Below are 144,179 nucleotides of genomic sequence, written 5' to 3' on the forward strand. Positions count from 1 at the left end.
AGCGTATTAAAGAAAGGTAATGTAACAACCTATGGTTTTCATGAGCTTTTAATTTAAATCCTGAAGTTGCTTAACTGTTGTGGAACATTAATTGCAGTATACAGTCTCCATATGTTAAACATGCTTACATTCTTCTTTTTTAAAACTACCATATACCTTTGAGACTACAGATACCTGAAATTTTCTTTTCACTTTCTGAATATATTAATGTAGGATATAGAATAGTTCAATTTTAGTCTGTGTATGCACAAAAGGAGATGGAGAAGATATACTTTTCTTTGCTTCTGCAGCAGTATCGAGTACAGTGAAAAATTGTTATCCCATGTGAGGACTTGACTCTGTGTCACACTGGCAAGTGCAATAAAATGAGAATGTGTTAAATGTAGTGAAAGACATGACGTTGTTAATGTGACTGGTGAGGTGAGGCACAGTAAAGCATCCAGAAAAATATTGTCTTAATGAATTATTACAATTATTCTGATGAAGGATTTAACTCTATTGCAGTGCAAAAAGTAGGTTTATTCCTATGAGGTTGGGACAATCAATTTTTCATTTAGAGCTTTGGGGATTTGGGCATTTTGCTGAATTATCATATATGTTATAATGATCTGAAAAAACAGAAAATACTAGGAATAATAACTACTAAACCAAATATGTTGTTCTGTTTAACAAGTGTATATGTTACATAGTTTGTTCAGAAGTCAGAGGGTTAATAAGGAAATTAATTTATCTTCTTAGAGGAAGAAGTAATTAAAGTCTAGGGAATGGCTGTATCATATAATTGAGAATGAATAATGAAGAAGCTGCATGTGTGGGGAAAAATTAGTTTGGTAATTAAGACAGGAAGTTCAATGTAACAAGGAGGAATAATGCATGTGTCACCTATGGCACAATTATACCGTAGTGATATAAAGTCAGAACTGGGAGAAAGCAGCACAAAACACTCTGCGGATGGAGAATGTGTGAGGTATAGACTTTCCACACCTGCAAATGTGTTGGAGAAATGACTTACGGGACTTGTAATGGAGCCCCTTGTGATCAAATCAGGACAGCCGGATTAATGAAATTCAAATCCATACAAAGGAAAAGAAATGAACTCGGCAAAGTATATTTTTTTCTGTCAGTACTAGAAAATTCAAGTTTGTGGAAAAAAGAAAATGTCTCACTTAGTACTTAATCAGGCATCAGAAAAGTCATTATTATTTTTATTGTTTTACTTCTCTCCTAAGATACATAATTTAGCACATACAGGCAAAAAGCATGGATGATTTGGTTTAATGAGGAAGTATACAGTGTGGAAACCTTACTGTTAATGTAATGTTAATGCTTTATAAACATAGTTGTAAGACATATTATTAGAAGACACTATACTGTATAAATGTTTCTTAAAATGTATAATATTTTATAAGCAGCTACAATTTTTATACCAGTTAGTCTTGCTTTCCAGAGGGAAGTCCACTATACAGTAAATACATACATTTTCAGTAATGGCATGTTTTTTTTTAATGATAGACTGACAATTTTAGACATTTGACAATTTTAGGTAAGAGTCAAACCTTTATCCTGAGTATTTGTTTAAATGTTCCAATTTTTTAATTTTTTTTTATTTTTATTTTAAATATCTATCTTTATTGTGACCTCAAGGGTTTAACAAAGATGTTTTGCTGTGTCTTCTGGAATGTCAAGAGTTTCCTAAAAGTTCTCACCTGCCTTATGGTGGAGCTTTGAAGAGATATTTAAAGGGGAACTGTAGTCCCAATTTCTCAGACCTATTATTAAATCTCAGTAACAAAATAAAATTCATTGACGATATAGAAAAATTTTACAAGTTTTGAATTAAGCACAAGATTTTGAGCTTGGTACAGCTTGGTCTCCATTTTTGTTGCTAACCTAAGTGGCCTTTAATAGTCACTAGTAATGCAAAGTACGAGCAAATACAGTAAATGTGCAGCAGACATTTTGCTGCAGAAATGTTCTAATATGATCTGCATGCAGAGTTAACAAGCATGTAGTGTTTGTCAGCAAAACTCTCAAAGTTGAGAGCAATAATTCTATTGGATTAAAAGAGATGTATTCAGGAGCCTGCTTGTTTGCAATGTAATTGGGCCGCTTCACCTCACCAGATGTTTTGTTGCCTCGTTCTGAATTGCAGACAGTGACGTCAATATGGCGCAGCAAATACCTGGAAATTCTGTCTATTTTGTAGGGTAAATTGGAGGTTTACACCTCACCATGCTCATTTTACTTTTATTGCAGTTTGAAATGCACTCACTGATGCTGATTCTTTCTGGTTTGTCCATCTTTGCTCAAAATAATTAAATGGAAACTACAGGGAAGTTCATTGATAACTGAGACAAGGAGGCACAGTCTCATTAACTAAAGGTTTGTGAGATACATGTATTTGAACACACTCCCAAGTTATGGTGTCACCCATTTCGAAACACTGGTTTCCTTTAAAAAACATCTGCATGAGATCCTTAGGTCAATTAGCTGCTGAAATAAACAAGAGAGCAAGATGGAGGAGAAAAATCCTATGCTCTCTTTTTTAATCCTTTCAATTTTTATAGTGGAATGAATACAGTTAGGCCTATAATGTACCTTTATGGTTTGTCACAAAATAAATATACAATGCCTCTGAAAACACCAGAGAAAACCTAATGTTTGGAGGAAAATATCTGAATGCTGCACACAGACACTTCCATCAGGGATCTACAAAAAGTCATGAACATGAACAGGTACTAAATGCATGTTTGCAGTGTGCTACAAAAATTGACTGTGTACAGTCAAAGCAATGAAACAGCATAGGCATCAATTATCATTCAACTATTATATTAATATAATAAATATAATATTTATATGTATGTAAAATCATAAATACAGCTTTCTCTGGTGTTTTCAGAGGCATTGTATATTTATTTTTTGACAAACCATAAAGGTGCATTATAGGCCTAACTGTATTCATTCAACTATAAAAATTAAAAGGATTAAAAAAATAAAGATATACTGTAGTGCTGTTTTCTCCAGCTCCTCATTCCTCCAATCCTTTGAGCGTTTCAATTACAAGATCCAAGTTTAACATGCTTACAGTTCTGAGGATAAGTCTGACTTGATGATTATGAGAAATAAACTAAAGGATCACCTATACGGAAATAAAATCCTAGTCAATATGGATTTAGAAAAAGTAAGTCTTGCCTAAGCAACTTGTTTGAGTTCTTGGATCAAGCAAGTTCAGTAAAGGATACACATTTAGGGCAAGTTATGTATTTGATTTTCAGAAGGCTTTTGATAAAGCTCCTTATAAACAATTCTCAGATTGCATTGGGTAGACATTTCTGGAAACACAAGTGTTTGGATAGAGAATTGATTATTAAGTTGAAAACTGTGGGTACGGGTAAGGTGAATTATCAAATTGGAGTGTAAATAGCGGGATATTGGAAGAATCTGGACTTGGACCACTGCTCTGCTAATTTATATTAGTGATCTAAATTACTAACTTGAATCATTAGCAAACTAGTCAAGATATCAGATTACACCAAATTAGTAGGAATAGCAAACACTCTATAAACACTCCAAAACAATGCATTTCATTTACTGTAGATGCAGAAAATGAAATTCAATAAGACTTTTGTAATTTCAGTATTGGGCAAACTCCAGGCAGATAATGTTTTAATGTAAAATGCATGCAGTTTGTAAAATCATAAACAATACACACAAAATGGAAAATGATGCGCTTAAAGAAGCAACTTACATCATTTACATCTACTAGCCGATGTGAGAAGTAAATTAAATTGTAGGATATACAATATAGTTAAAAACATAGATTTCAAGTTTACATTTCATAGATTACAAGGCTTTCATGAGTATGGAACAATCCACAGCCATATTATTAAAGCCGATACCTGTCTTCTTTAAAGTAACAGCTTGGATCAATTAACTACTAACTACCAAATGTGCTACATGGGCCAAATGGCCTCCACTCATTTGTAACATTTCTTGTGTTATTATGACAGTCACTTATCCTGTGCTACTTACTGTATATGTACTGTAATAATGAAGGACTACATTATTGCATTGCCTTATTTCAAAATTGATCCATATTGTATCTGAACTAAAATGCTAACCCCCAGTATAATTATGGGGAATTCATTTTCTTACCTTGTTGAAAAGTCGTTTTCTTAAATAAACAAAAAGGTTTACCACTGTAATGTTTGTGAGATGCAATAGGGTATATATCATAGAATACATATCAGTGTAGCTGAAATAATAGGAGAACCCCTAGTTTACTTGGCACAATTAAGAGGGTAATTAGACTCAGAAGTAAGAGAAATAATTGGGAAACAAGCAAAAAAGGATGACATTTGGGTAGCCCTGTCCAATATAAATGGTAAGAAACTGTGAGTTTTATCCATAGTATACAGGCAATAGAAAACACATCATACCAAGATCAAAGAGATTTCAATGGACCTCGGCATAAGAGTAGTTGATGATCACCACTCTGAAGAAGAATAAAAAAACACTGAACATTGGAGCTCTATACATACAGTACACTGATGGAAAGAGTGGGGCATGCAGCAAAACAATGATCCTAAACATACATGACAAGCATATCTACCACAGAATGGCTAAAGAAAAAAAATGCCATTTTGTGATGGCCAAGTCAAAGTCTAGACCTAAATTCTCTCTGGAATATTATGATAGGACCTGAGAAAGCTGTTCAATCAAGGAAAATTTTACCAACATAAAGCAGTTCTGTAAAGAAGAATAAATCCAAAATTCCTCTTTGCTGCTCAAGGAGGCACTGCCAGTTATTTAATTTAAGGGTTTGCATACAGGTACTTATTCACACAAGGATATTCACTATTCACTATCACTGTTATACTGTATGAGCAACCAGTTAGCTGCTGTTCAGCGTTTCATCTCAGCTCTCTCCGATTCAGATTCTATGGCTTTTTCAAAACCACACTTCAAATAATTATTACTTCTAATGTGAAAATAAAAGATTTCACTATGCAATAGGTGCACTAGTAAAGTTGTTATAAGGTTTAACTGATAGCAGTATTTGCTGTCTTAATCCATGATTTACAGTAAAAAGCCATGTTGTGGCTAATGTTATGACTTTTAATAATAAATTATTGTTAAATTTGAACAATACCATGCTGAAAAATACATTACAAATGGGTTAAATTATTGGGACATTGTGGAACCTGGCACTGTGTAAGCTACAGTACATAATAGAATTTACTCTCCTGCAGTGGCCTTGCTCAGTTTATTGACTGGTTAAAGAAAATACAGTGGCATGGACTTAGCAATCTCCCCCAACCAACAGATAATAGATTACTTTCAAGGAACCTTTTATTATATCCGTGGTAGTAGGTGATAAATGGACTTAATGCTTGAGGCTAAAGCTGTTTCCTCACCTATTTTTTTTTATTTTAGCTGTTTCACTATACTAAAACTACAAAAGTATGCCTCTAATATATACCAAACATACCGGGAATACACTGCTGTTATAAATGATTTTGATTAGGAAGAAAAAGTAAGACAAATAACCATGGATACAGTGTGTTATGCTGAGTAAAACAAAAAAGTGACTGTGCAAGGAAATTAGTTTACAACCTCTTAAACTTGAAATCATTGTTTATGTTCTTCATTGCAATTAATTTGTAAATATGCTGTTGATAAAAAAAATTGTAGAGCAGCACAAGTTACCTTTGTAACTAATTTTTGTACACTTTCAACAGCTATTCTTTGCATGCAATTTACATGACTAGTAAAACTGAAAGTTTTAAACTGAAAACTCTTCAGTCAAAACTCACTGATTCTACATTAATACCACTTTTACCTTTTCTTACTGTTTTATTCATATTATATGGCTTCAGCTCAACAAATATGAAAACAAAATACTGTAACCTACTGTACTGTTACAAACATAAAAACAAATATTGTATATAATTATATATGTTTAAAAAATATACTGTATAGTAATGATTCTCAAATTTTTTAAATTTGTGTTGCTGTTATCAAAGCCATAGTTTTCAATATCAAAGTGTCACTATAAATAATGAAACATTTTTACAAGGATAACTTTGAGGATAAATATTTCATCACTAAAAGCCTGCTAAAGTCATCTGTCACTACAGCTCATACATTTGATTGTCACAAAGGAAAATAATTTATCAGGCTTGGATTCTGGGTAAGAAATGATCTGTACAGTTCTAGAAATATGTTATTTATCGTTTTCATAATTACATTTGGTATCTAGGTGGTAAGTCTGTCATAAAAAAACATCCATCAAGTTCTATTGACCTATTGAAAACGATAAGTAGAATTTGTTTTCTCCAGCCTTTATGGTGATGTTTCTTAATCATCTTCTTATGAACATTTGACTTCTTATCTGTTTTGCAATTATATATATATATTTTTTATGCAGCGCTAATACACTGCCACATACATGCCATTTATGTGGGATTATTTAAATTAAGCATTATTACTTCCTCGTTAACAATGTATAGTGAAGTTTATTTTCCTGGAACATGTGCTTGGCCTAGAGTTCACATTTTCCTGTAAAAGCTTTACCATCAACCTCACAAAATTAAGAAACATTATCATTCCTGAAATTGTGCCAGGCATACAGTGAGGATTATGTACTGTAAGGTATTTACCATTCTCCCAGGGCCAGGGAGAAAGATATCCAGGGTAAAGAGAACATACGGATATTCAGGACCAAAAATTAACACTTCTGGATACTCTTATACTTGGCCTTCCAGTTCATTCATTTCAGGATTATTGTTGTTAATTGTTCAGTTAAAAAACACAGCTGAGGCAACAAAGTCATTTCCGGTTTTGGCATAAAATTTGATTTATATTAAGATTAAAAATAATGTATAAAGTTAACTGAAATCTGCAAAAACGTTTAAAAGAATTATTGATCAGGAGTATTACAAATGGCAGTGCACTAAACGTTAAGGGATTAATTCCGCCTGTTGTCATTATCAGAATAATCAGAACCTCCAGAAAAATGTGACCAGTGTGATTTTGCACCATTTCTTTTTACATGTTACTGCACACTACATTTAAACCACTTAAATGTTGCTGCTGTGATAATACTGGGACTAGTCCATCATAAGGGCCTTTGTGTTTTACAAATTACAATATGCAGTTTCAGACTAGTTTGGCTCCATTTGTAATGACCTTGATACAATGGTGCAAAGATGTTGTTAGTAGACCAAAAGGTGGCACTCTTCCCTCTATATCATAATTTCTTAACAGGTGACCCTGAACAGTGAAAAAGAACACTGTGCTGTAGGAGGTGTCATCTTCTGGATAAGACATTAAATAGAAGCTGTGACTATTTGTTAGTATTATTCCATAGCACCTTTCATATGAGTAGAAGATCTAAACTGCCAATTTCTTACTTCACCTTCTGGTCAGCTGTGTAGTGAGCGACTAGTGCAGATTAGTGAGGTGGGTGCTGTGGGTTAGTGTTCAATGAAGTGAGTGCTTTCAAGATGTAAAGTTGTTTGAGATACTGTACTTCTGCTGTTTGAGAAACAAGCAATGCATGGCATCATTAAAAAAAAAACTTGGAATTTTCAATGATCGTGATGTTGACTTGTCTCCTGCTGTAACCATCTTTGAATCTTTTGGAAACTAACATGCAGTTTTCCTTTAATTCAGTGATGTTATAACTGCAATATACTGTATACTGTATACTGTATACAGTGTTGATACAGTGTTTTTCTGCTTGATCCTACTTCAGACTTTGTATTACATTGAACTTTGTTACAATAGAAAGAACAATAATTTTGTTTCTTCCTCTGTTATATTGCAACACTACATGGTGTCTCCTTTTTTGTTTTATAGACTTTGTCTTAATACTGCAATAGTGAGGGTTGTGCTTGTTAAATTAGCAATAAAATACCTATTGTTGTAATGGGTGGTTTATGAGATGCGTGGTTGACTTGTGGTTGAGGTGGTAGTATAGCATGCACAACCTGCAGTATATTTTAGGTCAGCACATGATTGTAATGTATTGACCAGGAAAGGTGGTTGAAAGAATATTAACATTAATAAATTCAGTATTGTCTTTATCCATCTCATAGTGATTGCAAGTATTAACCAATAAAATGGTGAAATAAGCAGAAGAACCTCACACATAAGCTTTGTCAGTATACAAAATAACAGCTCTTGCAATTTCCATACTGAGCATGAAATACAAAGGACATGACCTATCATGCATTTCATTTTAAGATCCAAATCTAAGTCAAAATGAAATCAAATATAAATAATGTATTAAATATGTATTTGTATTAAATATTTAGATAACATTCAAGACAACTCTGAACAAACAAATCAAATGACAGATGGTAATAAGTCAATAGCATTTTATGTCCCTGTTACATCATACCACATCCAACATGCATAGTGCTAAACAATTTACAGAAAGTTAGCAGAGAATTCCAATTACTTTTTTCCTAATAACTGTTTAAGTTCTTAGAATCAGACAATTGTATGTGTGACTCTGCTAAAACAACGAAAAAAAGACCGCTTAGCAAGTTTAAATTGAAGTCAAATTAGTGAAGGACACAAGAAACAAACTACAAAAACAACAGAATAAGAAAAAGAGATTATTTCTAGATAGCATTTACTTCTATGTTCCCCATCATGTTTGAAAACACATTATTCAAAATATTGCAAGGAACATTCATGTGTAACAGTTTCTGGTAACAGTGAATGTTTAAATTACAGCTCACAGTAAAAACAACCTTCTACATCATCTGCAGCTGTAGGATTACATCCTTTACACATTCAAGGTCTAGTTTTGGCATTAGCCCTCCATCATATCCCTACTGAACTACATTCCTGGTACATATTTAACTGGTAGGCCTAGGCCAGATTACATAAAAAGCACAATGGTAAACCCATTTCAGTTTTTCTTATAAATCACTGAAAGATTGCCTTTAGTTTGGAATTTGACCACAGGGGAAAGAACAGAAAACGTGGCTTTTTTGTATCTAAGGAATACATACAGTACTGGCATAGTGATGAGCCCAGCTAAGGGGCAAGAATATACTGTACGTCAGGGCTTTGCTTCATCTCTGACACTTACCTTGGCCATGAAGCAATGAGGAACTGGATCAATTCAGATTTAAATTTGGAGAGCTTGTCTGCTGGGATGAAAAACAGACATATTGATCAGCCAATGGGAATAAGTATGCCAATCAATCAGTTAATCAGCACCTCCCAGTCAGGCACTTCTGCCTGTCTCAGAAAATTATTTGTTTTACTCCTGAAATATTTGTATTATTTGTGTTCAGTTTGGTTAAATCTTTAAAATTCTTGGATTTTCCATGTCAGCTGCTGCCTACTACTATGCAATTTTGTATTTAAACAGCCAGATATTCCACTTATTTGAAATCTCAAGCTAATCATATGCTGCTAAGACCCCCAGGCTCAAGTTAAATCAAAACTTCTACCAAAAAAACAGGCATCATTTTTTTTGTATTTGCCAAGGGCTCCTTGCCTCTAACAAATTGAAATCTGTCATCAAGCAATGGGTTTCTATTTTGTGAACAGTAGGTGGGTTGCTGTTTTAATTAAGTCTGGGGCCAGTCTTCGTGCTGATTACACATTGCGGAAAAAAGTCATGGATATATGTACTTATCTTATGCATGTTAGAGATAGTGTTTTAAGTTAGTTAAAGTCCTATATAGAATTTATTTGTGATATAGATATTGCTTGGTTTCAAAGGAACGTATGAGAAAACATATTGTATTCAATTTTAGCAGTTAATTAAGAAAACATAAATCATTGTAAGACAGACATACATCTCCTGTTGAATTAGATAATGATGACAGCTTAGCACGTTTTTTGTTGAGAAATCATAAATGCATATTATGGTAGCTTACAATTTTACAACACTCCAAGTAGCTAAATTATTCTATAACTTAATTCACTTACAGTAGAAGCTTACTTAAGAGCAGGAAGATATACTGTGGCTGTCTGCTCTGTAAAAGCAACAAATCTAAATGCTGATTCCATGTACAAACTACTTTTTGACCTTAACTAGGGACCTTTTGGTACACAATTATCTTACAAGCTTGCATTCTGTCTGACAAGATTGATGAATACAAGAATAATAGGTCTCCAATGTCATTTGCATCTATTGATTAAGCGTCAGCAATTAAAAGCAGCAGGTTCAATTATACCAGACACAGAGAACAAAGACATGGTTGTAGCTACCATTTAAAACTTTTTTTTACTTTAAATAATTGCAGATTGTTACTATAGATAATTAAAAGCATGTTATTTTTACTTTATTAGATTACATTATTGAATTACATTTTCCATTTTCAAGTCCTCAGATTTACATTTCTTAGATTGCAGATGTGGAAGCTTTTCTCACATTCTACCTGCAAATGATGTCTTTAACATAAATGAATAAAAATGTATTCCTCATTGCTCATCAAATCTAGGTTTCTTGTTTGCATTTGTGTATGATTTGTACAATAGTCGCACATTTAAATAATAAAAACGTAATATTCAAATTATTTTACAATGCTTGTTACTAGATATTAAGAGAGTATGAGCACTCTAAGGCTAAAGGATGCAATTTGTACTGTACTTAAGACTATTTAATTGCAATTAACTGAATGGAACTACAGTATGTCTTTCTCAGCTATCCCCAACACCATTACCATTTGTTTCGGAGGCATCTTATACTTTTTCATATTGTTTTCAAAGTCAAATTATATTAAACTTAATCATCTGTTCTGTTTACACACGGTTTATTAATTACATGATTTGTGAAATTTCTGTCTTGCAAAGTTCTGTGTTTTTTTAACAAAGTTGCAAAATAACACAGGAGTTTAGATTAGAATCTGTGTGATTTCAGACAGAAAGGAGTTTGCACTCCTTTAGTATTGGCAGCAGTCTTTATCAATGGAGAAGTGATTTGATACTGATGTACAGTAACATTTAGATTGTACCAAATCAGTCTGAAGCTACTCAGCCATGTCATCCCTGAAGCCTAACCCTTCATCTGATGTTAGGCTACATAGCATCTCTTTATGCTTAGCACAATTGCAATGGTTCAGTATCAGCTATGTGGAGTGACCCTGCATCAATCATGTTGACTAAAACAAAACACGTTTACCCATGTCCAACCAAATACACAGCTGGCACCTTCTGCCAGAACAAGAAGGCCCCCACCTCCGCTAAGGTTGTTGTGAAGACTACAATAGGTTCCTCGCAAATCCTGGGGGCATTGTGCATGCACCTGGCCTGGTGGAACTCTCTTAGGATGTCCTTGGCCTCAAAAACATTCATCTAGACCATTTGGGACCAATCTAGACCAATGGGACCGTGTGAAACATCCCTTGTCCCCCGATATACCATACAGCCTACTGCTGTCCATAAAGGAGACACCAGACAGAATACAACATCAGCTAGTTTAGAGGCATGCCATTGCCATTGAGCACTCCAATCCCATCACGCAGCTCTCCAATTATGCCATTGGAAAATCACTCCCAACCAAACGTACTTGCAGAGCCTTGATTGTTTGGGTCACAGCCATTTTAAATAACTCCGGTACAGTATATGAAATCTTTGAACAAGTCTTTCCCAATCTCCCTTACAGAACATTATGGGGGGTTTGGTCAATGTCCCTCAGGCATCCACCAGCTCTGAGCAACACAAAATATCTACACAAAAAGGCAACATTTCTTTATTGTAAATGGAAGCACAACACAGCTCCCAATGAGAACACATGTACAGCAAAAAACCTTGGTATTAGTCTTTTCTTTTACATGTATATGATCAAATCCTTATGCATAGCTAATTCACACATAGAGATTCAATGTTAGCTAGTCTACAAGAAAAACAACCTATATACATAAATTAAGTGGTACATGGTTTCTAAATATTTAAAGCACCTTTGTATCATGTGTATTTCACATAATTTATCACAGTGAACAGATTGTTCCAGTCACTTTGATGTTAGTGCAGTTTTTGAACATGAAATATGGTTCTTGAACATTGATATTTGGAAAGTTACCATTACCATTAATATTACAATTTGTTTCCATAGTAAAATACAGTACCCTGTAGAACTGATCTTTTAAAGACTATATAAGTCTGTAGAGTATAAAGACTATAACTCAATGATTTAGAAATGCATTGCAAATGAGAAGGATGAAGCTTGTGCTGTATGATTCAGCTACATGAACTCCATGTACTCAAAATTAAATTCTGATTTATTTGCTTATTTCCTGCTTCTAAATGGTGTCTGTTTTTCAGTAGTTTCTTTGTACTGTACATGTCTAAGGAGTTGGACTTAAAAAGATTGTAACCTTTGGCCAGCTGATTGTATTCTGCATTCATTTCTCAAATAAACAAGGCATGAAAAGCTTTAACACTCAGGGACTTCAGGTGATTCCAATGCTGATGAAGCAGAACTCAAAGAATTTTTCCAGTGTTAGAGGGGATAATGTCGAACTACCTTGCTCTCAGGAAAACAATCAATCAAGTTACTAACTATGAGATATCAGTCTTGTGATTTGTTGTCTGAACATATTTGGCAGTGCATTTTATGTTATACAGTCTACACAGCACATTAGGAATTTAGTACTGTAAAACAGGAAAATGCAACGCAAAAATGTAAAAAAAAAATTCGTAAAAATGTTTAGTAAACCTTAACAATATGCAAGAAAATCATGTAAGAGTGTGACAGGTTGGCTTCCCTATTAATGTTTGAATTCTCAGGGCCTGGCAGCTGTGTGAATTTGTGAGGAAATTGAATTTAAATTTACAAGTTCCCCAAATACTCACAAGGCTAATTAACACAAAGTGATTTGCTAATTAACTAATTTGGTAGTATAAATGTCTCCAAATGTAATAACCAGTCAGTCAGGCGAAATGCTGAAGGCTTGAAATTTAGACTCAGTATTAGTCAAAGAAATGTTATTGTTCCATATAAAGGAAAGTCTGGATAATATCGATTGCTTCAGATATTGCTTCAGTAGATGCTTAACATAAAAATATTATATACTGTATGTAATGCAATACAATCTTTCTAAAATATTTGCACATTCAATATACTTGACATCAGATCCCATTATTGTAAAATATTATTACTTCTAAATCTTTAACAGGTGTTCTGCACTGCACTTGTAATACTTTTATCCTGGCTTTTGATTTAAAACTGATTCATTTTACCTTCAAAAGTCTGGATTTATTAAAGTCTTTCTTCTTTTTCATTCTTTAAGTATTATACTGTATAAGATTAACTGACTTTTCTTGTACAGTTATCTAAATTTATATATATATATCATAATGGAACATTTTAACAAGAAAAATGAAAATTATTCAGAATAAAGATAAAACAATATTCCCAAACTAAAAAAATGAATATGTTACAATGTCTGTACACTGCTCCCTGAATATCTTTAGGAATAGCTGATCTGTACTGTAGGTAAATAACAGTTATATATAATGCTTTTGCTGTGGGTATACTGTATTACTATACATTGATTTCTTTAGTTTTCCAGTTGCATTAATTTGATTAACTGGTGCTTTCGCAATTTTCTGTGCAATTTCATATGCTTCATTGTGTTTTACCTGTGTGAATACACTTATGAACTCACACATGAAACATATATGCAAAACATGGTGACACAGTAACATTTCCTTACTGATAAATCAGAGATGATACTGTTACTATTTCATAGTACCGTATGTACAAAATTAGGAAATTGTGTGACCAGTTGTCTGCCTGTTTCTTTTTTTTAAAACTAATTTTCCTTTCAGCAAAACACAACTCAGATGGTTAATTATCTCTTGTCTGAAAGGAAATAAAACCCTTCAGGGCTAGTGCCATATCAGAGGATCTATTGAACTTAAAGCTATGGCCAACAGCCTGGTTAATAACGATTCATGCATCTGTCAATCTCCTTGACCAATGTCATCAATATTTCACTCAGCCAAATAACAGCCAATAATTAAGAAACAGAGCTAAGAGAAGAATTAGGGCAATATGCTTGTAACACCTTAAAGCAGAATAGACATTTCAGTAAACAGAACTCCCTCAGGGACATTATTATATACATAACAAAACATTTATTATAAGACATTTCATTTTGGTTAGAAATATTGTGAGCTATAAAAACCTTTCTTTATAGTACGCAAGTTAAAATTAATAAAGGGTGTTCTGTTACGCAGATTTCAGGTAACTAGAAAATGGAAGATCTCAATCATAACTAGCAATTTAACAAGCATAGTTACAATTTACAAAAGAATCCATTTTTTTGTTTATGCTGACAGATTATGCTGTCATACTGTATTTATTAAAAAAACCCACTAGTTTATCACTTCTGTTCTTAAGAAGAAAAATATACCATTCATATTTGTAATGCTTAATGAAGAGCTGAGGGCTTTTAGTTATGTAGTATTATGTACAGTTTGGTTAATTTTGTAGTGTCATTACATGCACTACTTTTGCTGTTATGAAATCTTTCAAGAATATTGAGAATGATCCTAATTATGCAAACAGTGTCATGTTAGGCTAACAGTTTATTTCTATGAAATACATATTGATACAAAATGTGTCTAAAATTAATGTGAGAAATTAAATTGTGTCCTACGGTTAAGTGTCATATTGTATTAAACATTTTCAGGCAACACTATCAACTAATATACAGAAATAATTGTGTTTCCTGGAAATTTTGGATGAGCACAACAGGATTGTGATTGCATTTTAAAAGAATATAATATCCAGATTAATTCTTTATATAAATAAAATGTTTTTTATACTGATTTAAACATTGTCTGAAAATATGCAATGCAATTGACTAAACAGATATAAAAAATATTCAACATCCATGTTTTAGTCAGCATGTCTCTAAATCCCATTGATTCCCTGCTGTAGTGCTAAAGAGTTTATGTAAATTTGAAAACTCAGACAATTAGTGTTAAATGCAGCTTTATTTTACATTATTTTCATAAAAAACTAAATATAGATAAATAAAAAACTGCAGTATAGAAGTTTTTTGCCATTTTAATTGCATTCAAAAGTTGTTTTTCAGATATAGTGCACAACAGGAAGGTGTTGATATATTGTTAGTTATGAAAAAAAAATTGTGCTTCTCTAATTACACAAGGGGCAGCACAGTGGAGCAGTGATTAGCACTGCTGCCTCGTAGCACCCTGGCCTTGGGTTTAATTCCAGACCTGGGGGTCTATCTGCATGGAGTTTGTACTGTATGTTCTCCCCATGTTTGCATGGGTTTCCTCCATGTGCTCCAGTTTCCTCCACAGATCAGATCACTGTATTGGCCATATACAATTTCTTGTATTAGGAATTTGTCTTTTCGCAAACCCCAACTTGCTCTCCATGAGACACACATGCACACAGATGGGGAGAGAAGCTTGAGGTCAGAGCGCAGGGTCAGCCATTTGTACAGCACCCCTGGAGCAGCTGGGGTTAAGGGCCTTGCTCAGGGCCCCAACAGAGTAGGATTCCTCTGCCGGTGGCGGGATGTGAACCAGCAACCTACCAACCACAGGCACAGATCCTTAGCCACAGAGCCCACGCTCCGCAGTCCAAAAGCATACTACAGTAATATGTTAACTGGGTTCTGAGAAAATTTGGCCCTAGTGAGTGTGTTTGTGTCTGTGTGCCCTGCAATGGTCTGTTGTTCCATCCAGGGTGTGTACTGTCTTGCACTCATTGCTTGCCAGGATAGGTTCCACTCCCCCACATCCCTGCATTGGAGGTAAGAAAACAGATGGATGAATGGAAGTCCTATTTAATTGTACTGGACTTTTTATTCCAGTGCAAAAAGGTAAGGAGTGATACTGTATATCCCTATCTACATACTGTACATACAGTATGTGTTGAGGCAGTGTTCTGTTCCAAGAATTACATAGCAATTAGCAGCCCAGTTATAAATACAAGAACAGACATACAGTGCAGTGAGCATGCTTTCTTGTACTGGCTGACACAAATAATAATGAGGTTTCTTGAAGTACTGTATACAGATTTGGAAACATTGAGTTTGGCTATTTCTGTCAGTGAAGTTCATGTTCTGTTGCATTCAGTTGCAGCTGATGGTTCTTTGGTGTCTTGGATGACAGGATCACTGGAACTTCAATGGGTACTGGTCTGGGGTTGTTTTGTAGATAAGAACATAAGAATAAGAGTCTATTCAGCTCATGTAGTCCGTTAGTAGTTACAATGGTTCCGTGGTGTTCAATAACTAACTGATCCTAAGGTCTCATCCAGCCAGTTCTAAAAATAAGCCGGATCTTTCCACTGCTGGGGACTCAGATGAAACTAGAAATATGAAAGATATTACAATATCTTATTATATTTATGAATGTATAAATGCATTGCATAATAAACCACATTTAAAAAATAATGTTTTTAAATGTATGGGTCTGTTGAAGTCAAGTGATAAGCTCACCGTTTACGCAAATAAATACTGCATAACCTAAGAAAAAAGGGTAAAAAAAGTAGTTTATAACAATGTACTTGCTATTTTACTTAAAAACTGATCTAAAAGCAGAATACTTAATAACGATCACAATGCTGAACAAATGTTTCAGATTCCGACTAACCTTTTACTGATCAGAAACAGACAATGTGTTAACCATAATAGACACCAACAAACATCTAACCTGAGCTCAACCATTGTCTACAAGAGAAGCTCCATGGGCTTTTCTTGGTTGGTCCCCCCCAAAATGTCTTTTTGTTGCAATCAATACCTGATAGAAAAAGTGTTTATTATTATCATCTGTGATATACAGTTGCTGGAAATGGGTTCACAGAAAGTTAAAATTTAAAACCACTTATAAAATATATACAAATTAAGTACAAAGTCCTTAGAAATTGGACCTTTATGGGGTTTAAAAATATTAACATTTTACCCTGTTAGAAATGGAGTGTGGAGCCGTGGTAGCTCAGACGGCAAGGGCATCTAGCTCCTACCTGGAAGATCTCAGCTTCAATCAAAGGTAGGGAAAAGAGATGGAGCTTGCTCTAATTCCTTCCAGATAGCTCCCAGGTCCACTCAGCCTGCTTTCCAAATGAGTACTGGGGGTTAATCCTTCCAGAGGTAATAGGCTGGCCGGACCGTGATGCTGACCACATCACCTCCACTTCCAGTGTTGGATGGTCTAGAAAAGTGGTAGCCCTTACCCCCCATTTCCCCTTGAGGTTTTATGGCCTGAAAAGGGGCTGATCTACCTAGAAATGGAGTGTAAGATTAATTTCACTTGTAGGCAACTAATGTAAAAAATAAACATCTCCAATACCATGTCCATTTATTAATAGTACACTAAATATAGTACATACACTTACATACTGTACATGCACTTCAAACACTCCCTGTAATTTTTAATGTCATTAATGCACTTAATTCACTTTAATTTGTTCAGCTCCCAAACATTGGGTATTTCTCAACCTCCATTTTATGTTTGTTTGTTCGTTGTTCATTGTTCAGAGATCAATTGGCCACAGTTCTATTCTTGGAGTGTTTTGCTGCATGCCGCAAAGAAAGTGCCATGGTACCTTGTAAGATACCACTCAATACCTTTTTATTTTTTTCAAATAATCTGATGCAGGACTGCATTACTCCACAAAACTGACAGGTAGCACAATGAGTCCTTAACGTGCTGTGTGTCTAATAAGTAAATCTTATTTTAATAATATCAATGAAATGTATATTATAATAGTCCTTTCCAATGAGTGTGCTTGTGAACTTGTAAAGTAACATATTTTTTCTTTAAAATTAAATGCAGAATTATTAGTAAGTATATATAAATTATAATTAAAAACATACTTTTATTTTAAGGTTTTGTTCTAAAATATATTATACATAGTGGTTTAAAAAAAAATCATGTTTAAAAGCAAATAAACACACAAAAAACGTCCCTTGAAAGGAAACCCACTCCAGACATATGTCATATTGTGAAGCTGAGGGAGAATAAGCTGAAATGTATTGTTGTACATTTATAATGCAATGTAATGTATTCCTGTATCGTAATTTTCTAAACTGCTGATGAACTACTGCAGTCACTATTAGAAGAGACCTAAAGTCTAACGCTTCACCAAGCGACATGCATTTGGGTCTTCTTTCTCTTACACACATACAGTATTTCATAAATTATCATACACTGTACTCCTTTAGTTTTCTGTGGATAATCTCACACTGCACAATGCAAAGATTTGAAATTTGTTCAATAATGAACCCTATATAGAACAAAAAGGCAATATTTATTAGATACAAACAACTGAGTCAAGCACTATTGTATATCCGCAAACTTTAGTGCATGGTAACATGCCCTAGTTAAAACTTTCCAGATTCATAAATATTTTTTTTTAATTATGCTAGATTTCTTATGTGATTAATCAGTAGTCTATATTTACAAGTTTGCCCCCCATGGATTCCCAGCAGTATAAGGAAATAAAGAGTTTTATTGCCATCACACTTTATTTTTAAAGACATTTCTGGGTCCCCACATTTGTAGATTCCAGGTTAAAAAGCAGCAATTCCATTTACACCATACTGTAAGTACCATAGTGCAAAACATTCAAAATCATACAACAAATCTCAGTAAATTACCATTTTAGACTTGTATTGTTTAATGCATACAGGTATATACAGTATATTAATATCCATTGTTATTGGATATTTCTGCATTTTAATAATCGTGTCTTTAACCCTTTCTGTGTTACTGGAGCTTGAAAGTAATGCATTCTTTTATTTCAAAGAACCAAATTTAAATTTTTAACAGAATTTGTTTTGGGTGAAATGTATCCCTATCTTCTCAAGCAAGCAAAGTAAACCAGTAAAATTCTGTGATCTTATTAAAACAAACATAACTTCAATTTAAAATCTGCGCACTGTAGTTGTTAAATTATTTTTTTTATTTTACTATTGTAATTCACATGAGAAAAAGAAAACATTATGCGGATTTTGTCAAGATCACTTTATACTGTAATCATGTGTATTAGTTTCAACATTACTTATAATAACCATGTCATAATTGCAAATAGTTTCTGTAATCTTCATAAGATCAAGCCAAAAATAGCAAATGAACAGTCTTTATTTTTAGAAAAACTATTTTTTACTAATCGATTTGGAATCAGTTACATGATATTTTGAATAATAAATCAGTTACAGTTGACGTGACTTCCTGTACTTACAGTAGTTAGGGTACAATTATATGACTTGGTGTTCACTGGGACACTTCAAATAAAAGAACATTTTAAAACTACTCTTACATTAAAGGATGTGTAAGTTCAGCCTTATGCCTTTGGACAGAAAAACTGTTTAAATGACTGGGTGCAGTAAATGTACAAATACCAATCCTTAGTACACTATTTATGCCAATGACCATGCTGCATGACAGCTGAATATTGTTGCTGATTTGTTTAAAAACATCATTTCGCATTAGGTTTTATAGTGAACAGCTGATTGGTATTAGACATTTACTGCACACGTTTTTAACCTGTCTAATGTTTTTATGTGCAACTTAGAAAGACTAATAGAAGTCGACAAGATCATTACATCTCTGAAGAGATTAGAATGTGAACTGAATCATATTCGTTTTGAACACAGAAGACAATAAAGCGGACCTGATTCAAGTAATCAAAATCCCCATTGACAATGTCAGGTAATTCAGAGAAAACGGTTGTGGGAGTCTGGAACAAGATACTCAATCATGTTGTCGAAGCTGACATCCTGGCCCCAGTGGCAGTATGAGATCCCTTGATCACTTAACTATTAGCAACCATGCGATGCAGATGAGCATTTCTTCTCATTCAAAACATTTCTATTTTTTATATAAGCTAAATTCTAAATTAAAAAAAGCTAAATTAATACAGTACACAAAGGCATGAATAATGATTTAGAACTCAAAGTCTTTTGTAAAATTGTTTTTTAATGGACATTGTATGATTTATTAATGAATCATACAGATATATATGGGATTGTAAATTTTATAATGTGTTTTAAATTTCTTGCTATCTAGGACAACATAGTGGTGTTGGAGTTAGTGCTACTGGCACACTGTTCTTTTGTCCTGGGTTTGATTCTGGACTGGAGTTTACGTTAAACCCCATGAAACAATGCTGTGTGCTCCAGTTTCAACTCACCTTATGAAGATTGCCTAGCTTGAGTCTTTAAGATGACCCTGTATGCTCATGTTTGTGACTCTGCACCCTGTGATGCTCCTGTTAAGGAACAATTAACAGCTTATTCCACACTGAAAAGAGAAAAAAGAAACACAACTTTTCGGCTGTGGAGCCTTTTTCAGATGTTAGAGAGAAGAAAACCGTCAGCTGATCAAGCTTGGGAGAACAAAAGCCAGGAGTGGAGAGGTGGGAGCAGGAGAGAAATGGTAGAGATGCTCAGGTGGTGTGAACTCGAGAGAGGTGAAGAGAGGTGTGAAGTCAAAACCTGCAAATGAATAGAGAGGATTAGAAGGAAACTAGTCTGTCATTGAAAGAAGGGGAAAGGTGTGAACATGGAGGAAAAGATTAATTCAAATCATTGAGTCATGATTTGAATTAATATTGATATGGCCTGATATAGCCTGATGTTTTAATATCCCTTCCTCTGTATTTATTGGATTTTGTTGTTTATTGTACTGTACCGTATATCAAAGGGGTTGCTAGATACTTATCCTGACAATATGATTATGCATATACTGTACAGTAGTAATCTAAACTGTATGACATGATCATCAAGTTTTAAATTGGCTCGATGTACTTACTACATCCACTACTTGAATGCTCTGTTTTCCTGATTATTTGGTGATCTATACAGGTATCTTTTTAATCTGTCTTTATCAAACAAAAAGAGTCACTAATGATTGATTTCTATGGTATTGTTCCCTGTCAGAAGCTTTATTTTGATTGCTAAAATGTGCCTTTAGTATTTGTGGGAAGCTGGTATTTAATAATATTGTCGGCTATTTTTGAACCCCTCATCTTTTAGAATAGTGATAACACGGACATGTCTCCTCAGTTCCATTCTTTAAATTTTTATCATTATTGCGGAAAATGTTAGAAATATTGGCACTGTAAAATCATAATTTTAATAACAGGTAGTCTTTTACATAAATACTCTGATTGTTCCACAAACACTGCTTTCCTGATTACTTTAATATGGAAATTGCCTGACCTTTTGTACTTCCAATTTCAGACAGACAGCTGCGGAAGTTGACCCTTTTTTTTTGCAGGATAAGGATGTTAGCTTGGCAGATGTTCGAAAAATATTTGGTCGGCATGGCCTGAAGCAGTGGTTGATTGTGGCTAAGAATAACTGACAGGATAAAAAAATGAAAAAGAAAACTCATGCCATGTGTTTAATCCTTATGTTGTGGCAATGCTATGAGGACATGCTGTAGGTATTACATTTCAATAGAATAGCCTTCATATGATCTTTACTTATTTCATGTATCATTAAAAATAGCAGCATGACAGATAATATATTAAATTAGTAATCTAGATAGAGTTTGAAAGTAAATATACAGCAAGCACATCATCCACTTTCAGAATTACATAGAAGTGAATAAACACATAATATGTGAATAAATGCCTCTCTCTTGTTTTCTGGAATTTATTTTAAATGAGACACATCGAGCCACTAACTCATTCTGCTATGGAATGTTTGTTCCTATTTCATAAGGAACATTATTAGGGGTATGAATAAATCTGGAGGGCACTAGAAACTCAAAGGTAGCAGCCACAGAAAGTTGTTTCACCCATTATTAGGGCTTATTGGTGTAACATATACTTTAACCTGTCAATTAATTACTTGTGAAATAGAACAATTAACTTTCTTTTGGCTGTTTTTTTATCTAGCTTCTATGCACAGATGCCTCAATAGCCAAGCTTACATCACTCAATAAGAAACGGAGGTGTTGTCCTAGTTACAACTGAAAGTCGAATTCCCAAATATATACTTATTGTTAATTCTTTCTGTGTCCTCAGACAAATATTGCTGCTGTAGAAGAGCGTATCCAGTAATCAATCACGTCACCTCCATGAACTCAGCTTCTGCCATTTATTAAGTGCTGAACAAATGGGCCAATGTGGGTAAATGGCTGTTTCAGAAGCAAGTCCAGGTAAGATAACAAATTAGCTGAAGTTTTTCTCTATGTGCTCTCACAACGGTATAATAAAAAATTGCAAGGGTTAGGGGAGGACTTTACATTTCAAACAAGTCAATATTCCATTCCAACTTTGCAGCCTTCAATGCAGTGCAGTCTAATTTAAATATGTACAGATGTTTCATGGTTAAAAATGTAATATTACACTAAGGGATTTCTAGTATTTGCTTCTATTTACTTTCTTATATACAAAATGTAATCATGTTGATAGACAGTAATATAAAAGAATGATATTTTTTTGATAGTTGATAAATAAATGATAGTTCATTTATTAAAATCCTTTTATTTGATGTTTTGCTCTACTTTAAGCTTTTTCAAATGACCACATAAAAGAATCCATACGACAGAAAGATGCTACATACAGTATAACATTTAAATCTGGTAATACTGCTTAGATTTTATCAGATTAAAGGAAGTGTGAGAAAAGACATTTCTTTCTTTACTCTCTCCTTCCTCTTTATTTCTCTGTGCCTGTTCTTGTATGTATGCCATGGTCCATTACTAGGAAGGCTCTTTAATATGGCTGACTTAATGATTTACAGTGAAGTTAATTCACCTAAGGAAATTATTAGAACTCCTTTTGATCATCAGTGTCTTCCTCCATGTTTACATGCTTCATGGCTTAAGGACAACTGTTTAAATACAGTAAACTATATCAATGATTCCAACCCATCAAAATAAGAAAATCAAGAAGGGAATAGCAAACAGACTATTCCCAGCTAAAATACATTTCTGCAACATTACATAAAACAGTACATATATTCCAGGTGTTGAATTCCTTAAATTCTGGAGTAATGTACAGCTTCCATTTTACAGTACAGTATGTATGTTGATGAGATCCAAAGTTAAAATAAAAAATATTATACAGGGTGGACAAGTTATTAACCCATCATCTGAAGGTTAAAAAACATTATATTTCGATAAAATTACTATGCGAAAGGAGAAATAAACTACACATGGCAACTGTGATTCTGTCTAACAGTAATGTGCATGAACTTTATGCTAACGTGCATTTCAAGATACCTGCATATTTACTCTTATTGAGAGAAAAATCAGATGTCCAACTCTGGACTGAATCAAAAGGCTGTGTCCATATGACTGCAATTCCATCCATCCATTTTCTAACCGCTTAATCCAATTCGGGATCATGAGGTAGCCAGTTTCTTTCCTGTTAAGCAATGGACACAAGACAGGATACACCATGGATTAAATGCCAGTCCACTGTAGGGCAGACACATTTTTTTTTTCAGAAGCCAGTTATCCTACCAGTATGTCTTTGGACTATGGGAGGAAACCAGAGCACCTAGAGGAAACCCATGTGAACATGAGGAGTGTATACATACTCCATACATGCAGTATGTCGCCCCAGGTCTGGAACTGAACCGTTGCTCCAGAGCTGCGAGACATCAACACTAACCACTGCACTACTATGCCACTCATGAATGCAATTTGGGGTACCGAAATTTGGTTTCATTTCAGTCACAACATTTACTGTATAATTCTTTTACAGACTTATAAGGACTACAATTGTCTAGTTTCATCCTGTATGATACACTTTCTCATTAGCTCTACTCCATCATATAATTTATAGTCTATGGACTCTATGGATACTGTGGAGTCTATGGATTTCTCTGTATCTTCAAATTTAGACTGCATTTTATTGTTGACTGGATATTCTGTTGCAATACAGAAAAACAACTAATGAACTATTTACTGTATATTCTGATGCAGTTTTATTATGTTTTTCATTCATTTAAGTTCTGTTTTGTTTCAGTGTTTTCAGAATTGTTGTGGATAGCACATTATACAATCCTCATTAATTGAGCTACATAAAATTATTCGAATGCATTATAAAAAATAGCAGCAAAAACATGATTTTTTTGTATGTGATTGTATAAAATGTTGATGCTCAATTGAAACAGCTGCTCAAAGTTGAAAAATGGTTATTGGAATAAGAATGCGCTGATGCATATGTTAGAAAAGTATTATGTTGTGTGTGACAAGTATGTATTTATTGTATAAATGTCTGTCTGAGAACATTATGTCCATTCAGACACTATATTAATAATTAAGAGTTTACATTTAATGAAAAAGGATAGGTGGGTACCACAATAAAAACTCCCCTGAATCTTGTGAAACATCTTTGTGCATAAAGAATCCCTTTGTAAATGGAAGAAGGACTTTCATTGTCAAAAGGAAGATAAGCTATGCAAGTTACAGTTTACATAACTGTTAATAAACAATGTTTGGAAGACATTTATTGTATGTGAAACCTACAGTACCTATCAGTGTCTGAGAAAGTGGGGCTTAACTACCATTTCTATGTACAGTAGGAAGTTTCTATAAAACAAAAATAGTTTTTACAAACCATTCAAGTTAGTTTTGGTATGAACATTCAGGCACAATAGATTTGTTTGTTTAACAAATGTCTGGAGTTTTTACTTTAATTTTAGTTTGCGCATTTACTGTTTGTTTTTTGATCTGAGAGTGTTAAAATGAGAAAAATGGATTAAAGGAAGTTTCTCTGTTTTTCTACACATGATGATATAAAGTGACTTGATCAATGATAATTATCTTCCAGCACAGCTGTAGCACATAGGCATCGTGCTGGGTGCAAATTCAGTTGCATAATTGTTGAAATGGCAAATAGGACTATGGCCAACAGCTAAAAAAAAAGAAACACATAGAATGTTATATTTATAAATGCAGATAAGTGTTCTGTTTTCCTTTGGAAATAAAATATGCATTAGTTAGATGTTCAAAACATAATTACATTTCTGTATTTTAAAACTAATGAAGAAAAAATACATAAACGCTATCTCAGCTAATATTATTTCTACATCATTTTCTGGAAACTAAATCTAATGCTGATTCTCTTCATAATGAAAAAAAATGAAGGACTTGCATTAAAAAGACCATTAAATTTTATACAGAAAGTATTCCGATATGGAACTGCCAGTATTTAAAAGTCCATTTTTTATGTTTTAGACATCACTAACAACTGTAGATAGCATGAAGAAAACTTAGGTAAATTAAAGTCCATGGCAACAAAAAACTCTTAAAATAGCTTCCCTGCCTTATTCGTAATGAACCTTCTCCTATCTCTACCAAACAGACATCTTTAAGCAACTAAGTCTTCTGTTGTTTGAAATCCTTCTCCAAGATTCCCTGTCTGTAATATGAGAAAGGCTGACTTCGTTCAGTCCCAAGAAAATCCTCCAAGTTTGCTTTTTCATCCATCCCTTTAAATTACAAACTGTGTGACTCACTGGTGACTTTTCCACATTTTAACTTTGACCTTTCGTAAGCTAATCATAAAAATGCTGTTTTCAAAAAAGCTGATCTTCTTCTGTCTCTTTTTGTAAAATGGCAACGCCCTTCATATTCAAGTAGTTTTATACTAGTTTAAATTCTAGAAAGCCATATGATACTTTTTTGGTGGAGGTGGAATAACTTGAAAAAAAAAAGAACAAAAGAAAAGTTGCAGAATAATTTATTTGCTTTCCAGTAGCTAATTGACTTGGGGATCTCATCTACATATTTGTTTTTGAAGAAATCATGGTATCTGCTTTGATAACATCATTGAATAGCTTTCTCCAGATTCCCACAGCTCTTTAAGTAAAAATGATCGTTTTGATCTCAGTTTTCCCTGCACTTTAATGTTGATCCTGAAAACATCCGCTATGTTGACTTGGTCGATGCATTTGAGGATTGTGAATATTTGAAGCTGTACAGTATCTTATAGGCAGAAACAGAAAAAAAGTTGTCACATTCATGATTTAGAAGAACTTGGATTACACAGATAAGAACACCTCATATTTAAAGATTGATTTACAAGAGACAATTTTACTGCCATTTTGCTGTGTCACCTTTTGCTTTTCCTGCTTACTTATGGGTTAGTGTTTCACTTTTTTATATCCACTTCACAAAGGTGATGAGGTAGGGTCACCTTTCCAGGTATACTGTATTAATAAGTTCCTTTTTTTCTAAAAAAGACGTGCCGGATATACATCTACCATCCACTCTATTTGGTTGGTCAAGCCATCCAGACTTTAGATTCCAGGCTCTGGAAGAACAAAATCTTTCCCAATGTAGCCAACTCAATTATACCAGTGGTGTTCAGAAGAAGAATTTCTAAATTATGGTAAAAGCAAATGTGACGAAATTCAAACTGAATATGAACTCTTAGAAGAGTATGGCACTTGACCAATCCAAGAGGAGGAAGAATAGTTGGGAAGGAGCCCAGCACTTTAGGACATAAAGATGTCAGAATGAGTAAACAAAGAGAGAGCATTGAAGGGAACTAAAGACTGTGCAGTGTGCATCCTGAATTCTCTCAGGGAAACACCTGCTCAACCTTCAAGGGTGTATACAGATCCCACATTGGCTTTGACAGTCACCTTTGTGTTCACAGCTGAAATTCATCATCATTTCAAACATTTGTAGTGTATTACACAAAAAAACTATTAATTTGCTATAGGTTTTGGGGTGGTTTTATAGCTTGCTGTAGATTTTTTAGGTACTGTAGAACGTGCAAATGTATTTTTTGCCAACCAAATACAGTATGTTTGCTCAGCCAAATTAACAACCCCGGTCACTAAGCTAATGTTCAGATCAAACTCCAATACTCCTTTAATAAAGACATCACCCATCTTTTTGCTCTTTGCATTTTGTTTTCTGGTTCTGTTGTAACAGATTTCAGAGATGCAGTCAATACAGAAGGGACTGCAGAAGGAAATTATAGAAACAGTAAAGCCAGCACTGACTAACTCCAAATCCTCACTCACCTTGGGAAGGATGGCCATGTTGAGATAACAAGATTTTTTGTTGATAGCAGGAACTGGGAGATAAGAAATACACATTTTATAATCAAATATTGATTTTTTAATCCGTATTTAAAAGTTTGAAGCTTCAAAACATCATAGCAATGCCGGGAATACAACAATTTGTGTTGATATTTTTTATATTTGTTTATAAAATAATAACCTTCAACCAAATTAGATATTAAATACTGTATATTATAAATTATTGGTAATTCTAAACAAGGTCCAGTGACAGTTATTGGTAAGTACTGTATTTATCTTTCCTTGCTACTCTTGACAATTTCTGTATATAGTGTAGACATTATGAGTCTCAGAATGTTATTTTGTTTTTAGTTACTTCATTACCAAAGTAGAAACTGAACAAAATTATTCTATATTCATATTAGTTCCTCACCTCAGACATGGTATTGAATTTAAAATTATTGCAAAATGAAGCCTAAAATGGAGCCTGTAAAGGAGGAGACTAAAGCTTTGAAGGTGTACTGTACATATACTGTAAGGTTTATATTGTAAACAGGCAATGGGACTTACCCTAATAGTAGTGTGAATGTGCATTGTTTAACACTGGAAATGTTGTAATTGTGTATAATAAAAGGATAATGAACTGTTTATCTTCAAATTCACAGAATTTTAGAAATAATTTGAAGTATATCACATATTTTAAAAGGTGTATATGTAGAATAAAACAGTTTAAAAGATAAACAAACATCACTTAAATTAAGACAGTTTTCTAAAGGGACCTAGTCTACTTTAATCAGAAAGCACTCATGCCCTGTAGCTTTTAATAACAGAACCATGCAGAAGCACACTTCATCCTTAGATTTAAGGACTAATCCATATGCCCTGCAGCAAAATTTCATTTTACAACCTCCTGTACGTTTAACCTGATTGAAGGCCTAATCCAGGTTGTCTTTTGTGGCCTGATTGAATTTCTAACATTTTATTTAACTGGTTCATGTCAAATAAAACCACAGGAAAATAATAAAAAAAACTCTCAACATAGTGTACTGACATGTACTATTTATTTTTTGATGTGTTGTATTTATAGTTATTTATATGATTTTCTCCCTTACTCACTCCTCTGACAATCTGTTGCTGCCTATAACTAAGCAAAGATAAACAAAGATAAAGATAAACAAACTAAATTTGAATTTTATTTTATTTTCCTTTCTGTAAGAAAAATAAAATCTAAATTGTTTTGTTTTTTCCTTTATTTTTTATTTAGTACTTGACATTTCTTGCTGGGCAAATTACATTTTGTCAAAGGGAGAAGTCATAGTCTCTTATAGAATTCAAACAATTAGTGTCCAGAACAACAAAATAAATTTGCTTCTGCTCTTACTAAATTATTTCACAGTCATGCATTTCTCATTTGTTAATGACAGACTTTAGTTTTTACTCATGCTAATTCCAAAATATGTCACAAATAAATTATTAATCCATGGTCCAGTTAAAGATGCTTAAAATAAATGACATATTTTATTCTATTATACCCGATCAAGTAGGACATAACAATTTTGTTAAGTCCCAAATGAAGGACTAATATGAATCTGCCAATAAAAGGAAATAATTATATACTGTAATACTGTATACAGATAATATACAATATACAGTATACTGTAAGTTTATAACAACATATGTACTGTTACAACATACAGTGTAATACTGTGATTTAACTGCATTCACCTCTTTTGTGCTGATTGTGCCATATCAACATGGACTCTTTTCAATTTTCGTGCTTTAGTAGCATTATAGTAGAAAATATGAACCACATTTTCTGTTACGATTTTCATGATTTTTCTTATAATGCCATAATGTTTGCTAGCAGGTGTGATTTCCTTAGCATATGAAATATATCTGCTGGAGCATGCACTTACCCCTGCACTCATAATTTGATCTCATTAAAAAAGAAATCAAAACGTGCTTAAAGAACTCTTTCTAGTCTTTCTGAGGCGAGTTATGGTAACTGCTGTAATGTGCAATAAATATAATGACTTGTTCTTGCTGAGCTTCTGGGATGAAAACTGTGGTTTAATTAATCACCTACAGTAGCTTTAATTTTCCTTATAATTGTTAAAACAATAGAGAATAAGCCATTTTATGTTGGCTGTGTTGACTAATGATTATAGCATATTAATGAAATTACAGTATGTTCATTAGTGGTAAAAATTACATTCAAGTAGGTTTTTATATGGTCATTAAAAAAGGCTAAATAAAATAATATACAGTATTAAGTCTAAAAAAGATATATTGCCTGAAACAAGTACTGTACAGTATGTATTTTTAGGCTATCACCTTTAATTTTGTAGTCAGCAGGAAAATTTAGATTCTAAAGATTGGATTGCATGAACCTTTGTAATATTATATTAAGAAGCATTATAAGGGAAAAAACAGTTTACTATAGAAGCTGTTATGGAATTGTTACATTTAATATGGTTGCTATAAGACATTTCTTTTTCTTTTTCCTTCTGCACAGAAAATTTTGTGTCATTGCAGGCATCTGATTAGGTTTAGGTTGCTCATGGTACTTTTCTCTCAGCAGGGATGTATACTTATGGTGATTAGATATTTTTTCTATATGCAATATCCCTAAAAGCAGCTCTGATAATGTATTGAAATGGGTAAAAGCCCTTTTCTATGACTATGTGCAGATCTGGAAGCAGACAGTCTTTCTTTTTGGTTCTTTCTTTTCCTGGGATGAACAAATTTGGCTTACAGGCCTTACAGGCTTACAGCTGAGTAGTGTTAGGATCCAAGAGGATCTTTTGCTTATTGGTTCTGGTTTTATTGGACTACACCCAGTAATTAAATTAAAGATTGTTTTTCAAAATGCTCTTGATATAATGTAAGTCATTTTCATCTTTGTGGTTATTTATATGAATTTGTTTGTTATAACTCCTATAGACTATGTGCAATCTTAAGGGATCCTGTAACGTATATTGTTATTAGTCGAGTGATACTTGATTTAACTATTAGTAATAAACCCCATGAGTTTGACCGTGTCCCAATATGCAGACTTGCGGTCTTGTGCCCTTCATATGCATTTTCTTGCTCAACTCTGAATGGGCTTAGGGTGTCCCATTTCTAAATTTGTGTGTCACAAGGGTGCTCATGAGTGCCCCCAATGCACCCCTAATGTGCCCTTCTCTGAAGTCCGTATCAGAGCAGACTTTGCTGAAGGGAATTACCCCCAGTTCTGTGCGGAATGGAGGCATTTCATGTTTTAGCCTATCATCACTGGAGAGATGTTTCCATGGAGACTAAAATACTTAAGCATTGGTAAAATGTTACTTTTTTATAGTTTTAAAACTCATAATATTTTATATAAAAACAACATTTCATTAGGCTACTTTAGATTCATAAAATGAATACTCGTATAGGAGTTTTGTGAATTTACAGGGACAATTTACTCATTGTAACAGTAATTCACGTGGTGGATATTAGGATTCAATTGTCAGAATAATCAGCAATACACACACGGGTTCAAATACATGAAATACATTTATTAATACATAAGATTGTGCATATAAAAACATATGACAGTCTGCCTGGATACATACGGCAGAACTTATTGTGAAGATTACCAAGATACAGAATATATCACAATCACGAAGAGATACAAGACAAGAAATATGTGTTTATATTCGACGATACTATCTCGTTAATCAGTCTCATTAATACAGATTCTACATTAGATACCCATAGGTGAATACATTACTTAAGAGAAAGAAACTGATATCAACCTGTGTTAAGATAACAATTGAATTCTCGAGGTCGATAATGTAGAATATTGAATTTATACTCATCTGGTATATGGATTCTTATCTCCCGACATGGACAGCGATGGAATAGCTCACAGGCTCTGTCAAAGCAGTATCCAATCCATGGTCTTTTGGCTTAATGCCCCACCAATTCTGGTGCGTCTTGGGGTTGTGGGGAGAAGGAGAGAGAGCGTTCTTTTGTCCGCTTCACGCTGCACCATTGTTACTCCTTAGGAACCTGCTAGAGCAAGTCACTCTTTGGAGGGAGAAACTTGGTTTGCTCCCGGCGCAGATGTTACAGTACCTCAGAATAAAAGTATTCAAATGTCGACAAAAGTCCAACCATATTGCTCCAGTGATCAGGCGGATACAACGGTGGTTGCTAGCAGTTCACGAGGTTTTGCTGCAGGCTTGACTTTGGGCAGAATTTTTCTTAAGTACAGGCTCTCTCTGGCTCGGCACTTGGGAAAAAGTTACAAGTCTCAACACTCAGACAGCAGCACAGGCAGTCATGTGATTGTCAGACAGACAACTTACTCAAGCACAGTTGGTGATTGGTCAAGAGGTTGCTGGACAGCTGGGGTCCCCATACCCTGCAGGTTCCTGATTGGTTGGTCAACTTTAAGAATGATTGACCATGACCTCTGACTCTAGGAACACAATCCAGATGTGTTTAGGGTCTCACTAGACAACCAGGCGCCAAGAGTGAGCATCTATCATGATAGATGGTTGCATCCCGATCCTGGGAACTGTTCCTTATCAGGGAGACAAACATCCCTAATTCAGTGCACAATCATGAATAGCTCCTCTGTGGCTTGGACCACAGAGATGAGAGAGATGGGCCTCACTGGGAAAAGCACAGCAACACTTAATTCGGTCTTATTAATAAGCATTGCTTCTACACTCATAAGTATTCTTGATACGAAGTTTGGAAATAAAGCTTTTGTTTCGTCACCTCATTTTGGCTGATGAATATTTGTTTACCTGCAGAGTATTTTGTACATAGAACATTTAATAGTACACATATTTAATAGCACAAAGCTTTGAGGTATTACCACGTTTACCTTATTTAGTTTACTTTGAATGAACGTGAATGAATACGTTATGTTCCTCATACTGCCATTTTTATACTGGGACAGTTGACATGAAATGCATTTCGTAGTACAAAGCTTTTAATAAACAGAGTGATATTGCCAAGTTTTCATTAGTTTACTTCACCCATTTTGAGTCAAGCCCACTCAACATGAATGAACACAATGTGTCACTACTTTTGTGCAAGGATAGATGAGATGAAATTCAATTTCATCAAAATGCAAGCAGAGAATGAAAAATTATTTTAAAAATTATCTGCACCTAGCCACCGGAAAAGAAGCATCAACAACAGACAGACCAGAAGCCGTGTAACCAGCGAAGAGTGATGTCACGCAAGATGTCACGAAGAGTGATGTTCCATTCCCCTTTTTGTCATGATGCACCCTTGAATACTTGAGTACGAGTACGAGTAATCCACACTTATACTACATCACTGAAATGCGGACTTCGAGGAAGGACTTAGTAGCTCAGTACGAGAATTGGGACATGGCATTTCAATGCTGTGTTGCTGTTTCCTTTCGTTCATTGACTCCATGGTTGCTTTCTTAAATAGAAATAACTTTGGGGACCCCCAGATTATAGAATTGAGTCTATAATACATCTTCGTAATTTTAGGTGGTGCAGTTGGAATACATTTCCCCTTTTTACTTTTTAACAGCTGTAACAGCTGTTACATGGTGTAACAGCTACAATATTTTCTACTTATTACTGAGAATTAATTGCAGGATAATTCAAATCAATTAACTTGTGTCTTATATGTGTGCAGAGAACCTACACATGAACAAATTCAAAAGCACACATTTCTTACAATGCGTGTGTTTTAATACTTTGTTATGATGTTAAAACGAGAGACAATGAAGAACTAAAGATTACAAAAATAAAGATGACAAAATATAATGATTTCTGCAAGTAAATCATTATAAAGTGTTAAAGTAAAGCCAGAGATGCCAAATGTTTAAATAAATATTCATTATTCTCTTAAACACGTAAGATTGGAAATGTTTTTTCTAAATGTTTTTTGTATATTTTTTATACAGGCAGCACCAATTCCACCTCATTATTTTTAGCTCATTAATAGCCTCACCATAAACATTTTACCTTTGTTCTTGTTGTTTTAATAGTTGTGTATTTTGTAATAAGTTAAGGAATGTCGATTAACGAATATAGGAAGTTAAAATATTGAACATAACCATCAGGTAATGACAAATTCTAAAAGTTGAGAGTTACACAACCTTTATTGTCAGAAAATACAGAATGGTAAGACAGGCATGTGTGTTCTCCGACACAGTGTAATAACAATGTAATAAACTAGCTAGCAAACCCAAAAAGGTAAACACATTTATTTCTGAATGTTTACTACTACTCTGTACAGATATTTACAAAATGTATAAAGGACTTACCTTCTACAGAAACAGAAAAAAACAGAACTAACCTTATTACTAAGCCACATCATAAAGAATGCTGATTTAATACTTTATCAGCAATTGGTTTAGACCAGCTGTCGGCAACTTTTCAGAAGGGGCATGCCAAGAGTTAGCTCATGCATTTGTTTTTACAGATATGTGTGCCACCGATACATTTCAATGTCAATAACAGCCCTACTTATATGTTGTAAATTTGTAAAAACAATAAAAATGTAATATTAAAATATAATAATATCTAAAAAGAATAAAGCTTTTTTCATACAGTATATTCCCCATGTGTACTGTAACTGCCTCAACATGTTTCACAGCAGATTGTGAGATTTTGTAATTTGCTTCTGTGACTTGAGGTTTGATTACACAGAAATTAGTGAAGGAGCTATTTTGTTTCCATACTTATCTATGGCCCATTTAATAGATTTAGCCATTTCAGCATCGTTTTGTGTTTGTTGTGTTTTGTCTGAAAATGTCACTGGACACTTAATCACAACATAGAGCACAAACAGCACATTCTTTATGTTGAACAAGTCCATATTCATCTCTTCAAATGGTAGTTTGAGGTATTTTGATATTAAATAAAATAATTTTTCTAATAATTTAATTTCTGAGGCTCATTAGACTATTTTTATTTGTATTATTATTATTATTATTATTATTATTACTACTTGTATTGTCAATTTCATTGCAAGTGCTGTGACAAATTCCTCTGTGTGTCCATAATGGCACCAGTGACATACTGCAGGTTGCTGACCTAGTTAAAAATTAATACAATTCACTGAAAATATCCACGTCCTCAAGGATAAGATAAAAAAACATCTGATCAAACTCTACTAAACAATGCCCTTTGTTTTACCTTATAGAATGAGGCAATTGTGAGGTAAAATTAAACATTTTGATACCTCCCCAATACTCCACATAATATTAATATATGTTTGTATTTGCCTAATGCAATTATTACAAACTTAAAAAAAAATGATTATTTCCTGCTCTGAGTACTTTAAATGTAGTTAATCTAAATTAGTGCATTTTTTCATTGAAACAGTTGTTCAAATCTGCTTTAACGGATAAGGGACATATTTTAGTGTAAAGCTCACTTCATGATTATGATTAAAATTAATTTAGTGGTTCCAGTTTATTTAGTTCTTAAAACAAGACATTTTAGATCACCCTTTCAGACTCTGTACAAATACCTTTTTGTAAAATGATAAAAATGCATTTGCTGCCCACAGCACATTTTTTGTAACTAATTACAGGACTAGTAAACTGTCGGTGTATCTCAGGCAGTTACTGTGCTGGCATGCTTTTGCTATCTGAAATATTCAGTTGCTGGCACATATCAGAAATGGCCTAGGATGACTAGATGCAGAAAAAAGTTTCTCAGTTTAAAGAGCTGAAATGACTTGCAGCCTGACGCCAGACCTGCTGTGAAATTGATTAGTTGCCTCAGTGCTCTCAGTCCATCTTTCCTCAAGGCTGCCATTCTGATGGACATGTGCCGAGAGGTTCATTTTTATGCAAGCGTTAATTGTATTTAAAAGAATGCTTGGAAAATGTATGTGTATAAAATTATTTAAATAATAAAGAAATTATATTGTTTCTTAAATCACATGTAAAGCAAGTGCTGATCTCTAGCTTATAATGATAGTCTGAAAGCAATTACATTCTTTGCCAATGTTGATAAATGGAAATGTTAAATGAGTTCCCTTTCAAACCTGATTTTCAGTTTTCCATTTCTAGTAATGTAAAGAAACTAATTATTTTAAGTAACACACCATTTAATTCAGATATTGAACAAAATATTTTATACATTCTGTCCTTGCATGAAAAAGTTAAAAGTAAAAGTTTACAAGTCAAATATTATATTGAAAAGTAAAATAAATATTTAGTAATATTAATACAGTATATTGGATATTTTTAATTACTGAATATTACTTTGGTTCTCCTCTTTATTGGACATTATTTAATTAAGAAAAACATTTACATTGTATTATATTTATTGATATTAATCATCCAACAGACCATTACCAATGACATCACTTCGAGAATTTTAGTCCCTCTGCGATCAAAAACAAGCTTTTATATGTCTGCTTTCTTAATTTCCATAAAGAAGATGCTTGGGAGAATTTGAAGAGATGCCTGGGCAATTTTTAATTTCCCTTAAAATTAGATAGATAGATACTTTATTGATCCCGTGAGGGAAATTGCATTAGACTTAGATCCAGGATGTTTTGTTCACATGGGGTCTAAGTGGATCATATCAGGATTTTGAGGTTTGAACTCTGATGTAATGTTAATAAAATCCTCAGTGCTTTGTTAATAAAACCTGCAGAATGAAATACCGGGCAAGTTAGGCTTCAATCTGAGTGCCAGTCATACTAAATGATAGAAGTTCACTAGAGACCTATTAGGTGTACATTGGCATCTGATTTTCTCCAGAAATTAAATGCAAGGACTATGTTTACTATATAATCAAATGTGGGTGTCAGCTGTTGATTGTCGAGTTTAGGAAGTAATCTATTTAGGTATTTGTCTTAGAAGACACAGAGGTACAGCTATAAACACTATAAAAACAGCTTTATTTCAAACCTTCTGGTTATGTGAAAAATTGAAACAACGTTTGGCTGTTATTTAAACAATTATATCACCTCTTACTCACCCTGTTGTACTTTGATTACAAATAAATGCATTATAATAATTGAAAAGGGTTAATATATTTTTCAGAAATTGCACTATTTCCTATCTTACCATTGTTTAATTTTACCGATATTTAAGTAGTTCTTTAATTGATTCAAACTCAGTCTTTAAATCCATACATACTGTACTATCCAGATTATATTGTATTGATTTTCTTGCCTATTTCTTCAACTCTAGAGATTATAAAATGAAGACTTAGAAAGGTGACCTACAACATTCATCCATATATAGTACATGAATGCAACTTCAATATTATGACAAGCTACTCCTGCAAACCTTTCTGTATATTGCTTGTGAAAAATATTTACAAATAAATGATAACATTCCAGTGATTTTTTGTACCTTCTCATTCAATATTTATGAAAATTATCTAGGATTCCCTAGAAGGGAAAAAAATGATACACATTTTAATGCATAAGAACACATTTAAAAAGATATGGATACTCAATTATTAAAACAAAAGTGTCAATTCAGACTTCAAAGTTTTGAAGTTGGGTATTAGACAGAGTCATCATACTTTTCTGAAGGATACTCAAAATAAATAAAATTCAAATACAGTAAATTGTCATTTCAAAAGCCTAGAAAGTGTGAAAGTGTGCAAAACAATTTAGCATCTACAGTATATGTATGAATTAAGCCTAAAAGTAGCCAATGCAGCTTGCAGTTTTGTTGCAGATTTACATGCAATTTGAAATTCTGTGGCTCTTGTAAGGACTGTATGTTTCTGTATTTAAAAACAAATATCTGACAGATATAAGCCAGTTCAAGACAATATGTATACTGAATAAGATTACATAGCTGAGTAATTCTTAGCACAATTACTATACACGTGTTGGTCTCAAACCACTGAAACCTAGAAATGTGATGCTAAAATAAAATACATACTTTTATAGACAAAAAGCCAAATAGTTACATTTTTATAATATTGGCCAACCCATATTAGAGACCCATGCAAATCGGCTAGGTTTTCATTGTGTACAGTTCAGTAATAATTTTGAACATACTGTAGGTTGCGTTGCATGAAAGCCTTGTACTGTACATACAGTATTCCATAGATACATCGAGTAGCATGCCCATGTTCCTTTAAAAAAGTTAAATACAGCAGATGTAAATTGTAAGAACTGTGCCTTTTATAATATTCTTGCATATGTAAGAATACAGTGAATACATCTAAAAATAGAAAATGATCCTTGACAAATATCCAGATAAGATTTTAATGTAGAATAATATATTTCTTCACTAACTGAAATATTCATATTCATACATATTTCTTAGGGTGGGCTAAACTAAAGTGTATAATAAAACAACCACAGGATTTATTGTGTTGTACAGATTATTTCAATTACTACATTTCCTGTTTCAGAATGTTTCAGACAAATATTCTTCATCTCTGTGTTTATAAGATTCTCTAAACAAAGTTGCTGTTTTCTGAAAACAAATCTGAGAAATTAGGTTTTTTAATAGCAGTTTTCCACGGAACATTTTTACAGCTGTGTAGATTCTACAAAATCCAAAGGAAAAAGAGATAAGACTTAAAACACAGCAAGACATTCAAAGACATTCCCCTAGTCTTCAATTACAACCTTTCCAACAGAAAAGTACACAAAATTGCTCAGGCAAACTTTTAAAGTCTATGGAAAGACCTATCCACAGGACTGATTTTTTTTTAAATCCTCACAGCTGATTTCATAAATAAAAGGCAAGAACCTAAAAAAATAGGGTCTACAGTGAGATTCATCTCTCTGGGAAGCCTTTAAAAGCTACCAGCTGCAATCTCTGCACAGACATCAGGTGGCTTAAATCATCAGTTGCCATCCACCAAACGTTTCCATGTATGTCTAAAGGGTTACACTGCTTTTCCAGTACAAAATGCAACAGACTACACATTTGAGGAACTAAAAGATGATTAACTAGGTATTTTTTAAAAAATGTATGATGCATTTAAATCAAGTGCTCGACACTTAGCAATAATCACACTAATGATTACATCACCATCTGAGGGGACTTTGTGACCTCTTGGAATAAACATGCTCTTCTGAAATCATCATGGTGTCATTCATAAAACTTTTGAACAACCACAGGTTCTGCAATTTCCAGCACAGCACCAATGTCTTAATAAACCCTTTCGCATTCTGATTTTTACAAATATGTAGTCGTTTTCTTAAAAGTCCCGATTCTACCCTTATTTTTCCTTATTCAAAACTTACAATTATGAACATAATGGAAGTTACAAATGAGTAACAATGAGTCCTTATAGCTTGTTAGGTTGCTAATATCTAATTAAAAAAAAATCAGGTTAAACTTCAACATGAGCTTCATGTTCTCTGTTTCAAATGCCTGTGTTTTCCATTTGGGATCTCACATTCATGTTTCACTCTGTATTTTTGGAAAAAGTCCATTGGGTTAAAAGTAATTTGAGAGTTTTGAGTATTTGAGACAGAGCATGTCATAGAGTTTGTCAGTAAAGGACGTTAATTTAAGCTCTGAACTGAGCTGCAATGTATTTTTTGTAATGTAGTACAGTACATTAGACTGAACACAATTCTTCAATTTTAGGATAACACTCCATATTTTATAGTTACACATCTAAAATATTCTCACATTCTGTTTGTTTGTGAATTATTTCCTCACATTACCTAGAAGGTGTAAATGATGTGTCAATATAAATACCTAGGTAAGCTTCATAAGTACATGAGTCAGAAAACAAAGAGCTGCCTGATTGCTTTGTAGTAAAAGTACAGTACTGTACATTATGTTTTGCAAGAAAACCAGCATTTTTTGCTCATTTTGTTCAAATGAACTAATTGCTCCAAAGATTTCACGCAGCTGTTTCTTAAATTAAGCCAGGGCATTGGCTCCCACAACTCTTTGCATAAAGAAGTGCCTCTCATTCCTGTTTGTAAAACTAAACTTGAGTAGTTTTTCCACCTGTGTCCTCTATCCTAGGTTCCCTTGTTGATGTTGGAGGTGTCTATTGGGTTAGTGGCATTAAGGATTTACTGTAGATTATTTAAATCCATCCATCCATTACCTAACCACTTCTTCCCTTTCAGGGTCGCAGAGGAGCTGGAGGCTTTCTGGCATGCAACAGGTGCAAGGCAGGGTATACGCCGGATGGGACGCCAGTCCATTGCAGGGCAAACCCACAGACACAAATAAGTACACATTCACACCTAGGACCAATTTTCCCAGAAGGCAATTAACACACTAGATTGTGTTTGGACTGCGAGAGGAAAACAGAGCACTTGGAAGAAACCCACCTGAAAGTGAAGAGAACAAACAAACTCCATGCAGATAGAACCCAAGGTCTAGAATTAAACCCAGGGCTTCAGCGCTGTGAGGCAATGTTAACCACTACACCATTGTGCCACCATTCCATAAATCAATTTACCTGATCATTTTCTCTGTTTAAGACTAAAACTTACTAGCTCTTTAACCTTGTAAGAAAATGACATTCCTTTGATAACTATAATATACAGTATACTGTATCAGTGGGACCCAATTCTGGTCCACACACCTGTTGGACTTTGTTCCAGCCAAGCCCTCAGTTAAACAATCAAGCCATTCATTGACTTAATATAGATTATATATAATATGACTTAATAAGATTATAATTTATTATAAGATAATAAAATACCAAACTTTTGACTTGAAACAAAATGCAAATATCCAATTAAAGCAACTTCTTAGATCAAGTGAGGCTTCAATTATCTAATTATGGTGGGATGAAAAAAAAACCGGCAGGTGTATGGGATACTGGAAAGGGTCAAGCAGAAAATATCCAGTGAAGAAAGTGCAGAAATAAGCCAATATTTCTAAGTCAAGGAGGGCTTGAGATAAGTTGTTTTAGGTAGGGTTTAGGCAAACTATTTTAGCTCAAGAGAGACAGCAGCCAGAAAGAATAAAATTGTTGAAAAACTAAGGAATGATTACATGAATATACATTAATAGACAAATCTCCCAATTGTCATCCAGTTAATCAGGTTGACTGCCTCCTAAGGAACTCCTTAGAAAGAATGTTATATAGTATGTTAGAGGCTATACATTCACCACACAGATGGCTGATACCTACAGTTTTGTTTAATTTTTCTTTGATAAACATTTTATGAGTGGCCCCTGAGGGAAAGGATAACTAAGGTAATTCTGTGAGATATTTTTAAGTGCACTCATTCAGATTTTAACTGAAAATATTTTTATATGGCTTGTAAAGAGCCTTGTGAATCCAAGGGAATAAGATATAGGAAATGCCATAGCAGAACTTTCCTGCAGTGAAATACTGGACACCTGCCATTACTTCAGCATGACACTCTCATCATACTGTAAAATTAACATACTGTTCACCTCAGGAATGTAATATATTTTCACTTTGGAGAGACATTTTCCATTTTCCCAGTGCTTCACTTTGCTTTATGTATCTTTTCCAAGAACATTTCTAAACTCTAATAGCATGAGTGTTTAATGATTGCTCATCACATTACATGAGTAACAGTGAAGGCTATGGTAACATCTTGTGGCTTGGGGACAAAATTCTAGTTAAAAGGTTCAATGCAAGGGCCTATATACTGTATAACACATACAGTACCGACATATTTTGCAAATTCCTTAGATGTGCCATTTATTCCTCACTATGCTGGCTGGTGCTTGAGGCAATGTTGATAGATACTGTATTTTGCAAGGCATGACAAAGCTTTTGAGATGTTTCTCTGTTTCTGTTTATTGCCATGTTTGCTTGACCTGGCAATTTTTTCCAGCCTGTGATGTCCATAGAAGCTGTGTATTGCAGAAAGTAGTATTCTCAACACATAACTCAGGCAACACCATCATCTTGATCTCATCTTCAATGAAATGGCTTCCACCTCTACAGTTCAACATATTTATGTCTGTTGACCTCAAAATAGTTCAAAGTATACTGAAGTTTGCTTTGCTGATCCATACAGTATGTTAACTTCCCATCCACAGACACCATCTTTTTACATCTCGCCACAAACACAAATGAAGCTACCCATCTCTTGCACTGGGTGATTAACCATAGAGTTACTCTGCATGTAGCCTGTCTCTCCTATACTCATGTTGAGACTGATACTGCTTGCTTTTTCTGTCAGAATCTCTATTTTCTGTTGAATCTCCAGGAGTCATATGGAAAGAAGTGTGATACCATGAGCATAATCCAAGACTTCAAACACTGATATCCTCATCGACAGTATGTTATGGCTCCCACTTCTTGTCACTTATTTCATCAGCCGATCTTCTACAACAACAAAGCTTTATTTTGTTATATTAAAGCTCTGCATTGGAAATCCTCATAGAGTGCCTTGATTATAATGCAGAATTTATGCAAAAAACATCTTTCCTAGTGATTCATTAGGAACCATCTAAACAGGTAAACATACAGTATATAAACAATAGTTATACATTTGTGTGCAAAACATGAAGTTTAGATATTGAAAAGCATAAACTGATTGAAATTAGTTCAGATAAATAAACAGCAAACATTATACAATATGTCACTTAAAGAAACTGTTAAAATACAAAGTTAAAACTGTGCACATTTCAGTTTTAAAAACTATGGTATGACACTTTATGAAATTCCACAAAATATTAGATTGTCAGTTAACATTACCAATCGCATACAGTACCAGTTTTTTTTAAACTGGTCACTTTAAAAGTGATTAAAGTCTATATTTAATCTTGAATCTTGTAAGTGTATTGCTTGTTCTGGGGAGTACAATATATATTTGGCTTAAATCACTCATTAGAGTTATTTATACCTCTTAATTACATAGAGTACATCTGTAAATATTGATTGCAGTGATTTATCTTATACTTAAAAAAACTCTGCCTGGGCCTGGATTAATCTAGATTTTGTGGATAATTTATGCTTTACTGTGATTAAAACTAGCAGATCTATTAAAGTTTCAGGGCATAAAGAGCCCTGAAAAATGTTTTTCTGCAATTAGGAAACAACAAAAAAATGCAGCATAGAAAACAAAAACCAAATTTAATATATGACAAATTAAACTGATCTTTGGTGATTGTCTTGATCATTAAATATCTCATTTTAACCATAAAATATAAAAAGTATCCCAGACAAGGGAACCTTTTTAGACAGTGAAAAAGAAATGGCTGACTTCCTGAATGAACATCTCACTCAGGTGTTCAAAAAGAAGAAAGTCCACAAAATTCACAGTTCTCTTCAGGCAGTAGAAGTACACAGTTTAATGCTTAAATTATGTAAGCATAGAAGAGGAAGATGTGTTTCAAGACTCATTCAGAATTATGGAAGATTCACTCAAGATTATTACATCTCCAGGACATGTTTGTATCCTTAGATACTTAAGGAAACAAAACATGTTATTCATAAATCTCAGAAACATTAGGTCAAGACAGGGGTAATACCCATTGACTAGAGATTTGCTCATGTACAGTAGTGCTTATATGAAGAGTGACAAAACTGAACCAAATAATTATAGACCAATAGTTCTGAATTGTATTAAATGTGAGGTTATAAAAATCATTATTAGAACATGACTAGAAGCTCATCTACTGTTCCTAGTGGATAGTTAATATGGATTTTAAAAAGGTATAGTACAGTAGGTCTTTCTTAAACCTCTTTGAACAAGCAGCAAGAGTAATACTCACACAGCCTATGATATAATGTACAATATTTAGTAGGGTTTAGATAAAGTTTCTCAAAATGAATAATTCTCAAATTACAAATGGGTACGGATGTGAGGAAATGCATGTGTTTGGACTAGAACTAGTTAAAACTGCATCATTGACATGACAAGATAACTCATATTTTATATTTGCATAAGTATTTTATACACTTTCATAATTCCCATGCTCCATTTCTCATAGCACACTAATCAATCCATCTGTTCCCCATTCCTTCTGTCAGCAAACTTTATCAAATTAAATTAGTCATACTTTTTTATCTCATTCCATTGATTCTATGATGCTTTCAATGATATACCATTGCTCTTTTTCAGTCTTTTTTTTCTGTCTAATGTCCTTCAGAACTATTTTCAATTCAATTTGAGTTATGCTTAGATTTCAGCTCTTTTAGGATTTTTGTTTTGTTCATTATTGACCCCAGGCTTATGTATGAATTGGATAACTGTACTGTAGATCTCCAATTCTAGATATGCCTGTGTAGCCCAAAAACTCTTATGTTATGGATTTAAATAAATAAAGTTTTATTTCATGTAAGGTGTAGCTTGGCTTCGGCAATGGAATCATAGAATTTAAGAATTTAAGAAGATACAGAATACAGAAGTTTACTGCCCCTCTTTGTGGGATTGAGAGCACCCTCATGCATTCTTTACAACTCTTGCTATGATACAGTATGTGTATCACTACCCTCCTCTGCATTTAAGTTTGCCTCCCCCATTTCACCTTCTTATCAAGTTTACTTTTCCCCCGTTAGAACAATATGACCATCTTTTTGCATTAATCATGAGTAATTAGGGGTGCAAAAGCCTTAACTATTTAACTCAGCATGTTATGACATGCTGAAAAGCACTCTTTCTGTCTTACCTCCCTATCCTCTGTTTGCCAAATCCACGTCCTTTGTAAATCAAAGTGACTTTTAAAGTGCCTGTCGACTATGATTAATACTCCTGAAATGGTCCCAGAATGCCAATATCATCACAGTCCCTCCACTTTTTATTTCACTAGCTGGACTTTTATTTTGGACTTCACCAGGTTAAGCTCTTCTGCCCTTTACTGCCCTTGTATGCAAAAATCTTCAGTCTGCACTTAATGATCTGGATGTTGTCAACTCATTTCTTTGAGGAAAGGAGGTTAATCAAGCTTGGTTCACTTGAGTGTCTCTATTCTAGCTTTATTTTATTAATCTCCTAGGTGTCACCTAAAAAAGATGAATAATTGTCTTAGGCTCTGCATAATGTTTATATTCAGTTTAATTATCATCCGTAAGCTAATTTTTCACTAACCATACAATTTTTCTTTACAAAGGTGGGACAAAATGCATACATAGCTGTCACAATCGCAAACCCCTCCTCTTAAGGGCGCTCCAGCCCTTCCTTGTTTGCTTCATCTCCCGCACCTGATCCCTGTTCCAGCCCCTTTTCAGTTCCCCCTTAAAAGCCAGATGCTGACGCTAATCCTGGCTGTGCATTGGTTTCAGCATCATGCGAGCCCGGGACCTGGATGCGCCTGGCTCCGTTATGGTTTTAAGTTCCTGTTCCCGTTCCCGTTTCCCCTGCCGGTCCCGACCCGGCTTTGGTTTTTAATTGTCAGTCAAGGATGGATTGCCTGGCTTTGGACTTTTGCCCTGTCTTTGGATTCCGCTTTTGACTCATCCCCGGATTGTTTGCCTCGGCCACACCTCCTCCGACCATCAGCACTCCATGGACACGCCCCCCTGTTTTCATTCTCGTATCCTGCATGACATTTTCCCCGTGTTTTCTTCACTTTTCCCTGGATCGTGTCGTCTGCATAAGGTCGTGAGACATAGCTAAGACTGTTATACTGTATTTTATTATAATTAAATCACACCTCCCAATTCCGAACTGTTGTTCTATTTTTTTTGGTACATTTTGGTACATTACGTTAAAGGCAGCCATTACCCTTATATCCATAATTTCTTTCTGTAATCTTATTTCGTTTTTGCTTCTTATTTTTGGTGTACGTATGGCACTACCTCCTAACTCCTCTGTGTATTGGTTCTGGTGTCCAGTCGTATCCTTTGTTATTGGTACAGACATCCTTAAAGGAGCTCATGTTACTGTCTTCATTCCCACAGCCTCCAGCAGGTCTCAGATTCAGTTTAATGAATCTTGCAACGGTTATTTTAAAAATATCTTATTTGCTCAAAGAACTGGTCAGCTAAAGGGGCTGAAAAGGAACTTTCCAAGTTATACCATTAACTGGATTTTTGAGGTTTCTCACTTGTTCAATAGTAAATTCTTCATACTCTCTGAAATGAGTTTGCAGTTCCCTTGCTTAATGCCCACTATGCACTTTCTGCTTAATCTTCCACTTATCTCATCTTGAAAGTTTTACATCGCCTTGATATCACTTTAGCCCTTTTTTTAATTGTTTTATTGATTCATTGGGTACATAAACAGTAGAATTAAGGCTCAGTCTCTCTAACATTGAAGTCTTCTGTCCCATACGATTTCAAATGCTCCTGTTTTGCTTTTTATATGTCCCTTACACCTCAGTTTTTACGCCCTTTTTTCCATTGTCACCAAGGGTCATTTTAACTGATCATATTTGTTTTAATATTTGCATTTTTTATTTCTATAAAACAACAAAACACATCCATCCACCCACACCTGCATCACAATCTTCAATGGCATCTCACTCCTAAAAAGGAGAGGAAAATAACCATTTTAACAAAGAACTCATGACTGCAATATACTGTATATATACAGTATAAATAGAACACATGATAAAATGCATGCATATAAAAATAATAAATTAGCTAAGCACCATGGTTAAGGGCTGTGGAAATTTTCAAAAATAAAATGTCCAAAAACAGAAAAACCCACTGATGCCAAAACATTTTTTACTTTTTTTTTATAGATTGACCTGTTATTAAAATCTTAAACAGGGTTAAGCCCACTCTCTTAGCAGGCAGTCAGTTTAGCTGCAGAAAGGAATACTTGTTAAACTTTGCTCATCAATTTTAAATCCAATGTGACATTAATAAAAGTGCTTATCACACACTTAGTATTAAAGTAGTGTATGCAAAGGCTTGCTCCGGTCACACTAAGGTGCCTCTTACTGCCTTGTCCATACTATCATCCTTCAAACCAAAATAGGTCAGGGACAATTTGTCTAAATTCTGCCTTAGCTGCAATTACATGATTGAGTTTATCTGCAACTGATACAGTATACATTTTCTCCAAGTTCCCTCTACATACTTTAATTTATACGTTTATAATTTGATATTTCTTCTATATATATAGTAATTGTTTATATTCTGCATTGCCATATGTGGAGATCAATTGGTTCACACTTTTGGGATTCAGAGAAGACCCAAACACATGAAATGCTAATATACAGTATCTAAAATCATTCTGCCTCTATTATAACTGTATCAGGTTTAATACTATTGGGTTTATTTTATTTCATATTAACCTTCTTGCTGTTTTTGCGTAAATACGGGGAGAAACATAAACATAAAAGGTACAGTATCTTTGTCACCATACCTCACATTTAAATTGGAGCTTGCCTGTTACTACTAAACCAACTGAACCAATCTGACGGTATTGCTATTGGACTCATACTCAATGGATTTTAGATAATACAAGAACAACTGAACAGTTTACCAGCTACATTTGTACACAAAATAAAATATACAAAGTGTTTATATGGAAATATACAGTAAACACTGGTCAGAAAATTGAAAATTACATTTTCACACTATTTTTTTTTCAAGCCAAATTCCAAATAGCTAAATTGATTTCAGCACAGATACAAAGTACAGTATATGTATTAATAATTTTAAGTGGCCTTGGAAGAGGAAAAAAATAAATGGTTTTAATTAAAACTCTCTTGAACTGACAGTTAGGTTCTGAAAATTATGTCCATGCTTTCACATCCAGATGTGTCAGCTTACCATCTTTCATATATTTTATCCCAGATGTCCATGATGGGGTCATACAGCTCTCTAGTTCTAATTCCCAGCCGAGCCTCTTTGTCCTTTATAGTCAGACATAAGCATTTAATCATGTATCTGTCTTTGTACACACTGTGTACATAGTTTGTTAAACAGAAAAAAAAAACAGAAAAGGAACTGTGTTTCAGTCAAAATAGGTGTACTGAGAAACTATATTAAATAATATTCTTTAACATGTGTGTTGTTTTAACCAAATATTGACAAAGAATAATAAAATTCACTACATTGTAAAAGGTAATATGCATTTAGGATCATTCAAAATGTTACATTCTCAAAGCAACATACTGTACACTCCATGCCCACAGTTCACTGTTCTTAACAACATATTTTTGTTAAAGTCAATAGTCACCACTTCAAATCTCTCAAAGGGTTATTTTTTCAGTATAGGATTATACATACAGTTTAAAAGACCCATATTTTTTCAGGATAGCTTTTAAAATCAAATCTTGTTATAGCTCCTAACACTATTTGGCATTTTAATTCAGCAGGATGTTATATATTTGCAGATTAAGCAATACAATCAGTTATACTTACTGTATGCTTTTCATTAAATTGTAATAATACAAAATGAAAAAATATTCCAGCTGTATTCCTATGTAGTTACAGTACTGTATAATCCCCACACAGTATTCCCATTATAATAGGGTACCTGTGTCTCTAAGTGGTCTGTGATGGTTTGTGCTGTGGGTGTGTGGTTTAAAGACGAGTCAGAGAGAAATTGTGCAGGCATTCGCACATCACAACAAGAATAAAGTCAGCTGCACCTGTGCTCGGTCATCACTCTCTATAAAAAATTTCAGAACACAGATGAAACAGTTTAATCAGCTAGTCATCGGCTAGTTTAGGATTAATGTTAGACCAGGTAAAGGTTATCATTTTCTCACAGGGCTGCAGGAGGAAGTTGGTTGCCTCTCCCATAAGTTAAAAGGGAGCAGGGTTGAGATTAAAAGTGAGAAGCGGAGTGCAGCTCTCCCATCATTTAGCAGGTTTACAGGGAAATCCAGTGACATAAAAGCAGGTTACACACCAAAACAGTGTGGGACATTGTATACACCAGGGTTGGTCCAGCCTCAGCCCTGGTTTTCACAGTGCCCCAGATTTATAAAATAGCTAGTTTATTTAAACACAATATTAAATAAACTGATTTCTAACCCTAGATGAAAGGATTTCATGAATGGTTTAAACATTACGTTTAATTAGTTTTAATTTACAATCCTTGAAACTGTAAGAAGGACATAGACATACAGACAGAACTACTTTTATCCCATTGAGACCTTTATATCCAATGTAGCGTGACATTAACGTAATGCTGTAGAAATCAATGTGAAATTTCAAGTTTGTTGTGCTTATATTGATTTAGTACAACAGCTAATTTTCCCTTATAATAAAACTATAAAAGTAGGTCATTGCATCAGGTAAGGTTTCTGTGGAACCCATTAAAATTCCCATAAAATGTACTCCATCAGGGGATGAAATATTAAATGTCTCAAAATGTCAAGAATTTTAAGAATGTTTGCTATGTACTTGGCAGTTTTTCAACAGGAACATCCAATAAGTGTTTATGTAGTCATTTAAAAAGAAGAAATAAATAAGCTTTAAAAATGTTAAAGCATCCTCACAGTTTCTGTTTGATATGGTAATATCATGGAAGCAATACAAGGATTTTTGAAGCTCACTAGAACACAATGTGATACCTCAAGCGCATAACCCAAATTCATATTGCACTGCTTGTATAACTGATAAAGTCCACATTATCCCAAATTCAACTCCATAAAAAGCTTTAAATAACTAGTCAAATCTAGTGAAAAGAAATAAAATACAGTAGCCTACTGTATTCTGACAACCTTACCTAATGTAACTCCCACAAAGACCATTAAATAATTAAGACTCAGAAGTCTGAAGCAGCAATTCCCAGCACACCGCAATTATACTATAGTTCTCGAAGCTCAGCCACTAGTCATAGCAACTTCAAGGAGTTTTGTGTTATTGCCACCAAAAACACTAGTAAAAGGGAAATTGGATCTTTTGGAGATTCTGGTCCTGGGAATATAATACAAACAACATAATCTGTACTCTTTACAAATAAATACAATCAATGACTTTAGAAAAAAACTGAAAAATAAAGAAGCCAGGTAGTCATCTGTGGCTGGGAAGACAAACAGGGGAATATGAAATGACTTCATTAATGCAGGAACATTTATTCTATTATAAAGCCCTTGTGAATGGCCTCCTTCTATCATCAACTCTGCAGCACATGGTCCATTTTTTATGACCTCATTTAATGGGACTTACATAAATAAATATGTAAATTTAACTAAAAAAATAATTTTAGTTATTATGGAACATACTTATTATAAGACCAAATACTGATCATAATACTGTATATTAAATACTTCAGGTTGTGTAGCCCCTTCCAATAACATCTCCACATTGTTTTATAAATAAATGCTAAAGTCTGCTAGATCCAGCTACTGTACTTCTCCCATCTTATTGAGAATAACCAAAACAATCCTAAATACCTGTTCTCCTTATAACTTATCGTTATAACTCTTTTCTTTTGTTTCCACACTGTCTGGTATAGATTTCTGCCAGCTATAACTGTTGTTCACCTACTGTATAACTTTGCTGCCTACCTTCACTGTCCTACTCAGTCTGTTTTTATTGTGTGCGTTCCGGTAACCACAGTGAATGTTAAGACACGTTCAATAAAAGTTCTATAGAATAAAGTCATTTTTGTACTGCACAGATTAAATAATTGGCTTTCTGTTGGATCTTTTTGCATGTGGCATTCATATTTTCCTCAAAGGTAAGCTTGTAATTAGCTAGTATTAAGATATTTGTAACAGTTAACAATTTCAATTTCTTGCTCTTCAATGACTGTTGGTTTTGCAGTTGATGGTTGCTTTCTGTAATCAATGACCATATCTCTGGCTTTTGACCCTTGAAGTTGAAGGAAGAAGTTATTACACCATTCAACAAAATACCAGAGGCCCATTATCAGTGAGGAGACTGACAATGACAGAGTTTTCAACAAACTTAATGTTATGTTAGTCCTCAGAAGGGTTTCTACAACTGTCTTTATAAAGAATGTACAAGATGGGGGATAGTACACAGCCCCTGGGAGACCTAGTGGAAGAACAAAGCTCCTTTGATACAGTATATGACCATTTACCTTCACTCTTAGTGATCTGTTGGTCAAGCAGTCTAAAATACAATCTACAATATTAAAATCTAGACAAAAATTTCACTCGAATCTCTCCACTAACAAGTTTGGTTGGATGGTGTTAAAATCTGATGAGAAATTTATAAGTAAAAGCCTGGTATGTGTCTTGAGATCTTCTGGATATGTGTATAAGAGATTCAATAATGTGAGGGCAGCATCCCCAGCCCTCTTTAAGCCTTTAAATTGCATGGGAACAAGTAGTTGATCTATCTGGTAGAATTGCATGCCTTTTAACAATTTTCTCAAATGACTTCATTGCTAAAGAATTCAATGCCACTGGTCTGAAATAATTTAATGTCTTGGGGAAACTGTATTTTTCAACTGGTATGAATGTTACCTGTTTTGAAATTTTGGGCTGATGCAGCTGGTTTGAGTGATTCCAATTTTTCTGCTGATTAAGAGAGAGTTTGAAAATAGAATGATAAATATAGTGTTGACCTCTGATGTTTCCTGACTTCTGCTTTCTTGAAAAAGTATTAAAAGTATCAAATTTAACCTTGGTGGAGGTGATGAGCTTTTTTTAAAAGCCCTAATTTCTCCACTGAAGTCACACTTGTCAAATCTAAGGTAAAAACTATTTAGTTAATCTTCCAGCCCTATGTTAGGTTTAAAATAATCAATGTTCACCATGTTTTCTGAGAAATAACCTCTGTCCTGCAGCCCCACCATAGTTTTCATGTATGGTGTCATAGTTTACATTCATGTACAGTACAGTAGTTCTCAACCTTCAATTTTTTCCTTTTGCTTTAATTTTGACTTTTTGCACTAACTTCACATCTCATTTCCATTTTATAAAACTCATTACCATGTTGTGAAGCAATGTACTTGTTTGGTCCAAGAGCAAATCTGTCCGAGTCTGTGAACTTTCTGTAAAGGCCAGCACTCCGGCGTACCTGTACTCGTGGAGATAGTTGACATTTGCTTGTAGCTCATCAACCTTTTTCCTAAGAGACTGAATATTACTCAGGATTATTGATGGCAGAGGGCTAAGGTGAAGTTGTTCTTTTATATGCCTCAAATGGACTCTGCACTTTTTCCCACACTTGCGGCTTTGTTTTTAAATTGTTTATCGTAGATTTTTTTCAAGCTTTTTGTCTGGAACTTTGCCGCAGAGTTTTGCAGAAATATGTCCATTGATTCATCAAGTAGACATATGACTCCATATATAACCTAAGAGAATCGGTAAAAACAGACCCACACAGGACTTTACAAATAAAAAAAAAAGATTACGTTTCTTACCACCAAACACGAGACAATAGAAATTCACTGGACCAAAAATCATTAATACAATAAATGAGAAAAAATAATTCTTACTTAAAATGTTAAAAAGGAAAAAAAAGGAATCATTTAGACTAATCAATTAATAATCAGACTATGGTAATTTCAGCTGTAATTCCTGATAAACTTTTGGAGAATGTATAATGCCAATATTATTCATCTCCTTGGTTTGTCTAATGTTCTGTATATTCTGTAATTTACATTTGTAAAGTACTGATAAAAGCTCCCTAACGCACATAAAAATTCAAATGTTCATGTCTACTTTATTCTGAGGGTTGCCCTTAAGCTGTTTATGTACAGGTTACTATTAAAGTAAACTTGTGTTGTATAATTACAGTACATATTAACATTACCAGGAACAATATACTTTTTCTCCCCAAATTATCAAAGAAAAGTGACTTAATAGTCATGTTTGGGGTATAGGTATCTGCTGAATGAACAGAGTGCTATGCTGTAGTGCCCAAAGGCGGAAATTGGCTCTTATTGAACTCTTTTAGGAGAAAGACATTTCCAGGCAGTGGTTAAAAATAATGCAAGCAGTTTCTCAAAGACGATACAGAACTGTTTGTGCAGATTAAATAAATAATTGATTTATCATAAAATTCAGGTATCTTTAGTTTTAAGCCAAGAGGTAAATAAATATAAAAATAAGTAATAAGCTAAACTTTCCCGACATGCCCGTCTTTCAGAGTCATTCGCCAGTCTCATAGAATGACACTTACTGTAGGTATTTATGGACCAACCCTATGTTTATTGCAGTCTGTACCCAGTTCTCAGTCAGGGATGTGACAATGCCTTGAGGGGATTTTCTCTTGACAAAGCTCTGCTTCCTCTGCTGTCATATGGTTGGTTTGCTTTTACATGCAAGTTAGAATGACTCTGAATCCTCTCTGAGCTGCTACAGCAGAGGGTGGAGGTTATAACATGGCTAAGAGGCAGCTGCCTGCATTTGAACTTCTGGAAGTGTCCTAGAGCCATCCTAAAAATGGCCTGTGTGGATGGTGTTGTAAAAAGGCATCTCAGTGTCACATCCTAAATTTATTTAGAAATCACTTCTTTGAGTTAGATGATCGAACAGCCACCAAGAGAATGCAGACACTAGGATGCTTAAGAGAAAGTAAAATTTAGAATTAGAAGGCATTGCTTAAATATACCACAAACAAATAAGTGCAAAATGTATTTGCAGTATGTACAGTATATTGGTATAGGTTAAGGTTTGGCCTTTTAGAAAATTATTCCATTTAGTGAAGATGTCAGATTTCTCTTTTTGCTGAAAACCTGGCATTTGGGCATCACGATCTTCTTGAAATACTGAATATTGCATGCCTAAATAGTGAATAGTCTCCCACTTATACTTGATTCACCCTAATTTTGTGAAGATGTCTAGATGTTATACCACAACTACCAAAGACCCTGCTCCATGCTTGACTCTTTGCACAAGACACTTCCTTCAATCTCTCAATGGGTCTTTAGCAAAAGTATTTGGAACCAAACTGTTCATATGAATACTCATCATTCCAAGCAATTTTGTATCAGTGAAACAAAGAATCCACTATAAATTATATCCTTTCACACAAAATTATTTTTTATATATTGTCTTATCAAATGAAGGGTTTTCTTGCAGGCACTCTTCCCACACGAAGAACTTTGTTACCCTTTTGTGACTTCTTAATATTTTATTGTCCATCCAGGTTCTTTGTTGTTTGGCTATAAACTCATTTTGGAAGTATGATATTTGCGCATGTATAAATCTTTCCATGCATCCTCAGCCTTGCCATATGCTGTAGAATCAAATTTACTTGCGCTTTTCATTGCATAGAGAGCATTTAAGGATCTATATTTTCTCTGTGGGCTAACTGCCCACAATTGTAAATAAATTAGATGGCCAATTTACCCACAGTCTGCCCACAGGAAAAATGTGACCTAAGGTCTTCAGTATTTTTTATGAAAAAACATACACTGTTAACATGTATATGGCTTAAAATATACTGAATCATAATGAAATTTCATCACAATGAAAACTTAACTGTCAACTATCAAATGAAAGTAGAGGCTAAAATGTTTTCCTGGTGACCTGTTTATGCAAGACATATATTTTTTAAGACAATTATTACTCATTCATTTAACTGAATTTATTATTATACACAACATACATCCATTTACAGTATACAATGGCCTATGTTACTGGATATATTTGGGTGAATCATTCCCAAATATACCTAGCTCAAGGGTGCACCTGCAATTGCTGTAGGAATTACTGTGGGATTGCTGTTGTTTCCTAATCACTACACCTTTCTTCCCCTCATCTTTTATATAATCATAAAATTTAAAGTATTTTTCTTTAAAAGATAAAACGATGAATTTAATGTGTTTTCCTGCAAACAATGAAATTCCTAAATAATAGACCTGCAATTTATAGACGACTGTATCCTGAAAATAAAATTAGTCAGGATATCTTGTTAGATTAGTTGGGAAATTAATAAATGCACAACAATAATTGAAAGCTAGATTAGGTAACTAGAAGAACCTAAATCAGGATTGATAATGAGCAATTATAATCTTTGTGTCTTACAGTATGTTAGACATAAGGTAAAACAGAATCACAGGCCCAATCAAGAAGAGCAAATAAATAAAAATTGACCTTGCTTTGTAATTATGAACTTTTGCTGAGTTTAATCAAGGAATGGATTCAGGTGAAAATGCAATTAAAGGAAGGTTGTGCTGATGATGAATAAGCAGGACTGAAAAAATTAATGTATATAACATCCTTCTTAAATGATCAAGGTCCAAAGCAAACGTTAAACTCACCATGTCTTGTAAGTTGTATAAAAATGGATTCAGCATGTCAACAAATCTGGCTGGTAAAATATGAAAGCTGCGCTTCATTGTAATGACATGAGGAAAAGTAAAAAATAGCAGTAGTAAAACCAGCTTGTTGTCACTGGTGGGTGAGTATCAGGAGTTTCAATTTACTAGATTTTTTTTTTCATTTTTTGTCTTCTTGTACTGTACAGTATGTGCAAAAACAGGAGTTGACAAAATATAAGCAGCAACTTTCTAAAAATAAGATTTATTGCACAAGGGTTTGAAGGGAAATTTTTTTACTATATATATTCATCTCATTTCATGTAGCTGTAAGAGCAATGAACTGAGTAATGCTTGACATTCACACTTGAAATATTTGCTGAATAAATGTCATTTTCGAGAATTACCTACAGTCACATTTGCCTGTACAGAACCCCCTACTTTTCCTGCTTCATTTTTCAGCTATAATGGTATTAGTATGACCATTATATTTCCAGAAAGGCATATTTCCCAGGTTTTTATTTTTGTTCTTTTCTTGATTCTCAATGTAGTGTAAAAAATATTTTGCTCAAGTCACTGTACAAACTTTGCATTTTTGATGAGTATGCTTTCAAATTATCAAAAATGTTTAACTATAATTTAGTATCATTTCAAATGAAACATTTTTTTTCACATAAATAAATCATTCTTGTTCTAATTAATTGCTAAGCCTGCTAAGGTTTTACAACACTTGAAATTGTGTATAGTCTGAAAATGTTTTTTTCTTCAACAGGAAATATTCTGAACAGGACTCTTAAGCAACGCTTCTTTCTTCTGCAAACAATCACATTCTGATGTAGAAGCAAATTAAAAATACTGCTTTAACACATTTTCTGGAACACTGAATAACAGTAAAATCATCATTAAAGACACTAATGACAATAAAGTGTTCTACTGTGAAACTGTCAAATTAACATATGGTCTGACAACAGGCTACAACATACTGCAATATTTATTGAAAGAGTAATAGAGTGGTACTAAATACCTCTGTACTTTGTTTTATTGCTGATAAGTTCAGTAGAATGTAAAATAAAAAAGTAAAATACATAGATGTCATGAAACACACCTTTCCTATCTACCCATCTGAGCTATTACTGTCCCTTTCAGAATCTGTAAATCAATAAGGGATAAACCAGAAAGATGTACAAAGGTAGAAAGTGCAAAAAAAGTCATCCAAAAATAGCTCTAGGGATGGCAGCTTAAGGAGATACATTATCTGATAAAAGGAAATATTCTGACTGCACTGTTATCTACAAAAAAAACGTATGGCAGTTTCACCTCAGTAGGTACTGTAGCTGACAGTCACCTTGATTTTCCTTCCCCAGCGAAGGTCGCTGTCAATGAATTCTCACTCTGGTAACATGAGTAAAGGTGATGTATGGATACGACTGTCGCATCTGATGTAAAAGAGGGGGCTTGCATCTTTTTAATCAGCCATCTAAACCAAGTAAAATACTGCTGAGTGTGCTCTGGCCTCATTAGGAACTTTTGAAAGAAAAATGGAGTAGAGTACCAGAGAGCAGTGCTAATGATGGCAAGAACCCCCAGGCAAGAGGCGGAGATTGATTTACCTGTGAGTTTAAGGTTCTTTGTTATCACAGCTTGTTCAGACAGCCCTGCCATGATAGCTCTGGGAAACTGGGACAGTAGTGGCAGACTGAAGATGATGGAGAAGATGGTCTTATCTTAAATGGAGAGATCCATCATTCTTATGCTGAAGATCCTTCATTTAATGCCTTTCTGGACTAGAGTCAGGAAAAAAACAAAACAAATCAAACAAACATTAAGGCTTTATGTGTCTCACATTCCTCTTGATTTGTATATTCTTAAGGGAAAAAAATATGTACAGTACTGTACTGTATATGCAATGAAATTCAAACTTGTTGAAAACTCGCAAGATTATTTTTTCTCAACAGAGCTGAGTTCCAAACCTGGTCCTGAATAAGCTTCATCGTATTTACCTTTTGGTTAAAAAGTTAATCTGCAGTATAAATAACGATGTAATGTACAGTATAAACAGACCATCATCAAGACCATCATCATCAGACCTCTCTCAGGTACTTTCTGCAATAAACATGTGTACACAGTAGCATAGACATTATGTTGGTATGTATAACTGAAACTGCCTTGCAAAATTGTGTAAGTTATGCAATTCAGTTCTGCTAGCAGTAGGTGAGGAAATCCAGGAAACAATATTAATGATATGGGCTGTGAGTGGAGATTTATGAAGTGAAGTTTGAATGTTCTTTGTTATTAGGCTGTCTTGTCACTCACTCCATGACAGTGCTGCTGGATAGAATATGATGAGGTAGACTAAATGAACAGCTTTGTCATTTTAAATCTGATTCGGCGTGTTTCTCAAATGGAGACCTTTTTATTAGCACATGTGATAGCAGAATCTGATGTGTGCTCAGTGAAATTTAATTAAGCCATTATAATCTGTTGGTGTACATGTGGCTCTTATCTTGAGTATCTTAGCAAATACAGCTTTTAAAAGGAGTGAAATAACATAATTATCAGGCAAGCGAATATAAAAGATTTGATCTACTGCAGTTTACAATGCTAGAGGGTGAAGGAGAATTCTACTACTTTTCAATGAAATATTTCAGAAACCAAATACCAGATTTAATACAAACATTAGTTATAATGCAACTGTGTTATATGAGTATTAGATTTAACAATTCTATTTTCTTCTCTAGACAGAGAAAAACTGGTTTGTGCCTGGTGTTCATAAAATGGTGTTAGTAAGTTACTGTACCACTATGTGAAAGAATATTACTTAATGAAAATCAATTAACCATTAACTTTAAATGCAACAACGTGAATACTGTGTCACAGACCAACTCATACATTACCAATGAGGTGACCCTCCATTCAAAATGTAAACAAATATCAGATCAAATGAGAAAGTGTGAAAGATTGCTTCAAAGAATTTGCTAATGAAATCAGAAAGAAATGTCTCAAGAACACCTTTAAGATGAACTAGAAAGGTAAATTAGAAACCCCCTGCAGAGACCAGTTTTTTGTACTGCAGTAGAAACTGTAATGTGGAAAGAAAGTCACAGCTTTACACGCAACATAAGCTCAAACAAGGAGGAAAAAAGTCATTTTTAAGACACCTACAGTTTATAAGACCACTCAAAATGTAAGCAGAAACCTGCAAGGTAGACTCAAGGCTTCCAGCTTCAATCTGGAAACATCATCAACATCCTGCGGTCCACATTATGACTGGATCTTTCTGAAATCATAAATCCGAGCAATCTGTGTACTGGACATACTGTACTGTATGGAAAGACTGGGGTTATGAAACTGGTACTTTTGAAAGTAGAAGTTTATTGTGGAGGACGCTGTATGAAAAATGATCTAATGCTCCTCAGATGTAGTCAACCAACAATTCAGTAGAGATCTTGCCAGTGGTCCTACTGCAAGTATAGTTGCTAACCTTTTTTCAACAGCAGACGTACCCTCTCTTATTGCCTTTAGAGCAATAATATCTTTCTGGTTATGTAATGTCCAAAACTGAACACAATATCCCATGTAAGGTATAACCAATTTAGTATATAATTGATTTAAATTCTACACCCCTAACAATAAATCCTAAGTATGAGTCCATATAAACTTTTAAATCACTCTCGTATGTTCTTTCAATTACCTTTTTACCCCAGGATTTGAACTTTTTTAACAACATCAGACTTTATTTAGCACAAATGATATACAATGTCAAATAAAAACTAGGAATATGTCATTCTATATTAATGATATACAGTATGTTGCTGAATTGTAGCAGAGACTGATACCTTAATGTAGTGTTATCACCATCATAGCCTGGAAATGCATTGTTAAACATGGTTAATATAATATTAAGCACAAGCAGTTTTCACACATGCAAAGATTTCCTTTTAATTTTAGACACAATGTTTATTTGATCACAGTGACTGACATACCATCATTGAACATTTTTAAACATGATATGAATACAATCTAAATATTTTTTAACAAAGAACCTGTTGCTAAAATATAAAGGCTAGGGATTTTTTAAAGAAACACATCTATTAAAAGAAGCCAAAGTTGCCTCAGGAATTAATCCAAATTCAGGTCTTTTTTCCACCTATTAAGAAAATCCATGTTGTTCTGCTGATACAAACTAAATTTTCAGCCCTGTGGCCTGAGTTCTCCAGATAAGAAGTTTGCATTTTCTAAACTTCCAAATTTTCACAGTTTAGAAACATGCTAGTCACCAGACATATAGAGTAACATTATTGATCATCTATACTGTAATTCAACTTGTGCAATAAATAATTTATTTAGAGAATGCATTTATAAAACTTGCAAATAACGTTGTTTAAAAAATACACTTAAATTGTTATACAATTAAATAACTACTCATGCTTACAGATGGTACCAAAATAAGAGGTTTCATACATTATACTATACAAGCTGCAAAAGATGCAATTCAACACAAGACTAGTATTATATGCAAGTAGCAAAACTATGACCTGTACATATAAGATGGAAAACTCCATACAGATACTTCATTCAATTTGAACTTGCCATCCTCCTACTCTTTCAATTTTTTGTACATCTATCAGATTGTAAAAATATGAGGACTGCGGCCTAATCTGTTCACCTTTTTGCTTTCCTCATACAAAGCAGGCAGGGTTCTTGAAGATTGAACTCTTTAACCTTTGCACAAAATCCTTCTCATACTGTAGGTCCCTGAATCCACTTTCTCTCAATGGCTAAATCGTATTTTTAAAAGTATTTTTTTTTGCATTTCTTGGAGATGCAGACAAGCAATTAATAGACAAATTATATCCAGCTCTACTCATTCACAAATGATTAGAGCCAGTTGCATATTGAAAAATGAAAATACACAAAGGAAATATTAAACTTCGATGAATAAACAAATTGAGGTTGCTTCATGGCTTTTGGGACCCAGTGAAAATTGAAACGATGTGATCAGCATAATGCATCAGGTACTGTATATACAGTGCAGTATTTTAGGACCACTGATTTATATCAATGATTATGGTACAGTATATTGAGTAAATTAGTCAAGCCTGCAGATGTTACTAAAATGGGAGGGTAGCTTATACAGTATATAATAGTACAAGGTTTTGGTAGGAATTTCTCCTTATCAATACAATGTGAAATCTGACTTACTTTAAATTATTTTAACAATTTATGAGGATTTATTTGCAGATAAGTCTATAAAATGGTTAGCTGTTCTTGGGGGTTTATGAGCAGTAAAGAGCCAGGAGTGTAGTTTCACTGTCAAGGGGGACTTTAAGCAAAGCTGTAGAGAAACAGAGAGTAGATAAGATTACATATAAAACGTATATAAAGCCATACATTAAAATAAAGTATTTTCGATGCACTGTAAATTAAACAAAACAGTCACTGTACTATTTTTGAAAACTTACAGCATCCTCACTAGAGAAGACTTCCTGCCTTCTTGGGCCTGATAGCTTTTACAGACACCAATAAAATGTATGTTTTTGTTTTTTAATTTCTTTATTAATTTCTAAAATAAACATAGTACTTTAATGTTTTGCACATATAATTTACCTTAGCCAGTATAATATTATAAACTTATAATTAAATTCAATTGTAAAATATGGAAAAATAAAGCCACACTTTTAATCTAGACACTAACTTGAGCAAAATCAAATCATACAATTAGGTGATAACACACCTACAGTATCTGTTCAGGAAACACTGAGCAAGACCACATGGCTTCTTTAATTGTCCATTAACATTTTGGTGGAGAAAACAAACAGGTTCTGTGTTAAAAAAAAATACACACATGTTCAAGTTTATTGTCATTATACTCATACACAGATATATACTGTATAACGAACTGCTATTTACAGTAGCTAGCTCTCAGACAGTAATTAGTACAAAAAACAACAAAACAATTGTATAAGAAAGGAAAGACAGAGACAACAGGCAATGTGCAAAACAACAATAGATAATGTGCAAAACAACATCAGTTGTGCAAAATCATACGTCAACAGAATGAAATAAAGGATACAAAGTTATGGGGAGTGAAATTCTTGACATGTGAGGTAGAGGTAAATTTCAATGTACTGTATGTTTTGAGTTTTGATAAAGAGAGAAGGTACCGTAAGGGTTCAGATCATAGGTGAGAGAGGCTGGGAGTTTAATAGTTTGATAGTGCGGGGGTAAGAACTGTCTTTGAGTCTGGTATTCAGGCCTGAATGCTCTGGTACCCTATTCCAGATGATAGAGTGTCAATCAGTCTTGTTGTGTGGGGTCTTTGATGATGCTTAGAGCTTTCCTCAAGCACCGTCTGTTATAAGTGTCTTGGATGGATGGGAGAGCAACCCCAGTGATGGACTGGGCAGTTTTCACCACCCGCTGTAGGGCTTTGTGGTCAGCAATATTGCAGTTGCCATACCACACTGTGATGCAACCTGTCAGAATGCTTTCTGTAGTGCATTTGTAAAAGTTAGTGAGGATCTGGGGAGATATCTTAGCCATCTTCAACCATCTTAGAAAGTACAGGTGCTGTTGTGCTTTCTTATATAGACATGGAAGTGGCATTGAGAGACCATGTGAGGTCCTCTGTGATATGGACACCAAGGAATTTGAAGTTACTGACCCTTTCCACTTCAGACCCTCTCTCTGAGGCCAGCAGCATGGGGCCTCACTGTCCTGTCACTGATGCGGGCATTGTGTCTGCTAGCAGTTTCAGCAGCAGTATGGGTGGCAGATCTGAAACGATCTCTCAGATGGATCAGTCGGATGTGATGGTTCTGCTCTGATGTGGTCACTCGAGGGCGACAGGATCTTGGATGGTCATCTGTCCTGCAGGTCTGCTGAAACCTTCTCTGCAGTTGGAACACAGTGGAGCGGCTTACTCCATAGTGTCTGGCAACGCTGGCAGATGACATGCCTGCCTGTAGCATACCAATGGTCCTCTCCCTTGCTTCTGGTGACATCTGAGGCATTATGGAATGCACAGAAAACTGACTAAGTGTGGCCTTTTTCTTGCAGTGACATAGGCTTTGAGTTGAGGCCTTTTTAAAGGTGACCTGATCAGGTCCACCTGGACCTCGTTGGTTAAAAGTGCACCTAATGAGCTTTCGTGTGATTGGGAAGTTGCAATGCCTCACTGCACAAGCTGTATTGCTGGTCACAGGGCTTAAAACAAATTGACAACTTTTTATGAAAGTACATAAGCTATAACTATAGTATAGTTATCTCATTCCAGAAAATAAATCATTTCTTTTTTCCATCAGCATATAAAGTATCTTTGTAGTACAAACGTCCTGCAAAAATGGTTAAAATTATGTAACTTTTGTTCTGAAACCAAATGCATTCAAATAAACAAGAGTGACAAACACTGCTTGGCAGACTTAAAAAAATCAATTAGTTCCGCTAACATGAATATCCAACTGTTTTCCATTAATGTAGTTTAAGTCATCATTTGGTAAAGGTGAGTTGTACAGTAAGTGGTAACTTATTCTTTGTTTCGTCTACCTCCTGCTATACTATTCACATACTATTCTATTATTCCTTGTTCATGGTCTTTTATATACCACCTGGTCACATAAAGTTCTAGTCATCTAGAAATTTCAAGCTTGATAAATAATCCTGCCTTCATTCAGATTGGACTGACATGTTGATACTGCAGATGCCACTGCAGATGTGCAATTACTAAAACCTTCTTTATCTAGTCATTTCAGACACACTTAGATTAGAAATGGGGGAAAGTTTCTAAGGGGCATTTAATGAATGTATAGTATGGTATTATTAAACCTCCCTAGCATACAACAATACATATGGTATTAGGTAAGAAAATCAGTTTGGATGACAGTTCAAAATCTATAGAATTTCCAAACCAATAAAATAACAATTAATAATATAATTTGCATTGTTTAGTCAGTAGTGTTCCTGCACCAAACAGTATATTAGTAGGTATTTAAAACTTGTAATGTGAAAGAATTTTACGGTATGTATAATTGCCCATAGCTTACTAAAAGAGAGAATCAGGCCCCTAAGAGTTTAATGTAGTTTAATTTCATGCAGAAGAGAAATTTCATTCATATTGTAACTAACAGTAGCTTGAATATATTTACTATTTTAACCCCCTTTAAGAATCTTTGACTGTACCCAATGTCTAGTATCAACCAGTAAGGGTATTATGAAGTTGCAAACCTTTCTATAACTTTTAGATAATTCACACAAATTTTAAGAGACCATTATGACACTCTCAGCTATCTACTGTACCTATAGCTATCACTCACAAACTCCCACATTTTAAACTAAACCATACAATAAAGTCCTATTACAATAATAACCTCTAAGTATTCAACTATAATACCGCTAATAACCTCCCATTACAATAATAACCTCTAACCATTCAGTTACAATACCACTAATAATCTCTAACTGTAAGAACTATTATCTGTAGCACAGCACTTTACGATAACAGTCAGTGAATTTTAATGTTCCCATTCAACATAATAACCAGTTCCCTTTAACACAGTGCTATGGTTTGAGGCAATTGGTTTTGCTCCCATTTGAAAATACAATACCTTATACCTACTGTATAGAGGGTATCTAAAATATTGTTATCGCTGTCACAATCATACTGTAGAGCTGTAAAATTATGACAAATTAGTTTAAAATCAATCTGTTTCTGAAAAATGCAGTATTGATCAACAGTGGATAACAATTCTGAAGGACCTATTTCATGAAGGAAATAGATTATTGAAACAGTTAGAGCTTAAAAATAATAATTTAAATGCATTTTTTCTAGAAGATATTAGAAAATTAGCAGTAAAAACTTTTAAGAATTTGTAGTACACTTGTATAGAGAAGCAATGCTATTATCTGCACGATAAATTGTGATCCAATGCTTTATTTTATGTTTTATTATTGTCTAGGCTTCTTTACAAATGAAGCCAAAGAAAATATGGTTTGGAAATAATGTTTATATAGTGTGAAATATATGTCGAGTAATATATAATATTCTATATACACTAAATAGCAAAATATATCTGCAAAATATTTTAAACACTATTTTTTTAAATGATCCAAGTTTGTTAAATTTAAGTAGAACAGGAAAAAACAAACTGTTTAATATGCAAAAATCTTTGCAGCATTTAAATTGCATCATATTTGCAGAAGCAAAAGACATAACTAACAATGCAAAGAGGCTGTATCATTATAAAAGAAAACAAATAGAAAAGCCAGAAAGGTACAGGTATAGTACATGTCCATATTGACTTTTGCCTTCAACCACCAGCAAAAGAAAACAAGTTCCAGTTAAATGTCATTTTCAATATCAGAACTGAATTGCTCTTCTTAAAGGATCTTGATCTTTCAAGTTACAGACTTTGATGAAATAATGTTTCATAAGCTACACTGTGACCATTAAAAAAAGAATTGTTTTAGGCTGGGTTAGCATGAATGAAAAAAAATGTAAATGCAAAATCTCCTAAGCAACTAAAAATTAGGTCTGTTGCATGGAGGAAATATACAAATAAGTCCTTCTGTGGCCTCTAGGAGAGCATAAGTGTATCAATACTTACCAGAGGTTACACTTGACCTGGAGAATAGTTACAGGTAGGTCAGAACAACTATCTATACAATAGGGAGTGACAAGCCTGAGCAGTTATTGAGGTACTGTAGACATGTTAGAAGAATGTAAAATGCTTGTTTGTGAGACTTGTGAGACAAGCAGGTGCCATGTGTTTTTTTCCTCTCAGAGGTCTAACGCCACCGTTATACGACAACCTCATATCCTGATACATACTACAATCCAAAATGGTATCACCCCTATTTTCATCTCCATTGGTTCTCTACATTTAAGATTTTAAAGATTCTGCATCACTTTACACACACAGTAATGCCATTGAATTACAGTATGTGGTGTACCTCTAGCTGTTGTCAGGGAACCTATCGGTAGAGTAGGAGGATCCTTGTGTGTGACCGTGAATCTCACAGAACACAGAGTAGCAAAGGGACAGTCCAAAACACAAGATCCAGAGGCTAGGTCGAAAAGGGAGGAAAAGGGTCTGGTAACAAGAGATATCCAAAAAACAATCCAAAGACAAAATCCAAAAGGCGAGGTCAAAAAGCGGGAGCAAAGAGTTAGTAACGGGAGATCAGTCAAAAGGTTTGGAAACACACACAGGAGAATACTGCAAGAGGCTTCTCAATAGTGAGCAAGGGTTGGACTGAGAGGGAACCTTAAATACATAAAGGAAAGGGATGTGGTAGGAAAATTGGTTTGGGAGTGAGAATTTGTGGAATCTGGTGCATGTGGGAATGTGATGGGTTCAATTAGGAATGTGATTGTGAAACAGTGGGTTTGGGAATGCAATGGCGTTTGCGAGGGAGAGTGTGGTGCGTGACATGAATGGAACTGTGTTTGCGAGGGAGAGTGTGGGGCGTGACAGCTGTTTCCCCCCATTCTGTAGACTTCTTTCCTTAGAACAATAATGGGTCTACTGGATCAGTTTTTTTTGTTTGTGTCACCCTTTCTTTAATGATTTGAAAAGAAAGTACTTTACCACCACTTCACTGGGTAATTTTAAAGTTATTATGTGAAGATACCTTAAAAATTAAAACAATAAAAGCATCCAACTTCCAGGGATTAAAGTGATGTGAACAAATTAGTTTAAATGATCAAAACCTCTACATCAATTCCCACTCTGGACCTTTGTAATGTACATCTGAGTACCCTTGTACCACAATCCTGTCTGTACCCTACATACAGTATAGTTGGTTCTGCTGGTGCATATCTTCCTGCTGCTTCTAATGAAACTATGTTTCCCATAACTTTGCGATTTTTTAATAGTACTATCATTATTTCCCTTTCTTAAAAAAATAATGAACATCTAGCAGGTTACAACTTTTACATGTTTGGGAATATCCAGACATCTTATTGAAGTAGCCTGTATCTTAAATCAGAATTCCCTATTGGCAAGTTTTCTATTTTTCTAAAATTATCTATGCTAAAGTGATCATGCCATCATAACTTCACATGCACTTTTTGTTTTGGACTCACAGTCGTTATTAAAAGGATGCAAGAAAAGCTTTATTAAGTCTTGAAATACGTTCCAACTGATGAATGTTTCCTGTTGCAGCTAATACAAGTTTTAATGTTTCAGTTATCTAGAAAAGACTGAACAGGAATGAATTTCATGGGATGATGTCCAGGAAGAAGCTATTGTTTTCTCAAAAGAACACAGTAACCTTTCTCAATTTCACCTTCAAAGAGCATCTTCATGATTCACAAAATCTCTGGAAGATTGTTTTCCGGACAGACAAGTCAAAAGTTGAACTTTTTAGCTATAGTGTGAGAAGTTTTGTTTGGCAAAATCAAACAGTGCTTTCCATCAGGAGATCCTCATCCCAGCTGTCATGCATAATGGTGGGAGTATCATGGTTTGAGGCTGCTTTGCTTACTTCAGATGTGAAGAGCTTGATGGAAATATGGAATATCAGAAAAATCTGAAGATCATCGTCATTAGAAAGCTGATCTACAAGACAATGATCCTAATCATGCAGTACAAGCACATCTATATGTACAACAGAATGGCTGAAGATGAAAATCTTGCATTTTGTCCAAGCCAAATTCTGGACCTAAAACCCAATTACATGTTATGGCAGGACCTGAATTAAAGTGTTTATACAAGGTATGCCTCAAATGTCATTGACTAGAATTAGTTCTGTAAGGAATAATGGGCCAAAACACCTAAAATCAGGGGCAAGAGATTGATCAATAGTTAATGTAAAAGTGTAGCTGAAGCCATTGCTTAAGCAGGTACCACGACGATTCACACAAGGATATTTACCATTGGATCATTATTTTAATTAAATCTAAATATATCTTACATCTTTGTATTACATATTTTATTTGATTATCCTCATCTTTTACTAGATATACTGTACAGTAATTATGTTTAAGGTCCATAATATAAAAATACCAACCAACTTAGAGTAGTAGATACAGAACATTTTTCTCTGTTTTGTATTTGCAAAACACCTGTTAGCAAAGCAGTAGCCATCAGTAAAGTAATTATTAATTATAAAAATCTGACATCAATCAATAACCATGTAATTCATCATTAGAAGGTATCACTGTTTTTTATGTTATTAGTGCTGTATTAATCTCCTATTTTTGTATTTTGGTTAAGGCTTTATTAAAGTTTTGGCACCCACATCCCTGAAGTTTTGCCAAATTGCTAATGCATAACTTAGTGGTAATAGCTTCTTTATTTTATTGTGAATTTATTAAGTGATTCCTCAGTTAAATCTATTTCTGTGCACATCCACCTCTGCTGACAGCATGCTGTGTGTTTCAGTATGACAAAGTAACGCATTGGAAAAGAAAAACAGTTAAGATCCCTTTGCCCCCAATTATTGCATTACTTTCTCCCAACTGTCACATCAGCTCACCTGCACTCCATACAGAAAGACGCTCACACTGCTATAGTCGCACTCACTGATACAGAGACAGACGTTTGGAGTGGTTAATCTTTTTTATTATACGCAGGATCTTTGGATACAACTCATCTCAGTCAAGACAACTCATTTCCGTATTTATTTCACTTGTTCATACCAATATGTGATGTGTGTTCTAGCACTTCCAAGACCAAGGCAGGCTCTTTTTCTGGACAATAACAAGTGTATTATTTTAAACTGCCAACCCTAGGAAAAGCTTAAAGCCCAGTTGTTTGCAATCCCACAAAAAAATCCTTACAGTGTATATGCCCTTTTGATACTGCTTCTGTTTTACTACTCAACAGCATAATTCAAGTTACCAATAACAACCCCCAACCAGTCTCTTTCAGTTCTGTTCCCATTGCTGTCTGTGTGGAGTTTGAATGTTCTCCCCCATGTTTGCTTGGGTTTTTTTCTGGGTGCTTTGATTTCCTCCCATAGTCCAGCTATGCTATAGAAAAATACTGGTAGGTTAATTGTCTTTTTGGAAAACTGGTCCTGATGTGAGTGTGTGTGTCCGTGTCTGTGTGCCTGCGATTGTCATCCCATCCAGGATGTACCCTGGCCTGCCTTGTGCCTGTGGCTCATCAGGACAGGCTCCGGGTCCCCCATGACCCTGAAGTGGATGAAGCAGTTAGAAATTGGATGGACACATAGAAAATACATAGGATACATGAATGTGTAGAAATGCAGTGATTCATTAAAAGACCAGTCTGTCCTTCGCTGAATCCTGCTCCGGCTTTTAACTCTCTTGTCTTCGTCATGGATGGACCATCCGATTCTGGGCATTTGCATCCCATGGATTTCCTTATGAACACCCTTTGGACTTGTTTGCCTTGGACCACGCCCCCCCCCCCGAGCACTGAACACCTTCGTCATGCTCCCCCTGTTCGTCTACCAGCCTTGTTCTTCGTCTCTTCCCCGTGTCTGTTCACTCCCTTCCGGATTGTGCGGTCTGCATAAGGTCCTGAAAGACACTTTGTGACAGTCTGACACACATGTGGTGAAATCAGAGTGAGGGTGGATCTGTAAAACAGTCCACAGTTGTTTGTTGTGCCTTTTTTTTTCAAAAGCTGCAACTTAAAAAATATTTTTTCAATATTCTTATATTGAGCTTTTATGGAGGCTTGCCTTCAATGCTTGAGGATATTCTTCTGCATAAACCTCCCACAGAGAATGACAGTACTACAATGTGCAATGACAAAGACAGCCATCTATGTAAAACATTAAAAAGTACTCCAAGAGAAAGCCCTAAAACTGAAGGAAGTACAATTAAAGTACTGCAATACAGAAATGTACTAATATGTAATTAAATTGGAAAAATGAATACACAGCAGTTAAAAGAACAAGTATTAATTTGATGTTTGTTTTCCATATATTTGTTCCCACCATTACCAAACACATTTTACTGTAGCATTAGATGCTTAGCATGTGATTGACTCTTGTCCTGAGTAGGGTGGATGAAAGGTCAGGATGGATATGAGGATTAAATAGGGAAAACTTTATAGATTAAAGCATTCTTAATGGGAGAAACTGGTTTATTGTTTCATTAAAAAAAACAGTTTAGGCCTCTTGGTTTGGTCTCCTGGGCTGTTTATGTTAATAATGAACCAGGGAAAGAAAGTGAAGTGTTGTATTGTGTGCAACATATTTTAAATGCATCGCCACAAGAAGCTATTTAAGAATACTGTTTAGAAAGAGTATCTGGTCTGATCAAATTAAACATGATTATGCACTGTGCAGTTCGTTATTATGATTCTAGTTATGCATTTGCTTTCTTAGGATAATGATTCAAGATTAAATAGTCATAAATAGTGGGACTGAGAAAATGATGCTTTGGTCCACTGTAAGAGAAAATATACAAGATACAAAAAAGGACACTGGAAGAATAGAAAGATATTCCATCTGAGTCACAAAAATGATATTAAAATTTAAAAAGCAGAGAGAGAAGCACTAAAAAACTGTTGTATGAGAAAGACATGTAGCCTGAGGGTGATTTGTTTAACTTTGAAAGGTTCCTTAGCTGTACTAAATTGGCTGTGAGCTATGCTACAACATATCATCCACCAGTGTCCTAGCATTGTCGGTTAGGTGTAGCCTTAGCAAATTTACTGGCAAAGAAATTACATTTCAGTGTGAAACTAAAGACTGCCTTCATTTGGATGGTGCCAGATATAATCATTATAAGCAAATTCAATAAATGGGTTCATTTCTGAACTTCAAACAGGTATATTAATTCTCAATCTTCTTCAGACGTACAGTATGACCCTGCCTTTGAACAGTATTTAAAATTAGAAAAAAATAATATTGAGCCAGAGGCACAGTGGGCAAAAATGGGTGCTACTGATACAGACAATTCGTAACACCATGACTTTATTATTAAAATCCTTTTATTGACAGATACCTTGCAGAGTTTCCATCTCAGAAATACAAATTAATATAGATGCATATTTTTCTGCATTTATATTATTTTTCACAGAATAGGTATGTTTAAAAGGAAGAAATACTATATGTTGCAATTCTTTATTTCAAAATGTATTCAGAAATAGTTTTCACTGATACAAAACCATAAAAATGCCTCATATGACTAGTAAGTAGGACTTACTAGTACATTTATTTGTTATATACTATACTTTTTAAGTGCTTGAATAAGAATACAGTATATTTTGCTAGTCTTCTAAGATTCTAATGTTCAGCAACTCTATATTTGCTCATGGATACAACAAATCATATTCTTTACAGTAGCATTCCTTTTCTTTGGCAGTCTACAGTAGGTACAACATTAGTATATTTACGTGAATAACAGATAATTAGGGAATAACTTAACATGACATTGAAACAGTAAGCGATATATTTGTTTTATGTACTAGATGTAGAGTGAGCATCAAAGGAAGCTTGTAGACTTACATTAAACATATATTTCTATATAGTTTATGCATAGTTATACAGTATATAAAAACTCACTTTATTTATGTGTGTATTTAGAAACGTATACAGACCTTGGATATTGATTAAATGCTTTTTTGGCATGATTTTGATTAATTCATCAACATGATATATGATACACTCAGGCAACTTCAACTGTCACATAAGTACTAAATCACTGCATTACTGAGAGGGCTGACTGGGCACAAGTGCAGAGGTGATTTAACCTGTTGAATGTTCATTCTGGTGACAGTTAAGAAAGAAAAATACTGAAGAGAACCAAAATTAAAAATTAATTGTACCTTTGAGTCATCAGTATGTTTGGATTTTAGGGGCATTCACAGCCATTGGTTTCTAATCTGGTAAGACATTGCAACCAAATACGGTCTGTCCATTTTAGGCCAAAACCTGGGAGAGCAGGGCAGCACATAGCTAAGATGGAGGATGAGTTGAGATCACACAAGGCCTGCTCTTTATTAATCACATATATTAATAAGTATAATAAATTTACTTATGTTATTTCAATAAATAAATATCACCTATACAACACCATTGAAGCTTCTACAACAAAAAATGTTGAGAGTATCCTCATGAACTTGATGTTGTTGTTATATTGCCATTTAGTACAGAATGTTACAAAATCAAACTCGTATTTTGTTTGGTGGCTGATAACATATATTGAAATTTACTTTTGTTTGGAAATTTTATTTTATGTAGTTTTAAGCACTGGAATAATTGTCTTGGGCCACTTCAGCACACTGGAGATTTCATTGTTTTCTGGTAATACTATTGTGATTGTTGCTTTTTCTTTTCTCTTTTATTTCCTGTTTTATTTTTCTAAATTATATCCTGTCTGACTATATGTTCAGGGTCATTAACAAATGTATCAGCAAGTCCCTCATTCAAAATTTATAATCCTGATGTACTGAGTGAAATTCAATACTGTTTCTTTACGAGCACACCATTAACCATTAATACAGTATATAACCTTTACGCACCAACAAATAAATACCAAACAGTGACCAAGTCCAGTGTTTTACTTGGGCACTCAAGCACATTTGATCAACTCTCATCTGATTTCATGTATAGATTGTTTCCTGTTGGAATTGAAAATGTCATCTGTTCCTAGCACTCTTCTACAGTACATACAGTATCATACACCTTAACTAATACTGGTGATTTAGTGCCCATTGCAAGCATTTGTAAGGATTTCTTAAACATGTTGCTGACCACCTCTCCCCAACTCACTATGCTGAAAACATTGCTTGGATGTTTCCTTCGCAATTTTCTACACATTGTGCCAAGTTGTGCTATTATGCTTTCATGGACATTTTTATTGCATATTATTGTCAATACAAGTTTTGCATTTGGTCTTCAAGACAATGAAAATATGTTTATGGATAAGTGGTTCAAATTCTGTACATATAACATTTACCTGTTGCAAGGAGTATCCCTATCATGTAGTAAGGACAATTTTACAGTTGCAATAGACCACTCAATCATCAGTCTTCTCAACCCACTACTGTAAAAATACTTCTTAGCTTGTTCTAACCTTCTGATTCTATTCTTGAGGTTACAAGATAGGTTATATTCTTGTAACCTCTTACAGTATGTACAAGACATATATAATAAAGGCATATACACAGCTATATACAAGAATAGAACATTCTTGAGGTTACTCCAGCAAAGTAAGTGCTCTCATCCTCCTACCTCCACTCCAGGGCCTGTTTCTGTTTCTTTCTGTTCATGGTCTGTTCTTCTTGTGTCCAGACCATTTACATTTGAACTGAAGGGATATCAGATCTTTCTTAATAAAGGGTTTATTACTGAATCTTATCAAATGTTTCTGGCTTTTCTTGAGACAAATGGGTAAATTTCTGTTTCCTCTAAATGCACTCTGTATTTGATCTCTTTCATAAGGCCTCTATTTGCACTGCCTGGTTAGCAGAGATTAACACAAATGTTGATTTCTCCAGCTTTTCATCTTCAGTATTCATATCCGTGTGGCCCATAACTGTATCATCTTTGTTTCCAGGACAGCTGAAGTCATTGATCTTTTCTGTATCTAGATCATTTTTTAAATAAAAACTTAACAAAAAGATATGCGCACAATTTTCCAAAGTACATTTTAAGTCTTCTCTCCTTGTAAATGTAAATTGCTGATATGTTCAATTAATAACTCCCACGATTTGTCATGCACGATTTGTTCCTTTGATTATTCAAAGATCTTATGAGTCTAGATAATAAATTTAATTACCCATTATTTTCACACCCCTTCTGTTAATTTAAAATTTCACAAAGAGTCATCCTACAAATGTGCGAACATTCCTATGTCAATTTTAGGAAAAATGTTAAGCAGTGTAGGAAGCAATCATTTAAAGTAAAATATTTGTATCATTAAATAATTATCAATTATAAAAAGATGTGCACATTTTATAACATTTTCTGTACATGTAATATTCTCTGGATGCATTTTATATTCACTGAAATATTCCCTTCATTACTAAAATTGTTTACCACAGAGGTGGATTGAACTACTGTACTGTTTGTATTTGCAAACTAATGGGATTTTCTTTCAGCTTTTCACAAATGGTAAAACCTGTGCACAATTTACTATATACTGTATATATACGTATATATCCCTGTCTAACACAAAGAATCAAGCACTTTACAGACTCACCTCATCCACCACAACAGTGCAGCACCTACCTGGGAAATAAGAACCAGCCACTGTGCACCAGCAAGCTCACCCAGTAGGGCTGGGTGAAATTGCAGCAGCAATTAAATTAAGGGGGGACTTTACATAGACAAGATTGCGCAAACCCACAATCAGTTCTAGTTTTGCATCACATCCACGACTGCACAGTGACCCTGGTCACCATACTGGGGCATTGATTTTTTAAAATTTTACCCCAGAGAATTGGTGTGACCACATTAGTCAAATTTGCCGTCACTTGTCACAGTAATGACCAGGGCCTACCTTGCTTACCTTCTGATATCTGACAAGATCAGGCTACAAAATAGTAATGCTGTTGCTTTTTGTACCTTTACATGCCATTTTTTCTTTTCATGAAGATGAGGTGACAACCGCTGATTAAACAATCATTTGATATTTGGGCTCAGTTAAAATTGTTAGAATTAGCTGATTAAGATCTGGATAAATAACCATTCAAGAAGACATTGGTTTATTAATCAAAGCAAGAACAGCAAAAGATTTGACCAAGCACCACTTGAGTAATGAAGATCATCTGGTTGCTGCCAGCATGATTGAGGGTAGCCTGCCTGTGAGAGAAATTATTAGCTTCAGCAATCAGCAGGCTAGTGAAATCAGAACACTGTCTGTGTGGGACAGGTCACATCCTGTCCCGGAACTGATACTGTTTTCAGAATGAAGTGGCTACAACAAGAGGAATGACAGAGCACAAGTGAAATGACTGCAGAAAGTTTGCTGGAAATCTATATTCACTAATGAATGTTGTTTTTTATTTGACAGATGTGAAGTAAGACAATATACTGAGACTTGGTGAACATTATGCTGACTTCTGTTTTGTTTAGACAAATTAAATAATTTGGGAGAAAATCTCTTTTTAAATCATAAGTGCATTTAACAAAATTCTTTGGTGTATATTTAAGGCACTTCAGTGAACAAGCTGTGAACATATTCCAGCCAAGCAGTTCACATTCCAGGCAATGTAGAGATTAATTAATAAGCCATGCAATCAGGCATTGAAGAAATGTTTATGCAAGTGACAGGTAGACGTCCACTTTGCTAAGTGATACATTGACAAAGTGCATCAACCAACTGGTCCTCTGGTCCTGCAAGCCAATCCAGAAGTGTTGATTTTCAAGACAGACAAAGCAAGAACACACAATGCTCAAATAACTATTGCATTAATGAAAGAAAACAGTGTCAGTTTCATAGCAGAGTCAAATAAGACATCTTTTCAACAATGACAACAACTGGTCAGCTTCTCTGTTTCTCCACATAGCTTCCTCAACACAGGACCATCCCACCGCAGTCTATACATGTAGAAAGGCTGCAAATGTCTATGTAGATAGGTCAAACATGGTACTTTTTGTCAGGCTTTTATTTTTTCATTATTTTGGCTCTGTTTGATATTTATGTTTAAAATATTATAATTCACTAGATAGAGTTACTACAGTTTGTGTTTGTGAATCTTTTACAGAGTAATGTTTATTTTAGCATTTGGACTTGCACCTTATTTCAGTGATTCGGTGAGAATCTATTATCTAACCTGCTACCAAAGCAAACAAAGCTATTCACATCCTTAAAATAGACAATTCAGTGACATATTTTGGAGAAACCAAGAAAAGAGAGATGGTTTGAAATCAACGAACTTTAAATAAATATTTGCCTTTACATAAACAGCTGGACCAAGTTAGGTAACCAATTGTGAAAAGCTCGGCAATGACTTAAGATATTTTAGAAAAAATCACAGCAGAGAAAATCAGTGAACAATTCATGAACAACATCCAGTCAAACAGTTCACATTCCACCCAATGCAGAGATTAATTAATCAGTCAGACATTCAAGAACCTTTTATGCAAGTGACAGATAGAGATCTATTTGGCTATCATTTGTGAATTCCACTGAGTAAAAACCTTTTTTGTGCAATCTTCCCAGCAAATGTTTGACTCATTGTTACATTTTCAGATCTTGGACCTTCTGTTTTATAACAGTCATGTGATACTTCCCAGGGAAAACAATGCTGATAAAATGTTTATACTGTGATGTTGCTTTTAAAACAAAAAAACCCTGAGATTAAAATACATCAATTTAAGGTGTTGATTTTTAAACTGTACACCATGTGAAGAACAAAATGAAATGAATAGATTATTTATCATTAAAATTTCCACTGAATACAGCATTTATCATTTTTAGAGATAATTGATTTTAGCCTTGTGTTGGATAGGCAGAATTTAGGGAGGATAAAATTTAACAAAATCCAGCTATCCATTGGTGAGGATTCTTCACTGTGATAGTGATGTCTCTACTGTTTAAGTTATCACACTTATTTACTTTGTTCATATCCTATTGATACTCATGGAGCACCTGTTAGGTTATGCCGAGGGAAAAAGGTAAGGAAATATACCCTGTGCGGCGTCAGAGAGAGAGAAAACAACTGAATTCCTTAAGCAAAAGTAATCCAAATCGTAAGGCTAGAGCGAGGTTGGAGACCAGGACCAAAGGGTCAGAAATCCAGAGGGTCAAAAGAAATACGAGAGGTCGGACTAAGTCGCAAATTGGATGCGTAGCTCTACTGAGGAAAACTCAATAGTGAGCGAGGATAAGTTGCAGAGTGGGAGCTTAAATAGACAAGGTGAAAGAAGCTAATTAGTGAATGATTGGGTGCTCGTGGGAATGCAACGGTTTCGGCGTGCCTGCATGCGGTTTGTGACAGCACCGACTTGTAATTGAATTTATTTTCATTTGATATTTCTATAAAAATAGAAGTATGTGTTTGTTTAAATGAAATATGTGTGATTTGTTTATATTATATTGTGATATTAAAGGCACTAACAGTCTTCGAGTGAGGGTTCTATCGCAACAGAGAAAGTGTGCTTGACAAATATGACAAATTTATTAACACCACTGAAGCATGATTTTATGTTTTGTATAACAACTAAAACCAGAGCACTGTTAAAGCCTACAAAAATGCTTATATCTATAAAGTTTCAATAAAAAATGTTTTTGTGACATGAGATAAAAATATTACGCAGACCACTGACGGGGACGAAATGCCTGGTCAACAAGTTATGTATCATTTGATAAAAACAAAGGAACAGACTGCAGATTGTTATACTGTAAATAGCCTAATGAGTAACAGACGTGGGAGAAGGTTTGCTCCTAACCACAGAATGAGGTATTTTGTCAGTTAAGCCACCAGGAGGATGTACTGTAGATACCAATTTGTATTTTTTGGAACAAATGCTCCAAAGAAAAGCTATATAAAAAGACCTATCAGAGAAACTGGTAGAGCTTTCTCGCTCTTGCATGCTGCTGCTGCTGTGCCTTGAATTGACCTGACTTCACAATGCAAATCCACATAAGGCATTGATTAATACAGTATGAACAACATGTGAAGAACACAAAAAATAATGTTATTTTCTTTCAAGTGAATATTTTTTTTCCATTGCTTCCTTTCTATCTTCTTCTTGTTTCTTGTTTTGCATTTTAGGAAGTCTTAAAAAGCCATACAATTATGTTATTTGGTGATTTTAATTTTCTTACTTCAGATACATATACTGTACAGTAGGTATACTGTATATTTCTGTCAAGTGTCTGCAGGCAAGTACTTTGGCAATGAGCTTTATTGGATTACATGGCCTTACTGGTTCAAATTGAGGTTCAGGAGTCTGTGTTCATGTTGTAATGAATGTGGCTTAAAGCATATAGCACTGCCAAATGGCCTCACTCATTTGGCTCACACCATTTTGGCATGTGCTAAGGTTCTGATTTTGAATCCCTCTGAAGTACTCGGAATACAATGTATCTATGGCTTTCTCCCAAAAGAAATGTGACCAAATCTTTCAAATGCCAGACACAGTTATAATCATGAAATCATGATGAAACAGCAGATACTGTATTTAAGATCACAAATTCTGAGAATGAGAAGAAAGAGAAACCTTCCATTATTCAAATTGTACAGTAGGTTTAACTTTATATGGCTGTTTAGTATTGTAAGAGCACAGCAGTTTCAGACCAGATGGCAGCCTTGTTTGGGACACATTTCCCAGGAAGCTGCGGGGAAATGATCTGCTGCTCAGTCACCTGATCAGTTACAGCAAGACAATTTGTTACGTCCCAGCATGGTCCATGTGTGTTTTTGTTTCTGTGTTCCACACTTACTGACTTTGGTTGTTTTCCCTCCCCATTAGTTCATGAATCCATCGACCTTACCGTATAATGTCATTTGTAATCAGCTTCTCGACCAATCAGAACTCAGCTTCTTTAGTATTTAACTTGGAGGTTTTCAGAATAAAGGGGCCTTTCGCTCAACTTCAGTTCTGCTCGGCTCAGCTTCGGCTTTGTTTCGCTTTTGTGTAAAGGGTTAGTTAAGGTTGTCGGGTAGCATTGTGCACACATAGTTAGTCTTTCTATTGTAAACAATAGTTTAGGATGGCCAGAGTGCCTTTTGTCTTGTATGGTTTTGGGTAATCAGTGAAGGTTAGCTAGGTCATTAGAAGACGCTGAAGACTGAGTGTTTCGGGTTTTTAGATCAGTTTCCCCTCACTTAATTAGCCAGCTCCATTTTTCTTTGTTATTTTCATTCCTTTGGCATCACTCATATTTCTTTACCCCCTTACCAATCACCTATTCAAATTGTACATTTTTCACTTCTCTTTACCTATCAAAATTCGTTACAACTGTCTTTTGTCCACACCAAAGATTTCTTCTTGCATGCCTGAAATTCCTTTAATGTCACACTCCATATACCCCTAGACTAACGGGGTGTGTAGCACAATTAATCAGGTGATAACTTCAAAATCAGGAAGCTAAGGCTTTCATAGTTATTATCTTCATGGGAAGATAGATGTTACTATGCAGCTATGCAAACTGCACCAAATAGGGTGAAGAAAGGAAGCAAAAGATTGAAAGGATGAGTAAAACTTCACATTTGTGAGTTTTGTGAAACTGAATTTGTGAGTTTCTGAGGGGTCTGAGAGAGTCAGAGCAGCTTAGCTGCCAATTAATTAGAGAGAGACTTAGTGAAGAAGTTCAGTTGGAAGCTCAAAAAGGAGCATAGGATTTCTTTTGGTGTTTTGTTTGTGTTGAGCAGGGGTTTTTGTTCCCTGCACTGTAAATAAAAGAGCACTTTTTTTGCCTTATGGCAGTGTCTCCACCTACTCTATATTTTAAAGATCCCGTTGCAGCACGTTCAGTGGGATGTTGCAGGGTTTATTTCCAAGTGTAATGCATTTGTTTAATTATTTTAAACCTATAAAAGGGGTCAATTGCAATTAACTTTTGGATTTAGCACACGGCTGCGTACTAAGTTGTGGACAAGTTAATACAGTACTATCTGGAGATCAGCCTTGAGCTCAACTGCAATGAAAAAACATTGTTGTTCTCAGCATTATTGTTCTAACTAGCACAATCTGAAGGGGGCTCTGAAACATAACAATTAAATGAATCTCTTCAGTAAATTAATATGTAGGTCACATTAATATATAATTATTACTTTTTCTTATATATACAGTACAGTAACTGAATGTACCTGATAATTTAATGTTAGAAATATGCTAGATAATGGTACGTAACTACAAATAGGATATTCAATTACAAATAGACATGGAACAAACAGTACAGGATCTGCAGGTTTGAATTTAAACATGTATCGTATTATAGACGCTTTTTTTTCCCTTGATAGATCATAAATATTTATACGGAGATCCTTCAGATGAATAAGCGTGCTATTTCGGTTTTTATTTGTTTGCGTCTGTAGACGTCTTGTGCATTTTCAGGGGATAGATGTGTTGCAAGTCATCTGATGTTTTTTTTCTTTTAATTTGTGACTCCTCTTCTTCTTTGAGGTTGTGAGTTACAGGTATGTCAAAAAAGGGATTGACAAAGACAGGTAATATATATTCCTTACAGCGGAGTTACTCTGTCATCACAAAAAGCACTGGCTAATGTCTCATAGCAAATTTTGTTTTTTTTTTAAACAGAAATAGAATCAATATAAGGTGCTGGATTCAAACCCTCAGTAAGAGGATTACATTTACAATCCCCCAAGAAATAGGAGAATTTTGTAACAGATCTTTTCACGTCATTTCAGTTTGTCACTGTCCCTCTGTCCTTATGCACATTTGAAATTTTAAAACTGTGTTTTTCTTGACTTTGACTTGGTCTGTGTACCGGTCTATTAAGAGCCAGCACAATTACCATGGCATGTGTGGTCCTACACAACCTTACTATCGACTGGGATGAGCCACCTGTTCTATCTCCAAAACATTTGGTACACTTTGGCTGTTTCAACACCACTAATGTTGAACTATGGCCACATGACAGAGAAGAGACAGTGTTCCAAATAACTTACATTTGCCTATACAACTTATTCTCAGTGCCCTCAAATCCCAAATATCCCTGTCCTCCTCTGACAACCACAAGTGTTGAGTCCCAACACAATAAAAAAAAAACACAACAAATCTATTCAATTGACGCCCAAATATGACAGAAGACAGAACACATTTAAGACTTACACTCCATTTAAATATGTACAGCATTTGCTAAATTTCTTTTTGCTTCACTTCCCAAGATATCCGAAAATTCACTATCGCATACTTAAGGCTGTACATGCATTATCTATAATATAGTAACTATTAACATTAAACTTCATTATTGATAAATTACACTTTAATTAAGAAATGTGTATTAATAAACTTAATAATTAATAAATACTGTATGTTGTGACTGTAAAGTAATTTTAGTTAAATATTACAACAGTTTTCCAAGGGACACTTATTCCAAGGATGCATAAACTCATTACTTGGTGACGATATTATTTGCTCTGTGTTCGGGAATGTTCTAATATGATTCAGTGTTCCACGTACAGTAGTTCGCTGCAAACCATATGAAGTGTAATACCCTTCTTTGGTAACCTCTAGAGGGCACCAGCTGTTATTTTGGGTTTGTTGCAATTGAGAACAGGTTTAGTATGGTGCTGTGGACTAATTTCAGCGGCCACGTTCTTTGCAAATGGTGTTAAGGTGCTAACCCTGGGATGAACTCCAGTTAGTTTGTTGCAATTAACCCATAGAGTTAATATTCAAAAAAAGAAAGAAAATGTATAGAATAAAAACAGTTTTAAGGTAGGTAAAAAACTGTTTTTAAAGACATTTATTGAAAAACAATTATGTGTACCAGATGATGAAAATAAAGGTACAGTACATGTAACTAATTTATTCCAAGTGATTATCCACAGGAAGTAATTATTGAAGATTTTACAAGTTTTATAAGTTTGATTTTTTTTTCCTTGTTTTATAAGGTTTAAGGATAATAGAGAAATAAAATATGTTTCTGTCTTTAGGGTAAATCAAGGACCTAAAGAAATATTGTTCAGAAATTACTTAGTTTTAAATGAGGACACAGCTATTTTGGCAGCTTGAACCAACCATATTCCTGAACAGATTTCAAAGTTGCAAAAGGAGAAAGAACATAATGCCCTTGATATTTCCTGTTTTAGTGTCAAAGGATGCATGCTGTAAAGAGTGAAAATAGTTGAGTTAAATTTAGTACACTTTCTCTTTTCTCTTGCAGAATATATTAGGATAGAATGTTTTATAAGAACCTCAATATGAAGGAATATTGTCATCATACAATACTTACAAGGAAAACCTTTCAGGGTTAAGGAGTGTTTAGGAGGGTTAAAAAGTAAGCAGTCTATGAATTATGGGAAAGTCAGTACTAATTACCTCTGACTATTTCATAGTCTTAGATAGCATACCCTTCTAATCATACTTTTAATTCTGCTTTGTGTAAATAACATTGCTGTTAGCAGTAACAGGCAGCTTGTAAGTCTATAGTGGGATTCAATATCATGGCAAATAACTTTGAGCAGTGAAACACTTGTCTCAGATGTGTCCTTAGAAGATGATGTTATAGGAATGTGAAATATTAACTCATCTTGCTTTCACTGAAGTACTTTACATCCTAGACAATTTTGATTAACATATTTGTGGATTACATGTACCTTTAAAACAAAAAAACAATGAACAACAAAAATGTCTGTTTAAATGTGCTAAAGTGTTCAAATCACAGATGAAATAGCATTTTAATAAATACGGTATACTTTTGATTGTTGTGATCTATATACTGTACAGAGACGTACTGTATCTATGTCAGTAAAGGTGCTATCAAATTGCATCTGTATGTGCAACTTGAAATTAGGATTTCATATCGTACAGAAACAAATCCTAGCTGTTGTCGATCAGGCAGCAGCTTCCATGCAGTTGCCATGTCAAGAGAAAACAATCCTAATAGAATACCTCTGGATTTATAAACATGCTGCTTAAAGAAAGATATGTAAACCATATAGTATGTGTCTATCAAGATTCATACTGTTTAATTTTTTTATATTTTTTGTAAGAAATAATGGTACTTTCTCACAAATGTGAGACTATTGTAGTGATTTAAAATCCAGATTTTTGTAGTCTTAACAGATGGGTCTTATCTACCGAATGGAATGCGATTTATTTAATGCATTTAAAAGAGCCAAGGAAATTTCGTTTTCAATGCACCAGAAGCCAGACTCCTGGGGCATTACGAAACAATTTTCAAACTATCTACAAATCTTATGATATTATGAGATATGTGGTATTTTTTATTTATTGATTTATTTTTTTTAGTCTGCAGAGTGTCCATAATTTAATTTAATTTTGACCTCTACTGTACATGAGAATATCTTGGCTATGTTTGTGGACACTTGAAAGTCTTTTGCACAGGAATTCTGCTTAAATTCTAAGTACTGAAGTTCATTATCTTTAACATTTGTAATTAAATTAATGTTAATAATAATGTTAAGCCCCCCCACCCCCCTTTGGTCAGGTTAGGACTGGCCAAGGAACTTGTGAGTAGTAAAAGTTGTAAAATTTCTGTTACAAGTCTTGCTGCAAGAGACTCTAATATTGAAAACAGAGATGAGTCTGAGAGATTGTTTCTGGGAAAAGACTGTGGTTTGTTTGGTGGCTGGTAAGCAATGTACAGTAGCTGCCTGGCCACTAGGATAGGGATGTGCAAGGTGTTTAGGCAGGAGCTCAAAGAAGAGATAGGTTTTTGTTTTGGGCATTGGCTTTGGTGTTTTGTGTTCCCTGCACTGCAAATAAACAGCACTTGGGTGTTTTAAACTCTTACAGCTGTGTTTTTGTGTGTTTGTTGGTCCAGACCCACCAATTTTCTAAGATCCTGTTACAACATGCCCAGGGGTATAGTACTGTACCGTATGTCACATATACATTGTATATAGTACTTGGGAGTATATACAGTACAACTCCCAAGATGAAAATAGTAATGTCTGTGTTTATCCTGCATGTAATCACCCCCTTAGAATCAAAATAACATATTTCATGAGTCACATAAATATATTTTGGTGAAGGTCAGTGTTATATAAAGATAATATTTTTATTCGTTGTGATTCTTTTATGTTCTATCTTCTAACCAATTATGCTCTTGTATATAATTCCTGTATGTATAAAGCCTTATTACCAGATTTGAATCTAATATCAAATTACTGTATCTTCACAATCCTATGCCGGAAAAATCATGGGGACTAAAGGAGAAATTGTAAGGCCAATCATATTACATAATCCTAGATGGGGAATAGACATCAGAATCACTTAAAACAAATAAAATCAATATGCAATAGTCAGCTTTATTCAATAATAAATACCTTGATTGCATCAAAAGAAGTCATTACTGTAATGTGTTATCACAAATGATAGAATTATAATAGCTGTGCTATACTATATTTCAAATTACTTTTACATCACTTCATACTTGTGTGTGCTCCTGTAAAAAACAATGCCTTGGAAACTATAAGATGCTTACTGTAAATCATGTTTCAATTCAAAACTATCTACTATCTAACTATGAAGTAAAGAAAAATAAAGATGACAAGCCTCATGAGAAAATATTTTCATGCAGCATTCATGCTTTGTTAATTTCAGGGTGTGATAGGCTTCCATCCAAGTAAGGTGGATAGTGAGGCCTTTGCAAATTATAACTCAAGATGAACTGAAAACAGCTGGAGAATGAAGTGTCAATTCAGCAAAATATTTCTCAGTTACACATTAAAGGTTTTATCTACTGCAAATAACATCACGGAAGCCCTTTATATCCCAAACCACTCTAATCTACACCTACTGGTATGTGCAAAAATGGCATTCCTCCTCTTCTACGTTTATTTAACAAGTAATTAATTCATCTCAAGTGTGTCTATATACAGTATGGCTCTATGCACTGCTTTACCCAAAATGGGAATGTTGTCTAAATTGTCCTAAAAGCAAAAGTTTGAAAGAAAGGGGTTAACATTTTAAGACTGTTGCATTTGTCATTGAATACACTAGACTTTTAACAGAAACAGCTCAAATTTATCGGGTATTCCTGGCTCTTAACCTACTTAACCCTGAAACCATGCTTATTTAGTACACTATTCAAGACAAAATTTCCAATAACACAATACTTGTCAAAAAACAAAATTGTACCATTGTTGATAAATTTTCTTTGGTTTGGCAAGGTTGCTTCATCTTTTCAAACTAATATTTCCATGCCCTGAGTTATAGTTTCAGCTCAAATGAGTGGAAGGTTACATTAATTCTTTGAAGAAAATCTGAACCCTTAACCTAACCTACCCAAAGCCTTAGCTAGGGTTAGGGTTAGGATTCTTAAAAAACATAGAGGATGTTTGATGGCATGGCTGTGTTTCAGGGCAGAAATGAAATTTAGTAAATGTATTGTTTCAATGTTATCTTCACATTTTTTCTTGCATATACTGTATGGCTCTATACACTGTGTTACCCAAAATGGGAATGTTGTCCAAACTGTCCTAAAAGCAAAAGTTTGAAAGAAAAGGCTTAACATTTTGAGGCTGTTGCATTTGGCATTGTATACACAAGAATTTTAACAGATACAGCTAAATGTTATTGGGTATTCCTGGCTTTTAACCTATTTAACCCTGAAACTATGCTCATTGAGAACACCATTCAAGTCAAAATTTCCAATAAAACGATACTTGTCAAAAAACAAAATTGTAACATAGTTGATACATTTTCTTTGGTTTGGCAAGGTTGCTTCATCTTTTCAAACTAGTATTTTCATGATCTGAGTTATAGTTTCAGCTCAAATGAGTGGAACGTTGCATTAATTATTTGGAGAACATCTGAACCCTAACCCTAACCAACCCAAAGCCGTAGCTAGGGTTAGGGTTAGGATTCTTAGAAAACATAGAGAATAGCTCCAGAAATCCTGAACCTATCCCAAAGGTATATACAGTACTGGAACATGCACTGAATAGCATCTTATGACAGATTAGTGGAGATTTACTTGGCTTTCTATAATGACAGGGCAACAGCAGATCTCTTTGCTCTGGAGGAGTATGTTCACTGACCACAGAACTGCCCTACTATACCTGCGACATAAGGATATGTCATATATTTATTCCTCTGGCACATAATGTGGAGTAGTGGGCATGAGTGCTGTTGATGGCCATTTTGTAATGGCCATGACACATACAGTACAATATATTCCACCTTAATCTCTTTCCACTCTTAATCAGTTTGAGCATTCAACGTCTGATTAACATTTTCACTTTGTGAATACACACATCATTCGTAATTCAACAAAATAGGAAGGAGGTGAATACCTTTGTAAGACACTCTTTACTTACTAAGTATTGTATTCATTTTTTATAATTTGTGTTTCCAATTACTTTAGCTTTTTGTGTGGACATGCACAATGCATACTGGATACCTGCACCACTGGATTTCCAACTATTTATTGGCTCACTTTAAGTACATTTTAATCCCGTAGTACCTAGGCTACATTGTGTACTAGCCTCCCAACTGACCATTCAACAGGGGGAGCTGTTAGAAGGTTATCCATGAGGAGAGGCATGCTAGGTGACCTTGAACAATAAGAGGAGGCCAGATAGAGATTGTTTCAGTTGAGCACAAGTGTCTTCTAAGGACATTTCTTGCAATGATTAGACTTAGAGTCTGACCATCTGAAACTGCATGGAAACATAATCTGGATGGAAAAAAAATGGCACTAATTTGTTTGAAAGCTGCTATGTTGAATTTGGTTGGCATTGAACATTGAGCAAAGGTCATATTAAAATATTTCAATGCCTTAACCTTGAAATGCTTTTGACTGTAATTAATGTAGGCATTTAAAAAAGTAAGGACAGTGAAATTCAAAACATTGCAGTTTCAATTTTGTGAAAGAAACAAAGTAATGTGAAGTTTTTTATAATGTTTCTATATACAATTATAGGTTTTCCCATCCATAATTTATATGACCATCCCAGCACTCAATCTCCTAAGATAACACTGGGCTTTACAGTCTGGTTTCAAGTCACACATTGTAATGTATTTTGACAAGTAAATTGCTTGCCTTTTTTGCTGATAGCTCCCCACATAAATAATGAATGCATAGTAATAGCTACAGGAATAATGCAAACCAAAGGAAGACATATATGGCACGGTAATTATTGAGTCAAGGCATGAATTCTGATTTGACACGTCATTTTTTGAGAGATGTAATAGTTTATACAAAAATCTGTCATGACACTCTAACATGATGATACAACACACAAAAAAAATATACAATATATCTATATACCCTTTACTTACCAGCTCTAACACTACATACAGTATACATTAAGCATTGTTCCTTTAAAATTCAATTATGTTCAGAATAAAGACAGAAAATAAAAAGATTTGAAAACACTAAAAAAAATAAAAATACAGTTCACGGTTTAGTCCTTTGTTTAAAAAGAGGAAACAATCGCACAATCCACAATTCATTCTTCATCTTAACTTATTATATAAGAAAAGGGGTAGGGAAATTCAGATCTTTTCATTTTGCATAAATGAGATACCATTCAAGGGCGGCACAGTGGTGCAGTGGTTAGCATTTCTGCCTTGCTGTGCTGGGAAACTCATTTAAATTCTTGGGGTGCTATCTGTGTGGCGTTCTACAGTATGTTCTCCCCATGTCTGTGTGTGTTTTTTTTAGGGTAATTTCAGTTTACACACAGTGCAAAGACACACTGGTACTGTATGTTAACTGTCTTCTGGGAAAACAGTTCCTGGTGTCTGGTCCACAGTGTATCCTGCCTTGCACCCATTTCTTGCCAGGGTAGGCTCCAGATCCCCTGTGACCCTGTATTAAATAAAGCACTTAGAAAATGGATGGATGGAGATAACATCCAACATGCATTAACTTACAGGTCACCATCAGTAAAAATACAACATGCTGTATAGCAATTATTAAGCAGTAAAACAAAAGACAGAAGTAAAAAATAAAAAATGATAGTTATTTCACAGAAAGAGAACCTATATATCTTTAAAAATATGTGTTGTGTACATTAATATGTAAAATATATCAATTCATTTATTTTATTGCAAATATATAAATAATTAGAGCTCTAGAGCAAATACCACTTTTATGTATGATATACAGTATGATTGTCAAAGTAAGACTAAAAGAGCTCACTTTCATATGTCATTATGTAAATATATGAGAATTGTTTTTTTTAAAGCTGAATAATATGATAACATTTCAATTACATGTAGCTAGGCAAAAGTCTTCCATTTTTATTACAAGTGCTAAATACTAGCATTAGAATGGTTGCTCTGAGCATGCCAGCAATTAACATTCCAAAGCCCTGAGGCACATAGCACCTTGCCATCAAACATTAATTTTTCTTGATAAGATCATACTGCAAGCTATCAAAAACACAGTGACATAAATTTGCCTCTGAAGACACAGCACTTTGGTGTTTCTCTCTGACCAGTTAAATGAGAAACTTACATTTTCACAGCCTCCAGTTCTGAATGCATAAAACATGTACAGTAGCTGCTACTAAGCTGTGTACTGTATGATACAGTATATGTACACAGTATATATTTTTTTCTGTACACTAAAACAGAAACTGAATCTTACTCTTGTTAAAATGAGTCTTGCCCAGACAAAGAGTCAATTTTTATATTGCACAGAAATTAGGTTGCTGCCTCACAGTAAATGGAGGTGTACTGTACAGTATGTGTGTCCAGCAATAATTGGTGTCTATTTCTGAGTGCCTACCTGTACAGTACTTCAATTTCATTTAAAAATGTTATAATAATAATGGGACAAAATTCAAACATTCATGCCTTGTCCCACTTTCATTTTAGTTGGTATGTTCACATTTTCACTTGATTCTGATTGCTAAATTCTAAAATTAGTCATTTCATATTATTTCTCGGGAATCCTTTACTCTTTTATTTATCCAGACCCATGACAACGCTTATCTCTTGTTTTGCAGAAAAAGATTAAATTTTGATTTTGCAAATCATTAAAAACATTTAAAAGTAATTCTTAGTCCTACAGTATGAAAGGAACAGACACACAGACAATGCAATTAATGTGTATGGAACCCATTTAGCTAAGCTATTTTGCACCAGGAAACCTACATATTTATTAACCTTTTGGCTTAAATAAAAATGAAATGGCATGAAAACAGGTAAGGTGTGGCCCTGTATAAATTTTATAGTAAAAGATATCCTTAACAACAACAGTAATAGTAATAATAATAGTGTACTGTACATAAGCAAATTCAATATTTTAATACATTGTATGATTGGTCTTCCTGTTCTCCTATTTAAAAGGGATATTACATTATTACACATAAACACAAGTTAGATACAGTATGTTAAGTTGATGGTTTTTCTGTAGCCTTTCTATACCGTTGATTTTTTGACAATCTATCACAATGCTAGTGCAATAATTATAATTCATATCCATTTAACATAATGCATTTACCTCTGTAATCCCCTTCTTATCTAATACAAGTTAATTAAACTTTGACAGTGACTTGGTTTTAAACTCTTTATACTTTAATTATCACTTTCACCTACTGTATGTGCTTGAAGGACCAAAGAGCATTTTGACACACTTCATATAATATTAGATGATTGATCTCTATTTATCTGTTGAGCATGCTGAACTTAACATTCTATATATTTTAAAATTATATATATGATGTAATATTATATTCTGTCAGATATACTGTAGTACATGCTATATACTGTAGCATATGGTATATACATTTAAAGATACCTGTACATGTAGACGCACAAGGTCATGTAATGGTGCAGCTCAGACACATGACTGAGTAAACATCAATGGCTTCAAGTGTACCAAGAGGAAAAAAAAGTATTGCTGTTTTTTGCATCTATCACACGTAATTTACCAGTCTTCTGATTCACATGGTGTAAAGACATTTAAGAGTGAATTGTTTTGTTGGACCTTTGTCAGCTTCAGTCTATGATCACAATGTGCCAGATCATCCATGTTGCCAACTACCCAACTTCATCACCGTAGTCTCCTGATAAAGAGTAATCTCGTACCTGTTTGGTTATGATACTCTTAGGTCTATTATAAAAGGAAAGGAAAGGAAAATTGTATGTGGAGTTACCAGCTCTCTGTGATTCCCATCAAGATTGCATGAGAAGGACATTGATTGAGATGAGCCTGGTGCTTATTAGCATTGTTTGTCTTTGAAAAAGTTCTTCCCCAGATGACAGATGAAGAGACTTTGCTGAGTGAAGAGAAAATGATGATAACAGCAGTAAAAATAGCAAAAATAATGAAGGGCATGCTGCTACAACTGATTACATTAAGATCTGTATCAATTGCTAAAGTAACGCTGGTATTCGGTGGGGGGGAGGAAAGGCTGTTCAGTTCTTTTTTAAAAAGTTTTTTTTTAATTCTTTGAAATTTGACAAATGTAACATTTGAATTGGGAGTTTTTTTTTAACATAAAATTTTAAGTTTTACTAGAAAAATGTAAAGTTATTAAAATGTATGTTATACTAGGCATCCAATATACTAGCCCAGTGGTACAAATATTCTGAAATTTGGCTTTGTACACATTGTATAACCAGTTGCTAAGAATGTAAACCCATGTCTTTTGAAGAAATACAAGTCTGCTTATCATTTGAACTGAAGTCAGGGTTTTCCTAGTAATATACAATAATGGAACACAACACCTTGCTGTCAGAATTAGAAATTAAATAGGAAGAAATACTGCATCGAGATATACTGCATATAGTATGTAGTATATAGTAAGTAGAATCTTTGTATGCCCATCTGAAATATTTTTCTTTTATATGCTGTAATATCAGTTCTTTAATGAAAAGATTATCTCCTATAACACAAATAATTATGTGTACATTCCAAAAAAGCTGTAACTCAAATAAATTATGTTTTATGTTATATTCTCACACATGTTTTGATATTGATATTAGGAATGTCTTTTTGTATGGGATTTAAAAAACAAAGGCTCAAAAGAGAAACATAATGAATTAATGATTTCTTACTTCATTCAAGTACAAGGTCCAAGGCCAAAGATATGCAAATATGGTCACAAAACCAAGCAGAGAGGTTGTATTGTTTTTTGAAGCAAGGAAAGTAAATTAAGCTATTATATTCTTTTTAGTACTAATTTGAAATCTAATGAGCTGTAAAAGTCTTCTCATGAAGAGAAATAAAACTACAGAGATCAAAAGTCTAAAGAATTACCAAGTGTTTTTTTTCTCATATGAAAAATTTTCCCCAATGTCATTGTTCTTCCAGATGGGAATGATTTCATTCTATACTATACTCTTATCACAATTGTCCTGATTTGTCAAGAAGCATAAATGTAAAATCTCAGATTCCAAACACCACCAAGGAAATGCAGCATGAGCTTGATTCCCCAAACACTGTTCTATCTACTGTTAAATGCACATATATATCAGCTTTCATTATGTAATTATTTCTGTTGTACGCTTAATATCATTACATTTTGTCACATACACTAATGCCAGAATGGTACAGTAATTCTGATTAATAATTTATTTGGTTCCTCCTCATATACTATATACACTGTACTGCTTATTGTACCACAGCTAGTGACTATTTTTTCTATACCATATTAAATGTAGTGTTTTGTTTCCAAATGAGATGTTTTGTTATTTTTGGAATACTACTGTAAGTCAGAAAATCTATGTTTTAAATTAATATGGGGCAACAAAAGCACTCTTAATACATACATATATATTTATTCATACTTACAGTATGTTAATGTCATGTCTGTAATGGTAATGATAGACTAACTGTAATGTAATTGGACACATGATAAATTTGGGACAAAAATCTGACAAATTCCAGGAAGAAGTGCGAAACATAGTGATTCCTGAATTAAGCAGGATTTAAAAGAGATTTGTTGATCATGTTAGAGAAATGTGTGAACCCAGAGTAAGAATGTGGTCCAGTCTTATTCTTTCATGGGTGTCTTCGAATCCCTGTGAAAGGGAGATTGTGAAAAAAAAATTGTCTGTTCCAACTTAATCATAATTTCCAACCATCCCCTCCTTTTCTTCCTTTTCCTTCCCTTACTCCATCTCTCTCCATTTATGCCACCCTTTTCCTCTCATCTGTTAATCAGCTTGCATTTGATGAAGCTCCCCACTCTAAATACTTAAGTAACAGCATATACTATATCCTCTCCATAAAATTATATGCATGTGTATTGTGATAACATGAATACAGCATATTCCATTTTTAATAGTAAATACAATTTGTAGAACAGTTTACAAACAAGTTGTGTTTCAAAGTATGATGAGCACTGTACCAATTATTGGGGTATAAAAAAATAAAGGATAATATATCATAAATCCCCCAAAGAAAATCAAAAACCGAAGTACAGATCCAGCCATTCAGAATGCGTGGGGGATACTGCAGTACTTCGTCAAAGAATTTGAAGCAGATGTTTATGAAGAAAGTGAAATATGGTAATACTTTGAGCTATAGTATAAATATATTTAGATCAGGTGGGCAACAGCTTCAGCATGTGTAGGCTGCAAAGGAACAAGTAATAGGTTTATTCCATGCTGAAAAGAGAAGAAAGAAAACACAACATTTCGACCGTGGAGCCTTCTTCAGGTGTGAGAAAGACAGAGCAGTTAGCAAAGGTAATGTAGCAGGAGAACAAAAGCTGGGAGAGAGGAGGAGCGAAGGGTGGGGGACAGAAAGAGAGGCCAATCAGGAGGTGTGAAATCAGGATAGGTGAAGAGAAGTGTGAAATTAAACATACAATGAGAGAATTTAGAAGAAAAGCAGCCTCTTTAAGAGAAGGGGGAAGGTGTGATCCTAGATGCAAGATAATTTTGGTTTCTGTAGTCTTTCTGATGTATGAGTTCGGAAAACCGTCTTTGAGAACACAGATGGAGAGATTAGAGTGGTCATTGCTGTCAGAGGTGAAATGAGAAACAGTGGGCTTGGAGAGATCTTTAATCTTCACAGCCCTAACATGTTCTCTGAAGCGGTCTCCAAGTCTCTTTCTTGTTTCTCCAATGTAGATGGCTGGGCATTAACTGCAAGAGATACAATAAATAAGGTTGCTGGAGATACAATATGCCATCTGGGTGATCCGGAATTGTCATGAGGGGTCTTGAATGAGTGTGGTGTTAGATGTGTACTTGCAGGTGAGCGAGCTCTGTTGCAAGGGAAAGTGCCTGGTGTGGATGGTTGCTGAGGGCGGTCAAGGGAGCTGTGAACAAGATTAGGTGGTCGGCGATATGAGATGATGGGGCGGTCAGAAAAGAGGGCCCCAATGAAGGGATCGTGCTGTAGGATGGAAGAGTTGTCCTTAATAGTCCTGGAGATAGGTTACAGTGGGAGTTTCTGATTGAGTTGATGGTCCGACGGGTGTTTTTGGCTCGAGCAAGGGCTCTGTCAATAACACTGCTAGGGTATCCTCTGTTGATGAAAAAGAAGTACATTTTGAGGGCTTGGCTCTGGAAATCGGTATTGTTGCTGCAAAATCGTTGTAGCCGAAGGAACTGTGAAAAAGGGAGAGAGCTTTTAGTGTGTTTGGGGTGAAATGAGCTATACAGGAGATAGCTGTGTGAATCTCTGGGTTTGTAATAGACCGAAGTAGAGAGTCAGGGGTAGTAAATGGAGAAGTTGATGTCTAGAAATGGAAGAGTAGTGGAAGATATGTTAACTGTATATTTGAGGGATGGGTGGAAGTTGGTGAAATTGTATTTAGATCCTTAAATAATATTGTTATTCATTTCTTTAGATGTGTGGTTCCATATTATATTCCCTATTAAGCAGATTCTAAAAAGCACACATTATTTTACTGTGATAAAGAAAGCAAGTACTGTATTCATAGAAAAGGTTCAAACATTATACATACAGTATACATGTAAACTTAATATAGCAGAATGAGCACGTCAAAACGTTTTCAAAATAACCACATTAAGTGACCAAGTGAAAGACTTTGATGCATTAAATGTTTATGAAGAAAGTGGAATATTGTTGTGGATTTTTTTAATTTAAACTACCACTACCAGCCATATACAGTTTGTATAATATATTTATATTCCTAAATTAATATAGTTTATGACATTCAGAGACATTATGCTCCTGTTATTTTTATGCTCAGCTGCCAAAATTTCCCCTATAGTTGTAAAATTCCATATTAAGCTAATTTAAACATGCACAGTAGAGAGATTAAATGAAGCAATTGTTTCACTAACATCTAATGCACCATAAGTGCCACCTGTCGATCATCTTTGGCCAGTGAATCACGTACCGCAGCTGTCTGTAGCCCAAAACCCGGGTTTAACCACGCATTTTGAATGACTACATTTGCAAATTAGTTTCTGCCTATCATTTGTGAAACAGTAACCTACAGTACAGTAAGATGAGATTTACAGTACCTGTTAAATGTCAGCTATCAGACATTTGTAAGTAAACTACATGAAGATCATCTCAATGCTCAACTTTGCTGTTTTCACATTTTTTGTTTCTGGAAATTGATATCTTGCATTTTTGGAGCTTTTCTATGCTTACTGATCATGGTAGGTAGGCAATTCTCAATGGATGCAGGAAATAATAACAAAATCAATAATTCAACAATTTTGACACCACTAAATATGTGGATTTTTAAAGTGTGATATCATTACAAAACATTAGGAGGTGCTTGATTTTATCAAAGTAATTTTCAGCATACATTTGGTCTTTTTCAAAAGTCAATGAATGAAGCAATTTCCAGAACAGAGTTGGTTGTCACTAACTCTAATACTTGCAACTACTGTAGATATAAATATAGATATACTGTAATAACTTTGTATTGCCAACTACTTTTCCTTTGTTTGGATCATTCATCCCTTCATTTTCTAACCAGTTCTTCCAATTCAGGGTCGTGGGGGAGGCAGAGCCTATTCCGGCAATTAAGGGGCAGTAGGCGAGGTTCACCCTGGACAGAATGCCAGTCTATCACAAGGCAGACACAGACAGACACACTCACCCATAAGACCCATTTTCTCAGAAACCTATTAACCTACCAGTATTGTATATTTTTGACTGTGTGCAGTGTAATGTATAATTTCCTTTTTTTGAGACAGCAGTCAACTTGAATATTCGTATTGTCTTTGACGGTAACTTAGGAAACAAAAAATAAAAATAAATTAAAAATGTTTACCCTTGCACATCTGAGTCCATCTAGTTTAGAACGCCAAACCAGAAATGAGTACCAGAATTTTTGTAATTATTTTATAGTGAAATGCTATAACTAAAAATGTCCAGAAGAATAATAGTTTGCTTGAGAAAAAGATAACTTTACAAAATAAAATGGAAGATCCTTACTTTACAAATTATCTATTAATTCTAGAGCAAAATAGAATTTAATATGACACAAAGACAGACTAAAATTTATTCTTTAGTATTTCCAGGATGTAGCAACAATATGAATAATAGGCCTAATGTTGGCAAAGGATCTAGATTCAGTTTGAAAGAAACCAAGAGTGCAGTACATTAAATTCTATGATCCTTAGTCAAAATGTGCTTTAGGCAGTAAGCTGGCTAATGATGATATTATGTGGCTCATAAAGCACTGTTTTTGTAGTCTCCCAACTGCTCCTTGTTAGAAAGTAATATCAAACTTAAAGCATACCCTTGAATAACTTTGTCTTAAAACTTTGATTTACGTCACGTTTTTCACTAGTTAATAATGTTACAACTCCTTTAATATGGGGACAAAAAATCAGTGCTACTTAAAAGCATTTGTGTTAATCTTGCATATTTTATGCAAAATTAACCTTTAAAATTAATCCACAAAACACAATGAAAACACTTTTGAATTAGAAAGCTGTTTGTGAATGTAGTTTTCTTTCTTTCCTTTTTTCTTTCCGTAGTTCATTTTTGCATGAATTACTGACACTTTGGACAGATAAGCTCAGACAGGATGAACCACAGAAAGCATAAGCTTTTTTCTAGTGTGCTAATTTTTCTCTGTAATGACAATTTAAATCCTCTTGGACAGCTCTGAGTTAGCATAATTACTAAGATAAATTCAAATCTTTCCAAAAACCTATGTCCATTGCTCTTTGTGAAATATGTGTATATGACAATAGAAGGATTTGTTGGGGTTTTTTCACTGAAACACACAAAACATTTTTGTCCCATATATAGCATTTAAACATCAGCAACTGATTATTTCAGATTATCCATTTTTGCAAGCAACTGATGTCTGAAAATGTTTATGAACACGATATTTTCTAAGTAAGACATCAGCGGCAAAAAAAAAACAACAAAACAACAGAAGTGTAGTTGGCAATACTGAAAATAAGACTTAATGTGTCACAACACTTTGATCACCATGCAGCTCAATTTGTGTGATATGTATAATGTGTTTTTGCATATGTTACATTATGCATGTCCAGATTATCAAAATGTCTTCACTGGTTTCTAAAGCTTTTGACATAATGAAAGCGATAATAACATACTGTATCATGTCATGGAGTTTTATTTATTTGGCCAAATTTCACTCAAAGGCTGAGATCCCCAGGCATTTCTCGATAAGAGTAGGGAATTATCCCGTTGTCCAGGCCAAATTTCGCTCCTCGGTCTTTACCTTGGCCTCCAAATTGTCCTCATGTCTGATTGGCTTGCACTGGCCCTGCGATGGACTGGCGCCGTGTCCAGGGTGTACCCCGCCTTGCGCTCGTTGCTTGCCGGGTAGGCTCCGGCTTCCCATGACACTGTATGGTATAGAGCGGTTTGGCAAATGAAATAACATGACAGTATTTCCATAGTAACAATTTTGTGTAAATGCAATCTACAATAAAATAAAGGGTTCTGATTCAGTCCATTTTCAAAGTACTTTGATCTGTAGGTGTAATGAAGGAGGCAAGGCAAGCCACACAAGTGTGTCTCTTGACACCATTTATGTTAGGCATTGGTGTTGTCTTACAAAATACAAAAACAAGTACATGTTCCTTAGTTCATTTTAAGTGTCCACATGCCTGAACAAAGAGCTATAATGTCAGAGGAATAGGAAAGCTAAAATACCTGTTGCATTTTTGAAGCTTGTTTAAGGAGGGGGTGAAAGGTTACACCAGTAAGTCGTGCCATGCTCTCCAAACTAAAAACAATGTGCATGAGAAAATACATATTGAGGATATCCTTCAAAGAGTGCACTGTAAAGGCAGGAGTTTATTTTTGCTGTGCAAGCCCCAATAATACAGAAGCTGAGCCAAGGCATCAGCTAGAAAATGAATGATTGACTGTAGCTTCCATTGATATTGCATTTAGTCACAAGCCACAGGCGTCACTATTCCTTTGAGTCACATGTGAGTTTAGTTGTGGTCAGATCTGTTAAACTCTGATATTTTTAAGTGTAAATAATTAGCATTACACGTATGCTTTTTTATCAAGGTATTGTCTTTTTAATGATTTTCTTTGTTTTAACAATACTGTAGGAAGAACAGTTACTTCAATTCAGAATGTCAATCAAAGAGTTATTCCACCTTAGAATCTTTTTTATTTTTTATATTTAATATACAGTACTTTATAAATGCAAAGAATAATTCTGAATAAATGCAAGCTGGACAGAGAGGAACAAAGGGTGAGACAACTTGAAGATGTGAGAAATTTGCACTACCTTTGTTAGTTTACCTTCTGTTACAGTAAATGCTGTGAATCAAAGCTACTGTACAACCTTAGCAGATTCATTAAAAGAAGGCAAAATTGCCACTGTAATATCCTAGTGAGGCTAGAAATCACTGTGTCATAGGAAAAATCTGTCCACCTGGGTAAGACCATAATTTCACTTCATTCTTTACATCACAACAGGGAGAAAATGATGAATGTGCCAGTACTATTGATCACAGTGCTTTTTTGGTGATTGAAGCATTGGCTGCTGGAGCAATTGATCTTGGAGCAGGGCTAGCTGAAACTGAGGAGAATATGTAGAATTGTTGAGGACAATAAATTACAAGGTAAATCAGATGCTAGATGATTGCTCGGAACTATGGCCAGAAAAGTTAAACTCCAAGCAAAAATATGTACCTAAGTGTTTTACAAAGGGAAATATACAGTAACTGCAGTGAGATCAGTCTAAGACTTACAGTTAGTGGTCAGAGAAATGGACCTCGTTATAGACTGCACCATCCCCCTGAAACTGTTATGCAAACACATGTAATACAGAGACCTGTGGGACTATGAACTTTGCTTTAAAATGATCATTCTGGCTGGTATTCCCTGTGTTAATACATGACATGACCTAGTATTTAAATGTTGTGTCCCAAGATTTTCTATATGGTCCAATTATTAATTTTTGTAAAAAGTAAAATATAGCCTGTATAGAATGTTGTAATATACAACACAAAGAGTATATATATTTTTTTATTTTTGGTCAAAATTTAAACTTAAGATACTGTACCTAACAAATAACATAACAAGCCTTGTTCATTGGTAGAATTACCAATGAGCAGGGAATTTATGACACAGAAACCCAAATACTGTATATATTATATATACAGTATATAAATCACTTGTTTTTTGGTGGATTCTACTTTTTCAAGAAAAAAAACAATTATTATTGAACGAAATACACAACACATCAGCTTATGCAAATAAAGTTCTGCCTTTTATGTATCAATCTTTCTTTTACAGTACATGAAGATGTGAATCTGCAGGAGGTCAGATGCAAGCCAACAGTGGTGTCTGAGGTTTCAAACTTGTGTTCATGACAAAAAGCAGAAATAATTTTTGACACACTTTTATAAAATACACCAGCAAATATTCATAAGAAAAGGAAAGGTTACTGAATTTAGTATAAAATGACAAACATGGGATTGGTAAAGAAATAGAAATGGTTATGCGATTGTCTGAATTAAGTTTGTGGTAGATGTCAAATGCTATGCAAGAAAATTAATACCACGTCATTCCACATCACATCTTACCTGACTGGTTGACTGTCATCAGTTGATGAGAAATACTCCTATAATTGCTGTCTAACTCATTAGTGAGCATTGATTACTTAGTCAAATGGCGATGTTCATAGAAAGGCAGGAGGAAAGATTAAATTCCTAAAAACATTTTGATTAATTTTGTATACTTTAATTTAAGGCCATTCGTTAAAAACATGTTTTCAGAGAATCTACTGGTCATTTGAACAAGCTCAACTTCTGTTTCAACAAGTGTATTATTTTTTTATTTTATTTACCATGTTTACCAAATTGTGTCCTTTTCTTTCTATATTGAATATAAAATTGTAATTGCTTTATATTAAGTGAACATTATATTTAGAAATATTATATTTCTAAATGCTATTCTTATACTATGGTATTGTTGAGTATTGTATTTCCTAAGTTTCACTTGGAGTTTTTTTTTTCTGAACCTCAGTAATTATGCCCTCAAACATTATCATTCTGACTTCAATTTATCTGAATATCTTATACAGTAGGTGCTACAATATTGACGTCAACATTTTTTACAGTTAATTGGACTTATTTGCATAATATAGAACAAGATGGAATGTTTTAACTTCAATGCCTCACATGACGACAACACATCCTTTTTTACAGTTTAAACATTTAATGTTTAAAATAATTCCATTTAAGTTCACTTGGTAAAATGAAACAAGAATGGTAAATATTAAAAACAAAACAGGTACCTGTAGTTTTCAATAGTTTCAATAGTTTCTGCTTGATAGCCCCAGTGTAAAATGAAAATAAGCAGTGTTAATTGTTGCTTTATGAAAAGCTTATTTAAAGTATTTCATTAGTTTAATCATTGTAACATTGTTTCTAAAATTAATTTGATTTGCAAAATAAATCTTTGGACTATTTCCTTTACTTGCATGAAAATTTTAAAGTAAATCAGTACTAATTACCATAAAATATACTGTATGTTCATTTATCCTTGAAGAAAGATTATTTTAATAAAAGCCTCATCTCCATAAAGTATTGTGCTGTGAAAATTTCCTCTTAAAGGACAAAACTGCAATAATAAAACATAAAATTATTTTTATTATTATTGTTATTTTCATTAAGTTCAAATTTTAAGTAAATTTTGTATTTGGAAAATCCTGTTATCTATATAATAAAAATACCTAACTTTATATGTTTAAATAATCTTTCTATACAACAATTATATTTCCACAGTAAAGATTAGAATATGTGACAGTTTGAGGATGTCCAGAATTGTAAGGCTATTATTTACATTTTCCTAAGCACACTGACATACAGGTATCTCTGTTAATGTGAAATTGTGGTCAGCAGTAAGGTCACATAATGTATTATATTTCATGTTGTTGGAGAAATTTTTCTGCTTCCCCTTAAAAGACAGACAGTCCATCTCAGAAGCTAAAAGAAGTTTTTATGTACTGTACATGGGAGCGAAGCACACAGAGATGTTCAGTGTATTTTTCTCAGTGATTAAATTAGAACAGTCCTTAAATATTTTTCTGTTATCTATCATGCTTCCATATGCTTATCAGATTGGCAGCATTCCAGAATCACGCACATCTTCCTTCTTTTATACAGTTGGTTACAATTGTATTGGTAGTACACATTCCTGTATAACACAGTATAAAGTACATACAGGTAGTAGCCCTTGTGTCTAGCATTCCATTCTAGTTCAAACCAGTTGCATTATAAAATACTGCAACATCAGTAGACAAAGTATGTACAAATTTCACACAGACCCTTTCAACACTGTCATAAAAACTGATGTGGATGCAGTGCAATGCCTTAGTGTATATACTGTAACAGGATGGACTTGAAAGATGAGTAATAACCTTTGTGTCCACCCATAACAACGTTTGCTGAATTGAACAGAAACATGAAATGTGCTGTCAGTTCAAAGAAATATTTATTTGGGTACTTCATTCTTGGCAAAGTTTGCAAACACTGAACTCCAAAACAGCTGATGTTTACAAATCTACCTACAGTAGATGGGTAGTCTCTCTGCTGGTGGTGTCATGTTAGTATGCATAATGCCAGCCACTGAACCAACCACTTCACTGCCCAGCCCTATTTCAAGTGACTTTTATCAATTCAGTCCCTTTAAGAAGCAGTTACAGTAACTGGCAGATAATTTGCTTTCAAATGTGAAGAGGAATAGCCGTCCCAGTTTCTCAAACCAGTTATTAAATCTAACAAAATTAATTATTTGATGTTATAAAAAAAATTACAAGTTTTGAATTAAGCACAAAATTGTGAACTTTGTGAAAATCCAATAAGTCGCCATGTTGTCTCAAACTCGTATTCGAGTTCTTATGAATTGAGAAGAGAGCGGGCATTCCTGTTCACTGTGTAATAACGAATGTAATAATAATAATAATTGCTCACACTTATATAGCGCTTTTCTGGACACTCCACTCAAAGCGCTTTACAGGTAATGGGGACTCCCCTCCACCAACACCAATGTAATATACAAGCAAATAAAATTCAGGTTGTGCAGCAGATATTTCACCGCAGAAATGTTTGAATGTGAAATGCATGCAGAGTTAACAAGTAAGTAGTATTTCTTGGCAAAACTGTCTAGGAAGTTAGGAGCAACATTTCTATTGGATTAAAAGAGACGTATTCTCAAGCCTGTTTGTTTACAATGTCATAGGGTCGCACATGTCACTGGTAGTTTTGTTGCCTTGTTCTGAATCACAGAAAATACCGCTGCACGTACAGTATCTGGAAATTTAGTCTATTTTGTGATGTAAATTTGTGGTTTTACAAGTTACTGTGTACATTTTACTTTTATTGTGGTTTGAAATGCTCTCATCACTTCTTTCTTGCCCCAAAATATGAAAACATTGTTGCAGTTCCCCTTTAAATTCTAGCTCCGGGGTTTATACAGTGTTGGGTTTGCTGTGTTAGTTTAATGGTTAGTCACATGACTGAACTGGTTTGGACATTATAATAAATTATTTTTTTGATGACCATAAAGACCAGGTTTCTAAAGATTCCTGATCCATTTTACTGACAAATGACTGCATCACTCGATTTGTTACTAAAACATACAGTATTACTGTACTACCAGTTTTTGAACCCACAGGGTTTTGCTTATTACCAAGACCAGAAAGCACTGACTTGTAGTGTACCAATGTGGCTGTGTAGAATCATCCTGATGCTGTTGTATTTTGCCTAATCTGTGGCTTTTGTATTTTCAATACAAATGCAAAATACAAAATACAATACCTGTGCTGCCACTTTCCATAAAGCCAAAGTAAAGTCCTGATTAGCATGTATTACCAGTGAAGCTGATCTTGTCTACAATGTTCCAGCTGTATATTCTTGATGTCATAGGCTGCTAGACCATAATGTTCACTAACAAGAGTTATGTTACTGAAAGAAGTGAGCCTATGAGAAAGTGTGATTGGGGAAATGGGCTGGTAAAATTTGTTAACAGCATTTCCTAGTTCCACCTGAAAAGAACAGGGTTAAGTGAAAATTTATTTGGCCTTGGAATCCATCCTTTTTCTCTCTTTGTTGAAAGCATGATTCACTACTTTCTATAACATTTTTCCATTTCCTGCTTGTTTCCCTGAGGAGCAGTGAAGGGAACTACAAGGATTAGTGTTACTGACAATGATAGAAAATCATGGCCTAGACTGGCTGTGAAAGGCAGGTGACACAAACATAATGCTTTGAGGTCACCTGTGTTTAACACTCTAAAATTAAACTGCTTAAGCACAAAATATGTCTATTAAACTAAGGATATGTTCACAATACAATGTATGATACAATACATTCTATTCCAAAGAACTCAACAGAGGAGTTAAGATGGCCGTGCACAGAGAGCTCCACATAGACAAAATAAAGACATACTTGCAGGTGCCTCAATAAAATTAATTAATTAAAAGCAGGAAGCTGTTCTAGACCACTTTTTTGATTGAACTGGAAATGATGGTGGGATAAACCCTGTACGTTAAAATCTTTTGAAGACAGATCCTTAGAAAGAATAATTTCAAACTGAACAGAACATTGATGGGAATGTAATGAATAAACATTGAATCTTTTTAAACATTTAAAACTTTTCAAGGAATGGTTGATTACCATAAATTACTATAAATGAACAAAAATGATTACTCTGATAATTTTACAAACATTAGTGTGGGAGGGGGAGCTCTGGATAATTATATTAACACAGTTAATTACAATAAATTTAATTGATAAAGTCAATCAATTCTAAATACATACTGTGCTTGAGTTCACCGTGCACATGGTGTAAATGATAGAGCTACTAGTCTAATGTTATAAGAGCACAACACTTTGTGCTTTATAACTGAGAATACATTGAGCACCTCACTGCATCTTCCTTCACTGTACTGCAGATTTGGATGTCATAGTCAATGTGTTGGCTGTGCTTCTTCTTTTCATTCTTTTCATTTCACCCTGTTAGGAATAGTTCTAAAAACTATGTTATACAGTACACAAAATTTCACAAGTCTTTTGAATTGCAGTGGGACTGGATTCACATACTGTATTCAAGTCAGTGAAAGTCAGCCAAGTTAAAACTGAAATTCAACAATACAATTGTGCAGAAAATGTGTAAATTAATTCCAAAAACATGTAGTACTGTGACTGCTGTAGGAGGTATTTGTTTAAACACAGAGGTATTACAGTACATTTGTGGAAAGAACTATCCAACCTTTTTGCTGAAGGTTTCTGATGAAATCGAAGAATCCAAAGCTGAAAGGCAGCCCAGGACAAATGAGCTACTTTGTAATAGTACGTTATGCACAGTGGTATTGTAATCTTCTTACATCCTCAAATAAATGGCATTTTTAAACAGAAGTTTTAAAGGGGGTCAATTTCCTAATCTTGCCTCTAAGCATAAATATCTCACTGTTGAGCACCCTTTTATGCACCCTTCCTTCAACCAAATCTTCATTCTTACCTGGCTCATTCCACATGAAGAGAGGCATTGTCCTGTCAGCCACAACCTCATAGACAGGCTGCCGTTCCCACAACCATGCATGTACATGTTGTCTCTTTGCATATACAGATTTGTTATTTTTACAAATCACCAGTTGAAGCAAGACAATCTACACTTTTAATTTTTTTTTTATTTCATGAATAATAAAAAAGTTATTGCAGATTAAGTGTTATAGGCTGTAAATTTTTTTAAAAAATAACTTTTTTACTGAACAAGTCCTTTTTTTTGAAAATGTAACTAAGCAATTGTATATATAGAGAGATTCCTATGCCATTTTAATTACTTTCATGAGAATTAAAAGAAGCATTGCTGAAGTAATGCTTTAGGTACAGAAAGGAACATTTTACAATATGTTATCATAATTAATAACTATTCCAGAGTCTAAAGTAATTTAAAAAGCCCTCTTGCTAATTGCTTTCCTTTTAAGATAAACTGTTTGTTTTGTTGATTAAAAAAATAGAAGAGAATTAAACAGAGTACATTTTTCAAGTTATGATATGCAAGGATGTTTATTTTCTTAATTTATTCTGCTAACCTCTTGCATTCCACACAGTTTACAGTAGTTTAAGACTATATGAAAACAAGATTGATTAAAAAATAAATGTAATTTTAAACCTGTTTAACCTATGTGAAACCAAACTGTATTTAGCATAAAAAGTTTTTTTTTCAACTGGATATGGTACAGGGGCAGCACACTGGCGCAGTGGTTAGCAGTACAGCACTGGGGCCCTGGGTTCAATTCTGGACCTGGGGTGCTATCTGCTTTGGGTGCGTAGAGTCGCGATGGTTGCATGGGTTTCCTCTGGGTGCTCTGGTTTCCTCCCACAATCCAAAAACATACTGGTAAATTAATTGGCTTATGGGAAAATTGACCCTGGTGTGTTTGGGTGTGCCCTTGAGATAGACTGGAGTCCTGTCCAGGGTGTACCCCCCGTCTGCCTGAGATTTGGAATTGGAAAAAGAGGATTGAAAATGGATAGATGGATGGATATTATGCATATATATTTGTGTTGAAAAGGTTAAACATTATATAAAAGGAAACTATTTGATAAATTAAGCTCTCTCCCATGCAAAGAAATTATTGCAATGATTAAGTGGTACAGATACTGCATGTACCTCAAGTGACTTATTTAAAAGAACAGAGTCTGTCAGTATGAAATGGTGAAAAAGAAATACAGATGGGTTTCTAAATTGCTCAATCAATAAAACCACCTATTCAGAGCATGTGTTGTCACTATAGTCCAGCATGGCAAGCCAAATTATCATTTTGGAATATCTCTAAATTCAGGCATCCCTTTCCTAACGTACATCTATACAATATACAGTACCTAGCCATCTGAATTACTTAAGCAGTACCATATGGTTCTGTGTTTGTGTAGTGAATTTGGATATGTTGTCTTTGAGCATCACAACAATCCCTATGGCGTGCCATGCATGTATTGTATGAGCTCAGTGTTCCTCCTACTTACTCTGGTTTTACCTCCTCCGTGCTCCTAAAAGCCCTGTAGCAGTCAATTAAACTAAGAACTACTGTAGTAATTCAAAACTTGCTGGGCAGTGGGAGTTATTATGCTGCCTGATAATATTCAAACTCACTTTAAACATGTATGCAATGATTATACTATACCTTTTTTATGTCTGTTTCATTCAAATTAATTTCTGTGGCCTTTCTCAAACAAGTATAATTTAACTAGGATTTGTATAGCTGCATAGTACATTTAACAGGAAAAGATATTTCCCAGTAAATTAAAACAAACTTTCTTGGAAACAGGTGTTTGCTCATTTTTCTCACGAAGTTGGACGATAGCTAATTAAGAGTTGTTAGCCATTACCACTGAGATGTACTAATTAATTCAACCATTCTCTTCAATAATAAATTAGAAATCATTAGTGGTTCTTATGAGTCCATTTATAAAGATACTTAGGCAGTAAATCATACTGTCTGAACAGTGCAATAATGGTCATTTGACAACGTATTAGCAAGGAGTCCCTCTGGGCAACATTGACTCTATTGTTGCATCCTGTGTAAACCACTTAGTTATTAGAATGGAAAACCCCTTTGTGTCTTTTTATCATTCAATTTCCATTTAGTGCTATTATTTATTAAAATATAAATAAGAATATATAGCAGTATAATAATCTAATCTGAATATGCACCTACTGTACAACTCCAAGAAACTGCCTTGGTATAATAGTCCAAGGAATCTTACAATATACTTATGTTTCGCCTTTAATTATCATTTAAAATATATTTGTACAGATCCACCCATTCAAAATGTGCAGGGGATACTGCAGTAATTCGCAGTGCATGGGCTGCGGGGTATCACAGGGTTTTTGAAATAGGGCTGCACTACTTTGTAAAACCACCAGGTGGAACAGTGAAAGCTTAACGTGGCATGTGAAACATTTGGGCTGTCGCCAGAAAACGCCTGCTTTCAAATCCCAGTCAATGTTGAGAGACAATCTTTTTCAAATTACAGAATTTAAGTTGTGCACTGTTTGGACTTTTAATAATTTTAAACCGTGTATTACAGCATGATGAACATTAAACTGTTTAAAAAGTAGGTATATTTTATAAAAGCAAGATTGCTCAGTTGGACAAAAGTACATAACAGTATTCCACCTTCTTCATAAATATTTTATGCATCAAAGTCTTTAACTTGGTGACTTACAGTGGGTTATGTTTTTCATACAGTTTAGTGAGAGCAATGCATCTATGTTTTGTAACTTTTGTGTGACGTTTGTAACTTGCATGCTTGAAATGATTGTATTCAAAGGAAATAAAAACCTTATTGTTTTCTGTAAATTCTGTTTCTGGACCTTATGTTAAGAAAAGGAATACTGTGAAAATTGCTAGAATGCATGAAGTAATTTTAGTTTTGAGAAAAAAATAATATACTGTATAATTTTTTTTTCTGGATCAAAACTGTGAATATTTTTGTACAACTGCAGACAATTTGTCACTTGAATTCAATTACTTTATTTTGAATGCTCTTTTGGGTTATATTGTAGATGATGTGAAAAGTGTATTTTGATATGAGGATCTGAACTTAAGAATTAAGAATTCATTGTTTATTTTTTAGTGGTATTAAAATTTTGTTTAGCCATTGGTTTGGTTCTTGACACATTTTTTTTATACCTTATGTATTTTTTACCACATTTAACATTAGCTTTCAGTGTTATTTCGGACTACTGAGATGCTTTGGTTTAAAAAAAAAACTACCTTTTCTTTGAAAAAGTCTTGCCTTTCTCCTTCTTCACTGCTTTTATTGTGATCCACACTGTAATATGTTTTATTCTTAAAGCATGCAAATGGCAGCATTTATACAGAAAGCACGCCACTACATTGTAATATACTGTACAAAGGCCAACAACATAGACTTTCTGACCCTTTCACCTGTACAAAGTGGCATTGTTAAAGCAAAAATGTTATAGATGTGTTTATCATCTTTTTAGTATGTGATAACCTATATGAATCTTCGTGACAGCATAGATTAGTTTCTGAGTAAAATGCAATGGTCTGAGTCTCTACCTTAATAATGTCCTCTCTTGACAGGCATGTTATACAAAGCAAACAATGGCCATTCTAAGCACCATCTGACAGCAGTGATCTTGGATTGACAGTTGACTTTTAGATCTAATCACAAATTGGGAAAGACGTGACCTGTGCTGATATGTGAATCTTAAACCAATCTAAGATAAACACATTCTTACAAATGAATTCAAGACTTGTCAGGTCCTTATTCTTGTTCAGCCTTTCAGCGTAAAACGAAAATTCTGGGATCAAATAGCACTGTTCAACGTATGCCTGACAAAAATGTTAAAGAATAAAAGCAGAACAAATAACCTTGAATCAAATATAACACATCCTCTTATTTACTGTATATATCTGTTTTTATCATCTCAAGGCCATATGCATTTGAAATATATGAAAAAATAAATATTAAAATTGTAGAAAAACAGATTTCTCACATTCAACATGAGAAATAAACAAGAAGAAAGGACAATTCACTTGATCAAAAGTGTAGACTAATGAATTTTTACACTAGTTGAAGAAAAGAAACAGTGATTCTGAAAATTTAATATGTTCAACAGTATTGGTGCACAGGGAGAAAATGCTCAATCTTTCAGAGTCCACAACTTCATCTTTGAAATATAATGCAAACTTATATCAACTAAGCACAGATGACAAAAAACGTAATGGTACTGTAGCTCATGAGTGTAACTAGTTTTCACAGCTTTATATGTTGCCTTATATTTCACAGCTTAGTGGTGAGGCTTCCTTTCAGGTGTTTAATTTTATTTGTGGGAAAGCTTAAAAACATTTGATGATAATGGTCTGTACAAGTCAGCGATTTGACACTGAAAACTACAACCAAACCATTTTTAGACCTAATACCTTTACTTATTTGGTAATGGGATGGGAATCCCTTGGAATCCCTTGGATGGGATGCCAGTGCATCACAGCGTACAAATAGACACAAAAGTATACACTTACTGTATATGCCATATCACCCTGCAACTCACTATTGACAACCCACTGAAGTTAAGCAGGTGTAAGCATGGTCAGTACCTGGAATGGAGACCTCTTGGGAAAAACAAAGGTTGCTCCTGGAAGTGATGTTAGTGGGGCCAGTAGGGTGTGCTCACCCCACGATCTGTGTAGGTCCTAATGCTCCAGTATAGTGACAGGGACACTATACTGTAAAAAGGCACCGTCCTTCAAACAAGACATAAAACTGAGGTCCAGACTCTCTGTGGTCATTAAAAATCTCAAGGTGTTTCTCAAAAAGAGTAGGGGTGTAATCCCAGTGTCCTGGCCAAATTTCCCCCTGGCCTTTACCAATCATGGCCTCTTATGAATTTGCCTGATCACTCCTTTCTTCTCCCTACTGATAGCTGATGTGTGGTGAGTGTACTGGAGCACTATGACTGCTGTCACATCATCCAGGTGGGTGCTGCACATTGGTGGTGGAGGAGGGGAGTCCCCATTACCTGTAAAGCACTCTGCAAGGCTAGAGCACTAACAATGCTAACCTCTGTGCTACCGTCTTTAATAACATTTTAATTTTAATTCAAATTATCATGAAGCATTACAAATTTAGCTAACTTTAATATGAGCAGCACTTCCAGTTCAGAATATCCTTTAACCTTTCTGTGCTTTCTCTACAAGCAACAGATAACTCCATCTATTTCAGTTCTTGATTTCTCAAAGGTAAAGTACCTACATGAGAAAAAGATAGATCCTAATGATCTTATTATATACTGTATCTCTTTCAAAAAGCCCAGCAATTGTTTTAAACTGCAAAGGTTTAGAATTTGTAAAGTGCTAGGTGGTAGAGGTCCTATTATTATTCTACTGTACATCCATCAATGTGATTGTAGCTTTGAAGCCGACTGTACATCATGCTCCAAAGCTATATTTGCCTAATCCCCTCCTGGTTAGTTTAAGTGATGGAAAGCCCCCTGGAGATTTTTGTCTGCTCTTCTCCTTTGCAGAGATCAGAGACAAATAGGAGTTCCTTCCTGTGTTATTCTTGTCTTGTGTAGAGAGGATTTATACAAGTGAGTCCCCGGTGTAAACAGCATTGAAAAATTGTTCTAAAGGATTAAAGCTTGTCTAATGATCTGAGCCAAGGAGCGTGTCTTTTAATAGGCTGCACTGAAACAGTGAGAGTAGTAGGACAGCAAGGTATAAAGACATTAGAATCAGAACACAAGAAACACCTTCTAGAACATATACTGTATACTGTACATATATATGTAATCAAAAACAAAATAGTGCCGATATTTCTTAACAAGATACTGAAGGCTCACCAGTATGAAATTACAATCCTGCTATAAAGTCACAATGTCCAACTATTTATACAAAAGGCCAAAATAAAGAACCTAATAATAATTTTGATTCTATGGCAGGCAGAAATATGGACAAATCCCATTATAGATACAGTGTTTCTACCACCAATCCAAGTTAAGTCATCCATTGCACAGAGCTAGAAGCAAAGTTAATTTCAATAAAGAAATGAAGAACCTATATATGACATAGTTTGCCTTTCTTTAAAGTATTTAAGGCAACTCTGAGTATATTGTAAAACGCATTATCCTTGATGGTAAATTGAAATTTATAGCTAGTTACAGAAAAATTGGTCAGCAGCTACTGTACATATCATATAATCTGATCTCACTTCAGAAGCTACATAAGATGTGGCCGGGCTAATACTTGGATGGGAGGCCTTAATGGAAAAGCATGTTTCTGCTTTAAGTTTCTTCTCAATACCTAATTTTCCAATTAAATGGTGAAGTATTTTTATGCCCCTGTAGTGCTTTACAGTAGAATGACTGGACCACCTCAGCTAGGTGTGTCCTGCCCGTCAATAGTAGTTAAGGCACATTCTCTTCCACATGTAAAATCATTTTGGACTCCTTCTGGGTGAAATGTGAACAGACACATAATGATGTTAATTTTTGTTTAATAAAATAAAATTAAAGAAGCCGTAATAGGTAGAAAAACTGAATTACAGGAAAATTACACAAACGAAAAGGGTGTGCACAGATTATGTAACGTGAGTGTCATCAAAGGTTTGTCAGATTGCTCTTGCAGTTTGTTGCCCCTTCTAAGAAGCTATGAAGGTGATGGAGTGAAGGACAGCATGTCGCCTATGGCACATGGCAGAAGCAATCCTTTTAACTGGAACTGAGGGAGCAATGACCTCTGGGCTGTGATGTAAAAGAAGAGAATTAGGGTGCCAAGAATGACTTTGTGAGTGCTACTGAGAATACACTAGGACCCCATATGTTTCAAGGGCTTTGTTCAGTGCCATCGGGAAGGACAGAAGGGTCGGAGAGGGGTAGGTCAATGAAATGAATATCCATCCCCTTTCCCCTGAATAAAATCAGAAAATTATATTCTGCACATTTTGTATTTTTTCTAGATGTGCACTGTATAGATCTGCATGGGTTTCATTTATTAAATCTGTAGTTAGTAACCCACTTATACTTTACCTACTGTAGGAACAGCAAGATGTGACTGAAATGGAGGAAAAAAACACAACTTAATCATTAAATTAAGCAAAGATTTTTTACCTATTTTTTTTCCTAAGATATGATATTACAGATAAAATGTAGGAGTTACAGCTCTGTGGTTAATAATGGGGAGGACGTCCTGTACAATTCCAGGTATTCAACCTACTGTATATCACAAGAAGAAAAAAATTGTATTGAGAACTCTGGTAAGAAAAAAAAACTGCCACGTTACTTAAATACAGTAATCTGCAATAAAACATTCTTGGTCAGTTACTTCTTCTTTCGGGGGAGGCTTCTAAATGAGCACTTAAAATTGGAAATGATACTGCTTCACTTACATTTCTAGAAGAAAAGTCAAGCTGATTCATTGGTTTATTAAAATATGCCTTTTCTACAATTGTGCTGTAGAGAATTACTAAAAGCAGAATATGTTTTTTTTCTATTTATGCCCCTGTAATCCCCTGACAAATTTAAATACTTCCACTTTTAATCTCTAGCAACAAAATACCTTTTATGGAGAAGTTGCGGTAGGATGTACTGTATGATGTAAATGGCACCGAAAACACTATAGAAAGAGAAAAACTACAAGGACTAGGCCTTACTTTCATGCTTCCACTTCAAATCCCCACCCTCTGAAGAATACTGAAGATCCAAACGTCTTCAGTATAAAAGATAGCATTAGTTTTCTTTACTCAATTGTTCTGTATTTAACGGTTTTACATAATTGTCAAGACATCAGACTAACAAAGACAAAAAACAAGACTAAACTATGCTATTAAGCAATTGCTGCATTTCTTTTATTTCTAACATTTCTTTCTATCAGAAAACAGAAAATGTTAAATGAAAAATAATTACGCTACTGAAGTAAAAAACTACACAAACTGACATCTAAACAATGTGTAGAACAAAAAAAGCTAAAGTTGAAAAAAAGTATTACTAACAACATGGAAAAATGCCTCAAGAATCCTTAACAACCCATGCTATGGTCAGAAAGAAAAAAGAAAACATAAAATATTTTCTGATAATCACAATAGCAAATCTCTGTATGATTTACATACATTCTGTTATGCTTTTGTTTTTATTAAACAAATTAGAAAACAGTGAGGTGATGGTTTATATACTGTAGTAACCCGGTGCTGCTCAAGCCTGTGAAAAAGCTCCTTTTCCAAAGTTCTTGAAAAAGAATCCAAAATTCTATTTGAAGTACTGTATGTAAGGGAAAAAGAATGTCTCTTTTCCCTTACCAGTAGTTTTTATTTCTAGATTAACACCTTCATACTGTACATTTTCTTCCATGAAATGTTAATCACATTTTACTCTGAAGCTAGATTAGAACTATTTGGTGCATTATGCTACATTCCAGAATCCGTTTTATTTTGTTCAAGGACATATTATCATGAGTTGAAATCCTAAACATTTAGATTATACATTTACACATGTATAATCTTCTTGACTGTCCTTTTCATTTCCCAAAGCATGCAATTTATATGCCCTTTTGGGATCACTGTACCATCATGATAATTTGTTTCTACTATAGGAAGGACATAGATGCCTTAGAGTAGGTCCTGAGGAAGGCAGGCTTAACTTATTTCTGATGTGAAAGTATGAATTCTGTTGAAAAAATTGAAGTGAATGAACTTGATTAGATTTTTTAAAAGAACAAATACAATCAACTCGTATGATTTCTTCAAACACTGATAAGCTCTCAGTACACACATTTTGAAATACAGTACTGTGAACACATTAGAGGGGAACTGCAATGCTACAGTATTTTTATATTGCGGGGTTAGAAAGAATCAGCATTGATGAGAGCATTTCAAACCACAATAAAAGTAAAATATACACACTGCCTTGTAAACCCTGCAATTTTTATCACAAAATAGACAACATTTCCTTGTATGTGCAGGACCAATCATATTCTGTGATTCATAATGAGGCAACAAAACCTCTTGGACTCTGAAGTAGCCCTATGACATTGTAAACAAGCAGGCTTGTGAATAACATCTCTTTAAATCCAACAGAAATATTGTTCTCAACCTCGAGACAGTGTTGTTGACAAATACTGCTTACTTGTTACAGGTAACTCTACACATAGATCACATTGGAACATTTCTTGGGGTGAAACGCCTCCTGCGCAACCTGTACTTATTCACTTGCACATTGCATCACATTAGCCATTATGGTGACTAATGAACAGCAAGAGCCATGTCATGTCACAGTTCGTGGGAACTCTTACTCTCGCCTGTAGAGAGATCGGGGGTTTGCAGTACTTTTCCAAATTTCACGATTTTGTGTTTATTTCAAAATTTGTAAACATTTTCTATAGCGTCAATGAAGTTGTTTTGTTACCAAGATTTAATAACTGGTCTGAGAAATTGGGACTGCAGTTCCCCTTGAAATTTGAAACTATAATGTAAGATCAGAGCAAAGTATGGGTGACTAATTCTAAGCTATTTTGAACAGTGGTCTCTACTGGTTACCTTCTGTAACCTATAGTGTACACAGAGTTTTGTTATTATTATATAAAATAATAGTGGTACAGACAAATTTGAAAAATTTGTAACACAAATTTTTTACACACTTAAAATCATGTAAATTTCCTTAATGACTCTCAAAGAAAAAAAAAACATCCAGAAATTATTCAAAACCAGTCCCATATTACATTGAGAGTGAAACAAATAGCTTTTAAAAGTAAATTTTGTAAAGGTAGATCCTAAATAAATGATAGAGATGTCATTTTATAATTAGTTGTACATGTAGTTCTCTCACAATTAGACTGCTTGAAACCAAAGCTTATGCTGTAAATTGAAAAGGTTCACAGTCTTTAGCTCTTTTCAGTAGGCCTACCATCAGGACATATTTAATGTCACCCACCATGAAATATGCTTGGATAATACAAATTAAAGGTCAAAGAGAGATATAGAACAGATAATCAAAATCAAGCTTTGATGAGCTTGACTTCTGTACTCTGTCTTTTAATGAAGGCCCCAAGTGACCTCTTGTTGAGGTAGTCTTGTATATTAACATCTGCCTTCCATTTGATTTATTTGATACTTTTGGAGTTACAATCAGTGCCAAAGAACATCAGAGTGCTCACTAGAGCTGTTTTAACATGCTTTTCTTAAGGGTTACATAATGAATAAGCTCAAGGTTGAGAAATATATCTGTACTTAATTTAGAGCCTTAAAATCACAACAGATATTTAGTTGATTAATGTGCAAAGTTGATTAATACTCACATTTATATCTACTAAAAGAGATAGAAGTAGTTAGATTTTATCTTAATGAGAAGGTGATTCCCTTTAATTAATTTTTCCCATTATCCACTATTGCCCCATTAAAAATCACCTGTTAAGTGTATATTATAATAATAAAGTTAATAGAGTACCAGTGCTGATCATTTTCCTATGTACAACATTATCTCAATATAAGAATCAAAATAAGAACATAACTTTCAGCTCATCAGAACCAACAAAATAGGTTTCCAGTTGTTAGAGTTATACTGATGCTGTCGGAGGATATTGTTACTGTAATAACTGTACTGTAATACTGTACATATTTAACCTTTAGACTGTGTATGTTTTCTGCTATCCTTATTATAGTGTTTGTTGCTGATTTATACTTATCTATCATAGAAATCTAAGGGGCTTTTAGGGGCTTCAATTACTGAAGGCATTCTATTTACTGTATATATGAATATAATAATATATAGTATAATACGAGTTAAAACTAGAAAGTGTGGTGTTTGTCTCAGACAAAATCACTGTATAATTCTTATCCTTAAAGTCTCCACTATACAGTACCTCAGCTTATATTGATCTCAATATAATAACTAATTATTCTTGCAAATATGCAAAAAATCTTGTAATATTATGATAAAGGTAACATGCATACAATATCCTTTTTTCGGATTTATTATATTAATCTAAATAATCTTAAAACTACAATAATAAATAACCTAAAAAGATGTTGTTTTCTGCATAAAAATGAGACATAAAATCCTGACTCTCCATGGTCATTAAAAAATCCAAGAGTGTTTCTCGAACAGTGTAGGGGAGTTAAAACCAGTCTGTTGGCCAAATATCCCCCTGGCCTTTACCAATTCTGGCCTCCTAAAAATCCCCATCTATGAATTGGCTTCATAGCTAATGTGTGGTGAGTGTACTGGTGCACTTTGGCTGGCATTGCATCATCCAAGTGTGTGCTACACATTGGTGATGGTGGAGGGGAGTCCCCATTGCATGTAAAGGGCTTTGAGTGGGGTGTCCAGAAAGTGCTATATAAATGTAATGAATTATTATTAGGAAGGAATTTATATTATTAATAATTATTAAATATTAAATGTAAGGAATTATTATTATTATAATTATTAGTAGTAGTAAATGTTTTTCCTTGCCAGACCCATGCTTTACATTATACAGTACAAAAGCATACAGAAGGGATTTTAACCTTTTACATGAGATCAGATTCAGCATGAGAGAATTTGTTGCTTTAACAAGATCATCTAGTGTGTACACTGTATTTACGCAGTCTGATGAACAGTTGCTCTTTCTCATCTAAGAGACTTGGCATTACTCAACTTCTTACAGGCCAAGACAAGGCCGATAAGTAACCATGAAAGGGATTAGGCTCACTGCCTAGCTACATGATGCCACACCACTCTCTTCTTTCTCCACTGAATCTATTAACTTACAGTGAAATAAGGCCAACATGTTTGAAAATTGGATAAGGGATGCATGTATAATTAGTTTAAATCATTAACCCAGTAGCAAAAAAAGTATTTTGAACTATTCCATTTTAAGGCCACCTTTCCATTAAGATAAGTACTTATGTGTACAGTTATGATATTAATTCTGTATATTATATAATATAATTAATAATATAATATTATATAATTCTGTATATAAAACATTATATACAGTTAAAGAAATTATACCCTAACCTAAATACATGATACTGTATGGTTTTAAAGCCACTATAGTACAGTTAGTGTAAAATACATTATTTATCATCAAAAAGTCAAATTGTTTCCTGATTACTCATTGCTGAAATTTGCATTAAGACAAAATATAGATTATCTTAATGCAGATACTGTATAAACCTGAAAGAGGCACATCGGGTTCACAGCAAGCTATAACAATAAACAATTTTTTGTCTATATCCTTGAAAAAAAAAGTAATGCTCCGTCCAGGATTTGAACTGAATTGAACAGCCATCTAAACTGCTGTGCGAAATTGCCACTTGGACACAATATGCTACATTACAGTTTTATGAGCATTTCATTGTCTATTACCATGATAAGAACAATAAAAGTAATTAAACCAAACACCAAAATGCTCCAAAAATAGGTGCTCCACAGGTGATATTTTTAGCTGCCAAAATTTCTTAAGTTACTAGATTCCATATTAATATTCACTATCAAGTTGTCTTAAATCAATATTACTTAGATATAGAAATATTATTATAGTTATACAATAATATTATATTTTATAAAATAAACTATAGCTGTTTTTGAAGTATGTAAACTTCATATAGCTCAAACAAGCAGATCAAAACTTATTTTCAAAACAAACACTGTAAGTTACCAAGTTAAAGATTTTGATGCATAAAATTATTATGAAAAAGGTGGGATACTATTGCATACTGTTTTTTATATTTAGCTACCACTACCATGTACTGTAAGTACATTAGGTATTATATATTACATATGAGACCATATACTGTAGCTTTAAAACCAGTACAGTACAGTATGTGTGAAATATATTTTTCATAATCAGAATTTAAAGTAAAATTGTTTCCTCATTACTCATTGCTGAAATTTGCATTAAGACAAAATAAAGATTATTTCAATGCAGATGTAAACCTGGAAGAAGCACATCACAATCACAATAAGCTACAGTATAATAATAAACTATTTTATATATATCCAACTAAGTAATTTTGTTTTGTAAAATAGCCTTACTTTCTTTTTTAATTAATTTAATATTTAACATACTGTAATACACAGTTTAAAATGAATAATAGTCTAAACAGTGTAGCGGCGAGGCTTATTAAAATACAGGAATTAAGTTTTCTGCTCCCTTGCCAGTGAGGCCCCATCTCTCTCTTCATCTCTGTGGTGCAGCCACAGAGAAGCTATTCATGCAGGCTGATTTAAGGTGTTTACTTTTGGTAAGGGACAGCTCCCAAATGGGGATGCACTTAGCTAAGCCTGGCTGTCATGATCAATGGTCATCCATTGGCGCCTATCTGTCTAGGGAGTGCCAGATGGACATCTGGACTGCATTCCTAAGTGTCAGGAGTAAGTGACTCATATCTCACCTTGATCAACCAATCAGGGACTGGTAGGGCCGAGTAACCCACGTGGGTCTCTGATGCCCATGAAACTTTCAGCCAATGAAGGACCTGAAGTTCCTCCAGGTAAAAACAGGCAACACAGAGAGCCTGTAGAAGAATTCCAGGGGAAGAACAATTCCAGGGCAGGACGGCCCGCAGGCCAGAACAGTTGGGAAGCACAGGACATTCTCGCAGCGCGCCTCCTGAACATCCTCAGACTCAACCCGGACCAATACGTAACGGCCAGTGTGTCCGAGTGCCAGAACTTTCCTTTGTTCTAAGAGTCGAGAGCAGAGGTTGCCAGAGAGTAACCAAAAGATCCACCCGAGGTTAGCATCAGCAGCAAGCCTTGTGAACAGGTCGGAACTGTGGACAGCTGAATCAGTATTCAGAACTAGCGCTTCATCAGGAACGAACCGGTCTTCTTCCTGACCCGCTGGGACCCACAGTCAGTTTTCTTCTGTGCACAAACTTCGCTAGTTAAAGCCAACACTAACTAGCCGGTCTTCAGAGAGCATCAGCAGCGCACCGTCGCAAGCCGCACAGCATGGCCTGGCACCAAGCCAGAGAGGGCGGATTGGACAGGAACAAGCCAAAATAAGGCCCTAAAACAATTACATACTTCAAGCCTACAAACATCATGTAAAACATACCTCCCATTTCTAATTAAGAAGGTCACTGATTTCCAGCAAAAATAAAATATTTTTATATACAAAACCCAGGCACTTGCCACAAATGCTTTACAGTACATTGATCTGTGTTTCTTTGTGCCTGCAGGAGATCTGAATCCCCAGAGATTGGATGAGTATTCAACTTCACTGCATTACAGCTCGAGAATTCAATTGTTATCCCAACCAGTTGATATCAATTTAATTCCTAAGAGTTATGTACTTGTTTTGAGTATCTAATGTAGAAGTTGTAACCAAGTTCAATTACGAAACGGTCTAAATGAATGATATACCGAACATATGTCCTCTTGATATGTGTAACTCTTCATGACTGATTGAATACATACCTTTTGTATTCTGCTAACCCTCACGTTAAGATTTGTTATGCTTACATGCACATTTTATATATTAATAAATGTATCCTCGTGTATTAGTACCTGTGTGTGTGCGTTGTTTGAGTTATACCGCATGGTTGGATTCTAAGGCCATTAAAAGAATCATTTTGTGATTTGCTGCCACAATTAATAATTGTCCCAGTAAATGCCCAAACCCCTACAGAACAACAGTATACAACTTAAATGCTATAATTTAAAAATGATTACCTCAAGGAGCTCAACATTGACCAGGATTCAAAACCAGGCATTTTCATGATTCAGCCCAAATGCCTCCACGTGCCACGTTAAGCTTTTACTGCTCCACCTTATGGTTTTACAAAATAGTGTAGTGCAGTCCGACAACAGAATATTTTTTTAAAATGTTCAGTGCACTGCAGTACCTCAAGGTATGCACAGCACAATCTGTTGCATTATCCGGCATGCATTCTGAATGGCTGGATCTGTATAAAAATAATCATACATTTTGATTTGTTCAGCAATGGGTTCTGAGCAACAATATGCCCACTGAGACCATATAAATAAAGCTCAATAAATATTTTATTTCTTTTGTAAATGTGCTTTTCTCTGGGACCTTCTATCACTTTTGGGTTGCTTTGCTCAGCCATTTATATGGACAATTTCGACAATTTCCCTTCTCCAGACAATAATGTGTGAAACTTAAATTAGGCTGCAATCTTATTCTTCATTAATTAAAACTTTTGAGACCTATTTCCCAGGAATCACAGTGTACCCTACATATGTAAAACTCCATGATAGGTTCACTCCCTGTACATATGAAGGCCTTGAAGCAGTGTAAAATGTTCCTGTGCGCACAATGACACTGTAGAATGCCAGTTTCATACAGTATTTGTTTTTATATATTAGGTAATATTTTAGTTTTAAACAAATGCTCAAAATTTAGAATGTCATAATGATCATTTACATCCATCAATTTTCAAACTGCTTTATCAACTACAAGGTCATGGGAGAGCTGGAGCTTATCCCAGCAGGCACTAGGTGTAAGGCAGTAAACACCCTCGATGGTATGCCACTCCATCGCAGGGCACACACAGACTCAAACATCCCCACACTCAGACCATGGCCAATTTTTCCAGACGTAATTAACCCTTAGTATGTCTTTAGTATCTGGGAGGAAGCTGGAGCACTTGGAGGAGGCCCGTGCAAACACTGGGAGAACATACAAACTCCATACAGATAGCACACCAGGAATTGTACCCAGGGCCCCAGTGCTGCAAGGAAACAAGGCTACCTACCGTGCCACTGAACTTGCATTATCTATCCACTTTTTCTTTTCTTACCAAAACTATTTCCTAGATATAAAAATGTACACACAAGTAATATTAATCTACAGGAACCGATTACCTTATGTTTAAAATTAACTTATTCAAAGTGTAACATGCAAATATAATCTGTTTTAAAGTACACTTTGAGCTGTCTTTAAAGCTTAGTCTTAGAATTAAGCTTGAAGGACACAATCTCACACACATTGAGCTTCGCAAGCACTTGGAAATTGAACTTTGTAAGTACTTCAGGATAAAGCTGTCCAGATTTTCCACAATGTACAGAAACCTGTCAGTTGTATATAATTTTAGAGAGAAAAACACAGAAAAAGACCAAAAGCAAGATTTTATTTTTTTTCAAATGGTATTCTTGAAGAAATTAAAGGCTGGGGCCCCTGAAGGGCTCAGGTGCCTTGGAACCCATCGAGGGTTGGGATGATGTACAGTACAAGTTGTTAAGTGTTGTTGAACAACTATTGCATGCTGGATACCAGGAGGATAGGTGTTTTGTTGATAAGGGCTGTTTACCTTAGTCCTCTGTCTGATGCCCTACAGTAGCTCTGATTTTCTTGAGCTTGCAGTGTGAAATGAAGAACATAGATTAACAGTTCACTTTATAGAGAAAGAGTATGTTGCCTTCATCTTTCCTTTACCATCATGAAGACTGTGTTTGACAGCCGAGCCAAATGGCAATTTTATTTTAAAAAACAAGAGATGAAAACAAATGTATAAAATGCATTTTATGAAAAGCTATAAGGATTTTAATAATGTGTAAGAAATGAAAATGAAGTAGTTAGTTTTTATACTACAAAGCACCTACTATATTAGTTTTTAACAAAATACTGGCACAAAGATAATTCTCATTGACAGGCAATTAAATACTCATTACTTTTGCTTAGTGGGTAGGATCTTAAATTCCTGACATCTTTAAAATCCCTTTTGACAAAATTAGATACTACTGAGAATAAAATGAAAATTGCATTAAGCAGCAAAAACACTTAAATCAATTTCACAATTAGCAAGTCTCTTCATGTTTTAATTAAAAACAACTGTCGTCTTTAAAGAAATCAATTACAGTTTTGAGAAAAGGGAAAACCTGAGACTTATTGTCCCTGAGTCCCATTTCAAAAACATGGAACTGAATGGCTTGTTCAGGAATTAATTTTCAATTGAGATATACAGTGAATTCTTCCTCTAATACAACAACCTTTCTTTTTGTACAAAATAATGATTCACCTATAATGATTTGTTACATTCAATGATTTATCTTACAACTACAGTATATGAACATACCTTTAAAGGTAATTTGTAGTGTCGTATTTAGACATGAGCAAAATTGGTCAGGAGACCTGTTGCAAAATACTGTAGATTCAGTAAGCACATTATTACTTTCAAAGTGTGGGATTACCTCTTTTATTAACACTCAGGCAATTGTATAAATGATTCTATAATTTTGTATTGAAGTATCAGTTATATTAATCCCTTCTTTCAAATCAAGTTTGATCTAAAATATAGCCAACATATTGTTACAAATGGAGGGTTAAGAAATAGGAGAATAAGCAAGAAGTGACAGAGTGAATTAGCCAATAATAAAATAAATATCTGTAACACCCTACTTGTAAGTGATTTCTGCCAGAATCTACCCAAGCAGTTTGTAAAGTTAGAGGCATGTAAATTATTTGTTCTCTGACACAGCTTTGGTGAAAAGACAATGACAGTGACTCACACTACAGGACACACAACATATAAGTTAATCTATGTAAACAGTATGTATAGACTAGACCTTTCAATAGGCTTAATGTCCTAATCACCCTGAAACCACAGACTACTACCAATTATTCGACTCTTAAATAATGCCTAGAGGCTAAAATAAGAGATAAGCTGCCTTCTAAACAATCTGCAGTTAAATCTCTCTCTCTCTGCAAACCTGGATACCACAAAACAAAACAAAAGGGGAGCCTATCTCACTAAAATGCACCCCCAAGCAGGAAAGGCGATCTTTAACCGAGGTATTCTTGTCTTAGGAAACCCAGGTTCCCTAAAAACACAGAATAGCAAGTCTTCTCTTGTTCAAACGATCATGAAGTAGGTGCTCTGGCTTGGCTCAAGCTTCAAGTTCCTTGCAGCAATGCAGGAGTGGGAGGAGCCGCAGCGAGCACCGGTAAAAGTTGACGACCCATCAAAAAACCCAAAAAAAACATGACAAAAGAACAACCAAAAACAAAAAAAATGTGTTGCTTTGCTTAGTAGCATCCAGGTTGGACTGTCCATATTTATTGTGGTCCAGCATGGGGAAAAAAGAACAGCTTGGCACAGCGGTATCCAGTCTGGATTATCCCTATTTGCAGGGATCCAGACGGGAAGAAAAGGAGCATGCGGCCAAAACAAAACAGAACTCAACATGTCCCGGTAGAGATACATGGCGTGATAGGGGAGGAGAGCTTCAGCCTCTCTCAGTGGGAGATACACGGCAGGACAGGAGAAAAGAAAAGAAAATAAAATGAAGGAAAACAACGGCCTTACACTCTGATCTCAATCCCCTCGGGGACTGTCACTGAAAGGTTGTGCCCTTTCTGGGGTCTGCTCATCTCTCTGGGAAGGTGCTCAGTGTGTTCTGTGGCTTGTCCTTAATTAGCTAGAATAGCTGTGGATGCTAAGGCAATGCATCGCCCTTAATCCAAGGCTCCACCTCCACACTGAACACACCCTCACGTAGTGCCATATCTGTCATGATCGTCATCCCTCCTCTTATGGGCACTACAAACCTTTCGTATTTGAGATCATTATGTTCACCTGCCCCCTGTTTAGTCTGCCAATATTTAAGCCTGGCGCTCCCGCTATTCCTGGCTCTGCATTGGAAAATGGACGACCTGAGGCCCGTCTTGCATCAAGTCGCCCTACGTCCGCGGCTTGAGGGCTAAGGCTTCCAATTGGTGTCCTGATCCTTCCGAGTATGGGGTTCAGAGTGCCTGGCCTCGCCATTCTGTTTCTAACCTCCAGTTCCTGTTCCGGATCCCGCTCTGGATTTTAACCCTGTCTCGTCTTAGATGGATCACCCAGTTTTTGGATTGTAGACTGAGCCGGGATTTCCTGTGCCCCCCCCTTGCACCTGATCACTTTCGGCATCACCCCCTGTTCTCCATCTCTTCCTTTCCTAACTGTGTTTTCCCCGTAGCCCTTTTCCAGTCACTTCCGGATTATACCGCCTTCACAGGGTCTTAAACCACGCCCTACATGGGAGTCAGGACCGGCTCCCGTTACAACATCCTTCTCCACTTCTCCTCTCTCTCTTGTGGTCACACCTTCTTTTCCATCCTTTTTTCCCTCTCGTCTCACTTGATCTTATATGATGTGTTTCTGGACTGTTGATTGACACTTAACCATTTACCCACTAGTTAATGAACTAAAGTAAACCAAGGTTAACTTTATGATTGTTTTTGATCATAGGATCTGGACCCCCTACATCTCCGCAAACATCCCCTTTGCCTTGAAGCTGGAAGTGTTTACACTGCGAGGTGTTACACACTTTATCTAAACTCTTACAGACACTTCCTAATCACATTATAACAGTATTTTTACATTCTTTCAAACCAACTTTGGTCTCAAATATAGCCAATGTTTTGATGAGTTTATTGTAAAACAGTATCCTGTTCAAAACATTGACTCTTGTTAGATTTATACAGTATAGTTTTTTTTTTTTAACTGCTTGCTTGTTTTTTTATTCTACTACCGCATGCATATTTTATATTTCCAAGAAGAGGTATACAGAAAGTACTGTGGCTAGCAGGATATTGGTGTTGGACCATGTGTTGTAATATTTTTAGAATAAAAAATATTTAGACTTGCCATGCTGTCTTTTGAGCCCATGCCATCAAGTATACATACTGTAGTAGTGGGATACCGGAATACAGCCACCATCTAAGGCACCTGATCTGCACAGCTCAGAGAATTGGAACTCGGGGAGCTGGAATTCCTGTGACAAGGCCAAAATACACTATACTAAAAGAATGGTTTCATACCACACTAGGTTTACACTTCCTGTGAGAAAAACATCCCAGAATCATTAGCACAGTTTTTATGCATTTCTTTTTTGACAATCCAAATCTTCAGAATGTGTTAATTTGAATAGTAAAATAGGCTGCGTGTAATTCTGATGACATTTTTGCTTTGTACTGTTGTGCAGAAACTGTACTATTGTAAAGTACGTCTACATCCACATACTGCATACTGTCCACCATTGATAACTCTGTTATTACAACTCTGTTATTAAAGTGTCAAAAGTGTTGCTAATAATACCACTTTTAATTATATTATTAAATATTAATATTATTTTAATGTATATTAATAAAATAATAATATATAACAAATGACTGTTTATATTGAAATTCTATAATCTTATGAGTGTCGCTGTGAGCTGCTGGGCACAATGCAGAACTACACCCTGGACTGAATATCGGTACATGACAATGTTTTATCAATCATAAGTATTCTAGATTTTCTCAAATTGTACTTCTCAGTTTGTGTTGGGAATAAAGTAAACTAAAAAGAATAAAGTACTAGTAAACTGCTCTTGGACTAATATCATTGTACTTATTTTGTACAAAGATATTTGTACAAATTTTGAAAATTTGCTATTTTCCAACAAAGGTGATTTTTTTAAACCACCAGAGCTAAGACCTTTTAAGAAAAGGAATAGGAGGACATGTTGTATGGTGTTTAAATGATATGATCCAATATCTAAGACAACATAAAAAATATGCTGTTGTATAATCTAGTTGTACTTATATATTAAAGTATATACTTAATATAGTGTTCTGTAGACTATGTGCCTGTGCAAATTTGACACCACAAACAACACAGAACAATCATATATGTAATTACAGTATATAACATAATTATCTCAATCAGCGGTTCAGTTATCTGGAATTAGAGACTAATGGTGACAGTCCTATTTGTCACCACAAAAGAATTCTGGAAAGTCAGTCATGTTCTGAAATACTATCAGGCTAAAATAAATTCAGTCTGTTTGGTTGTGTAGTGTGCAAAAATATTTTATTGAATAGCATATTTAGGAAAGGATCATTTTTACCATATCTGTTTAAACATATTCAAGCAGTTTATGTCTATGGAATGTGCAGCTTAGTCAATAATTTAAGACTTTTTACTAGGAGAATATATTTCCTGCTTATTGTTTTGTAAACCATTTTGCAATTATGAATGGCATATTCAATGTCATTCAAGCAATTTCCTTTTTACTTAAGTCTCAGCACATTATAGGCATCACAGTTAATTACAAATATTGCTAATGCTTTCATAAAGTACCTCTTCTGCTAGTGCTCCAGCTTGTTTACAAGATTATTCTACATCTTATACCAAGAAAGCAACAGTGATCAGTGAGTCGGAAAACAGTGCTTTAACTGTTTACATGATTCAGTTAAACACTGTTTTTACTGAATCATAGTGAATGTCGTTTACTACAAATTCTAAAAGTACTCCTTAAGTTTCATGTATCAAGCTAAAGCAGTTGAAACTGAAATTCATTGTGTTTCGTATCAAGAAGCCCTATATAATACAGTCTAGGAATATGCTTTATGTTTTACTCTGCTTTTTATATGGTAGGCAGTGACCAAATAATATTACTGAACTAGACAACAAAAGTGAAAATTAAAACATAGACCTACTAACAGAGCTTAAAGTGGCAGGTCCTCCTTAACTTTAACTTATATGATCACATAAACCCCCTTAGGCATGAGGAATCTCGGACCTGGGGCTGAGACCCCACCCATCTGTCACGGTCGACATCCCCTCCTCCAGAGGGCACTCTAATCCTTTCTAGATAGTCCATTTAAGTATTACTTCCTGGAGTGTCTAGTTAAGTCCCTTATTTAAGTTTTCTTCCCCCAGGCTTCGGGGCTTCATGGGGAAGCCTGAGGGCATAGGCCAGTAATAGTCACCCTGACCTTCTGAGCCCGGGGCTTGGAACGAAGCCCCATATTCCTGGTTCTTGTTATTTCGTGTGTCTGTACCTGTTTTGTCTCTGGATGGATTTCTCAATAATGGACAAATGATATGGACTGTTTCCTGATTCTCCTGTAGACCTACCTGGATTTGTTGCAATGGATACCTACCCTTCACTTCTGCACGAACGTCCCTATCATCACTGTGAGCACCAATAAACCTTGTGTGTCTTCCCTCAACTCCGTTCCCTATTCCTTTCCGGATTTGCTGCCTCGCATACGGTCTTAAAATACTCTTTCCATGGGAGCCTCACCCGGCAACCAGGTGTAATAAAAATAACCATCTGTCCCTAATACAGTTCAAAACCTATCCTACCTGTGTTCCCCTGGCAGCTGAAGTAGCTCCATCTATCCAAGAGTTCCCACTTCTTTTCCTAGTGGTTCATAGGCTTCACTGAGAGTAAGCCCCTACCCAGTGCATGATAACATAAGTATATACAGTACCAGCTTTTAGGAACCCTGAGTAAACACCTGAGTACTGAATTTTCTCTGTTGTTCACCTTGACACAAACTTTCAAACTAGTAGGATATAGTCAAAATAATAGGACTGGTCTTACTATGAGACCTTTCTTTCTTAGAGACTGGTCTTAAAGACTACAATTGTCTCATTTTACTAGAAGACAAGACATAGTCTCCTGTGTTCTGTACCTATTTATAGATCAACCAGACACACTGCATTCCTCTCTTGTAACCTTGTGTTGTTGCCTGTATTTATTTTCTTTCTGGAGTGTCCCTAAGACCCTTTCTAGTGGCTTTAATCGATACAGACAGCACTGCGAAACAGCTGCTCTGTTACACTGACCTTAGCATAGACATGTGACATATATTGCAAACAAACAGATGAATTCAACATTTTCTCGTTTTCTGTCATTTTCAGTGTTGAAGATAATGAGTATTATTTTAAAGAGAGCATACAAACTCCCAGATTTTCAGCAAGGTAAATATTAATTGCTTGGGAGTTTAATGAGTCTGATTAAAAGTGATTCATTAATTTTTATAAATCACATTTCAAGTATGTGCTTAGTAATTTTACTCGGTCAAAGTGGGTTTATAAAACAAAATATATTCCTCAATGAACAAGTAGATTTAAATAGATTTGAACATTAAAGAGTTACAGTATTTCTGTAAAATGTGTTTCTCTAGACAATCCAAGAACATAAAAATCACTTACTTTCAGAGTTGCGTGAACATGCAATACTGTATTTATCATGTTATACTTATCTTAATACCTACAGTATGTTAGCTGTAATCTTTTGACAGACTGCTTCCCAAGCTGAATCCTGCTGAATCCGCCCATTGTCTGTAAGGTTAGACTTAAGCTTAGAATGACCCTAGTCTGGGTTATAGAAAATTGATAATTGTGTTGTGTTCACCATTGTATGTTTCTAATTTTTATATAAACTTTCACGATTCTACACAGTCCCTATACTGTTACAATTCACAGGTGTACTACCTAATTAGAGGATTTAGGGGCTCTTTAGGGCAACCCAAGGTATTTATCAAGGTATCAAACAGAACTAGCTAGAATGACCATTTTTATGCATGAGTAAAGTAATTTGTATTCTATTAATGTTTAACGGATGAAATAACTATTATCAACCTCAGCACTCACCAATTTTACTGTTACAGTTCCAGGGCTGTTTGTTATGTTGTTAACTATGTAGTGAATTGTGTTGCATCTTGCGCTCTCCAGACTGAGAGTGAACATAATTTATTAATTCCTTGGGGCATTTTCAACTGATGTATTCTTATCCTCACCCAGTTACAGTATTCATTCACCTTATTAAGGTCTGAAAAGGAGATGGCAAGGAGTAATCTCATAGCCTGAAGTCTCTTTTGTGGATTTCTAATAATATTTCACATGTCTTTCCTGTACACATTTGTCATCTTCCACAGTATCTATGCTATAAGTGCTTGTAATCATCTGAACTTATGACTGTATAATTTTGCATAAACAAAATAATAAACAATTACTTTATATAATTTTGTCTTAAAAATTAAAAAGAAATAATGCATTTTAACAAATGTAATACCTTACAAGCTTCAATGTAGCCCAATACCAAAAGTGGGACACAATGTACTTTAATATAAATACATACTGGTAGTAAGCATAGTAATCTCTACAGTACCATATAAAACAAACTTTTTTGTTTAGCTTACTGGTACTGAAAAAAGACAGAATTACATCTCCCCTAATGTCAACTGTAAAAAAATTTATTTCATTTTTATAGTTTCATTTCACTTCAGCTCTGATCTTAATTAAGACCTCCAGGAATATACAGTCTGCGGATTGACTGCAGTTACCCAATCCTTGACCTAACAAATTTAAATCTAGAAAGACGTTTTCACAGCTGAAAATCCTGCTTTGGTAGTATAGAATATAAGGAAAGAAACCTCCTCAGGAGGTACGGATGGACAGATTGATCAACAGGAGAATTTCAGAAATACATATTCTTACTGACCAATAAATCAGCCAATTAGCTATCCTAGATGACATCCAAGAACAGTATTGAAAACACAGATATTGTGTCTTTCCTGAGTCAACAATGTAGAATGATTTTTTTGCAAACAATTTCTGAGTTGGTCCATTACTGTTTTAATAAAACATTTTAACATAGGTTAGCAGGTATGAGAATAACTTTTTATGAACAAGGAACCACATACTATAAAGCATGCTTTCTACCTTATTTGCTAAATATTTGGACATGGATAGGAACAATGAGCATTCTACCAAAACAAAGGATATGCTAGACATTGGCACTGAATATTTTCCAAAAAGAATTATCCTTCTTTACTATAAGCGGCTACAGCCTACCATGATAAGAATTTTTAGTAAATTCAAAGGCATCAGTTATAAAAATAAATTTAATATTTTCTATTTAAACACAGTATGAAGTCAAGTAACTCTTCTAAGAGTGGGTTGGATTATATTAACTGCATTTTATAAATAAATGTACCTGAAGGAATTATTTCCAATGTTTAATACTATGAGCTTCTCAACTCAGAATTACAGCATGATTCCTGACAAGGGCTCCCAAGTGATGGCCATTATCCAGAGACGAATCTTGTCCTCAAACATGAAGCGAATTAAGTTGACAAAGAACAAACTCGTCAGCCAGTAAAGTCATGGAAATATACAAATCTGACTGATAAAAAAGAAATGTTCAAAACAAGAAATAATCTCACATCTGGAAGTCATTTTTGTGCATTTCTAATAATATTTCAAGTGTCTTTTTAAACACATTTGTCAAACATCTTGTACACACCTCTTTCATGCTACAGTATATTTAATGGATCGATCCAAAAGGTCAGGAACATGAAAAACTTGATGCAAAAAGACAGAAACTTGACATACACTGTATACAAATTTGTGAGATTAAAACAAAGTACCACAAATGCTAATATCAGGATCATTTTAAAATAATAATATGAAATAGTTTCAATTAACCTTTAAATTTAATATACAGTTAAAACTAAACTTTAAAATGAACTATTTAATACAAAGTTTAAAAACATTTTAAACCTTATCAGTACACACATTCTGTATCGGTAATACTATGTCTCTGTACTATAATGAATAAAAAAACAAACCTTGATATCCTGCCAAATTATGTGTAAAATAGCCCTCACATGCTGTAATGCTTTTGAGGATAAGGTGTTCACAGAACTCATTCAAGGAAATGTGTTGAAGAATCTTAACTTTAGTACAGTATATAACATGCAATCAATAACTGAACATCATGAAGTCTTCATTATTGCAGTATTTCATAACATAACAGTATTTTTACTTAATGGTTTGATATAAATTTCCCTGTCAGGGCTGTCATATAATCTTTCCAGAACATGTGCAATTCACCTTTTCAAGAAAATATGATTTGTGACCTAATCTAAAGCAGATTCTTTACTACTGAAACTATCCTCATATAAGAATGTCACTCGGGGCAGATTCAGGCACCATTCAATTTCTGAAGAGCTGTAACACAGAAGTTGTGAGGAGATGGCTGCAAGCTATCCATAGACAGAAAAAGTTCTGTAGGGGAGACATAGTCACTTCAGATCAATGAAGAAACAAAGTGAAGTTTTGAAAGTTACCTAGGGCAGAAAGTGTCAGGAAAGAACTGGGGCAGTTGAAGGAAGTACCACATTGTAGTATACTGTACTTCAGGAACTGAAATGGTTGTTAGAAAAAGTATTGAAAATTGTTTTTGATCTGTATTTTGTTATTGTACTTTAGTGTTAAATTTTTCTATGTATTGGTTTTAATCCTCAGTCTTTAAACCCTAATATATCAATGTAACCAAACATCACTGTTTCATCCAACAGAGATCAACAAATTAGAGGGAAATAAATAATTTATATTTTATTCATGTCATTTTACACAGTTTGAATGATGCATTAGGCTAATTTACTGTAGGTTTGTACTTTAGCACCATATATCACTTTTTAGAAATTACTGTATTTATTCAATCTCTGGAAGCTAAAAATAGTACTTTTCTGTTTTTTTTTTTCATTTATTAATTTTAAAAAATATTATTTGCTTTCTTGTATCTGTTTTGCTGATAAATTCTATGCACAAGTCTTATCACACTGCAACACATATTATTGAGCCTATCTTTGAAGGACGGATTTAAAGAGGGCTTTTTTACTTTTTCCTCTAAACTATTTTATCTCAACCAGTCATCTGCTTTACCTGCGTGGAAGCTCAGAAGTGAAATAACAAACAGAGACATTTCTGTTGTCAGAGACTTTTCTTATTATTGCAGATAACATCTCACAAAATAATCTGTCTTTCCGAGTTTAGTAGTCATGTTCAGCAACAGAACATCATATCTCCTTTATCTAGAGTCAAGTCTCAACTGTCCGTCTCTATTTAAATACCTGAGGCCAAATCCTGAAAACTTCAAACAAAAAAAAAAGAGGGATGGGGGTAGTGGGAGCTGAGAGTCAGAACGCTGACTTCAGAGAATTTGAGGTGTTGAGCTTAACTTGAAGGATTTCGCTATTGCCTTCCTTTCATTACACTGCAGGTTTGGTCTCATTGTTCTTGCTTCTTTATCATTTAGAATAAATGCTGGTTCAGACAGGTCTAGCCTTTGAAATGTAAATCATTTCAAGGATAATGGTTTTAAAGTTATTTTTTCTTATACTTTTCTCAGCAGACTGTTGGAAATCTCACATTTAATTTTCGTTTCTTTACTTTCTGATATATGGAATTTCAGAGCTTGGTGTTCAGGTGCTTGTTTTTGAAGTAACACTAGAACGTCTGCTCATAGCGTCGTGATTAAAATATGTAAATGAAACTCACAGTCTCAGTTTACAGTAAATAATAAATAGACCCAATTCATAACTGAGAGCTCAGTTTGAACAAAATTCTGAAGACACTAGGACCCCCTGCTTTTGATAGACTGGTCCTGTAATACAACTGTAGTCACAGTAATGGTGAAGCACTCTGAATCTGAAGACTAGATTCAGGTGCAGCTTCAGCAATCAAGCAAACAGAAAGGCAATCCAATATCATAGTTAGGAACAGGCAGAGATCAAGCCAGAAAAATCCCGGAAACATGGTGGCTAAGTCAAACAGCAAGCCAGGATTGAAACTAGAAACAACATGAGGTACAGTACTGTGAGAAAACGAATACTAGCAAGCAGGGACCAAGACTAAATAATGGAGAATGCAAAAGAGGGTCTTAAATAAGGGAGGAAGTTACAATCTGACCGGTGGTACTGTAGCTGTTGTCTTCCTTAGTGGGTTGTCATGGTAACTGATTGATTGACAGGTGTGGTGTTCTTATGGTGAGTCTGGTGTCATTGCTCATTGTTTGGCATTACAGGTCCAACTTTTTTAGCAACTCTTCCAGTATAGCTAAAGCCAGATATGGGACATTGTCTACTGTTAATAGCATTGGTGAGTTGGTCCTGTTAGGCTGGTCCACAGCTCAGAAAACAAGGAATGGACCCTACGCAGGTTCCAAGGTCACAAAGAACCAAAACAGTAAATGAGGGTAATCCAAGGCCAGGGTCAAAAGGCGAGCGGGGAGTCCAGAGCCAGAAATCAAGAATCAAGGTTCAGGAACACTATCCAAAAAGTTAGTCAAGGGGCAGGCCAAAATCCAAAAACCAGGTCAGCAGTCCAGGAGGAAAACAAAAGCTCAAAGGTTGAAAACACCAAACTGAAAAAAACCAATCCAGACAGAACACAAGGTGAACAATAAACAGGGAGGTAAACAGGAGTAGGACACAAAAACAGGAATCAGGGAGGAATATACAGTACCAAAGTCTCAAACTAGCACTCAGAGTAGTGGCAACAATACTGAGCACAGTTTGAACCACGAGCATGGTTTATGTAGGCTGGAGGGGGGGCGTGGTGAGCGAGGGACATTAGGCAAGTAATGATTGGCTACAGACGTCTGCTTGGTCTGCGCCTTGGCTGCGCAGTCAGAGCAGACAATAGAGATAGAGTGCCCACTGGTAGTCGGATGGTGGATCAACCTCAGCGTTGATTTCTTGCCATCATGCCAATTTTATCAAAGAACCACATGGTCTTGTATTATCCTGCTGGAAAACTGATTTCATAGCAGGGCTTCATAGCAAGTAAAGTTCCTATCAAACTGCAGCAACAGTGTTGATTCCTCCGGTCCTCCCTTCGTCTCCAGACTTCAATCACCCCACACAGTAGGTTGACTTGAACAGTGCAACAATGCAAGAATCAGCATAATGCAAACTCCAATGATTCCACCTGTGTTGTCTTCCATCAGGTCTGTCAAGGGCAAAACAGCATTCATCAGTGAACAAAACACTCCACCACTCATTCTGCCACCATTAAGTTGCTATTTGGCTGATAAAAGACGGAGCTTTTTACTTACTGCAGCTGTGAATGTTTTACCTCTGAATTGTTTCTGAGCATGCAAGCCATTATCAAGCAGATAGTTCTGTTGATGGACTGGTTACTTCTTGGTTACTTCAGGAATTTGTTGTACTGCAGACACCATAGTTTGAAAATGATTGTGCAGCTGGATATTGATCCTTCTGCAGTATGGTGACCCTCTGGCTTTTAGAATGTTGTCTGTCTCTCATAAAGCAGGTTTCCTGGTTTCTGTGCACTATTCTGCAAATTGTTGAAGCAGAACATATAATTCTCTGAGCAGCATCTCTCAGACAGAATGCCTTCAATCATGCCAATAGCAACCAGGTGGTACTCATTACTCAGACACGGCATGGCGATATCTTTCACTGTTCTTGTGTTTATTAAAATCATGTCTTTTTAATGGCTATTTATTCAGACTCATTTCTGCAATTTTAACTCAACTCAAATGGAAAAAAACTGAGCACAGCGCTTTTCTAAATGAAACTGCATTACAGTAACTTGTACTCAGAATGTTGCTATTTTAAAAGACAATAAAACTCAAATAAGCAATTAAACTACCTGCTTACTATTTAAAATTTAATAATATTAAGTACTGTGACCCACACCAGGAGTAAGCAGTTAGAAAATGGAATGATGGATATTATTAAGCATGATACTGTACATCAGTAGCTAATTGGACACATGCTTAATTTAAAAAGAAAGATTCTCGTTTGTAATTCATACCTTTTAATTGGCATTCAAGGAAACAAACATGTAGGTGAGATAGTAAACTGTAGAATTTATAGGCATTTAACAATAGAATTCAAAAGATTTGAAAAGATTACATTCAATTAAAGAGGTATTTTTTAGATTTACAGTATTATTGTGGAGATCAATTGAAATCCTGAATGTTCCTCAGCTGTCAAGGACAAGCATTTCTTGTAACAAACACTTGTCTTTATGGATAAATAATATCTAAAGTGCCTCCCAATCTTAAGAATATAAGAAAGGTTTTAGGGTGAGCTGTAAAACCTAGTAGATTGGAGCATTCAAGTCTTTAGCATAGGTTAAAAGGTGGTCAGAGAGAACAATAATGAATTCAGTGGAATGTTCATGCCACTACAAAGGGGCAAAGGTGGAGAATAAATGAGATATGGAAGTGATAGACCATAGAAGGGGCATGTTGTAAAAGTGATCCTAAAAGATCCGCTGTGGATCTTAATGGCAGATAACATCTTATAAAAGAATCATGAAGTCATCAGGTCATCAAGCATTCACTGGAGAATAGTGGTCCATATTGTCAAAGTCAACAGAGTTATCAAGAAGTACTACAGTATGTTAAGACAGATGAAATGAAAGAGTCATTGAAAATGAGCGAAAAGAATCATTAACGGATAGAAAACCAGATTCTCCATGTACTATATTCAATGGTTAATAGAAAGGGAAGAAGGGGAACAGAGCAATGTTTCTGAAAGGAAGAGGGATCAAGGGTGTTTTTTAAAAGAGGTGCAGTATTTATGTGTTTAAAAACAGAGGGAAAGAAAGAGTAGGGAGGTGTTAAGGAGAAAAGAAATATGCTGTAAGGAAGGAGATTGGATGCAGCAGCCTGGAAGAGGTGAGTGGCGAGGGTGTCCTTAATGCAAGTGGTTTAATGGCCCTGGAGCAAAGGGATGTCTGAATTAGAGAGAGTAGCAAAGGGGGAGAAGGAGGGAGAACCACTGAGGGAAGTAGGAGAAGGTGGGGAGTGAGTAGGAAGAGGTTAGGGGACAGTGGATGAAGCCGGAAATGAAGTGTTGAAGAGCTTGTTGATGTCAGAGATTTGGGGGAGAAGAAGTTGTTAGATGAGACAGAGGTCGGAAAGGAGAGGGAGGAGGCGTTAGTTGAGAGAAGATCTACAGGTATTGTTGGTTGAAGGCTAAATGATACAGTACATCACAAATAGGAATGTTTGGAAGAGCGGTGTGCGGAAGAAAAGTAGAAAAGAAAAGAATGATAGCGATCCAAGGTAGAGGGAAATTTAGATATTCTCCATTTCTTTTCAATTGAGTGCTTCTTGATTCTGGCTAAGTGTAGCACAGAGGAGAGCAAAGCATAGGAAAGAGAGAAGCAGAGTAAGAAAGGAATGCAGGGAGTCAAGAAATGAGATAAGAGAAGAAAGCGGAGTTACAGAAGTCTGCATTAAGTTTAGAGAATGAGTCAATAGTTGGAAGGTTGCTATGGTAATAGAAATACCACAGGAGTCTTTGAGTAAATTATTGATGCTCATACGTATAATATAACTCCAAAGAAATTTATGGGAACTCTCTCCTTGTTAATTTTAGGAAGCAAAATTAGAAGAAGAGGTTTCCTTTGTTTTGCATTGCTAACCAAACCACATCTTCAAGGTGATATCAGTCATCTCTTGTTCAGAAACCGCAAACAATTTGAGAAAACAAAACATAAAATGATATACTTTAAATTAAATTAAAATACTTTAAATGAAAAAATGAAATACTCTATGCGCCTTAATGTAAAATATCTACAGCATGGTATACAATACATACAATTGATAAGTAATGCAGTTATTTTGCATCTTCGATACCAAAATCTTCACTAGCTCTATAACAGAACATTGGAGGAAAATGACCAATAAACATCTTTATTGCTGAAAAACAACAGATAGAAGAACTACCAAAGAAAACTATTTTAAACAACATTTCATTATCATCTCCATTTAAGAGAATAAGCTAAAATATATGTATACATTAAATTATATGTACTGTACATTATTGTAAAACTGCTTTATTGTGATTTGAGTAACATTAGTGTATCTCATATTTTTAAGAGTCTACCATATTGAGTTCTGTATTTTTATTAACTAGAGGAATGAACAGACAGTTCAGTATGAACATATATATTAAAAGTCTTCACTTTAAACAGATGTCTCTGCATGTTTACTTTGTATAAGTTTAAAAAATCATTCATTTTAAAATGTGCAGAGAAACATTGGAGGCATGAAATAGCTTTTTATGCATGACAAGTCCTAAATTACATTATTAGAGTAGGCGTGAATAATGTTAAATCAAATTTCTTTCTTATTGCATTGTAATCTACCTTTTATCTTACTATTTTAAATTTACAAGGATTTATGTCATTTCCTAGTTCAGGATTTAGGTTTTTGTCTTTGCCTAAGATAATATGAGGTTTATAAGTGCCTGAGTGATGAGGGGAATTCTCTTTCTATAATGACTTGTCAATGACAGTTTATTACTGCTGCAGCAACTTCTGCAATTTCTGTCAAAAAGCCATTCCTCCTAATCTACAGAAAAATGTACTTTCTTTTGCAATGCCCATGTTTCCCTCTCATTAATATTTTTCATAAAGATGCTTTAGAAAATATAAATAGACGACAACACATGATCTTCATTAACAATAAAATCCTATTGTTGAACATAACTTCCTACAGTACCTCTGTGCAGCCACACAACTCTCTTTAAACTGTTCTCAACCATCCATCAAACTGTCCTTCCTCTATACTCCATGTTGCACTAAGTAGGTCACAAAGAGAGCCACAAAGGTAAACTACAGGATATAAAAAGGACTGCCTGGAAGCTAAGCAAAATCACAGAAAAAGAAGTTTGTTTTTGGCTTTCATTTTTCTCTTAATAGGATTAGAAAGGATCAATTTCAATACAATGTGATCTTGCATAATTAACTACTTAAATATGGACTACAGAAGGTTAAATTAATGAAGTCCAAATACTTTAATGTTGAAGTTGTCATGAAAGAGTACCTTGTTGATATGTGATGCATAATAGCCCAAGGTCTCTGTACTGTATTTCCAAGGGACATTTGGTAACAGACTTATTTGCATGTTTGTGAATCATTCAAAATTTGAGCAAAATGAGCATATGTAAGCAAATTAAAAGAGAGAATTTATAAATATATTTTAGGGAAGTAGTCTAATTTATATTATACTGCAATAAAACAGTCAATACAGCATTTAAACAAATCTGTTTTGTTTAAATGTTAGTGCTTCACTATTCTAGGCTTTTGTGGTTACCAAGGTTACTCCAGTAGATATACCTAGTAACCGAGGTTTAACAATTTCAACAACATTTTAAAATCATTGTTTTCAATAACAAATTCAATATTGTAAGGTATAATAACAGAAATATAATACTCAAACAAAAATGTGAAATCATATTCACCCAGCCTCTGTGCTTGAGGAAGAAAAGTCTGATTAAATAAGACTTAATGTACTTCATGGCAATAAAAGTAAATGTATTCAGATTAAATATAAATACAATTTTAAGACAAAGCCTAAAGCAAGAAAATAGAATGGTCTATCTTTTTGAGGTAATTGTGTTTTTTGTTATATGTAAACATTCTGTCTCAAAACTCGGATTAGCTTTAGTGAATATTAATTGAACAAAACCATTTCTCATGGTAGTGACTATAGTCATTTCCACAGTCTACATATTCAAAGAAACTTTTAATCACTCACATTGTGTAGGATGTTAATGCCCCCTCTTCTCCTCTCTGATTCAAACAAGAGCCATAAAGCCTGTTATATGAAATGTCTAGATGTTCCTTGCTTAACACAAGGAGCTCTGAATTTTAATGGCTAAATATAAAAAAACCACATTTTTAATTGCTGGGCTGTACAGTAGCTCAGTTTAAATTGGTCAGAGAACTGCTGTTAAATTTTTTTTTAAAGTATAATCTAAATACAGTGCAAACTTGTATCAGCTACAATGTGACTTACAGCATGTGACAAGGTAATTAAAAATTACTATTCAGTCTGGCTTCCTTTGTTTTTTAGATCTTTATTTGCTTTAGAATATGATATATTTTAAAGCCACTAAGTATAATATATTTCTATAATTAAAATCCAAAATAAAGTTATTTATGTGATTGTCATCTGAGCGCTCTGGTTTCCTCCCACAGTCCAAAGACGTGCTAGTAGGCTGATCTGGCTACAGGGAAAATGGGCCCTGGTGTGAGTATTTGTGTCTATTCCCTGTGATAGACTGGTGTCTCATCCAGGTTGAATCCTGCCGTATGCCTGCTGCTTGATGGGATAGGCTCGAGCTCACCCACGATCTAGCATTGAATAAAACAGTGAGAAAATGGATGGATGTACAGTACTTTATGTTAATAAATGATATGTTAATGATATTGGTAGTTTCATAGAGTTTAATATATACTGGGGCAATATATAACTGAGGTTTGTTATATATTCCAAACTGACATAATAATACTAAAATCTCAAGTAGGGGGGGTTTCTTTCCTGCCACTGAGTCTGTCACTTTTGTGCTAGTACTTCATTACGCAGCAGATAAAGAGGAAAAGTGATGAGCTACCCTACAGGGATAGATTTAGGTAAAATGAACATAAAATTAAAAGCACTTGACTTGATCTGTCTTTTAGTTTGAAAGTTATCTTATCAAAAAAACCTTATTATCTGTTATTTGAAAAGCTATGTGAAAGGGTGATTGACTTCTATGAGAAGTCATGCTTGCTTATGTGTTTTGCAATTTGTGTACGAGTACACATACATCTACTTACGTGGAAGTCTGCCTGAGTCTTGACAACAGGAATTTATAAACATGGTAGAATCTACAAATGAAATAAATATTGAAATACACGATGTGAAAGACAAGATCTCTATGACTATCTCTTTCTCATCTTAATTAATTGTCATAAGTGTGCAATTAATCTTCAACATGAGAAATTTGTTCTGTGAATGTCTTTTTTGGGAGAAAAAGAAGGAAATACTGTACCTACACTGAAGGACATATAAAAGGTTACAAAAGAGAGGTGTCACGGTCGTCATCCCTCCTCTAGAGGGCGCTCCGACCCTTTTGTGTTAAGTTCATTATCAAGTACACCTGTCCCTGGATTCACCGTATTGAAACCCGGTGCTCCAGAAGCTCGGGTCTCTGCTTTGGAAGACGGATGCCCGGAGACACGCCTGGCTTCAAGTCGCCCTACATCTGCGGCTTGAGGGCTTAGGCGTCCAATTGGCGTCCTGACCTCCTGAGTCTGGGGCTCAGAGCGCCTGGCCTCGTCATTCCATTTTTAATCTCCTTGTTCCATGTTTTTAATCGTTCTGTCTTGAATGGATTCCCTGGTTTGGGATTTTGGCCTTGCCCCGGATTTCCTACATTGGACTGTTCCCTGGACTTGTTTGCCTGCACTCCTCCCTTGCTTCTGATCACTGTCGGCCTCTCCCCCTGTTCGCCATCCCTTCCTTTCCTAACTGTTTTTTCCCCGTAGCCCTTTTCAACTCACTTCCGGATTATACCGTCTGCACAGGGTGCTAAACTACGCATCATTACAAGAGGAGGCCATTTGACCCACACAGTTGGTTTGGCTGTTAGGAGCAATAGTTCTGACAACTTTTTTTTAAGATTCAGCAATGAGAGTTTCTGAAACTTTTTAGGTGAAAGCACATACTTCTCCAACAGCAACATATTTAGTAGCAACCTCATTTCCTTCCACGTTTTGACAAGTCCCAACTTTGCTTAGCTTCCAAAACCTTTAGTAAATGTTCTTAATGCTAGGACCTCTGCAGTTCACTACAACTGATAAAGCTGGAATGCCTAGATATTTCTTGAGAGATGATATGGGTGTTGATTTTCTTTTATTACTTTCTGTATCTTACCAAAACAGCCTCATCCAAGACTAACACAGGGAGTGACTGTAGTATACTGTGTTCTTGGGTGACCTCTTACATACCTTATATACTGTATACAGTGAATACCCATAGAGCAAGTTACTTTCTGTTTTTTATTTAGAATTAATTTAGGAGGATCTGTATAATATCGTTTTCACTTTGACGTTATAGAGTGTTCTGTGTCACTCAATGGCAAAAAATCTCAGTTGAATTACATTATGATTCCGTATAGTAACACAAAAAATATGAACATTTTCAAGGGGAATGCATATTTTGGATAGCCACTGCCCTTACCTGTACATTTTTAACTCATGTTCTTACTGATGGAAACTTATTTCAGCTTATTTTTACTTTTTCCTATTACAGTATATTGTCTCTCTGAACTTGTATGACTTCCGAGTCTCTTTGTGGTCCTACTGTACCTTAACTGGGGTCAAACCACATTTAGCTAGACAATCGGGTTTATTTAAATGTATAGTGCTCAGATACTAGGTTGCTCGTTAAACATCTTTTCTGTTGTATGTTCTTTTTCCCCCATGTTATAGCACAGCTGAGTCGATATACTGCAAGCAGATATTATGAAAACAGCAGCAGCTGTTTTCTTTACATCTTTTTGCCAAGATGCCACTAATTTTTTATGAAGCTTTCCTTTGTTTAGAATCACCTTGCTTCTTTCCACTTAGGTGGCAAACCTGCTACTAAATACCCACATATATGTTAAATATTTATTTTATTGTCTTTTTCTATTTGACATAAGAAGGATATATTTATATAAGTTACATTGTAGCTGTTAATACAGTAAGTATACACTTGTGGCAGCTTGTATTCTGCTTTTTTGGTCTTTCTTGTAGTTACTTCACCTCACAGCCTGCAGGTGCCCCTTCAGAAATTCTTAAGCTTTTGCCTCATCAGAACCCTGCAGAGCCTTTTTATCAGTAACAGACAGTGGGACCTCTGATTGGATTAAAGATTGATTACATACTATTCACACTAGACAGGGAGGACAGCAAGGCAGCTTGCAGTCAATGGGATCTTGTAATCAGTGTAGGCATAATGAGGTTGCATACTGAGGGGTTAGTTGAACAGCAGATTACACTTTTAAAATGTATTCAAGGCCACCAGTAGGTACAGTGAAATGTACCTGCTTACAATATTATTACTGACCACTCAGAAAAAGATATTGGAATAAATACAGTTGTGCCAAGAATAGAACAGTCGAATCTGGATGTCACTTATACAGTCTGTAAGGTTTTCCAGACTAATTTGCAAATATAACTAGAATTATAAATTCAAAAAAACAATTTCAATGCCTGAAACAATATTTAATATATGTATGACCATCAGGTCTGTACCCTTAAGGGGTGATTTTCAGATATTTCAATGACCAAATCACTTGCTACTGTAAGTTTCAGGTAAAACAAGTTGTTCCTTTATTAGTTTCCCTATTATCAGTTGGATGTTAAACTAAGTGCCAATTGACCAGCAGCCATTACTGTACAGTATATATATTTAAAAGAATTTAAAAACATCACAAATGAGAATTTGGACCAGGAGCATTTGTAGCATTTCTAATGCCATTCAGTTTTCATCATTTCACGATTAAATTAAAGTAATTCATTTTGTCAGTTCATATAATTATTTATAAATCCCCATTGTTTAATCTGTCTTTATTGATATTTTTTCCTTTCCAGTGATTGAAGGGGTTTAAAACTACAACTGAAGAAACCAAATTCTGCATGTACCTTTGCCATTGTAATTACTTTACAATGATATTGTCTGGTTTTTAACGTTTTATTAACAAGATAATAATTATATGAGATCGACTTTTTTTCATTTGTCCCCAAAGGAAACAAACATAACACAAACTTACCTTCTTCTTTGCCTATAGGGGAGTAGCAGTCTTTAAACAATTTCTGAAACCATTCCACATGGCAGATGTAAAACAATGATTATCCTCTCTGGGCTCATAAAATGTGGAAAAAACATTTAGAACTACTTACAGTATTTCTAGTGTATTTCATAGCAGTCTTTATGAAACGGCTTCAGAAATAGCTGAGTAAAAACAAAAGAAATACTGGGCAATGTGTCCTGCAGTTCACTAGAAGAAAACAATGAAAGAGCAAATAACTGTTCCCCATCTTAATCACAGCCTGAATTAAAATAATCCATGATTTTAGTGTTTTGTTATTGTTAGTACAGATTTTTTAGGCTTTTGATATCAGAAGAGCAAAAATCTATGGCATGTCATCAGCATATACTACCATGGACATTTTTACTAAAAGTGTGCAGTACTTTCTTTCTCGTCTTAATATCTTTTAATCCATATAGTGAGATCATTACCTTATAGGTTATTTTAGTTTTTTCTTCAGTTCCCTGGGGTTATATAAGGGGTGTCAAGCAGGATATTGGTCATGTAGCTTACCAGATTATTTCTGATTCCTCTTCATGTTGAAAAGTTCTTTTGCTTTTTAGAGAAGATTCAGAACTTCTTCCTGGTTAGTGGAAGCAGCTCCAAGGATTACTGTCGGTGTGGAAAGTAGGCGATTAATCACAGGCTTCTCAATTTGATATACTGGAATTTCAATGGATTTAAGAAGCTTTCAAAAAGCATTAGTCTCTTTGGTAATTTTCTGTTTTTGAGGGGGGAGTACAGAGAAATTTAACTTTGAAGTTGACACTACAGGAAGAGAAGTACTGTATGTGTAACTTCAGCTTCGTATTCAGTATTATACCATTCACTAATTGCAGGGGGAGCACCATGCTCTAACTCCAAGAAGCATGAAAAAGTTCAGCTTTGTAATTTAAATTTATTCTCTTATATATCCTAATCCTGATCTTCTTCAGGCATAGCCATTTAAGAGTATATTTTGACTCACAATCTTTATAAAGGTTGAATGAAGAACATTTGAACAATTGTAGCATATGACATACCAAACAAAGGACCTGAACAAACAAAAATAAAAACGTTATGGATTATCTTATATACATAATTACTTTGTATTATTTAATTCAGATTTATCAGGTTTTATGTGCATTTACAATTTCTCATGTCCTTCTCATGTTGCAATCTAAATGTTATATATTATATGCATACATGTGATCAAAAGGATTCAAAGGGATGTTAAATGTAAATTTTATAATGCGTTAGCAAGGTCTCATTTAAAATATTGCTGTTACGACCCCAAGTGTCTATGGGTAAAGGGGTGTAACATTTAGGATAGTTTTTGGATGCAGGTGGGTTCTGGTGAGGATCTTAAGAAGCATGATAACAAGTGTTGGTGCAAAAGCGATTATTTTAAGGTGAATAAGTGACTGGTATGTAATAGGACACAATAACACACAGGATAAGGGAACTAGAGTGGTGCCAAAGAAAAGAAAACAACAAACAAAATAGAGCTGGCTAAGAAAGTGAGGGAAAGCTAAACTAACTACAAAAGAAAACCTGAAACACTTGGTCTTCAGCATCTTCAAACGTCCTAGCTAACCTTCACAGACTACCCAAAACCATACAAGACAAACGGCACTCACCCATACTAAACTAGTGTTGGTAATACAAAGATCAACTACGTGTGTAGAATGTACCCGACAACCTAAACTAACCCTATACACAAAAGTTCACACAAATATACAAGTGAACTATGAATACCAAAGGGAAAACGAGAGTAGACACAAGTAACAGGGTACAAAAGAACACAGAGGTTGATACAATTTCTCTGGACAAGTTAATGGCTAAACAAAGGATAACAAATGAAAGCACAACGAGACGAACACAAACCAACAAAGCTGAAGCTATACGAAAACACACACAAACGAAGCGAAGCAAAAACCAAAAAGCAAAGCGAAACCAAAGCTGAGCCGATCGGGACCGAGTCAAACGAAAGGCCCCTCCATTCAGAAAACCTCCAAGTTATGTACTGAATAAGCTGCACTCTGATTGCCCAAGAAGGTGATTGATGATGACGTCATACAGTAACAATGATGTAATGATGGGCCAATGGGGGAGGATGAACAATCAAGGTCAGGAAGTGTGGAACAGCAACAAAACACACATGGACCACACACCAGGACGTAACAATTGCATACAGTTCAGTTCAGACAAAAAGCAACCAGATGCTTTCTAGGACTTAAAGGAACACCCTTCACTGACAGGCTGAAAGAACTGGACCTATTTAATCTTGAACAAGGAAGACAACAATAAGACCTGATGCAAGTATTCGAAGTCCTCAAAGGACTTTAGTATGCCTTTATAGAAAAAACAGTGAAACATGAACCAGAGGATACCCGAGGAAACTACACTGAAGTGCTTTTAAAACTGAGAACAGGAGGCACTTCCTTACCCAAAAGATAGTTGGAGGTGCCCAGCCATGTTGTTGAAGTGTATACCCTGGCGTGTTTCAAGAAACAACTTGATGAAATTCTCAGAAGAATTAGCCTCTAACTACTACTGTATATGAGCTACTGTACATGGGCCATTTGAAAACCGTATTTTATTACTATTCTCTTAATTTCAGAACCTCTTTTGTTCTCTATTACGAACAGATGTATAAATGCATTAATCAAAGTTATTAATCAAAATTTTTTTTCATTATGTTTGTTTCACTGAAATGGATTCTGAGTGGCACGTTGGCATAGTGGTTAGAATTGCTGCAGTGCTGGGACCCTGGGTTCAATTCTGGGGCCCTGGGGTGCTATCTGTGTGGAGCTCGTACTGTTTATTCTCCCAGTGTTTGCATGGGTTTTTTCCAGGTGCTCCAGTTTCCTCATCACAGTCTAAAGACATACAGTACTGGTAGGTTAATTGGTTTCTGGGGAAATTGCCCTTGGTGCGAGTGTGTGCTTTCTGTGTCTATGTCTGTCCTCCAATACACTGGAGTCCAGTCTAGGGTGTATCCTGCCTCACTCCCATTGCTTGCCAGAATAGGCTCTGGCTCCCCCGCAACCAGGTATTGAATAAAGAGGTTAGGAAATGGATTCATAGATAAAATGAGTTTCATTTATTAATACACACACTGTATGTTTTTTAAAACATGTAAAACGCATACGTGTGATAGCCTCCAATGGTTCCACTGTCTTCCCCTTCCATTGTGGATATTTATTAAACTGAACTTATTACATGTAATGCCTCTAAAATGCCTCTCACCTGGGTGCTGCCTAAGGGGCTGTTTGAAGGACTAAAGAAAAGGAAACGACCTTTAGACCTATAAGATATATTTACATCAAAGATGGTGGACACTACAAAGTAATTTTCGATAACATAAAACAACATATACCATATATCATTTTAAAACATGTGAATCTTTGTTAATTTTCTCCTTTCAGTTCTATTGATCTATGCAGAGATTGATGATGTCATTAGTACTAATTCCAGCTGGCTTGACTGAAGTCATTCGCCCTTGTGATGGTCAGTAATATACACTATATCCTCTGCTAGTCACTCCAGCAGGAAGAAAAAAAAGGTTGTTCTCGGTCATTAGCTCATGAGAACAGTATCATGTTAGGTAATTAGCTATACAAATGCAATGCATACAAGCTGTACTACTGCCTGAATTTTGCATGGTTTTTTTCCAACCCATCTCCAGACCTGCTGTTTGAAATTGCCATTCAATCAGTAATAAAGGAGTGGTATTAAAAACGGAGTCAGTACCAACAAATACTGCATCCTCAAAATACCTTATTTTATACAGCATCTTTTCACATACGTTTTTGTAACAAGTCTTTTTGCCGTTCCTTTTAGTAGATTAGATACAATCTTTTGGTCTTTTATTCATTCTGCATAGATTGCTTGACAAATGCATGTAACTCTATGAATATTAAAACTGCATGCTTTCAACAAAAATATGTTTTAATGTATGAAATCAATCTTTAATCATAATCTACATATGTGAAAGAATCTAATTGTTTTGCATCAGGTATTACTAACAATTTTATTTGTTGGTTAGCAGAAAAATCAACATCACAACTTCTACAAAATGGAGGCGGAAAATAAAAAGCACACAGAATCCCCACAGCAGTTAAAGATCGATGATATATACAACAAAGCCTTACTTCCTTATGAATCTTGAGTTTGAATTAAAAAGGTGTTAACTTTATGTCCATTGATTTTATTAATTATCTTTATTCATGTCTGACAAACACAAGAGAGTCTTTTTATACTACAGAATACTATGAGCTTGTACTGTAGGTTTGTTTCTTTCTAAATAAAGAATTTTAAGTGTATATGTTTTGGTACCGTATGTGATCAGACTCAGGCATATTGCTGATTTTTGAAGGCCACTACTGCTTTGGCTTCGTCCTTGTCTGTTCCTTGTTGCTGAACCATTTCGACTGTATAAATCAACAGAAGTGGCTTCTACCAGAACTACAATGCTACCCCTGCCAACAACTGCACATGATTCTTCTGAGATGTTCATTGCTAAAAGATTGTGTCTCACTGAAGTTGAAGCTGTCTTTGTACTTTTAACAGTAGCTAGGAGGAGCCAGGAAGGAAGTAGTATCCTTAATACATTATTGCTCAGTTGACGTGAAGACATTTAAAATCTTGTTAGCTTTTGTATAGCAGTATACCGTATGTCTGTGTCCATGTAAATCAGCTGTATTGGATTAACTGTTTGTTCATTAAGTTACATGATGTATGTTTTTAAGATTTCACACCTGTTTGAAAGCACACTGTAATTAATACAATGTGTTACCACAGATTTCAGCCAAAAAATAAAAAGTGCAAAATGTGTTTTTACCATGTTTTGATTAAATAAAATAATTGTATTGCAGTGATGTTGTGATGTATCATTTTTTAAAGATCATTACAAATCATACACATTGTTTTTGACTTCACCAAAAGGAACTGATGTACATATACTATAGATACATAACACAATTTACTATTTTAGATTAAACATTTATTTTCAAAATGGTATAAAAAATAGCATTAACAACTTTCTTATTTGAAATATTCAGCCTCATTGTTGATTGCGGAAATGATGCAAAAGCAATGCACACAAAAGATTCAGTTTATGCAGTCACTGGTTAGATTTTATTCCTTCTAATCTGGAAGATACAGTAGCTCTCACAGAATGAAACTATTACTTGAAAAATTTTGTCAGCTCTGACCTTTTACCACACAGTTTAACAAGTGATAGCGATAGTCACAATAGAACATGTTGACACAGATGAATATATAAAAATAGAATGGGAAATAAATAGAAATAAAACTTCACACTACTCTTGTAGCATCTGTTGATTAGAACTGGCAGAACAGGCTCTTTTACCTGAGGAGGTGCTAAAAGTTGGCTTTTCTGTCTCACTAGATATTTTTTAAAATGTAGACACTAAAGAATATATTGAAATATCATGCTTTGAGCAATGCATGAAAGTTACCCTCGCAATGTGCTGATAATCGTACCGTCCTCCATTGAAGTTGTTGTTATTTCTTCCAGTAAATGCAAGACTCATTTTTTCTACATCTTTCCATTCTCTCCTTTACTTCCTCCTTCCCTGTCTCTCCCTGATAAGACACACTTCTAAAGAGAGCACAATACACCCATTGTTGAAAACTACCGAGCTGATAATGTTCTATGACATTAAGGGCACTA

The sequence above is a fragment of the Atractosteus spatula genome, chromosome 6, assembly GCF_055471065.1.
Source record: "Atractosteus spatula isolate fAtrSpa1 chromosome 6, fAtrSpa1.hap1, whole genome shotgun sequence".
In the NCBI taxonomy this organism is placed as follows: domain Eukaryota; kingdom Metazoa; phylum Chordata; class Actinopteri; order Semionotiformes; family Lepisosteidae; genus Atractosteus; species Atractosteus spatula.